The 123,995-nt window shown below is 47.9% G+C and overlaps 7 protein-coding genes and 1 pseudogene across 7 annotated transcripts; 2 read left to right on the top strand and 6 right to left on the bottom strand.

Moving 5' to 3' along the window:
* Nucleotides 1-18,081: 18,081 nt before the first annotated feature.
* Nucleotides 18,082-21,611, bottom strand: LOC103697626 (scopoletin glucosyltransferase-like). Its single transcript, XM_008779533.5, has one exon. It carries the CDS (start codon nucleotides 19,920-19,922, stop codon nucleotides 18,447-18,449), a length of 1,476 nt encoding a protein of 491 aa, XP_008777755.2. The 5' UTR covers nucleotides 19,923-21,611; the 3' UTR covers nucleotides 18,082-18,446.
* Nucleotides 21,612-23,567: 1,956 nt separating this feature from the next.
* Nucleotides 23,568-58,788, top strand: LOC149768717 (uncharacterized). Its single transcript, XM_089925994.1, has 4 exons — nucleotides 23,568-24,530; nucleotides 24,615-25,144; nucleotides 25,229-25,519; nucleotides 58,765-58,788. The coding sequence occupies exons 1-4, from the start codon at nucleotides 24,269-24,271 to the stop codon at nucleotides 58,786-58,788; spliced, it is 1,107 nt and encodes a 368-aa protein (XP_089782120.1). The 5' UTR covers nucleotides 23,568-24,268.
* A 7,920-nt stretch (nucleotides 58,789-66,708) lies between these two features.
* LOC120110500 (scopoletin glucosyltransferase-like) lies at nucleotides 66,709-70,706 on the bottom strand. The gene has a single exon (XM_039125610.3). It carries the CDS (start codon nucleotides 68,324-68,326, stop codon nucleotides 66,851-66,853), a length of 1,476 nt encoding a protein of 491 aa, XP_038981538.1. The 5' UTR covers nucleotides 68,327-70,706; the 3' UTR covers nucleotides 66,709-66,850.
* Nucleotides 70,707-71,763: 1,057 nt separating this feature from the next.
* LOC149768718 (uncharacterized) lies at nucleotides 71,764-72,438 on the top strand. The gene has a single exon (XM_089925995.1). It carries the CDS (start codon nucleotides 71,764-71,766, stop codon nucleotides 72,436-72,438), a length of 675 nt encoding a protein of 224 aa, XP_089782121.1.
* A 769-nt stretch (nucleotides 72,439-73,207) lies between these two features.
* On the bottom strand, nucleotides 73,208-76,201 carry LOC120110632 (putative UDP-glucosyl transferase 73B6). Its single transcript, XM_039126208.3, has one exon. The coding sequence runs from the start codon at nucleotides 74,816-74,818 to the stop codon at nucleotides 73,364-73,366; it is 1,455 nt and encodes a 484-aa protein (XP_038982136.1). The 5' UTR covers nucleotides 74,819-76,201; the 3' UTR covers nucleotides 73,208-73,363.
* Nucleotides 76,202-78,917: 2,716 nt separating this feature from the next.
* LOC120110498 (scopoletin glucosyltransferase-like) lies at nucleotides 78,918-81,603 on the bottom strand. Its single transcript, XM_089924940.1, has one exon. The coding sequence runs from the start codon at nucleotides 80,769-80,771 to the stop codon at nucleotides 79,314-79,316; it is 1,458 nt and encodes a 485-aa protein (XP_089781066.1). The 5' UTR covers nucleotides 80,772-81,603; the 3' UTR covers nucleotides 78,918-79,313.
* A 32,338-nt stretch (nucleotides 81,604-113,941) lies between these two features.
* On the bottom strand, nucleotides 113,942-115,228 carry LOC120110631 (scopoletin glucosyltransferase-like). The gene has a single exon (XM_088704735.2). It carries the CDS (start codon nucleotides 115,194-115,196, stop codon nucleotides 114,279-114,281), a length of 918 nt encoding a protein of 305 aa, XP_088560861.2. The 5' UTR covers nucleotides 115,197-115,228; the 3' UTR covers nucleotides 113,942-114,278.
* Nucleotides 115,229-119,800: 4,572 nt separating this feature from the next.
* Nucleotides 119,801-121,558, bottom strand: LOC149768719 (putative UDP-glucosyl transferase 73B6 pseudogene; annotated as a pseudogene).
* Nucleotides 121,559-123,995: the final 2,437 nt, after the last annotated feature.

The raw sequence follows: 123,995 nt of genomic DNA on the forward strand, positions 1-123,995 counted from the left end.
AAATTTCGAATTTTGAATGAAAATTCGGAGGCCATTAAAAGGGGTCAAACATGGGCACCAAAAACACATCCATTGCAGCCTTCTTCCTCACCCGCCTCCTCCTCCTCTTCTTCTCCATTTTAGATAGGGTTTTCAGGGTGAATATCTAGAAGATTCAAGATCAGATCTGAGTCCTCTACTTCCCTTACAAACCTCATCTCCATCTGCTTCAAGACGATTGATCAAGAGTTGATTGAATCCCGACGGGCAGATTTCAGCTTTCAAGAAATTCTGCGCAAGCTAGCACTTCCGCAGGATTGGATCTCTTCAGGAACTTCGCGTGGACTTCTCGTAGAGGCCATTCGTGTGCGTGGCTGCGAAGTCGAGGATCAGATCCACAAGTTTCTTCCATCATAAAAGGTATTAATCCTACATTAATCTTTTATTATGGTGTCAAGATCTAGGTCTGATTCCTCGAGGTTTTACCCTCTTTTGGGGCTCCTCACGGAGATATCTCCAGAATCCATTCAATGGATATTCGGAGATTAATCAGAATAGAGTTCTTAAGTTTCAGATCTGATAGTTAATCATGCACAAAAGTTTTAGCATAATTGTTTAAACGATTCCGGCATAATCCTATGTGTTCTTAAGGTGCTGATTTCTAGATTTGATCTTGTAAGCATGCATGAATTAAATTGTTTGATTCGATTTTTCCGCTGCATTTTAAAACTTAAAAAGAACTACGTATGGCTTGATCCCCCTTATGAAGGGGTACGTAGGCAACCCGATCAGGTTCAGCCATGGTTTCAAAAAAAAAAAAAAAATTCAGCATGCTAAACACCGAAGAACCTAGGATTCACTTTCAGTGACTACCCTATCGGACTCCGACTCATCATCCTCCTCATCAGATGATGAACAAGAAGAGAAGGCCAATTTCTGTTTCATGGCCAACGAAAACGAGGTAACTTCCGACACGCATCCTGATTTTTCTTTTGATGAACTTTATGATGCATTTAATGAATTAATGGTAGAATATAAGGCTATAAATCTTAAGAATAAAGAACTGAAAATAACTAATCAATCATACCTACATAAATACGATAAATTAGTTAAGGATAAGGATTTAATCACCAAAGAAAATATAGAACTTAAAACAAGCAACCTACTTTTAACTCAAAAGACTAACACCTTAACTAAAGAAAATGAAAAACTAACTAAGAAATTTTCAAAACTTAAAAAATATAAACAAACCTTAGATAAGGATCTTACTAAAGAACTTAATGATCTAAAAGCCGAAAAACAAACAATAACTAAAGAACTTAACAAATATAAACCCATAGTTGAAAAATTCACATATAGCTCTGAAAAATTAAACATGATACTAAATAGTCAACGTGCGGTATTTAATAAAGCAGGTTTAGGGTATAAACCAAGGAATAAGCAAAAACTTCTTAGTAACTTTTTTATTAAAGCTGGGAAAACTAAAATTAAGAAAATAACTTGCTTTTGTTGTGGAATAGTAGGACATAAAGCAAATGCATGTAATTTTAGGAAAAGTAAAACTAAAAGAAAAATTAAAAGGGTATGGGTTCCAAAAGGAACCAACTTGACTAACCATGAAGGACCCAAGAAAACTTGGGTACCTAAGATGACATGACTTGCTTGTGTAGGAGTGTCTTGCAGCCAAGGTCAACAAAAATTGCTGGTATTTGGATAGTGGCTGCTCAAGGCACATGACGGGTGATAAAGACCAATTTTTCACCCTTGAAGCTAAGAAGGGAGGTGCTGTGACGTTTGGAGACAACAACCAAGGTCACATCATTGGTATTGGTAAAGTTCAAATCACCCCTTCTACTTTTATAGATAATGTTAGATATGTTGATGGTCTTAAGCATAACTTGTTAAGCATTAGTCAATTATGTGACAAAGGATATGATGTTATGTTTAAACCATCACTATGCATTATAACAAATCCTAATGATAATAGTTTAGTTTTTTAAAGGGATTAGACGTGGAAATGTATATGTGGTAGACCTAGAAGACCTTGCAAAACATAACCAATGTTTAGTTGTTAATGAAACTAAAGATAATGATGCTAGTTGGTTATGGCACCGTAAGTTAGGTCATGCAAGTATGGACACAATAACTAAATTAGTTAAAAGAGATTCCGTGATAGGTTTGCCAAAGTTAAAATTTGAAAAGAACAAAATCTGTGAAGCATGTCAATTTGGCAAACAATCTAGGAATTCTTTTAAACCCATAAAATGTGTCTCTACCTCTAGGCCTCTAGAATTATTACACATGGACCTATTTGGTCCAACTAGAACAACAAGCCTAGGTGGAAATAAATATGGTCTAGTCATAGTAGATGATTACTCTAGGTACACATGGGTCATATTTCTAGCACATAAGGACCAAGCATTTTCCATGTTTAAAAAGTTCCATAAGTAACAAATGCTAGAGAGTCTTCAGTCATAGCCATTAGAAGTGACCATGGTACCGAATTCGAAAATCAATTATTTGATGAATTTTGTAGTAAAAAGGGGATAACCCATAATTTTTCTGCACCTAGGACACCACAACAAAATGGAGTTGTGGAAAGGAAAAATAGAACACTAGAGGAAATGGCTAGAACGATGTTATGTGAAAGTAACCTCCCTAAGTACTTTTGGGGAGAAGCCATTAATACTTCTTGCCATATATTAAATAGAGTTCTATTAAGACCCATCATAAAGAAAACACCTTATGAACTGTGGAAAAACAGAAAACCAAAGGTTAACTATTTTCATGTTTTTGGATGTAGGTGTTTTGTACATAATAATGGGAAAGATAATCTAGGAAAATTTGACCCTAAATCTGATGAAGGAATATTCTTAGGTTATTCTACAACTAGTAAAGCCTATAGAGTCTTTAATAAAAGAACACTAGTTATAGAAGAATCTATACATGTTGTATTTGATGACTCTAGTGACATCTCCTCTCGTAAGAAAGCCAATCTTGATGATGATATTGAAATACTTGAAGAAAAGATAGATGAGGTGGGATTACAAGATGGTAATCAAAAGTTGATTGAAGGAGAATCATCAAACCAAGAGCCTATAGTGGATCATGGGCTAACTAAAGCTTGGAGGTATGCTCACGGGCATCCTAAGGAACTAATTCTAGATGATCCATCACAACCGGTTAGGACTAGAGCATCTCTTAGAAATTTGAATAATCATCTAGCTTTTGTTTCACACTTTGAGCCCAAACATATAGAAGAAGCCGAAAATGATGTAAATTGAATAAATGCAATGCAAGAAGAACTAAATCAATTTACTAGAAACAAGGTTTGGGATCTAGTGGAGAGACCTTCTGAATATCCAATTATAGGTACTAAATGGATATATAAAAATAAGCTAGATGAAAATGGAATTGTTATAAGGAATAAGGCTAGACTAGTAGCAAAGGGTTATAATCAAGAAGAAGGTATAAATTTTGATGAAACCTTTGCTCCCGTAGCTAGACTTGAGGCAATTAGACTTCTATTAGCATATGCATGCTCTAAGGACTTCAAACTATATCAAATGGATGTAAAGAGTGCTTTTCTAAATGGGTTTATTAATGAGGAGGTGTATGTAGAACAACCTCCTGGTTTTGAAAATCATCAATACCCTAATCATGTGTATAAACTGAACAAAGCACTTTATGGACTAAAACAAGCACCTAGAGCATGGTATGAGAGACTTAGTAAATTCCTATTAGAACATGAATTCTCTAGGGGAAATGTAGATACAACATTATTTCTGAAAAAGAAAAATAAGGATATGTTATTAGTACAGATTTATGTTGATGATATCATTTTCGGTGCTACTAACAATTGCCTCTGCGAGGAATTTGCTGATTTGATGCAGAGTGAGTTTGAGATGAGCATGATGGGAGAGCTGAACTATTTCCTCGGGCTTCAAATCAAACAATCTGAAGGAGGCATCTTCATCAATCAAGCAAAATATATCAAGGAGATGCTCAAGAAGTTTGATATGGAGGGAAACAAGTCAATCAGCACCCCCATGAGCTCATCATGCAAGTTAGACCAAGATGAATCAGGTAAATCTGTAGATCAAAAACTTTATAGAGGTATGATAGGTTCTTTACTGTATCTTACTGCAAGTAGGCCTGATATTATGTTTAGTGTGTGCATGTGTGCTAGATATCAGGCTAATCCTAAAGAATCACACCTAGCTGCAGTTAAGAGAATCTTTAAATACTTAATTGGAACTAAGAACATAGGGCTGTGGTACTCTAAAGAATCTAGCCTAAACTTAATAGGGTACACAGATTCAGACTTCGCTGGATGTAAGCTTGATAGAAAAAGTACCAGCGGGTCTTGTCAATTTCTAGGAGAAAACCTAATCTCATGGTTTAGCAAGAAACAAAACTCGGTTGCATTATCCACTGCAGAAGCTGAATATGTTGCAGCCGGGAGTTGTTGTGCTCAAATCTTATGGATTAAACAACAATTAGAAGATTATGGCATTAAACAAGATAAAATTTCCATTAATTGTGATAACACAAGTGCCATAAATCTAACTAAAAATCCAATTCAACACTCAAGAACTAAACACATTGAGATAAGACATCACTTCATAAGAGATCATGTATTGAATGGTGATGTGTCACTCCAATTTGTGTGTACTGATAATCAATTAGCAGACATTTTTACAAAACCCCTAAGTGAAGAGAGGTTTAGTGTGCTTAGAAGGGGATTAGGAGTGATTGATCCATCCTAGTGGGAGTTTTTTCACTAGATTAATTGATTTTGATGATTAGAATGAGGTTAAAATAGAGTTTCTATGCAGTGATCATCAAATCAGTCCTTAATTAGGTGATTTTCCCTCATTTGGCACGATTATGGCATGGTTTTTAGGTGCGTGCTAAGGTTAGAGACGACTCGAGTAAGTTTCAGAGCCGGCTCCTAAGGGGGAGTCGACTCGCGTATTAGCGGGAGTCGACTCGCAAAGTTGGCAGCTGAGGGGGAGTCGACTCGCACACTGTCGGGAGTCGACTCGAAGTCTACATGCGCTAACAGAGAGTCGACTCGCGCATATTCTGGAGTCGACTCGAGGTCGAGTCGACTCGCGACTCTGGGGAGTCGACTCGCAGTCGGGATCCGACTTTTTAACCCTAGGTTTGTCGTTTCGCAAACACTTTTCCTCAAGCCGCCACTGTTCACAAAGCCCTAGAGCCGACTCCTAGGTCATCCCCGATCGTCTCCAAGCCCTTTTCCCGTCGATTCTTCGCCGGACATTGAGTTTCCGTCCGTTCCTAGGTCATTTCCGGTCCGTCCCGAGCTTCCTCTGTCGGTTCTTCACCGTCCTCTAGGTATTTTTCTTCCCGTTTAGGTCAAGATGCCTCGTAAGACCGCCGTTAGGAAGAGGTCCCGTCCCGAGGCCGGTCCCGAGCGACGCTCCAAGGCGCGGCACGATCCCGCGAGGCAACCACCTCCGGATCGTTCCCCGCCTAGGGTGGTTCTCGTTAGGCCGTTGGCCGGGAAGGCCGTCACCTCCGGGAGGTTTGTCGATTTCGACTATCTCTCCCGGGAGGGGTTCACCATAGGCGATAGGCTTAGAGCCCAGGGCCTAGAGTACTTCCTCACCTTGGACCTTCCCACCTATCCTGGCCTAGTTCAAGAGTTTTACAGTACCGTCCATCGGGGAGATGGAGGTATCGAGGGTACGGTAGTAGGTGTCCCGTTGCGTGTCATAGAGGACCTCATTGCCCATATCCTTCACCTTCCATTAGTAGGGGTGGCTCCCGCACACCCTAAGGATAGAGTTGCGGCCCTTACGGTCGTCTTAGGGCATCCACCTCAGTCCTCCCTAGATGAGGTATCTGCTAGCTCACTTCCTATTGAAGTGAGAATCCTTTTGAGCATTCTGTCCAGGTCCATCTTCCCTAAGACAGGGAGATTTGATTTTGTGAATGAGAGGGACTTAGCTATTATGTCTTATATCCTTCAGGACACCCCGATCAACTTCCCAAAGCTCATTTATTGGTATATGTGTGAGCCCCTAGATAGACCTAGGCTCTCACTCCCATACGGGATGTTATTCACTCTTCTTTTTAGGCAGTACGAGATTCCCATTCCTGAGAGGGAACCCTCTCGTGCCTTGCGATGGACTGATCGCTTGTGTACGGGGACTATGCACAGGATGGGGTTTCGGAAGAGAGAAGGGATCTGGGTTAGGAAGTCCACTCTCACTGCTCAGACCACCAGACCATCACCCAGTCCTGAGCCAGATTCAGACTACCCAGACCTTCCAGACCATCCAGACCTCCCATCCACTCCTCCTGCTCCTACCACCTTTGCCGGACCTTCCTCCTCAGCTACACCATCTATGGAGGTTCGGATTGATCCAGAGCAGCTCCGGGAGCTGCGGCAGGAGATCGTCCGAGATCTGAGGGACGAGCTGCTTCGGGAGCTCCGAGGTGCGGTGCCTGCTCCCACTCCTGCACCCGTATCTTCTCAGTTGGTCCCTTCCTTGACAGCCGTGACTGACATGACGGCTCATGTACGGGAAGAGATCTACAATATCCGGAGTTTGGTCCAGGCCCAGTTCCAAAGCATGAATGAGGTCACGAGCTCCACTCGACAGATGCGAGAGGAGATAGGTCGTGACATGCACACCACCACCGAGGGGGCCGAGCGCTTGTCGAATGTACTCATCGACAAGCTGGACGCACTACAGACATCGGTGACTGGGCTTCAGGCGTCGGTGACAGAGCTCTCCACTACACATAGCAGAGCCACCACGTCTATTATCACGCAGCTCGGACATGTGACAGATGCAGTCACCCTCCTCATGGAGCAGAGCCGATTGAGAGGAGGAGCACCATCCTCGAGAGGAGGTGCCACATCCTCGAGAGGAGGAGCCACATCCTCCAGAGGAGGAGATGCATCCTCGAGAGGAGGAGCCACACCCTCCAGAGGAGGAGATGCATCCTCGAGAGAGGGAGCCTCATCCTCGAGGAGGCCATAGATGTTTTTGTGTGATGTATTGTTTTACCTTACTTATTGTATGCTCAAATGTGTTCACATTCATATCAATACAATGAGTAGACATTTTATCTTCAATTATGTGCCATTTGTTGATTGTGCCATTGATTGTGTGTGATTACCTCCTTTTTGGTATGATGACAAAAAGGGGGAGAAATATGTATAAAATATGGTAAAATATGTAAAAGAGGAGAAATATTGAAAAAAATATGTAAAAGAAATCAATGGAAATAAATAAAACGATAAACTCTTAAAAACACACACAAATTTGTTCTAAGTGGATTCGGTACCTCGAGGCTCATTATCTCTCTTTTGGGGCTCCTAATGGAGTAATCTCCAGAATCTATTCAAGGGATATTCGGAGATTAGCTGAATCCTACTCAAGAACAAATTGACAGATTTTTCCTCTAAAAAGATAAAATTCAGTTCAAAAAAAAACTTCAAAGCATGAAGAGGAAATTCAGAAAATCAAAATATAGTTGAATGCATATGTTGAGGGGGAGAATCTGAATTTTAATCAAGCTAAATCATTAATGACATATAAGCCAAACAATTGATTGCATAATATGAAGGCTTATATAATTCCAAATGAAAGGGGGAGCTTTAACTCCGAAATTTAATGTTTCACTCCTTTCAAACTTGGATAAATTAAATTATCAGACATTTGAATTCATTTATGGATTTTACTTCATTGTTTTATGAGCAATTCATTTTACATATACTCAAAGTTTTGTCATCATCAAAAAGGGGGAGATTGTGGAGTGATTGATTAAAACCCCATTTGATTTTGATGAGCTCAAAGCAATTGAGTATATCTTGTGATTACTAATGAATTCAATTGAGTGTTTCAGTGAAAATCCTGTCCAAGTGTTTCTAGACTTGGTTCATAGTATTTTGGATAAGTTAAGAAGTCTGCATGAACCAATGTCTGAGACTCGAGTCGACTCCCGAGTATCACGAGTCGACTCCAAGCGTATCAAGTTCACTGGCACGAGCTCGAGTCGACTCCAGATTAGTACGAGTCGACTCCGACTGAGAACAGAAAGAAGAACAGAAAGCTTCATCTCAGAACCTGTCAACGAGTCGACTCCTGAAGTGCGCGAGTCGACTCCAATGTTCACCGAGTCGACTCCAGGGAAGTAAGAGTCGACTCCAAGCAGTCACAGGCAGAAAAGTCAGAGAGCAGTTTTCGGGTCTGAGATTCGAGTCGACTCCAGTGGAACGCGAGTCGACTCCGATGGTTGGCAGGTCGACTCCAAAGAAGGTAAGAGTCGACTCTCAGAGGAACACAAGGAAAAAGTCAGAGAACGATTTTCGGACTCTGAGATTCGAGTCGACTCCCGCAGTACACGAGTCGACTCCGAGACTGAGCGACCATCAACAGACAGAAGACCATGTTACTGCCTCTGAGATTCGAGTCGACTCACAGACAGCTCGAGTCGACTCCAAGACAAGCTACACGTCAAAAGGCAGAAGACCAACTTTCGGAAACTGAGAGCCGAGTCGACTCCAAGGAGGTTCGAGTCGACTCCAAGACTGGATGAGCCAAACGACAGAGAATCGAGAGTTCGGGCTCTGAGATTCGAGTCGACTCCCAGGACAGTCGAGTCGACTCGAGTGGACAAAATTCAAATTTGGATCCACGGACTTCAGTGGATGAGCCGACTCCAAAAATTGCCAGGTCAACTCCAGAAGTTGGCGAGTCGACTCCAGGTCAAGACGAGTCGACTCCCAGTCAAGACGGCAACTTTAATTCAAATTTGGAACAGTTGCCGAGTCGACTCCGGAAAAGCGTGAGTCGACTCCTGCTACAGCCGAGTCGACTCCTGATCGCGCGAGTCGACTCCAACCCACCAACGGTCATATTGTCAGGCTGCGCAGAGTGTGCAGAACGGCCAGAAAAAGCAGAGTAACGGCTAGTTTCCGTGGGGGTTGGCTTAAATAGCCACAGAGGACTGTAGCAAGGCAGAGAACAGATATTCCACTCCAAGCATTCAAGTTTTCAAGCTCTCCAAGTGCTCTTAAACGAAAAAGGGAAGATCTGCATTTACTGCTCCAACGACTTCTTCCCAACAATCAAAGCTTCCTCCTCCTGCATTCAAGTCGACCACTCTTTCAAGAGGAGACCGGAGTTCCAGAAGCCATACCTCTTCACCAGCTTAAAAGCGTTTGAGGGCTTCTAACTCCTTTACGATTATATTGTTTTAAATCTGCTTTTTGAGAAGCTATTTTCTGTTTTCTTCTATCTCTTGTATTTACTTGATTCAATCGGGGGATTGAATCAAGGGGTTTAAGGTTGGTTGGTGAGCCAAGTTAAAACCAACGTGTGTAAGGGTTTGATTGTGAGCCCGGGAAAACAATCGGGGTTGGTTCTAGTCGGTGAGCCTGGGAAAACCGACCGAGTTCGTTGTGAGCTCGTAAAACAACAAGTTTGGTTGTGAGCTTGCAAAACAACCGGCTGTAATCCAAGGGGGTTATAGTGAAATTCCCAAGTGAGACTTGGGGAGTGGACGTAGGAGCAAGGGTTAGCTCCGAACCACTATAAAACTTTGTGTTTGTAGTGCATTGTCTCTCATCTTCATCCCCACACATTACTCACAGCACTAGGCTTTAATTAAATAACTTGCTATAGTTTTTAATTAATCATCCACAAAGTTTTAATTAGCCAAATTATTTTAAAAACCCAATTCACCCCCCCCCCCCCCCTCTTGGGTTGTCTATCTGGGCAATAGCAACCTACCGTCACTTAACTTTTCGCTAAAGAACGCGACAGGGTGACCTTCTTGGCTTAACATGCCACCTATGCTGAGGTTCGAGGAATACCCAATTTGTCGGAGCGAAAAAAATAATCATCTTGTAAAAAGAAATCATCTTGTTCTCTCTCTACTCCATCTCGTAGGGTCAGGTATACATCACTAAAATCGGGACAGGTGGTATATTGTTCCCTGATCCTTTTAAAACCAATTACTTCAATGCTCATCACAGATAGGAGAAAGATCCATCGACTGAGCGCATCAGCAGCCTTGTTCTCAACTCCAGCTTTATGTTTCAGCACAAAAGTATAGGCTTGCAGAAACTCAATCCATCGGCCGTGTCGAAGGTTTAGTTTCTTTTGAGAATTGAGATACTTTAAAGCCTCAAGGTCTGAATACAGGATAAATTCTTGCGGTAGCAAATAGTGTCGCCAATGTCGCAAAGTTTGCACTACCGTATAGAATTCCTTATCATAGGTGGAATAACGCAACCTACCGTCACTTAACCTTTCGCTAAAGAACGCGACAGGGTGACCTTCTTGGCTTAACATGCCACCTATGCCAACGCCAGAGACATCACATGCGACCTCGAATACCTTAGTGAAATTGGGGAGGCGCAATACGGGTGCTTCGGTCATCCTATGTTTAATATCTTTAAATGCTTGGGATGCCGACTTAGTCTAGATAAAGTCTCCTTTCTTCATGCAATCTGTAATGGGAGACATTATCGAACTAAAATTTCTAATGAAGCGACGATAGAAAGTAGCCAGACCATGAAAACTACGTACTTCTGCTAGGATCTTGGGCTCAGGCCAATCGACTATCGCGCTTACTTTTTCTGGATCAGCGGAGACACCCTTGGAAGATACTATGAACCCTAAGAAAGTGACTTGATCAGTCAGGAAGGCACACTTCTTAGGATTTGCAAAGAAACTTTCTTTCTGCAGGACATCACAAACCTGCCTTAAGTATGAGAGATGGAGCTCTTGAGTTTGACTATAGATGAGGATGTCATCAAAATATACAACGATAAATTTATTCAAGAAAGGTCGAAAGATCTGTGTCATCACCCTCATAAAAGTACTTGGAGCATTTGTTAATCCGAAAGGCATTACTAACCATTCGTAGAGTCCATCTTTGGTTTTGAATGCAGTTTTCCATTCATCCCCAGGACGAATCCGAATCTGGTGGTACCCACTCTTTAGGTCGATCTTGGAAAAAACTGTAGCACCAGATATATAGTCTAAAAGGTCGTCCAGCCTAGGAATGGAAAAACGATACTTAACTGTAATTTTATTGATAGCACGTCTATCGATGCACATTCTCCAAGAGCCATCTTTCTTGGGAGTGAGGAGTGCAGGTACAGCACAGGGACTCAGACTCTCACGAATATATCCTCGAGTGAAGAGTTCGTCAACTTGACGTTTCAGTTCAGTGTGATCGTTTGGGTTGAGTCTATGATGGGGAATATTTGGCAATGACGCTCCAGGAATGAGATCAATTACGTGCTAGATATCACGCATCGGAGGGAGTGCATCTGGAAGATCATTTGGAAAAATAGAGTGAAACTCCTCCAACAGGAGAACTACGGCGGCCGGATGCTCGGCATTTGACTCCACATTGATAACTCTAGCCACAGGGGCGAACACAGGTGAATGGCTTTCGATATCTTTCATTACCTCTTTCGAAGTAATGATGTGAAGTGACTCATCTTTTCGTGGTGTAGCACCCTTCTTCTCAGTTCCGGGCTCTCTAGGAGGCAATGAATTCAGTATAATTTTTCGACCCTGGAACATAAAGCTACACGAATTTGACGGATCATGAAGTGTGACGTCCCATCATATAACCAAGGTCTTCCTAGAATGACTTGACCTACGTCTATCAGAAGGCAGTCGCACCAAATCTCGTCTTTATAAGATAGAAATTGAATCGGGACAAGGCATCTTTCCGATACCGAAATGGACGTCTTATCTACCCAGGCTACTTTATATGGATTAGGATGAGGGGTAGATTTCAGGCCAAAGCGAGAAACAACTCCAGATGCAATGGCGTTGATGCAACTCCCGCTATCAAATAAGATTTTGCATGTTTTACCATTGATCTTAATAAGCGTGTAAAATAGGAAGGTTCTACGCCAATCTTGTTCGGTCTTTGTTTGGGCTAGTGTACACCTAACCACATGAAACCTAGGGTTTTGGTCATTCTGATCAGTGGGCTCATATTGGGATGTAGTCTGGGCAAACTCTAACCCGGTCTGTTCGTCTCCAAAGTCTTCTACAAAATTCTCGATGTTTGGTTCATAGACTTCTTCGACACATTCAGTCTCCTGGGTTCTTGCTTCCAGTTTAGTCATCAAATAAGTCTTGGCATTACATTGGGACGCGATATGGACAAACTTTTGACACCTGAAACACTGGGTTTGGCTTCTTGAGGGCGGGTTGGATCCTAATATGCCTTTTTCTTTATCAGTTGACGTACTTTGAGCAGGCATCGGGAACGCCCTAGTCGGTGTTTGGCTAGAGCCGGGCTGGGTAGGATGGTTGGAGAGTGGTCTGGATTGCGGAAGATAGCTTTGATTAGGTCGGGCTCCTGGGGGTAAAAATCGGGAGTCGGTATGTCTCACTACAGGGACTCGTAAAAAACTATCCACATCTTGAGCCAACTGGTATGCCTGGCCAAGGGTGGTAATCTCTCGGAGGATTAATTCTTTCTGGATCTCCTCGCAGAGTCCTGCCCGAAACCTAGAAAAAGTAACAGTCTCCTCTTCGATTACATCGCACCTTATGTGAAACTTCTCAAATCGTGCAATGTAATCGGCAACAGTTGAGTTCCTTGAGTTAGTTTCTGCCATCTATCCATAAGGCGTTGTCGGTAAGAAAATGACAGATACTTCTCATTCAGTTTTTCTTTCATATCCTCCTAGGTGGTGATACATGGAAGCCTCTGGGTCTCACGCCTATGTTCTACGTTATGCCAGTACCAGTGAGCTTGCCCAATAAGCTTCATTTTAGCAAACCGTAGTTTTCGATCATCAGTCATTTCGTACCACTCAAAATAGTTATCCATGGCTGCTCTCCAATCAAGGTACACACTTGGCTCTAATTGACTAGCAAATGTGGAAGCATCTACTCGGATGGTACGAAGTAGTCGCTCGTCAAGATCGCGCTGGTGATCAAGAGGAAGTTGGTTCCTAGGAGGATGGGAAAAAGCTATAGGTGGTGTGGTCAAACCAAACAAGGGATAAGGTGCGATTGGGGTTGACGGTTCAGGAGTCCTAGGGTGTTGCACTAGAGCACGGATCTCTCGTTTGAATTCGTCTTGATCAGCTCATAATGTAGCTAATTGTTCCAAAATATCTTGTAGAACTCTGAGGTCCATAGTGGGGACTTCTCTAGTTGGTGAGGAGGTACTCTCTACCACTACGGGTTGGCATGCAGGGACTTCTCTAGTTGGTGAAATGATATGCAATGCTACTAATGAACCCTAACTTACTAAATGCAATGCAGGACAACTTACTAATGCAATCTACTATGAATTCGGAAATCAGCAAATTTTCACAAAAATAACTTAAAATTAAATATTACTAATTTGCACTTTGGTTATTTCAGAATTAAAGTAGAAAATTAGTCACTATAAAAATTAGGTTGCAAACACGTTTTACAGTCATTCAAAGTCCTAAAGTAATCTAATCTATGGATGTTGAGAACTATCCTGTCGCTAAGGTGTGCTAATTTAATATTTAGATTTAAATGGGGATAGGACGGGTGTGGTGGTAAATGTTCTAAGTTTTGCAGTTTGACAATAAAATAAGTTTCAAGATAGGACTGTCATGCAAGAGAACTAGAACATAATTAGATAAACAAGCCCAAAAGAAAGAAGAACCAGTTACCTGTGGCGAATGCAGTCAATCGGAAACGTCCGTTGTAGAGTCTTGAACACAAAGTTGGCGCTGGGCAGAGCTAGCTGGATCTGTGGATCCGAATCTGCAGCCAAAAGGGGTTCTTGGGCTCCTGGAATGGACTGACGAAGGGCTGGATCGGGCCTGAGATAGGACCTGTGGCCGCTTGGGCTTGGGCCGCGCTCAAGGATTAAAATGGGCTTTGGCCCGCAGCTGAGAAAAGTGTTGGCGGCCTATGGAGTGTGATCGGGCCTGAGGAACCTGCGGAAAACAATGGGCTGGGTGCGTGGGCGTGGGATCGGATGAAGCCCACAGTGGAATGGGAGACTTCAGAGGAGGGTTTGGGGTTTTTTTTTTCCCTTTGGTGGGTGGGTGAACGAAGATGATGAAGGAAGGGTGGTTTGGTGCTTCTCGGTGGAAGGGGAAAAACGGCAGGCGGCGGTCGGCAGCGGTAAGGAGGAGGGGCGGAGTTGCGGTGGCGTGCGACGGCGATGGAGAGGCGGCGCAGCTCGGTGGGGGGGGAAGGCGGTGAAGTGATAGTGGAGGCGGTGGTTTTGCAGCGTGCGAGCAGAGGGGGGCAGCGGCGAAGCAAGGAGGGGAAGGAGGCAGCGGTGGTGGCAATCGAGCGGTCGTGGGAGCGGTGGGGATGGCGACGGCGAGGCGGCGCGGCTCGGTGGGGAGGGAGACGATGGGGTTCGGGCGATGGCGGATCTCGGCTGTGGCAGGAAGCGGCACGGGCGGAGGCGGCGAAGGCGGAGCGGCTGGAGGCGGTGCTGCAGGCTGAGCTCGGCGACGGCGGCGAAGGAAGCGGCGGAAACCCCTAGGGTTTCCTTTCAGCAGAAATAGAGGTTAGTTTTTTTTTTTTTTTGGGAACACGTGCAGGTCACGTGATCCTACGGGATTTTTTTTTTTTAACCTTAACGGGTTCGGGTTTCGAATGAAACCCACTCTAATAACTGCGAAACCCAGCACGTGCAAATCACATGCCAACAAATTTTTTTTTTTATATACTTGTTGGACCCGGGTTACCGGGTTGTGGGTAACGGGTTTAGGACTTACCCGTTACCTGATCTCTTCTTCAACCTCCCGACCGATTCGGGAGTCCAATCCGATCGCTTCGGCAGTGGTTGCGGAGCGGCCGAACGGAACGGCGACGGAGCTCGCAGCTATGGCTCCGTGGTCGGCGGCGACAGGCAGTGGCCGGTCGTGGTGGCGGCCGGAATTTCCCTGTGCGCGGTGGTCGGCGGGTGCGTCGACAGTGCCGAGGGACAAGGCTGAAAATAGATCGGTGATGCTCTTCTTCTTTCCGGCAGCGGGAGTCACTCGTGGCCCTTCGACACGCTCCGATGTCCGTGGTCGAGGTACGGCATAGAGCTCGTGCGACCACAGGAATCCAGGGATCCGGCGACGCTCGGCCATACACCGGCTGACGGTGGTTGCAGGTGGTGGGGGCAGCGGCGACGACTGATGGCGGCAGCAGGATCAAGTGCGACGACGGGCAAGGAGAATCTGGCGCAGGGGCTGTTGCCCTTTCTTCTCTCTCGGCTACAGAAGGTTTTTTTTTTTTTGTGAAGCTGACAGAGGGAAAGGAGAAGGAACCGAGAGAAGCTCGGTGAACCAGGGTTGTTCCCCTCTGTCCCCTTTTGTGTAAACTGAGAGGACAAGAGATCTTTTTTTTTTTTTTTTGGTGAGCGGAACTGACAGAGGGAAGGGCCTTGTTCTTGTTGTTGATGGTAACCGAGGGAAATGAAAACTGTTGATGGATCGGGGCTTTGGCAATAGAAGCAAAACCGATTGCTCTGATACCAAGTTGATGCATCACTACAATGGGGGAAGGGTGCTGTAATGACCAGTGAAAACCAGAAGATAGGGGAAAGGAAGAAGAGGAGGAGAGGAAGAGAAGAAGAGGGGAAAGAGAGAAAGAGAGGAGAAGAACGTAGAGGAGAAAATTTTTAAACCTTCATTAACCCCTAATCATGAAAATATGTCCCAATATATAGGGCCAAAATACACAATTTGCATAAATCCCCTTACGCAGAAATAAATCCTAATAAACCCACAAATAACACAAATAACCCACAAATAAGCCCTAAAATGCAAATAAGCCCAGAAATAAAATAAACTACAAATAAACCCTAAAATGCAAATAAATCCAAAAATAAAAATAAACAAATATGCAAATAAGATGGGGACCTAGCTGATGTCCCCATCAGTGAAGATGGAAAATAATAGTTATACTGATATTGTGGGAATTAGTAAATCCGTTTTGTTATCAATATTGGATGCTCTTTTACACTCAAAGATATGCGACATGTTCTAGATAAGCACATGAATCTAATCTCCACTAATGCTCTTGATATAGCTGGGTATGATAATTATTTTTGTAATAGGAGACAAAAATTATCGAGGGATTAATGGTATTTGCTAGAGGAAAGCTCTGTTGCACACTCTACAAAACACGAGTAGAATTGTGCGGTGGTACAGCAAATATGACTGAAGTTGATGTTTTACCAGATCTGTGGCACAGACGGCTGGCTCACATAAGTGAGAAGAGATTGCAGATTTTGAGAAAGAAGTCCCTCGTTCCTTTCCATACAGGTATGCCATTAAATCCTTATGATTACTGTTTACTTAGCAAGCATCATAGAATTTCTTTTCAGAAAGCCTCTAGTAGAAAATTCAATATATTAGATTTGGTGTATTCTGATGTGTGTGGTCCCATTGAAGTGGAGTCCTTAGATAGTCTCAAATATTTTGTTACCTTTATTGATGATGCTTCATGAAAGGTGGCCCACAAGCCCATTTTTTTTTCTTTTCTTTTTTTTTTTTTCTCTGTGGTATTTTCAAGATTTGTCTTATCAGATCAGGTGCGTGGTCATTGCCGATCACTAGAGCTCAGCTTCTGTTCAGTATCCATGATGTTTCCGAGTCAAGAGTGGGATGTAGTTCAAAGTTTTCATGTGAAGGGATGATCTGGGCTGTGTTGTAGATATTCTGTAACTGCCATTTGCTTTACTTTGTACCAAGAAAAGAAGAAAAAAAAAACTAGATTGGTCTCAATGGGACCTATTTGGATCTGCACACGTGAAGATAGGGGAAACGCGCGCAGATGGGTCGGATGAAGCACAACCAGAGTGGTTGACTCTTCTTACTCCACATTGGAATGCTCTGGTCCAATTCCCTATGCCTTGTATTCATATCGAGTAATTCCTCCCTCAAGTAAACTCTTTTTTAATCTCGGACATGAGAAATAGTATTTTCTTCCCTTAAAATTAGCTTCGATGGCTACCTGGATCATGTGAAAGTTTGTCAGCTGATGAGAAAATATCAACATATATGATATGCCTTAAAAGTTTTTGATAGTATTTTGTGGATTGATAGCATCATGTATGTCCATCAAGCAGTTCATCCTGATTGATTTATATCATAGATGTTCATGAAAAATACTACCTTAATTTTGCTTCCTCATGCAGATATATAATGAGACCGTTCCCATCGTACAAAGAATCCAAACCCTACTATCACAAGCACGATTATGTCAAGATCTGATCCAACCATACAGCATGACTGCACCTGTATTGAGCGAATGAGTGCACATGGTAACCAGCCCAATACCCACAAATCCACAATGTCTAATTTGCTCTAGAATTTTTGGACATCAATAAATGCAAATACATCTGTATTTAAATATCCAAAATAAGATTATCGGAAATGGCATTAAAAAATTTGAATCTTTTCAAATAGAAAATCAACAAAATTTTTCTAACAAGAGTCAGGGCTCTTCATTAGCGTGGAAAATTTGGGATGCTAATTTGGTCTCTCGTTTGCTTCCCTTATATTTCCTCCTCTCATTTAATCTTTAAAAAAAAAATTGATACTTCGTTCTGTCTTTTCCCTTCCTTATCTCTCTTGTTTAGCAGTGACGTCCAAAAGCTTGTCTGTTTCGAAGACAGCTGAGAGGATGCGGGCCATGAAGAGAAGGGAACAAGGGAAGATTGTGATGGTAGGCGGCAGCCCGTAGCTTGTTGGCCCACGAAGTCCAGAAACACTTACCAGCAACTAAACAACAAAAACAGAACATTTTCCCGTACTATCGACCCATCTTGACAGTTAATAGTCTTGTGCTAAAATTACTTTGTGAGATTGGGTGCGATCAAATTAAGCTGCACTGGAAGCATATGAATACTAATCCCCAAAACACTAATCCCAAAATGTACCCTGAACGCCATGCTACCTAACAAACTGAGCCTCGTTCGAGAAGAAACATAATTTGATATGATGATAGCAATTCAAACAGAGCAAAGAAAATACACCACACCAGCTGAGTGGCGCTTTAGCGACATCCTCGAGTGACTTAATGACGTTATGGGGCAGATCTCTAATCTAGTACTCAAGAAAAAAAGAAAAAAAGGCATACCTGCAATCTAACTCAAATGATTTTGTTCGATATACTGTGACTATTGAAAATCCAGACATTGAAGGCTGACCTCAAGAATGCATTTGTCGGGAACCACCATGAAAGTTTGTGTGCAGGCGCAAGTCTCACCTGCTTCTAAGGTGATGACCCAGCAAGGTACAATTGTGTGATAGTGTGATGGATCCAGAAATTTCTATGCACGCTTATAGAATATAGCACTATTTTCTCTGGAACACAAATTATTTTCTAGCTAAAATGCCACACTGAGTATTGTTGCCCTTACAAACCGACCGATGAATGTAGTTTGCATAATTTGAGTAGGTGGCAAACAAACCAAGACTCGCTCCTCAGAACCTTACGCATCTATTCTGTCCCAGTTGTCTTCCTCCTCCCAATCAACTCCTGGATAAGCTCCCCCACGTCGGCATAAGACGATCCACCCTCCTCCACTGCCCTCCTTCCCATCTCCGCGAGCTCCCTCGCTCTCCTCCGCATCTCCTCCGCCTCTTCTCCCCCGTCCATAACCCTCCCCACCGCCCTCCTTATCTCCTCCCCCGCCACCACCCTCCTTTCCGCAGCAATATCTACGTACTCCTTCACACCGACCCCAACCCCAACCTTCAACACATCCACTATCAACCTCTCGTTAAGAAACTGCTCGGCGAACATCGGCCAAGTGATCATCGGCACCCCGGCGCTCACACCCTCCAAGCAAGAATTCCAGCCGCAGTGCGTCACAAATCCCCCCACAGCCTCATGATTCAATATAAGTAGCTGCGGCGCCCATCCTCTTATTATCAGTCCCTTCCCCCTTCCCACCACTTCCTCCTCGAACCCTTCTGGCAGCCAGTCCGAGTCATTTCCGCGGACATCTCTCACCACCAAAATAAACGGTGCGTCCGAGGCCTCGAGACCCAAAGCAATCTCTCTGATTTGTGCTATGGGTAATTTGTACATGCTCCCAAAACAAATGTAGACCACCGAGCCCGGTTTCTTGGTGTTCAACCAGCTCAAACACTGGCTGCAATCGATGGAAGTCTCATCTCCCCTCCGAGACTTCTCGATCTCATTTCTGTTGCAGAGTGACACCGGGCCGACGTTCCACAACCTTCTACCTACCACCTTTCTATAATGTTCGGCGTAATCCGGCTCTAGCTCGTAGTAGCTATTGGCCACGACGCCATAGCTCCGCTCCTCGGAAATCCTGATCCGGTCGAAAAACACCGTAAATCCGGGCATCTTGCTTGAGTCCCGGAATTGGGATCTCTGCATCTCGATCCGGTGGGGGAGGCCGGGAAGGACAAAGGACTGGGCGCTGCCGGGCGGGACGGAGTCGAGGACTTTGAAGCGGTCTATGCTATCGGAGGCGCAGAGGGAGAAGAGGCTGGTGCCGTGGAACACGAGGCGCGGCACGTCAAGCTCGGCGGCGACGTCTTGGGTCCAGGGAAGGAAGGTGTCGGTTACGACGGCGTCGGGGAGTAACTCTCTAAGGACTCGGGCGAAAGGCTGACGGAGGAGCTCGAATGCCCGGACGAATTTGACCCGCGTGTCGAGATTGGCGGAGGTGATGGAGCTCACGTTCTCGCAGCCAGTGGGGAGGCCGGCCTCGGTGGAGGGGAAGGGGAGGAGGTAGAGGGCGATGGGGTGGCGGAGGGTGGAGGAGTCATTGACTTGGTCGATGGAGAGTTGGATGGAGGGGGCGTTGCCCGGGGTGGTGAGGATGCTGGTTTTGACGCCGCGGGAGGCGAAGAGCTTGGCCAAGTCGACGATGGGGATAATGTGGCCTGGGGCCGAGAAGGGGAAGAAAAGGATGTGGAGGTCTCGAGTGGCTGAGCCCATGTTGAAGCTCCGAGAGATGGCAAACACTACCGAGGAAGGGGAAATTTCTTTTGCCCTGTTCCAGAGATCAGGTAAAATGGGGAGAGGTTTCTAATATCCAGTAGAATCGATGGAAGAGGTCTTCGGCCCTGGAGTTCAGAATGACCTGCAAATGCTGACTTGCAGTGGCTCCTTCGTCATTGCTTACGAAAGGCCTCTTTTTTTCTTTTTTCTTTTGGACGGGACGATGGAAGATAAGTTTGACGTAACCCCTCTAACCTCCGGTTCCGATTACTCGACTAGTTCCGTCTAATTTCCAGCCGCGACTCTTGAACCGTGATTCCAGAAGCCCATCCAACGCCACATACTGACGAATAAACGACGGATCAATCAAAATATGGTATCAGAAAACAATATTATGAAGTAGGACGGCAAGTTAATTGAATCTCATGTTTTCAATTCAAAAATACATGATTGTCGATGAGATGGATTATTCATGGCGTTTACCTTTTGGAATCTAGTAATCTTACTTCTTTTTAAATAACTATTTTATAATTAATTGTTAATTTGGGTTGTTGATTATAATTCTTATATAACCGTTGAAATAGGTTGTTCGTGATGTTTACACAATATTTAATTACTACTTTTTTTTGTATAATATAGTTATAGTATAATTGAGCCATTCTTTTATACGTATCTTTATGGTTTGTTTGCGCATTACTCTCGATTTGATTTATCTGAGAGATATGGTAGATTCATAAAATAAATCTCAAATACAATCTAATATAACTTGATTGTAAATGGATTAGATGGATTTAATTTCCTAACGTGATTCACTTATTGATAAGATTTGGAAGGAGCACTGATGCCGGACGGGGTATGATAGTGTGACACTATGACTTATGCGATGGGCAGCGTATGTAGTGTTGTTTGTATGGTAGTATGTCAGGCTGCTGAAGTTTGCTTATGTGATTGAAAAGTGCAGCAGATTCATGCTGTGATATTTAGCATTTCTTCGAATCCATCAAATTTGTCAATAAATGTGGAGCCGTGTTGGTGCAGGACAAAACTTTTTATTTTTGATGGAAATGGGAAGTAAAAATGCCACCCAGAAAAGTGTTATTAATGATTCAATTCAATATGAAGCTGTAGGATAACTGATCTGTTGTTAACTGGGCACCTAAGAAAAAAATAAGTGGTGATGTTCCTCGTCTCTTGGTTGTTTTCTATCACTCATTAACTGTATCACCTCTTTTCCCCTGAAGGAATGATGATGTTATTCAAAAGCTAAGGCCGATCAATTTATATTGGCCTCATCAGCTCAGGTGCGGGGTCATTGCCGATCAACGGGGCTCAAGTTCTGTCCAGTATCCATGATGTTTTGGATCCAGGAGTGGGATGTTGTTCGAAGTTTTCATGTAAAGGGATGATCTGGGTTCTGTTGTAGAAGTTTAAACTTTTGCTTTGGCATTTGCTCTACCTTGTACCCAAAAAAAAAAAAAAAAAGGATTCGCATTAATTGGACCTATTTGGATCTGTGCATAGGTGAAGAGAGGAAAAACGCCTGCAAATGGGTCGGGTTGACTATTCTTACTCCGCATTGGAATCCTTTGGTCCAGTTTCTTAATGCCCTGTATTCGCGCCGGGTATGTTCTCCCTTAAGTAATCTCTTTGTGAATCTTGGACCTCAGAAATAGTATTTCCCCCTCGAAATTAGTTCTGATGGTTACCTGTATCATGTGGCAGTTTTTCAGCTGATGTGGAAATAGCAACATATATGATTTGCATTATAAGTTATGACTTTCTCATCCATATGGCTAATATAAGTAAGGTCCTATGCATTAAAAGCTCTCAATAGTATTGTTGCTGGAAATTGGACCCGGGGGCAATCTTCGATCGAGGGAGAGGGAGCGGCGAGTCACCACGGCGGGGCGGCGACCGGTCGGCGGGCGGCGTCCTCGGTCTGGTGTGGTCGGAGAGAAGGAGCAGCTGGTCCTCGTGGCGAGGCGGCGATCCGTCAGCTGGTGGCGTCCTCCGTCTGGGTGCCTGCACACGAACCGGTGGCCGGGTTTTCCGGCGCCGGCCCTCCGACGCTCAAGTCAGGGAGGGGGCAAATAGAGAGATAAACAGTGTCTGTAGAGTGTATCCACCTTCCCCCCTTCCTGAGAGGCCAAGGCTCCCTTTTATAGGCGGGGGTCGGTTTACCTGCGATGTAACAGGGCGAAGCCGTAGTACGGCTCGGCATGTCGTCCAGGTCGGCGCACGGTCAGGCGAATCATTGCACTGATGTCGGCGGTGAGGGCGTCGTACAACCCGAACTAGCACGCTACCAGGCGAATTATTGCATTGATGTCGGCGGTGAGGGCGTCGTACAATCCGAACTAGCACGCTACCAGGCGAATTATTGCATTGGTGTCGGAGGTATGGCCGAGATCAGAGACTTATCATAGTCGACTAGACTCTGCTGGGCTAATTTGCCGTGGAGAGCTGAGGGTCCGTAGATGACAGGAGCCATGCGCATTAATTGTGGAGTAAGCCGGAGATCCGCATTTATTGTGGAGTAAGCCGGAGATCCGCATTTATTGTGGAGTAAGCCGGAGATCCGCATTAATTGTTGAGTAAGCCGGAGATCCGCATTAATTGTAGAGTAAGCCGGAGATCCGCATTAATTGTTGAGTAAGCCGGAGATCCGCATTAATTGTGGAGTAAGCCGGAGATCCGCATTAATTGTTGAGTAAGCCGGAGATCCGCATTAATTGTGGAGTAAGCCGGAGATCCGCATTAATTGTTGAGTGAGCCGGAGGGTTATAGCGGCCATGCGCAATAAATGTCAGAGGGGCGTCAGGATATGGTCCTCGGCCGAACCTCAGAGGTGCACGGCCGTAGCAGGTGGTTGACAAGAGTAGACCTCGAACATCGGGGTTTTTCTCAGATCGGAGGTCTCGAGGTCGGTCGTCTTGAGGTCGGGCGTTCCGAGGTCGGACGCCGACTTCGGCCGTCCAGGGTCGGAGGTTGTGCAGCTTCTTAGGGGCATTTGCGTCATTTGGAGAAAAAATCTTATTCCCCCCAACACTACCCCCCGACTTCCGAGTTCGAGCGGCTTGTGGGCTCGGACGTAGGAAGTAAAGTCCATTATTAAAGTTAGGGGGGCGCATTTCGTCCGCGCCCTTGCGCTTCTCGGAGTTTTTATGGCGAAACCTACGCCCTTTGGCGCCCTGAGGTTGCTTTATTCAGCGAGCTTATGATGAAGCTCGTATCGTTACGCTTCTTGAAGCGGGGGTGGCGTCTCTTGAATCGCCAAGATTGCTTCGCGGCGGATTAATGACGGGGGTCCTCGAGCTTGTCGAGGCGGTGTCTCGATCCCGTAATCGAGACCCCTTGCTCATCAATGAGTGTGCCGTTACAGGGTCTAAAGCGGACACGCGGCACGACCTAAGGTCGGACGCTTCCGATTTCGTGTTACTGGATCATAATTCCGGGGAGGTGGAGGCCACATCGGGGCTCCACGTGTCCCAGATCTTATTAAATGAGGGGAGCGGGGGCGGCGCCCGCTCGTTCCTCAAAACGATTTGATTCTGCGGACCCATGATCAGGCCCCGAGATCCGATGGGACAACGCTTCGATTTCGTACCCGATTTATTAATTCGGAGTGAATACGGTGCCTCGGCTTTCGAGGTCGACACGCGGCGCAACCCGGTCGGGGGATGGGGACCGACCCTGCTGATCTGGGCCGTCAGGGGGGTCTATATAAACCCCATGAATCTGCCCTAAAGGTCTTACTTGGCTGCCTCTCATTTTCGTTGTCTTCCTCCCTTGCTTTCTTCCTCAACCGAACTTCGTCGTTGGTGCCCGGAGCGATTTCCGGCGATGTCCAGTAGGTCCCTACCTTGTGATTGCTAGGGTTCCTCTTTCCTTCTTCTCCCCAGTTTTCATCCTCTGCTTTTAATTTTTATTTCGCTCTTCTGTGGGAATGGGTTTGGGTCCCGAGGAAGTAGGGTCGAGCCTGTCGGGGGAGGAGTTGGAGTTGATCCGCTCCCGGTTCTTCTTCCAGCCCGGGTTTCGCCTTGAAACTGCGGGGCCGGGGGACAGGGTGACGCAGCCGCCCCCAGGTCGGATCGCGGTCTACCGCGAGACGCTCTGGGCTGGCCTGCGTTTTTCTGTTCACGAGTTTGTGAGCGACCTGCTGGCCGAGTACCAGCTCGTCCCGGCGCAGTTGGCTCCGAACTCGTGGAGGACCATAATCGGGTTCTTGTCCCTGTGCCTCGGGCATGGGATCCCGATCTCGGTAGGCCTTTTCCGCCGGTGTTTTTTTGTTAAAGAAGAACCCGGCGGACGCAGGGTGGCTATACTTCGCCTTTCGGGGCGGTATGTCACTCTTTCAGGGCGCCCCTTCCTCGATTCATGAGTGGAAGGGGAAGTTTTTCTTCCTGGCGTCCGAGGCGCCTTGGGGGTTTAACCCGACATGGGGGCACCCTCGGTTGAAGGCCCTCAACAAGCTCTCCGAGCCCTCAAGGAGGGAGCTGAGGACCCTGGACTCTGTGCGAGCCCTCGGGAGGGGCAACGACCTGACCGAGCTCCTGCGGGAGGACGCCCTAGCAAGCGTGGGTCTGAGCTCGGCGCGCCCCGAGGGTAAGGGTGGTTACGTTACTTTCTTTCCTCGTTCTTTGCTTTTATTGCCACTGGCCTAACACTTAACAAAATTTTCGATTTCAGATATTCCCCATATGCCGACCAGCAACACATCACTTTTTTCTCGCCTGAGAAGGCGAGAGGCCGAGGCCGGGGGAGCCGTGCCCCAGCCTCGGAAGAGGGCGAGGACGGACGGCGCTTCTTCGTCGGCCGGGACGAGTGGCCCCGAGGCGGGGGCCTCCACAGCTGTCCCGAGGCGGGCGCAGGTCGCCATTGTGGCGGGTCCATCGGCGGCCCCTCCTTGTCCCGCCCCAATTGCCCAGCGGGAGGGGCCGTCTGCGATCCGGCTGCAGCGCCCAGGGCCCGAGCTGACTCGGGGCCCCGAAGCGAGCGGCTCCGGGACCTCGGGCTCGGGCATGCCGGGCCCTTCCCGGGTCTTCCGGGAGGAGTCAGCCGAGCCGGGCTCCCCTATTCCCGAGGGGAGCTCGGCCATCTATGATGCCGAGGTCGCACGCTCCGTGTTGCGGCGCGCGATGCTTCCAGCGGACCGGGCCGAGTTCCGGAATATTTCGCTGGAGGAGGTCGTTGGCAGTGCTTACTGCAGCACCGCCCGGGTAAACTTCCTTCTTAATTTCCTTGAGTTACTAGCGAACTTATGTGCTTTCCAACTCACAATAGCTTCGTTTCTTTCTTTTCAGCATATTCACGAGCTCGACACCTTGGCGTTCATCGCCCATGGGTGTCGGAAAGAAGTCCGACAGCTCGGCCAGCAGCTGGAGCCGGCCAAGAAAAGAGTCGCCGAGCTGGAGGCGGCGTTGGCCGGGGCCGAGGCTCAAAGGGCGGCCACCGAGGCCGAGCGCCTTGCTATGGCGGGGGCGCTTGAAGAGGAAAGGGCTGCTCATGCCCTGACCAGGTCGGCCATGCGCAATACGGAGGCGCGCTTGGAGGAGGTCCAGGCCGAGGTCGCGGCCCTCAAATATGAGGACGGGGTTTCCCGCCTCCGAATCGAGCAGCTTGAGGCCCGTGAGAGGAGGGCACTCGAGCGAGCTGAACATGCCGTGGAACTCTTCAAGGAGTCGCAAGAGTTCCGCGACATGTTGGAGGAGGAGACGGTGGACGGGTTCCTCCGGGGCTTCGAGAACTTCTGGCTGCAGATGCGCCGGTACTGCCCTCAGTACGACCTTTCGACGGTCCGTCCGAGGGAGGACCTGGGCTGGGGGTCCGACACGGAAGGCCTTCCTGCCATTTTGACATCCGAGGCGGGAATATACTTGTTATGGGGGAATTAAGCCGCCATGCCCCACGTGATCGGCACGCGTATCCAGGAAAGCTACAGTTACCCTTTGACCCAGCACTCCGACCCCGAGTCGGACCTCCTCGGCTTCGCAGCCCGACCCCGGGTCGGCTGCCCTATGATCCAGCACTCCGACCCCGAGTCGGACGTCCTCGGCTTCGCAGCCCGACCCCGGGTCGGCTGCCCTATGATCCAGCACTCCGACCCCGAGTCGGAGATCTTTTGATAACGACAGGCTATTCTCCAGAGGCACGCCGCGGCCTCCTGCTCCACTACTCCCTGCAACGGCTGTACCCGATGCTGCCCACGATCTCCTGTATCAACCGTACAAAGCGGAGCTCCACTACGCCCTGTCATGGCCGTACCCAGCGCTGCTCCACGACGCCCCGTAACGGCCATGTCAGTGGCCATTCTATCGTGCCCCACGACGACAAACCCCCCTGAGAGACCTCCCAGCCAGGTATATACGCGGCTGGGGGGAGAAGGGGGGGGTAAGCAATACCTCCCAGAGCACTCTCTCCCACTTGTGATTATCATCTCTCCTCCTCCAATCTCCTCTGACTTGACCGTCGGAGGGCCATCACCACCCTGGTGGTGGTGCAAGGCTTGTTTGCAGGTTCCTTGGCGGAAGGTGGAGCGCAACCAGCACCAACCAAGACAACTCAGGCGGAACCCCGTTCACACCGTCGTGTCAATCGTTCTCGGTTTGGACCACCAGCAACAGTTGGCGCTAGAAGGAGGGCCTGAATCTCAGAACGATCGTAATGGCACGGCGAGGTGGTCGCGGAGCTTCCAATGCTTCCGGTCGCGGAGCCTCTCGCGCCTCTGGCCGGGAGGCTGCTGCGTCCCCAACACACTCTCAGCAGCATTCCACCGCTTCTCCTCCCATTCAGACGGTCGAACCTGCTCAGTTCGACCAGCTAGCCCAGCAGGTTCGCACCCTCGCGGAGGCAGTGCAGAATCTACAGGGTGTGATCTCTCGGGTGCCGCAGCGGGCTCAGGAGCCGCTGCTCCCCGAGCACTCGCCTCTTCCTCACAACCCGCGCTCCTTCCTCTCCCATGGAGAGGAGCGCCGGCGCGAGGAGGATTCTCGAGTGCGGTCCATTCTGCCAGGACCTTCTCATCGGAGCTGCGCGGGGTACGAGAGGCGGACCCGGGCGCGTTCTCAGACACCCCAGTCCTCGAGGGGCCCGCACTCCAGTCGGTCCCCCTCGCGCCGCTCCTTGTCTCCCACCCACCGGTCGCGCTCCCTGGACCGGCGGGTGGACGATCTCCACAGACAGCTCCAGGTCCTGAAGGGCCACTCCAAAGATCCCTTCGCCGACTTGGAGATCTCCTCCCAGCCGGCGCTTGCCTCAAGGATCCTGCGGACCCTAAACCCGCCGGGGTTCAAAATGCCGGCGATCGAACCCTACGACGGGGCGGCGGACCCACGGGACCACGTGGAGAGTTTCAGGACTCTTATGCTCCTCCATGGAGCATCGGATCCTCTCCTCTGCAAGGCCTTCCCGGCGACCCTCCGCGGCCCGGCAAGGGCGTGGTTCGCCGGCCTGGAGGCTAATTCCATCCAGTCCTTCCACCAGTTCACCCGTCTCTTCATCAGCCATTTTGCCGTCAGTAGCCGGCGAAGACTGGTCTCCGACTCCCTCTTCGATGTCCGGCAGAACGAGGGAGAGAGCCTGCGGAATTATCTCACCCGCTTCAACAAGGCAACACTGGAGGTCCGGAATTTGAGCCAGGAGGTGGCTCTCTCAGCCCTGAAGCGAGGCTTCCGGAAGGGCAGACTCACCTTCTCCCTGGACAAACGCCTGCCGCGGAGCTTCCCGGAGCTGTTGTCTCGGGCAAACCAGTATGCAGACGCCGAGGAGGCAGCCTCCCACCGGAACAAGGAGGCCGCCGAGGCCCCTCTAAAGCCCGGGAAGAAAAGGCGAAAAGAGGCACCCCAGAGGAGGAGCCCGACGCCTCAACGCCGGCGCAGAAGCCCGTCACCAGCAAGGAACCACGGCGCCACACGCCCTCGTTCTCCGCACCGACGCTTCAACCGGTACACCCCACTCCTGGCCCCCCGGGCCCAGATCCTCATGGAGGTCAAGGGGCGGGAGGACCTCCCGGTCCCGAGGCAGATGAAGAAGATCCCTGGGAGGAAGCCTTCTCGGGCGTACTGTGAATACCACCGAGGCCACGGCCACGATACCGAAGACTGCTTCCAGCTTCGGGACGAGATCGAGGCTCTCATTCGCCGAGGGCGTCTCGGTCGATATGTAAACGACCGACGTCCCCCCGCAGATCCGCGTCCAGCCGACCCGGCCCCTCAGGAGCCTCGGGAGCAGAATCGACCCGTTGCGGGAGTGATCCACACCATCACTGGGGGTTGCTCTCGGCCCGTGAGGAACGCAGGGGGCTCGGCGGAAGTATCAGGAGTGGCCGTCGCGAAGAGGCAGCGGGTCGGAAATGTAATCACTTTTTGTGATGAAGATGTAAAGGGGGTTCAGACTCCCCACGATGACGCCATGGTGATCTCTCTCACTATGGCGGACTATGATGTAAGGCGTGTTCTTGTGGATAGTGGAAGCTCAGCTGATATTTTGTATTACGAGGCCTTCTAAAAGATGGGCTTGTCCCGACAATTGTTGCACAAAACATCCACCCCCCTCATAGGATTCACTGGAGACGCTATCTCGGCCGAAGGTGTCATCGAGCTGCCTGTGACTGCGGGCATTGCACCCGCAGAAGCCACGGTGCGGCTCGGGTTCTTGGTCGTCCGTGTCCCCTCGGCCTACAACGCTATCCTCGGACGACCCGGACTGAACGCCCTTCGCGCGGTGGTTTCTACCTACCATTTGCTCATGCGGTTCCCCACGGCGGCCGGGATTGGAGAGGTCCGAGGTGACCAGCCGACCGCACGGCAGTGTTTCCTAGCAACTCTCAAAGGGAAGAAGCCCATGGAGGCCCTAAGCGTCGAGTCACTTGCGGCACGGGGAGCCGGCTGAGGGCGTAATCGAAGTTCCCCTCGAAGAAGGCCGCCCGGACCGCACGGTCCGGGTCGGTGCCAACCTCGACTTGGAAGCTCGGCTCCGGTTAGTGGAATTCCTCCGAGCCAATGCAGATGTGTTTGCCTGGTCGGCGGCCGATGTACCTGGGATCGACCCGGAGGTCGTTTCTCACGCCCTCAGCGTCGACCCGACCCACCGACCGGTAAAGCAAAAGAAGAGACACTGTGCCCCGGATCGGATCCAGGTGGTCGACCAGGAGGTAGACAAACTCTTGGAGGCAGGTTTCATAAGGGAGGTGAGCTACCCCGAGTGGCTGGCAAACGTCGTACTTGTCCGGAGAAGTGGAGGATGTGCGTCGACTACACCGACCTGAACAAGGCGTGCCCCAAGGATAGCTTTCCGCTTCCACGGATAGACCAACTGGTCGACGCGACTTCCGGATATCAGCTACTGTCTTTTATGGACGCCTTCTCCGGCTACAACCAAATAATGATGGCTCCACAGGACGAGGAGAAAACTGCCTTCATAACAGACCGGGGGCTGTACTGTTACAAGGTAATGCCCTTCGGTCTGAAGAACGCTGGCGCCACTTACCAGCGCCTCGTCAATAAAATCTTCAAGGAGCAGATCGGCCGGAATATGGAGGTGTACGTGGACGATATGCTGGTAAAAAGCCGCCATGCAGACCAGCACATTGCAGATCTGGAGGAGACTTTCACCACCTTGCGAAAGTTTCGCATGAAGCTAAACCCAGCGAAGTGCGCTTTTGGTGCTTCGGCCGGGAGGTTCCTCGGTTTCATTGTCAACCAACGGGGGATCGAGGCCAACCCGGACAAGATCAAAGCCATCCAAGATATGTCCCCTCCGACCAAAGTGAAGGAGGTTCAGGAGCTCGCTGGAAGGGTCGCCGCGCTCGGACGATTTGTGGCAAAGTCGGCCGAACGCTGCCAACCATTCTTCAAGGTGTTGAAGCGCCCAAAAGACTTCCTCTGGACGGCCGAATGTCAAGCGGCGTTCGACCAGCTCAAGGAGTACATGGCGTCTCCTCCCCTGCTGTCCAAGCCGCAAGAGGGGGAGATGCTCTACCTTTACCTGGCGGTCTCCCCAACCGCAGTCAGCGCAGTACTGGTTCGGGAAGAGGCAAGACTTCAGAAGCCTGTGTACTACATCAGCCGAGTCCTCCGGGATGCCGAGACGCGGTACACGAAGGCTGAGAAGATCGCCTTCGCGCTGCTGACTGCGACCAGGAGGCTTCGCCCCTATTTCCAGGCTCATTCTGTCACCCTTTTGACCGATCAACCACTGCGGCAGATTCTCAGCAATCCAGAGAATGCGGGACGGCTGGTGAAGTGGGCAGTAGAACTTGGTGAGTTCGACATCCTCTACCAGCCCCGACCAGCCATCAAGGCCCAGGTGCTCGCGGACTTTCTCGCTGAGTGCACTGTGCAGGAGGCGGAACCTAAGCCGCCGGAGACACCCAGCCTCGATCTCCCGATCTGGACGCTCCACATTGACGGGTCGTCAAACCCTGAAGGTGGAGGGGCTGGGCTGGTCCTCACCAATCCCGATGGAGTGATAGCCGAGTATGCCTTGAGGTTCGGATTTACAGTGACCAACAATGAGGCGGAGTACGAGGCCCTAGTCACGGGACTCAAACTCGCCAAGGAGCTCGGCGTCCGGTGTCTGAAAGTCTTCACCGACTCCCAGCTGGTGGTCGGGCAGGTTCGAGGGGAGTTCGAGGCGCGGAGCCCGACCATGCAGAGCTACGTCCGGAAGGTGCAAACACTCATTCCCGACCTCGGCAGTGTTGACATTCAGCAGGTCCCAAGGAGCGAAAATGCCAGGGCCGACAGGTTGTCCCGCCTAGTGGACGCAGACGCGCACAACTTGTCGAGGGCAATCTACCTGGAGACCCTGGATGCCCCGAGCATTGACGGGGCTGGAGCGGTGATGGCAATTGACCCGGAGCCGTCTTGGATGGACCCGCTCGTCGCCTACCTCGCCGAAGGAATCCTCCCTGAAGACGAAGATCAGGCCCGGCGGCTTGTAAAGAAGTCCGCCCACTACGTACTTTATGAAGGGAGGCTGTATCGGACCTCGTTTACCGCCCCCCTCTTAAGGTGCCTCCGCCCCGCGGAAGCGGCCTATGCCCTCGGCGAAGTCCACGAAGGCATCTGCGGATCGCACTTGGGGGCTAGGTCCTTGGCGCATAAGATCATGAGGCAAGGCTACTATTGGCCGACCTTGTTGGAGGACTCGAAGGACCACGTGCGGAAATGCGACGCCTGCCAGCGCCACGCCAACGTCCAGAGAGTCCCCTCTGTTCCCTTGGCGCCAATCACCGCGCCCTGGCCCTTCGCACAGTGGGGAATGGATATCCTCGGACCATTCCCCGTCGCTTCGGCCCAGCGGAAATTTTTGATTGTCGCCATCGACTACTTCACCAAGTGGGTGGAGGCAGAGCCACTGGCCACCATCACGGAGGCACAAGTCCGGAAGTTCGTAAAGAAGAACATCATTGTCCGATTTGGAGTACCTCGGGTCCTCATCTCGGATAACGGTCGACAGTTTGATAACAAGCACTTCCGGGACTTCTGCGAGGAATTCGGGATCGAGCATCGGTTCACATCCGTGTCGCATCCCCAAACCAACGGCGAGGCCGAGGTCACAAATCGTACAATCCTCCAAGGTATCAAAGCGCGGGTCGGCCGGACGGGGCAAGCTTGGGTCGAGGAACTCGAGAATGTCCTTTGGGCGTATCGCACCACGCAACGGACTCCTACTGGAGAGACGCCTTTCAGCCTAACCTATGGCACGGAAGCCGTTGCCCCCGTGGAGCTCGGACTCCCCTCGCCTCGGGTGGCCGCGCACCGACCCAAGGCCAATTCAGAGCAACTCCGAGGGAACTTGGATCTCTTGGAAGAGGCAAGGGAAATGGCTCAGGTTCGGATGGCAATGTATCAGCAGAGGGTGGCCCGATATTACAACTCCAAAGTCCGACCGAAGCTTTTCAGAATTGGAGATCTGGTGCTGAGGCGAGCTAAGGCATCTCAACCTACGGAAGGTGGGAAGCTAGCGCCAAATTGGGAAGGCCCGTATAAAGTTCGTTGGGTAAACCGACCTGGCTCCTACCAGTTGGAAGCCCTAGATGGCCGAGAAATTCCAAGGGGCTGGAATTCCGCTAACCTGCGGATGTATTACCAGTAGAACAACAAGGCCAGAAAGACAATTTGAAAAGGTGCAACACTTTTCATTTCAATAATTTCTGGTTACAATGGCGTGCTCGTGTGATTACAAGGAATTCCCAGAGGGGAATTAGGGAGTAAAGAAAGTAAAGAAGAGGTGGGGACCCAAACCCTCAACCCAGGGCGGCTGCAGTCCCGCCAGAAGTGGGTGCTTCTAACCGGAGGCGCCATCCAGCACCTCACCAAAAAGACGAGGAGCCGCCGCAGAAGAAGCTCCCGCTGCCCCCAGGGGAACGCCGCCTCCAAAGGATATTCCCATCTTCCCCAGTGGTAGGGAAGAGAAGGGATTCAAGGGGGAGGAGCATATGGTGGCGCGGTCCCGGATTGAGCGTCCGGCGCAGAGCTCAACCGGGAGGCTGAACTTCAAGGAGGGGAGATGTGATCCCGGATGAAACGCCTAGGGCGGAGTTCCGCCGGGGAGACCCTCCTTGTTGATCCCAGATGAAACGGCTAGTTGGCTGAAGTTGTAAGGGGAGCGCCTCCCCTTTCCTTCGACAGGAGTCTCTCAGTCATATGCCAAGGAGGAGGTCCGCGATCCATGGCAACCTGCAGCTCCGGCTTGGCAAATTCCATCGTACCTGCACCTGTATTTATAGCCAAGCTGCGGCCCCCTGGTAGTTCCGATACGGGTGGCTCCAATAAATGCAGGCGCACTGAATCCGGAGCCGTTCCGGCTCCCGAGGCGTATCTCCCCGCGATTTTCTAAGCGTCATTCTCCTTAAATCGCATTCTTTGTGCAGTACAATCCGGGTGTCGTATACCCCTAGGTCCACGTGTCTCCGCTCGCGCCCAGGCCGCATCCTCCTCGAAGAACCCGCGTATCGCGGCCGCTCAACTAACACTCCTCACCAGCAGCAACTGGCGATCTGATTTCCCAGGTAACGCATTAATTAGCGTTTAATACCCTTCTCGTGTTCCCCCCAGGCAACGCTTGGAGGAGAGGAGAAACACGGTCGCGGCTGGGCACGGAGAAACCCCGATGGGCGGCGAGCGACAAGTGGCCGACCAACGAGTGGAATGTCCCGGGGCTCGGCCCCCGGATGCCTGGCTTAGCGCCGGAAGAGTTTCCTGAGGCCTAACCCTCGGATGCCTGGCTTAGCGCCGGAAGAATTTCCTGAGGCCTAACCCTCGGATGCCTGGCCTAGCGCCGGAAGAGTTTCCTGAGGCCTAACCCTCGGATGCCTGGCTTAGCGCCGGAAGAATTTCCCTGAGGCTTGACAACCCTCAGATGCCTGGCTAACCCGATGATCATCCCGGGAGCAGACTAGCCGGAAGCCCCGACCGGTCGCTTCGGCTTGCGCCAGCCTTGGCCGACCAGCGAGCGGAAGAATTTCCTGAGGCCTAACCCTCGGATGCCTGGCTTAGCGCCGGAAGAATTTCCTGAGGCCTAACCCTCGGATGCCTGGCTCAGCGCCGGAAAAGTTTCCTGAGGCCTAACCCTCGGATGCCTGGCTCAGCGCCGGAAGAGTTTCCTGAGGTTTAACCCTCGGATGCCTGGCTTAGCGCCGGAAGAGTTTCCTGAGGCCTAACCCTCGGATGCCTGGCTTAGCGCCGGAAGAGTTTCCTGAGGCCTAACCCTCGGATGCCTGGCTTAGCGCCGGAAGAATTTCCTGAGGCCTAACCCTCGGATGCCTGGCCTAGCGCCGGAAGAGTTTCCTGAGGCCTAACCCTCGGATGCCTGGCTTAGCGCCGGAAGAATTTCCTGAGGCCTAACCCTCGGATGCCTGGCTTAGCGCCGGAAGAGTTTCCTGAGGCCTAACCCTCGGATGCCTGGCTTAGCGCCGGAAGAATTTCCTGAGGCCTAACCCTCGGATGCCTGGCCTAGCGCCGGAAGAGTTTCCTGAGGCCTAACCCTCGGATGCCTGGCCTAGCGCCGGAAGAGTTTCCTGAGGCCTAACCCTCGGATGCCTGGCTCAGCGCCGGAAGAGTTTCCTGAGTCCTAACCCTCGGATGCCTGGCTTAGCGCCGGAAGAATTTCCTGAGGCCTAACCCTCGGATGCCTGGCTTAGCGCCGGAAGAGTTTCCTGAGGTTTAACCCTCGGATGCCTGGCCTAGCGCCGGAAGAACTTCGGGAATCAAAAGTCAGCAAGACGCAACCAAGAGCTAAAAAAAAAAAAAAAAAAAAAAAAAAAAAAAAAAAAAGAGGACGAAGGCGAGATGAAGAAATATTCAACGTGCATTAATTTTCAGGGCCGAGGCCCATACAATTGGGCAAAACGCCGACATACAAAAATAAAAAAGAAGACAATGAAAGGTACAAGAGGTCAGCTTGGAGGAACTCCCGGGTCGGGAACGCCGGGCTCGTCCGCGGGAGGTAGGGAAGCAGCAGGAGAACCAGCAGGCGATGGCGCCGGAGAGGAGTCGAGGAGGGAGATCTCGCTCAGGTCAACTTCGGGATACTTAGCCGACACCCTTGCCAGGCCCTCCTCGAAGCCCAAGGTGAAGGCTTCGGCCCCCGCGTCCGACGCGTCATGGACAAACTCGTCAGACTGGCGATAGGTCCGCACTGCCTCCGACATATCATGGGCGAACTCGGCGGACTGGCGATAAGCCTCTACCGCCTGACGCCCGATTTCCGCCCTCTTCTCGGCCAGCTCCGCCTCAGCTCGCTCCATAATCTGAGCCTTGGCCTCCAAGACCTTCGCCACAATCCGGCCTTCGGCCTCAGAGGAGACCCTCAGCAGATCAGCCTGAGCCTCTTTATGCTTCGCCTCGGTAGCAACCCGAGCGGCCTCGGCTTCCTTCAGGCGCGAACGGAGCTCTTGGACGTCCGTGCATGACTTCTCCAGGGCCGACTCCAGTTCGCCTAGTTTGGCTTCAAAAGAGCGGATTCGGTCGCAGGCGTTGTCGGCAGACCGCTGGGCCTTCTCCCACCGCTCTCGATAGTCCGCGATCTTCCGGGACTGCTTTTCAGCCCGTTCCTCCGCCTTCTTGACCCTGCTTTCGAGGCCCGAGGCGGCTTTGAGTTGCTCCCGAGCCTCTGACAGTTGCTCCTCCAGGGCGGCGAAGCCGAGTGCCCGCTCTTCGGCCTCCCGGAGCCTCGCCTCGAGGTCCCCGGTCGTCCTGCCTGCCGCAGCCCGGCCTCCCTCTTCCATTGCTTTCAGCCGGTCCTCGGCCTTCGCCAAAAGCCCCGCCTGTTCCTTGTAGCACTCCTCCAGACGGATCATGTACTGGGCGAGCTAAGAAATAGGAAAAATAAGGGAGTCAGGCGGAGAACAACAGAGCCAATAAATGGTGAAAGACGGCCAGAAGAACACTCACCGACATGAGACAGACGCAGCTGGCGGCCCCAACGTCAAAGACATCCAACTCACGGACCCGCCGACGGTCCTTCTCCAGCAACACTGTTTCGATGAGATTTCGGGCGCCATCGGTAGTGAAGGCAGACCCCGATTTCTCCCCGGAGCCGGATGGTGGTTCTGCAGCCTTACCCTTATCCATCGCCTGGGGAAGAGTCCGGCTGATCGCGCTCGGGGCGGGGGTCGCCCCAGGAATTGATAGGGTCCCGCTCGGCCGGGGCCTCGGCGCGTCCTTCCTCGAGTCATCAGGAGCCGACCGAGTCGAAGGCCGGGTCGGGGACCGATCACGTCCGACCCGTCCGTCTTGAGCAGGCTCAGGTGGCACCTCCGGAGTAGCGGCAACCTTACCACCGGAGGGCTGATACAGCGTCAGCTGCCGGTCGGTGCCCACGACATCTCCCTGACCGGTGGGCCCGGACTCGTCGGTCGGCATCGGAGGTATCTCCTTACGGGACTTCTTCGCCGGTGGGGCCCCGCTCGGAAGAGCTCGTTTCCTCCTCCGGACTGCTTCCAGCAGGGACGCCCTACCAACAGCCTTCGTCTTCACCGACCGCATGACGTCGTCGACCTCTGCAAGAAGGATGGGATAGTCAGGGACTGAGAAACCGAAAGGAAGAAGGAACGAAAGAGAAGAAAAGAGCTAAAGAAACGATGGCGGACTCACGGTCGGTGGGGACCGAGCTCAAACCGACGTTCACCAAGGTATCCTCAGAAATAAGGCGGCCCACCGGGGGAAGCTGGCCCTCGGCGACCAACCCCTTCAAGGCGGCGACGCCCTCGGATTCCTCCCTCGACAACTTCGACAGGCCAATTGGGGACTTCACCGGCGTCCCCCAGATTGCCCTGATTTTCCAGGAGGGGTCTGCATCAACGAAAAAGAAGCGCTCCTTCCAGTGGTGAATGGAGGTAGGACCCTCCTTGACAAGGCCGCACCCTCGCCGCGCTGCGAAGCACCACCACCCTTTGTCCTGGGGGTGGCCACTCAGGCCGTAGAGCTCCCAGAAAACGTTCAAGGTGGCGGGAATCGCATGCAAGCGACAGAGAACCTGGAAGACCGTCAGAGCACGCCACGAGTTCGGCACCAGTTGCGTCGGTGCCATTCCTAAACCCCGGAGCACCTGTAAGACTAGGTCTGAAGGGGGAAAGCGGAACCCGGCCTGGAGGATGCCCTCATTGATGGCGATCTTCCCTCGAGGAGGATGAGACATCCTCTCCTCAGGCCCTGGGAGCGTGACATTGCAGGCCTCGGGAAGGTGGTACCGAGCCACAAATCCGTCTAAGTCCTCGGCGACCAGTTTTGACTTGATGCTATCTGCTCCCACTTCGCCCATCCCTAACGGCCAATAAATCTACGGTCAGGACGGGGTCAAGAAGGAGGGAAAGGCCGGAACGACTGGGGTGCACTAGTACAAAAAGAAAAAGTATGAAGAGCTCAAAGTAGAAGAGTGGGAAACTCACTTGAAGAGGAGGAAGAACGGCTCCGAGAGCGTCAAAGGAAAAGCAAGCGAACGTTTCGGCGGCAACAATGGCAGCGCAAAGGAGAAACTCGAAAATGTCCGTAAAGAAGAAGACGGACGGGGGAGGGCCCCCGATTAAATAGGCGAAAGGGCAAGTGACGCCTCGATGACGCCAGAAGACGCCTGGCCGCCGAAGGGTCGCTCGCACCCCAAAGGCGAATCGACACCATTAAGGAAGGATGTCCGCCGAAATCCTCAGGTTGCCAGGTCAGCAGCAACCGCCATACGCCATAAAGAAGGCGGGAAGCTTGAAGCGCGCGCGCCTCTCCGAAGGATGGCGGCAATCTCGAAACATCACTCCCTTCACCTGTTCCCCTTCTGGTTCCAGGCTCGGAAGTGGGGGGCTACTGTTATGGGGGAATTAAGCCGCCATGCCCCACGTGATCGGCACGCGTATCCAGGAAAGCTACAGTTACCCTTTGACCCAGCACTCCGACCCCGAGTCGGACCTCCTCGGCTTCGCAGCCCGACCCCGGGTCGGCTGCCCTATGATCCAGCACTCCGACCCCGAGTCGGACCTCCTCGGCTTCGCAGCCCGACCCCGGGTCGGCTGCCCTATGATCCAGCACTCCGACCCCGAGTCGGACCTCCCCGGCTCCGCAGCCCGACCCCGGGTCGGCTGCCCTATGATCCAGCACTCCGACCCCGAGTCGGACCTCCTCGGCTTCGCAGCCCGACCCCGGGTCGGCTGCCCTATGATCCAGCACTCCGACCCCGAGTCGGAGATCTTTTGATAACGACAGGCTATTCTCCAGAGGCACGCCGCGGCCTCCTGCTCCACTACTCCCTGCAACGGCTGTACCCGATGCTGCCCACGATCTCCTGTATCAACCGTACAAAGCGGAGCTCCACTACGCCCTGTCATGGCCGTACCCAGCGCTGCTCCACGACGCCCCGTAACGGCCATGTCAGTGGCCATTCTATCGTGCCCTACGACGACAAACCCCCCTGAGAGACCTCCCAGCCAGGTATATACGCGGCTGGGGGGAGAAGGGGGGGGTAAGCAATACCTCCCAGAGCACTCTCTCCCACTTGTGATTATCATCTCTCCTCCTCCAATCTCCTCTGACTTGACCGTCGGAGGGCCATCACCACCCTGGTGGTCGTGCAAGGCTTGTTTGCAGGTTCCTTGGCGGAAGGTGGAGCGCAACCAGCACCAACCAAGACAACTCAGGCGGAACCCCGTTCACACCGTCGTGTCAATCGTTCTCGGTTTGGACCACCAGCAACAATACTGTAATAACCCCAAAAAATTTTTTATATAAAAAGGGATAGAATAGTCCTTTAAAATTGATATAAGGGATAAAATGGGAAGGAATCAAAAGTTAATGGCATAACTGTAGATCCGTTGAAGTGGCAGGGGCAAATTGGGAATTTAATAATATTAAAAAAGGGTGAATAGTGTTTTGATGTGATTTAATTGGAGGGTTTGAGCTACGGAATGAAGCAGAGAAAGAAAGAGGGAGGGGGTTCACAGACGGCAACAGAGAGGAAGAAAAAGAAGGAGAGGAAATGAAAGGAAGAAAGGAAGAGGAAGAAGAAGAAGAAAAAGAAAAGGAAGGAGATCCCGGTTGCGCTGCCAGCTGAAGGGAAAAACATAGATCTCCTTCCCCTCTACGCAAGGACCTCGATTTCCAAAAAGAAAAAGGTAAATATCCGTCCCTATCTAGTCTTTTGATGACATTAGGCTATACAAAGGGTGGATATAGTCTAGAGGGGTCGGATAAGGGTTGTAGAGGTGGTTAAAAGAGGAAGAATCGGATTTTAACAAATTTTTCCGGCACTACGAAAAAACTGTGTCGAAGTCCCAACTTCGGTAAATTATTTAGGGGGTCAAACGGCCTCCGATGATGATGCATGTTATCTCTTTGGAATCCTCTATGAGTGTAGAATGTTAGGTAAAAATTTCAACAAATTTGGAGTCCTGAAAGTGGATCAAAACTAGGATGAAGTAACCCACTGTCAGTTCGGGTTACTGTTCATCCGGGTGGAAAATAGGGGATTTCATGCTATAATAGAGTATTAAGCCTAGATCAAGCTAAAAGGGACCTTGTACTCATGCAAAGGAGTCCCTAATACACATAAATGGTGAGTTAATTAATTAAAAAGAAAAAGAAGAAAGAAAAGAAAAGATTTAGGGAACAGGGGAGTTGAATCAATTAAAGTTCCCTATGTTATAATTGGCACGTAGATTATAGCCCTTGATACAAGACTAAATGTATTGTAAATGCATGTCACAGTTGGGCAAGAAGCTAGGGAACAAGAGGAAGAAGTCCCCTGCTGCCTACTGTAAAATTCTAGAGGCATATCGAGGCCGTGCCGGATTGACAGGTGAGTGGGAGTCATGTACTTTGCACTATGAGCATCCTTAATTCATTTTCATGAATGTCGCCAAGTGTGAATTGATTCCACTTGAGCATATTGATTGATATTGTAGTAGATTCCTCTATAATCTTGATTCTCCATGCTTGATTATTCTGTACATGCATTTGAGGGAACATTGAGAGGAATTACGAGGGGTTGATGAGTAATCAAATTGATTCCGAATTGTGAAATGATTTCTTTTGTAAATTGATTTCATTTCCTCTATTTTAAAGACTTGTGAGTCGTAGCTTGATTATACTCTTTTATGAGTAATTAAATTGGTTCCAAATTGTGAAATAACTTCTTTTGTAAATTGATTTCATTTCCTCCATTTCAAAGATTTGTAGAGCCTTCTTAGTGGTATATTGAGTTGTATTGCACTTCCTTGACCCTCACTCCTAACCCTGATGTTAGTTTATGATTGGGTCATGATCGAGTGAGTGGTAATCTTGATTATACTCATTTTTAGTAGAGTATTGGGAGGGTGCATTATGGCATTTATGCATGGCTTGGCAGTATCTGCAGGACACCTATAGTCGATGGGGTTGAACATCGGCCTTTGTGCACATAGTAGCCTTCTGGGTGGGCGGAGCCCAGTCCCTTCCTAGGGGGGGACACGGCCCTAGGCGTAGGATCGGCCGGTCCTACGACTTATATTCTGCTTGCCGCCGGGCATAGTAAGACCCCGCGAGGTGCAGTATGGCTTTCCGCGGATGTAGAATTCCCGCGAGGTGCCGTTTAGTATGTAGATGTGAGATGGATTTCTGTTCTGGATACTGGCCAGCATTTACATGATCAGTGTGGTATCTTATCCTGCATATGCATGTGACAGTAGGGAGTTGTTGCTGGTTCGCCTGGGGCGTAAAACCCACCTCCCGATAGCTGTCTAGCATTTATGTTATCGGTATGGTGTCTTATCCTGCATATGCATGTGACAGTAGGGAGTTGTTGCTGGTTCGCCTGGGGCGTAAAACCCACCTCCCGACAGCTGTCTAGCATTTATGTTATCGGTATGGTGTCTTATCCTGCATATGCATGTGACAGTAGGGAGTTGTTGCTGGTTCGCCTGGGGCATAAAACCCACCTTCCGACAGCTGTCTAGTGATGATTTACATATTGGTGTGGTGTCATATTCGATGTATGCATATGACAGTAGAGAGTTGTTGCTGGTTCGCCTGGGGCGTAAAACCCACCTCCCGATAGCTGTCTTGTTGATGATTCAGCCTATTGACACCTGATTTATATGATTCAGTACTATGACATGTTGAGCATATTCATGAGTAGCATATATGTTGACTTGATTATTCCATATATGCTTCAGATGAGTTGATATTGATTGTGGTGATATTGATGATTTACTCCATATTCTCTATGTTGAGTTCATGTTCATATTGTTATTGATCTTGAGATTTCATCTCGAGCCATGATTATATTCTGTCTCATGTGCATAGTACTCTCTACTCCACTCACTGAGTATTTATATACTCACTCTCCAGTTTGATATTTTTGATTGCAGGGCAGGTATTGTATAGAGAGGAGCAGGATTAGTGGTTGCCTGCTAGCTGTGCCGCTCCATAGTATAGTATAGTATAATGTAGATAGAGGTTTATACCCTTTTGGTGTATTATAAACCTTCTGTTGTATTTAGTGTATAGTTACAGTCATAGATCCTGTTGTGGATATGGGTTTGACCATGGATGGAATGGAAACCAGATTTTTATATAGTTGAGTTATATGCCTGTGATAATGTATTGCTATATATTGTCCAGGTTTATATGTGACAGATTATGTGATTGCTGCTCTGACAGGTAGCATTGTTGTATGTAATGAGATAATCCTGACAGGTCACCATAGGAAAGGTGATCATTTTGTGCATGTATCATGCCAAAATTTTCAAGATTTATTGATGATTGATAGGTAGTAGGGTTCTACGCGGTGGCTGGTGGCCTTATGCCTACCCGCACCCTAGGACCGTCGCGGCGGCCCGCCGGGAACGGGGCGGGGGTCGTGACAGAGGTGGTATCAGAGCAAAGGTTAAGAAGAGTCCTGTCAGAGCAATAGGGTGAGTCAGGATTAAGTATAGGATTATACTATGGAGCATAGGATTTTTCTGTATATTAATTTATGAGTCATTTACAATTCAGTAAAATATATTATGACTCAGTGTGTAACGACCGTCCTTTCTTTTTAATTCTTTTAGAGACATATAAAAAAATACCTCCAAGGAGAGGATCTGCTCGTCCTGGAAGGAGGATGGAGCCAGATATAGCATTGGATGCGGGTTCCACACATATCGAGCCCCAAAGAGAAAAATCTCCTCCTGCAGACAGGCGGAGAGTTGATGATCAAGGGGAGGTAGGAAGTAGAGATGCATTGATGGAACAGTTACTGGCGGAGAATCAGGCTCTGAGAGAGCAGATTGCTCGGGGGAAACCTCCTGCCCCGTCAGTAGTATCCATCTCACCTCTTGTACCTGTGCCAAGAAGTTTGGCCAGGCGAGCTCTAGATGATGAGGGGATTACTGTACAGGAATTTCTGAGGCTCAGAACCCCGGAGTTTAAGGGGGAAGAAGGTGAAGATCCTCAGAGATTTCTGGAGGAGACTGAAAAGATGATACGGAGACTGCCCTGTTCTGATGCAAGAGCTATAGAACTTGTAGGGCTTACAATGAAGGAAGATGCCTGGGACTGGTACCAGAGGCATATGGAGGACAGATTGTACAGTAGGAATCCTCCAACCTGGGAAGAGTTCAGGCAAGCAGTGATGGATGAGTTTTTGTCTCCTGCTGAGAGGCAGAATCGGGCTCTTCAGTTTGAGAGGCTGAAGCAGATGCCCGGAATGAGCGTATCTGAGTACGCTCGTGAGTTCACTAGATTGGGAAAGTATGCTCCTTACATCATCCCCACTGAAGCTGTCAGGATAGAAAGATTCAGACGGGGTCTGATTTCCCCGCTTTATAATGCGGTGTTGGCAGTAGAGGTCCCCACCTTGTCTAGGCTGATAGATAAAGTAAAACAGTGGGAGACCAGAAATAAAGAGGAAAGAGCTGAAAGAGAACAGAGGAAAATGAGTGTGGGGAAGGAGCAAAACAGTAGAGGTAGATCTGAGGGAGTAGATCTCTCGGAGGGCCCGACGGAGCAGTCTGTACGCTCAGCTCCACCTACCCCACGTAAGAGAAAATGGAGGGAAAGAGGTCAATCACAAGATACTTTTATACCATCAGTACCTCTTCCTCCAGTCACTATGGCCAGAACTGAATCTAGGTTTCAGTCATGGCCAGTGTGTGGCATATGTGGGAAGCAGCACCCTGGCAGATGCAGAATGGGTCAGGGAGTGTGCTACAGATGTGGACAGCCGGGTCATTTTGCCAGAGAATGCCTGCAGGGTGCCACCCAGCAGTTTGTGCCTTTGGCATCCTACCCTTCTGTGCAGATGGACAGGCCTAGTAGTAGGGGGCCTGTAGGCAGAGGCAGAGGTCAGACACCAGCGTCACAGCAGAGTGTTGGACCATCTCAGCCATTAGCTCCAGTAGGTAGAGGGCAAGGAAGGGTGTTCACGGTAAATCCACAAGAGGCACAGGCATTAAATGTAGCTGTGACAGGTATGCTCCTCATTGATAAGATTAAAGCTAGAGTGTTATTTAATTCTGAAGCTACCCATTCATTTGTGTCCCCTTATTTTGCTAAAAAGTTAGCTAAGGATAAGATATTGATGCATATTCCCTTAGCTATTAATACACCTGTAGGGGATAGTATAGAAGCGAAGTATGTATATCCTACCTATGTGGTAGAGATAGAAGGTAAAACACTCCTAATTTATTTGATTCCCAATACCACACCGAGCAGAATATGAAGACCAGATACACTCACCCCTTTGAGTAATCAGGTAATTTACTCTTTTAAATTCGAGGACGAATTTTATATAAGGAGGGGAGGATGTAATAACCCCAAAAATTTTTTTATATAAAAAGGGATAGAATAGTCCTTTAAAATTGATATAAGGGATAAAATGGGAAGGAATCAAAAGTTAATGGCATAACTGTAGATCCGTTGAAGTGGCAGGGGCAAATTGGGAATTTAATAATATTAAAAAAGGGTGAATAGTGTTTTGATGTGATTTAATTGGAGGGTTTGAGCTACGGAACGAAGCAGAGAAAGAAAGAGGGAGGGGGTTCACAGACGGCAACAGAGAGGAAGAAAAAGAAGGAGAGGAAATGAAAGGAAGAAAGGAAGAGGAAGAAGAAGAAGAAAAAGAAAAGGAAGGAGATCCCGGTTGCGCTGCCAGCTGAAGGGAAAAACATAGATCTCCTTCCCCTCTACGCAAGGACCTCGATTTCCAAAAAGAAAAAGGTAAATATCCGTCCCTATCTAGTCTTTTGATGACATTAGGCTATACAAAGGGTGGATATAGTCTAGAAGGGTCGGATAAGGGTTGTAGAGGTGGTTAAAAGAGGAAGAATCGGATTTTAACAAATTTTTCCGGCACTACGGAAAAACTGTGTCGAAGTCCCAACTTCGGTGAATTATTTAGGGGGTCAAACGGCCTCCGATGATGATGCATGTTATCTCTTTGGAATCCTCTATGAGTGTAGAATGTTAGGTAAAAATTTCATCAAATTTGGAGTCCTGAAAGTGGATCAAAACCGGGATGAAGTAACCCACTGTCAGTTCGGGTTACTGTTCATCCGGGTGGAAAATAGGGGATTTCATGCTATAATAGAGTATTAAGCCTAGATCAAGCTAAAAGGGACCTTGTACTCATGCAAAGGAGTCCCTAATACACATAAATGGTGAGTTAATTAATTAAAAAGAAAAAGAAGAAAGAAAAGAAAAGATTTAGGGAACAGGGGAGTTGAATCAATTAAAGTTCCCTATGTTATAATTGGCACGTAGATTATAGCCCTTGATACAAGACTAAATGTATTGTAAATGCATGTCACAGTTGGGCAAGAAGCTAGGGAACAAGAGGAAGAAGTCCCCTGCTGCCTACTGTAAAATTCTAGAGGCATATCGAGGCCGTGCCGGATTGACAGGTGAGTGGGAGTCATGTACTTTGCACTATGAGCATCCTTAATTCATTTTCATGAATGTCGCCAAGTGTGAATTGATTCCACTTGAGCATATTGATTGATATTGTAGTAGATTCCTCTATAATCTTGATTCTCCATGCTTGATTATTCTGTACATGCATTTGAGGGAACATTGAGAGGAATTACGAGGGGTTGATGAGTAATCAAATTGATTCCGAATTGTGAAATGATTTCTTTTGTAAATTGATTTCATTTCCTCTATTTTAAAGACTTGTGAGTCGTAGCTTGATTATACTCTTTTATGAGTAATTAAATTGGTTCCAAATTGTGAAATAACTTCTTTTGTAAATTGATTTCATTTCCTCCATTTCAAAGATTTGTAGAGCCTTCTTAGTGGTATATTGAGTTGTATTGCACTTCCTTGACCCTCACTCCTAACCCTGATGTTAGTTTATGATTGGGTCATGATCGAGTGAGTGGTAATCTTGATTATACTCATTTTTAGTAGAGTATTGGGAGGGTGCATTATGGCATTTATGCATGGCTTGGCAGTATCTGCAGGACACCTATAGTCGATGGGGTTGAACATCGGCCTTTGTGCACATAGTAGCCTTCTGGGTGGGCGGAGCCCAGTCCCTTCCTAGGGGGGGACACGGCCCTAGGCGTAGGATCGGCCGGTCCTACGACTTATATTCTGCTTGCCGCCGGGCATAGTAAGACCCCGCGAGGTGCAGTATGGCTTTCCGCGGATGTAGAATTCCCGCGAGGTGCCGTTTAGTATGTAGATGTGAGATGGATTTCTGTTCTGGATACTGGCCAGCATTTACATGATCAGTGTGGTATCTTATCCTGCATATGCATGTGACAGTAGGGAGTTGTTGCTGGTTCGCCTGGGGCGTAAAACCCACCTCCCGATAGCTGTCTAGCATTTATGTTATCGGTATGGTGTCTTATCCTGCATATGCATGTGACAGTAGGGAGTTGTTGCTGGTTCGCCTGGGGCGTAAAACCCACCTCCCGACAGCTGTCTAGCATTTATGTTATCGGTATGGTGTCTTATCCTGCATATGCATGTGACAGTAGGGAGTTGTTGCTGGTTCGCCTGGGGCGTAAAACCCACCTCCCGACAGCTGTCTAGTGATGATTTACATATTGGTGTGGTGTCATATTCGATGTATGCATATGACAGTAGAGAGTTGTTGCTGGTTCGCCTGGGGCGTAAAACCCACCTCCCGATAGCTGTCTTGTTGATGATTCAGCCTATTGACACCTGATTTATATGATTCAGTACTATGACATGTTGAGCATATTCATGAGTAGCATATATGTTGACTTGATTATTCCATATATGCTTCAGATGAGTTGATATTGATTGTGGTGATATTGATGATTTACTCCATATTCTCTATGTTGAGTTCATGTTCATATTGTTATTGATCTTGAGATTTCATCTCGAGCCATGATTATATTCTGTCTCATGTGCATAGTACTCTCTACTCCACTCACTGAGTATTTATATACTCACTCTCCAGTTTGATATTTTTGATTGCAGGGCAGGTATTGTATAGAGAGGAGCAGAATTAGTGGTTGCCTGCTAGCTGTGCCGCTCCATAGTATAGTATAGTATAATGTAGATAGAGGTTTATACCCTTTTGGTGTATTATAAACCTTCTGTTGTATTTAGTGTATAGTTACAGTCATAGATCCTGTTGTGGATATGGGTTTGACCATGGATGGAATGGGAACCAGATTTTTATATAGTTGAGTTATATGCCTGTGATAATGTATTGCTATATATTGTCCAGATTTATATGTGACAGATTATGTGATTGCTGCTCTGACAGGTAGCATTGTTGTATGTAATGAGATAATCCTGACAGGTCACCATAGGAAAGGTGATCATTTTGTGCATGTATCATGCCAAAATTTTCAAGATTTATTGATGATTGATAGGTAGTAGGGTTCTACGCGGTGGCTGGTGGCCTTATGCCTACCCGCACCCTAGGACCGTCGCGGCGGCCCGCCGGGAACGGGGCGGGGGTCGTGACATATACGAACAAGACCCCGCCGAGCCTTCGACGGGGGTGGCCGAGGCGGACGGCGTCATGGAGGCGGCTCCGGCGGGCGGGACGGACGCCGTCCCGGAAGCGGTACCTGAGGCCCCTGCCCCCGACCCCGAGCCTGTGCCGGCTGAAGATCTCGAGATCATCAACGTGCCAGACGACCCCCCGGACGTTGCTCCCGCCGCTTAGGACTTAGCGTATTTTTTCCTTTTTTCATTGTATCCGGGGTCGGCTTTTAAATGGTCGACCTCCAATTTTGTAATCGGCCTTCCGGCCTTTTGTCAATGAAAAAATACTTTTGTCATTCTGTGTTCGTTCCACCCTTTCTTGTCGTGAATGTGGCTAGAGCCTTAGCTAATCGCCTCGACGACCTCTGACTCCGTATTTTGATTTTCGGGCTGTTTAACGAAGGTGCCCCTTCTTTCTGAGTTGTGCCTTGGCCTTCTCGGATTTCAGTCATTCCGACCAGAGGGGGCCCCGAGCTTGGGTTTCTAGCAAATTTCTCTAAGTCCCATAACTCGGATCTTTGAATCGCGAAAGTCGTCGCGTTCGGCCTTCGGAGAAATCCCAAGGCATTGAGGTCGGGCCTTAGCCCTTCAAATAAGACCGGACTAGGTCTGTGTATGCTGCTATTCGGGGAGTTTGGTCGGATTTCCGAACTCAACTCCGAACCCCTCGTGGGGAGCGCGGGCTAATAAACAAGTTATTGCCGAATGTTTTCATAGTTATCGTTCTCGGACTCTGCCGAGGTTTCGTTAAGCAAGGCTGGGATTTCCAAAGGTTGCCTTGGTCTTTGTGTTTGGCTGGTATACTCGCGGCCGGGACCACTTTCTCAGCTAAACATCGGAGTTTACGTAGGGGAACCGAGTTGGACCCTAATTTGTGGAGACTTTGTACAAATTGTGGAGACTTGGCGGACGGAGCACGCATAATGTAGTTAGGAGGTCGGCCTTAAGCCGACCTATCGGAGAAGCCCGGCTTTGGGGCGAGATAAGACTCCAACATTGGATGAGATTCCGTCCAGCAGTACGTAGATAAAATTTAACAAAGAGGGCGTCTAGTTAGATGTACCTCTTGCATTCTCAGAGTTATGCTTCGCATGGTGGAGTAGGTTGCCTCCCTTCCTCGTCGACCTCCGGAGTCATTCCTGACTTTAAGGGGGGGCTCGGGCTTCTCACGGACCCAACGGCGCCCGTCGAGGTTGAGAGGATTTGGGGAGGCTTTATTGATTTGTAGCTCTTTGCGAGGTCAAGGGAGGTTGAGACCCTATGGTCGGACCTCGGGGCGTCCCAACCTTGGTTGAGGAGCCTTGTGTCAGGTCGGCGGGCTTGGAGACGCTTTGCTGACCTGTGATGCATCCCGAGATCGAGGGAGTTTGGGACTCTTCGGTCGATTCTCGGGGCCTCCCGACCTTAGTCGAGGGATCATTCGTCAGGTCGGTGGGTCTGGGCACGCTCTACCGACCTGCGACGCTTCCCGAGGTCGAGGGAGTCTGGTTCTCTACGGTCGACACTCGGGGCATCCCGACCTTAGTCGAGGAATCGTTCGTCAGGGGATCGGGGATCGTCGACCGCTCCCGGGGGTCCACTTTGTGGCGCCCCGGGTGGAACCACCCTTTCTACCCCTCACGGCTTCTTCCCGAGGTCGAGGGAGTCTGGTTCTCTACGGTCGACCCTCGGGGCATCCCGACCTTAGTCGAGGGATCATTCGTCAGGTCGGTGGGTCTGAGCACGCTCTACCGACCTGCGACGCTTCCCGAGGTCGAGGGAGTCTGGGACTCTACGGTCGACACTCGAGGCATCCCGACCTTAGTCGAGGAGTCGTTCGTCAGGGGATCGGGGATCGTCGACCGCTCCCGGGGGTCCACTTTGTGGCGCCCCGGGTGGAACCACCCTTTCCACCCCTCACGGCTTCTTCCCGAGGTCGAGGGAGTCTGGTTCTCTACGGTCGACCCTCGGGGCATCCCGACCTTAGTCGAGGGAACGCTCGCTTCGGGGATCGGGGATCGTCGACCGCTCCCGGGGGTCCACTTTGTGGCGCCCCGGGTGGAGCCACTCTTTCCACCCCTCACGGCTTCTTCCCGAGGTCGAGGGAGTCTGGTTCTCTACGGTCGACCCTCGGGGCATCCCGACCTTAGTCGAGGGAACGCTCGCTTCGGGGATCGGGGATCGTCGACCGCTCCCGGGGGTCCACTTTGTGGCGCCCCGGGTGGAGCCACCCTTTCCACCCCTCACGGCTTCTTCCCGAGGTCGAGGGAGTCTGGTTCTCTACGGTCGACCCTTGGGGCATCCCGACCTTAGTCGAGGGATTCTTGCGTCAAGCCGATGTTTCATCGTCCTGCGATACTTCTCGAGATCGAGGAAGTTTGGGACTCTATGGTCGAGCCTCGAGGCATCCCGATTTTGGCCGGGGAATCTGAGGATCACAGACGACCCAACGTTAGAAGAGAGTTACAGCCATCAAGATGAGAGAATTATTTGTAAAAAAGGAACTGAGTCCATTGTCCTGATTGTTTTGAACCCCTAGGGGTTTCACTGGTAGTACATTCGTAGATTCTCGGAGTTCCAGCTTCGCGGGATCAGGGTCCCCTCTAGAGACTTCAATTTGTACGCCCCTGGTCGTTGCACCCGGGCGATCTGATACGGCCCTTCCCAATTTGGGGCGAGCTTTCCTTGCTCGGTCGGTCGAGAAGCCTCGGCTCTCCTGAGGACGAGGTCCCCCACTTTGAAGAGCTTGGGCTTGACTCTGGAGTTGTAGTATTGGGCTGTTCGCTGTTGGTACCTCGCCATGCGGACCCGGGCGACCTCTCTTGTCTCTTCGACGAGGTCCAAGTTACTCCTGAGCTGAGAAGAATTGGTGTCGGGGTCGTAATGCTCCACCCTTGGAGAAGGCAGGCCGATCTCCAACGGAATGACGGCCTCAGTGCCGTATGCTAGGTTGAAGGGGGTCTCTCCCGTGGGCAGTCGGAACGTGGTCCGATATGCCCAAAGGACATTGTACAAGTCCTCGACCCACTGTCCTTTGGACCGATCAAGCCTAGCCTTGAGTCCCTGCAAAATAGTGCGGTTAGTCACCTCAGTTTTCCCGTTTGTCTGGGGTGAGCGACCGAGGTGAAGCGGTGATCAATGCCGAGCTCAGAGCAAAATTTTCTGAAATGAACATTGTCAAATTGTCGACCATTGTCAGATATAAGGATACGGGGTAGTCCAAATCTGCAGATTATGGACTTCCACACGAAGTCCCGCATCTTTTGCTCGGTGATCCGGGCGATGGGTTCGGCCTCGACCCATTTGGTGAAGTAGTCGATGGAGACGACCAGGAACTTTCTCTGTCCGGTGGCCAGGGGAAAGGGCCCCAGGATGTCGATCCCCCATTGGGCAAACGGCCAGGGGGCGATGATGGAGGTCAGCAAAGCTGAGGGGCGGCGCTGAATATTGGCGTTTCATTGGCACCGATCGCACTTCCGGACGAAATCCGTTGCATCCTTCTGGAGTGTGGGCCAATAATATCCTTGTCGCAGGACCTTATGGGCTAATGCCCGACCCCCCAGGTGATTTCCGCAGATCCCTTCATGGACCTCTCGGAGGGCATAGTCCGCCTCGGAGGGGCGGAGGCATCTGAGAAGGGGAGAAGTAAATGATCGCCGATAGAGTCTATTCTCGTATAAGACATACCGGGGGGCCTGGCGCTTGATTCGGCGAGCCTCCGTCTCGTCGTGAGGTAGGGTCCCGTCCTGAAGGTAGCAGACGAGCCCATCGATCCAGCTTGGCTCGGAGTCGATGCACATGGTGGGCTCGGGTTCCTCCGTGCTGGGGATCCGAAGATACTCGAGCGCTGTTCCCTTGGGAAGCTCGCTAATGCGGGAGGTTGCCAATTTGGATAGCTGGTCTGCCCTGAGGTTCTCCGCTCTGGGAATGTACTGAATATTGAAAGAATTCAGGGCAGATATGAGCTCCCGCACCTTTTGGAGATACTTTTGCATGGATGGCTCTTTAGCTCCGAAATCTCCTTGGATCTGGTTCACTACCAGCTGGGAGTCGCTGAAGGCCGTCAGGTCTTCTACTTTTAGTTCTTTCGCCAGCTTGAGCCCGGCGATGAGAGCCTCATACTCGGCCTCATTGTTCGAGGCCGGGAATTCGAGGCGCAAAGCTTGCTCGGCCACCACTCCGTCTGGACTGGTGAGGATAAGTCCGGCCCCGCTGCCCCCCGAGGTCGAAGACCCATCCGAGTGCAGGACCCATGGCTGCCTCGGGGCCTCCTCCACGGATTCGGGTGGCCGCTCGGGGACGTCCAGAAGGGTGCACTCCACGACGAAGTCGGCGAGTATCTGAGCTTTGATAGCCGGCCTGGGCCGATATTCGAGGTCGAATTCCCCGAGCTCGACCGCCCATTTGGCGATCCTCCCTGCACGATCCGACCTCTGCAATATTTGCTTCATAGGCTGGTCGGTCAATATAGCTATCGTGTGGGCTTGGAAGTAAGGCCTGAGTCTCCGAGCCGAGATGATGAGAGCGAAGATGGTCTTCTCAAGTTTAGAATATCGGGTCTCAGCATCCCTGAGAACCCGGCTGGTGTAATAGACCGGCTTTTGGAGCTTGTCCTCTTCCCGGACGAGGACTGAGCTCACTGCAGCTGGAGAGACGGCCAAATATAAGTAAAGGATCTCGCCTTTCTGGGGCTTGGTGAGCAGTGGAGGAGAGGCCAGAAGGCTCCGAAGCTCTTCAAAGGCCTGCTGGCATTCTTCTGTCCACCGAAAGTCTTTCGGCCGTTTGAGGCTCTTGAAGAAGGGGAGGCAGCGCTCGGCTGACCGAGAGACAAACCTTCCCAGGGCGGCAACCTGCCCCGCGAGTCGTTGCACCTCCTTAACTGTCTTTGGAGGCGACATCTCTTGCAGTGCCCGGATTTTCTCCGGGTTGGCTTCAATTCCGCGCTGGGTCACTATGAAACCCAGGAACTTGCCCGAGGTGACCCCGAACGCGCACTTCGCCGGGTTAAGCTTCATTCGGTATCTCCTGAGCTTGGCGAATGTTTCGTTGAGATCGGCTATGTGGTGTTCCGCCGCTCGGCTCTTCACCAGCATGTCGTCCACATAGACTTCCATGTTCCGGCCGATCTGGTCTTTAAAAATTTGGCTGACCAGTCTCTGATAGGTGGCCCCAGCATTTTTCAGGCCAAAGGGCATCACCTTGTAGCAGTAGGTGCCCTTGTCGGTGATGAAGGCCGTCTTTTTTTCGTCTTCTGGCGCCATTCGAATTTGATTGTACCCTGAAAAGGCGTCCATAAAAGTTAGCAGCTGGTGTCCTGAAGTGGAGTCGACGAGCTGGTCGATGCTCGGGAGGGGGAAGCTGTCTTTCGGGCAGGCCTTGTTTAGGTCGGTGTAGTCCACGCACATACGCCACTTTCCGTTGGCCTTCTTTACAAGGACTACGTTGGCGAGCCAATCCGGGTAGGAGACCTCCTGGATGAAGCCGGCCCCGAGGAGTTTGTCCACCTCCTCAGCCGCAGCTCGTTGTCGTTCCGGGGCGAAGCCTCTTTTCTTCTGCTTTACAGGCCTGCTGGTTGGCCTCACCTGGAGTCGGTGGACCATGACCTCAGGGTCAATTCCTAGCACGTCCGCAGGCGACCAGGCGAAGACGTCAGCGTTGTCCCGCAGGAAGCTGACGAGGCAATCCCTCTCGTGGGCACCGAGGTCGGAGCCGACCTGCACGGTTAGCTCGGGAAAATTTTCTTGTAGTGGGATTTGAATAAGGAGCTCACCGGGCTCTACTTGCTTCTTCCAGAGGGTGTCCCTCGCATCGAGGGTTTTTATGGGCAGCGAAGGGCCCATCGGGTGGTCCGGCGCCTCGGTCGGTTGCTTTGCTGTGTGGGCTGCCATGTAGCATTGCTTGGCGATCAGCTGGTCTCCGCGGACCTCGCCTACTCCTTGGCCGGTGGGGAACCGCACGAGCAGATGGCGAGTTGAAACCACGGCTCGAAGGGCGTTTAGCCCAGGGCGCCCGAGGATGGCGTTATAGACCGAGGGCAGACGGACCACCAGGAAGTCCATCCTCACGGTGCTCTTCCGGGGGGCGAGGCCGACTGTGACAAGGAAGCTAGCCTCACCTTCAACCGGGACCGCATCTCCGGTAAACCCAACCAACGGGGCATTGACTCTCCGGAAATACCCTTCTGTCACTCCCATTTTTTGGTAGGCATGATAATACAAAATGTTGGCTGAGCTTCCATTGTCAACTAGGACACGCTTTACATCAAACCTGTTTACAATCATAGAGATGACCACAGCGTCATCATGAGGGGTTTCGACCCCTTCTAAGTCCTCGTCCGAGAACGAGATGACTTCATCAGTACGTGAGCGCTTCGGGGGTGCTCCCTGGGCGGCTGTTCCTGTCGAGGCCCGCCCAATCATGTTGATGGTACCGGCGATGGGCCTGTTGTCGCCCGAATTTTCGGTTGGTGCGACATTCTCCGCCGGCCTCCTTTCCTCATGTCGGTTCCTCACGAACCGGTTGAGTACTCCCCGTCGGATGAGCGCTTCTATCTCGTCCCGGAGTTGGAAGCAGTCCTCCATGTCGTGCCCGCGATCCCGGTGGAAGCGGCAATACTTCCTGGGATTTCGGGGGAATTCCGTGTCTCGCATGGGGGGCGGGGGTCGGAAGAAGTCCCGACCCTCGATTTCCATCAGGATTTCAGCCCGGGGAGCGTTGACGGGTGTATAGTTCTCGTACTTCCCCGGGTACGTCCGAGGCCGTGGTGGGGACCTCGGTCGAGGAGGGGTCCTCTGCTGAGGTCGCCTCTGCTGTCGGGGCGGACTTCTCAGTCTGGGGAGACTCCTCTCTCGGCGAGGAGACCGGCTCCTTTGCCGGCCGCGCTCCTCGCGGCGCTTCTTCCGCTTCTTCGAGGCGGGCTCGATTGCTCCCCGCCTAGAGGCGACTGCCTCCTCGGCCTTGGCATACTTCCGGGCTCGGGCCAACATTTCGGTGAAGTCGGCCGGGAACCTCTTCTCTATGGAGAAGAGGAATCGGTAGGAGCGACCCCAGTCTTCAGAGCCGACATGGCTATCGACTGGTCTAGCTCGCGAACCTCCCACGTAGCGGCGGTGAAGCGATCCAGGTACTCCTTGAGGGACTCCCCCTCTTTCTGTTTGATGTCGAGGAGGGAGTCTGACGTCCGTCGCTGGCGCCGGCTGGCAGCGAAGTTGGTAGCGAACTGCCTGCCGAGTTGCTCAAAAGAGGACACCGTATTCGGCTTCAGTCCCGAAAACCAAAGCCGAGCGGTCCCTCGGAGGGTTGCTGGGAAGGCCTTGCAGAGTATGGCCTCCGAGGACCCTTGTAGGGCCATGAGGGCCCGATAGCTCTCCAGGTGGTCGAGAGGGTCAGTCGTCCCGCTGTAGGGTTCTACTTGAGGCATTTTGAACCTCGCGGGAACCGGCTCATCCTCGATCTGGAGGGAAAAGGGGGACTTGGTAGTGAACTCAAAGTCTCCCTCTTGTCTTGCTTTCTTGCTGTGGAGCGCCACAATCTGGCGCTCCAGATACTCAACTTTCCGGTCGAGCTCCCCCATCCGTGGGATTGTCGCTGTGGTTTGCGCCGGCTCACGGTGGTCTGGGGCTGACTCTGCCTCAGAAAGTTGGGGCCTCCGGTCGAAACCTTCTCCCGGTAACTCCCTCCAGGGAGAAGCTCGTTCTCCGTTGTTGGCTCTGGAGGAGCCATGCAAGTTTTGGCTTGGGAAAACCGGGCCGTTGGGGAGACACTCCGGCGGGGCCTGGGCCCGTGGGGGGAGCGTAGGTAAGGCTTCCTCGCACCGCAGACCCTGAACGGCGGCGGCCAGGGCCTGGACTTGCTGTACCAGGGCGTCGAACTGTTCCGGCTGGATCTGAGGAGCTGGGTCAGCCAGAGTTGGAGAATTCTGGACAGAGTGTCCAGGGCTTTGCGGGGGACGCCGGGAGATGTTAGAGGCTCCCTTACTTCTCAACTTCATGACTGCTACTCGGTGCCCTCCTTCTAGCGCCAGCAACACATCACTTTTTTCTCGCCCGAGAAGGCGAGAGGCCGAGGCCGGGGGAGCCGTGCCCCAGCCTCGGAAGAGGGCGAGGACGGACGGCGCTTCTTCGTCGGCATATGGGGAATATCTGAAATCAAAAATTTCGTTAAGTGTTAGGCCAGTGGCAATAAAAGCAAAGAACGAGGAAAGAAAGTAACGTAACCACCCTTACCCTCGGGGCGCGCCGAGCTCAGACCCACGCTTGCTAGGGCGTCCTCCCGCAGGAGCTCGGTCAGGTCGTTGCCCCTCTCGAGGGCTCGCACAGAGTCCAGGGTCCTCAGCTCCCTCCTTGAGGGCTCGGAGAGCTTGTTGAGGGCCTTCAACCGAGGGTGCCCCCATGTCGAGTTAAACCCCCAAGGCGCCTCGGACGCCAGGAAGAAAAACTTTCCCTTCCACTCATGAATCGAGGAAGGGGCGCCCTGAAAGAGTGACATACCGCCCCGAAAGGCGAAGTATAGCCACCCTGCGTCCGCCGGGTTCTTCTTTAACAAAAAACACCGGCGGAAAAGGCCTACCGAGATCGGGATCCCATGCCCGAGGCACAGGGACAAGAACCCGATTATGGTCCTCCACGAGTTCGGAGCCAACTGCGCCGGGACGAGCTGGTACTCGGCCAGCAGGTCGCTCACAAACTCGTGAACAGAAAAACGTAGGCCAGCCCAGAGCGTCTCGCGGTAGACCGCGATCCGACCTGGGGGCGGCTGCGTCACCCTGTCCCCCGGCCCCGCAGTTTCAAGGCGAAACCCGGGCTGGAAGAAGAACCGGGAGCGGATCAACTCCAACTCCTCCCCCGACAGGCTCGACCCTACTTCCTCGGGACCCAAACCCATTCCCACAGAAGAGCGAAATAAAAATTAAAAGCAGAGGATGAAAACTGGGGAGAAGAAGGAAAGAGGAACCCTAGCAATCACAAGGTAGGGACCTACTGGACATCGCCGGAAATCGCTCCGGGCACCAACGACGAAGTTCGGTTGAGGAAGAAAGCAAGGGAGGAAGACAACGAAAATGAGAGGCAGCCAAGTAAGACCTTTAGGGCAGATTCATGGGGTTTATATAGACCCCCCTGACGGCCCAGATCAGCAGGGTCGGTCCCCATCCCCCGACCGGGTTGCGCCGCGTGTCGACCTCGAAAGCCGAGGCACCGTATTCACTCCGAATTAATAAATCGGGTACGAAATCGAAGCGTTGTCCCATCGGATCTCGGGGCCTCATCATGGGTCCGCAGAATCAAATCGTTTTGAGGAACGAGCGGGCGCCGCCCCCGCTCCCCTCATTTAATAAGATCTGGGACACGTGGAGCCCCGATGTGGCCTCCACCTCCCCGGAATTATGATCCAGTAACACGAAATCGGAAGCGTCCGACCTTAGGTCGTGCCGCGTGTCCGCTTTAGACCCTGTAACGGCACACTCATTGATGAGCAAGGGGTCTCGATTACGGGATCGAGACACCGCCTCGACAAGCTCGAGGACCCCCGTCATTAATCCGCCGCGAAGCAATCTTGGCGATTCAAGAGACGCCACCCCCGCTTCAAGAAGCGTAACGATACGAGCTTCATCATAAGCTCGCTGAATAAAGCAACCTCAGGGCGCCAAAGGGCGCAGGCTTCGCCATAAAAACTCCGAGAAGCGCAAGGGCGCGGACGAAATGCGCCCCCCTAACTTTAATAATGGACTTTACTTCCTACGTCCGAGCCCACAAGCCGCTCGAACTCGGAAGTCGGGGGGTAGTGTTGGGGGGAATAAGATTTTTTTCCCAAATGACGCAAATGCCCCTAAGAAGCTGCACAACCTCCGACCCTAGACGGCCGAAGTCGGCGTTCGACCTCGGAACGCCCGACCTCAAGACAACCGACCTCGAGACCTCCGATCTGAGAAAAATCCCGATGTTCGAGGTCTACTCTTGTCAACCACCTGCTACGGCCGTGCACCTCTGAGGTCCGGCCGAGGACCATATCCTGACGCCCCTCTGACATTTATTGCGCATGGCCGCTATAACCCTCCGGCTTACTCAACAATTAATGCGGATCTCCGGCTTACTCCACAATTAATGCGGATCTCCGGCTTACTCAACAATTAATGCGGATCTCCGGCTTACTCCACAATTAATGCGGATCTCCGGCTTACTCAACAATTAATGCGGATCTCCGGTTTACTCTACAATAAATGCGGATCTCCGGCTTACTCCACAATAAATGCGGATCTCCGGCTTACTCCACAATTAATGCGCATGGCTCCTGTCATCTACGGATCCTCAGCTCTCCACGGCAAATTAGCCCAGCAGAGTCTAGTCTACTATGATAAGTCTCTGATCTCGGCCATACCTCCGACACCAATGCAATAATTCGCCTGGTAGCGTGCTAGTTCGGGTTGTACGACGCCCTCACCGCCGACATCAATGCAATAATTCGCCTGGTAGCGTGCTAGCTCGGGTTGTACGACGCCCTCACCGCCGACATCAGTGCAATGATTCGCCTGACCGTGCGCCGACCTGGACGACATGCCGAGCCGTACTACGGCTTCGCCCTGTTACATCGCAGGTAAACCGACCCCCGCCTATAAAAGGGAGCCTTGGCCTCTCAGGAGGGGGGAAGGTGGATACACTCTACAGACACTGTTTATCTCTCTATTTGCCCCCTCCCTGACTTGAGCGTCGGAGGGCCGGCGCCGGAAAACCCGGCCACCGGTTCGTGTGCAGGCACCCAGACGGAGGACGCCACCAGCTGACGGATCGCCGCCTCGCCACGAGGACCAGCTGCTCCTTCTCTCCGACCACACCAGACCGAGGATGCCGCCCGCCGACCGGTCGCCGCCCCGCCGTGGTGACTCGCCGCTCCCTCTCCCTCTCCCTCGACCGAAGATTGCCCCCGGTCTAATTTCCAGCAACAAGTATTTTGTTAAGGTGGGATCTTTACGGACAGAAAAAGATTGCAGTCAGTTTGATAATAATCGAGTGACATTACTTTTCCAGTCCGAACCAAAGAATCAGTTAGATATGATGCAAAATGGATCTTGTTCTATCGTTGATCAGAGGTTTCTATATGAAAAAATTTTTGGAACCAATACAAATCATTTTTTGGATTAGTTTTAGCTAATACAAATTTTGGACAACACAAATAATAATATCATGAATACTCGATACATTATTTTAGAAGACAAAGTATAACATGAACCATGAGCATAGGATACAATAAAGCATGAAAAGATATGTATGTTATTTTGCATAGGTTGTCATTCTTGGATTCCATCAATTTGGCGCAGCAGATTAGACCTAGATGGCTATAATTTGATTCCAACAGGCAACAGTATAACTTAGAGGTCATCAATGCCTGAAATGAATTGTAATTAATCTAGCTTCGTTACGCTCATGGAAAGTCAAGGCTTAGACTATCTAGGAGCGTTTAGGAAAACAATCCAAGCTTTCTATTGTAGGAGTATATCCATTGTCTCTCAGAATCAGCGCACATATTTGTAGTTTGATGGGGTAGAAATTATCATAAGGGCATAAGGTTTTCATTTCTTATTTAGGTAGAGTTAGTAGTCTATGACATTAGAGTTTATAGTGATGGATTAGAATCTTCACCTATAATGTGAAGATTTATTTAGAATTATCTGAATGCATTGCGGGGGCCTCCTTCCTGCCAATATGGGCCGGCAGCTCGGGGGTTGGAAGCATTAATTGCTTCGGAGCGTTTGGTCTGTGGTCTCTATATTATGCATCGCATAAGTTTATGTTTGAACACTGAGCCTTCAACAGTAGACAATAAAAGCCATGTTAATTTTCTGAAAATGAAAAACATTTGTCAAAAACTGGGCACTGTTTCAGTGAAAACAGGCAGAGGTTCCATGTTCAAATCTTGCACGGTCATTCCAAGCATTTGGACATGCATAAATTGGAAAAAAAATCGTAATTCTACCCATACCTTTGTTTCACTGCCAGCAATGCTCTTGCAAGGCCTGAGATAAGGAGTACTTGTTATGAAAAGAATAGATACCCCAGGCAAAGAACAACTAGTACTAAACAGAATACTTTTCAAATGAACATTTACCTATCCAACCAAATAGAAGAGAAACAAAAGCATGCTGGGGGGGATTAGCTATCCAAATGGATACCCCTTCAGTGCATCCCCAAAAAAAGCAAGCACAATACTCTTTTGTGAGATTTGATTGTCTTTGCTAGCATACTTCCATTAGCATTACTCAAATTCAAAAAATGCAGTAATACCCGGTAGAAACAAATAGAAATTGTCGCCAAAGTCATTAATTTCATAAGCACATTACAAATTCCTTCTAAAATAAGCATTCAGCATACGAATTATTAAGATGCATGTAAGGCTTCATTTTTGTAACCTATCTTTGTCTCTAAAAATCTTTTGAATTACCTCTTTCTCAGACGGTGGGAGATGGAGTCGGCTAATTGGCGCCGCAGAGAAGGAAGGAGGAGAGGAGGATGCGGACGGTCGCTCGGCACCGAAGAGGACAAGGGCCGGTCGATCAGGATGCAAAATGAGGAGGAGGAGGCCGGCCGCTTGGTTTTATTGTTAATTTGACTTTTGACGACGCTTATACGCGTCATCTTAGGCATGTGAGAACGACGATGCTAATAAGCATCGCTTTTTCTGTAGGATTATGACGACGCGTTTACACGTCGTCTATTCTTCAAAATTACCAACACTTAATTAAATAGTCGGCAAATTTTGGCGCGGTACCCTTTTTTTCCGACGCTTCCTCCTAGTGTCGGAAAAAAAGCATCGGAAAAGACCGATTTTTCTGTAATGAGCTCACATGATGAGATTAATGAATGAAGGTTTAGATTGGATCCCACGTGTCAGGTTTAGGGGTGATAATCAGGTGTACCAGATCAGCTTGAAAGACTAGTTGTTATTTGAGACGGGAGAGATACATACTGCTAGAGTAACGCAGAAATGTCATGCAGAAAAAGTCCACAGATTATGTGTAAATCTTTTCATTCTTCCTCTCATTAACAAACTGTATTTTGTCATGCATTGGCTGTCAAAGTGCAATTTGCGTGAGATTTTGGTTGCCAAAGAAATGCATCAGATGAAGTTGCTAATCCAAATTTATTGCATGACCATGAGCATGGCTCGTAGGTGGCTTTCATAGTTATCTGCTGAGATGTTACATACTATTTAGTCAAGAAAATGGAGATCTCATGCCAAGTTTGGTGGGCGCTGTCAAGCTAATGTAACTCGAGGAGACATCTTCTTATTACTCTAATTTCCCCACCGAAAGAGAAGAGATTCGATTAAGTTGCCAGGTTTACCTGTTGAGATAGTGTTACACGTTGGCGAAGTGTTGATTAATTAATTTTTCCAATTTACATTTCCGGTATGCATATATATATATATATATATAGAAGGACATGAGCTTAACTGAAATAAAGGAAGCTATCTCACATCTAATAGTGGTTGAGCAGCATATATCTGTTTTATTCTTAACCATTCATTCTTGGAGACATCCCTTTCGTGTTATTATAGGCACAGTTGTATGTCCATATCTTAACGCATTTATGAGTATACTGTGGGTCATGCAAACAACCAACAGTCACACTTGAGAACTTAGAATGCGCTTTGGGTCCATTGGCTTTCCTGTTTGCAGTAGGCCTTCTATCATTAATTCACTCCTCCACAATGTTGTGGAGCATTAAATGGCTTTGTTGTATATATTTTAGTGGTTGACGTAATGTCTAGGAGAAAAAAAAGGAGGAATGCTAAAGAGCTAAAGGCCTCTTTGTTGTTTTTTATTTTTTCTGGTAAAAGAAATCTTTGTGATGTTTTGGAGGGATTTGCTTCCAGATTGTGAGTTAAACACCTTCCCTTTAGCACCTGGAGATGTTAATCAAGTTCAAGCAATGCTTGAACTCGTCTGCAGTAACGAATTTTGTCAGCATATCTGCTGCATTTTTAGAAATATGCACTTTCTCAAGCAATATGTCACCGGAAGAAACCATGATGGGGACATCAGAGCCCTTCATCCTGATGATCCTGAGCCTCCGGATTGAGTCAAACCCGTTTATTTGCATATTTATTTAATTATTTTATTTCTGGGCTTATTTGCATTTTAGGGCTTATTTGTGGGTTATTTATGTTATTTGTGGATTTATTAGGATTTATTTCTGTGTAAGGGGATTTATGCAAATTGTGTATTTTGGCCCTATATATAGGGACCTCTTTTCATGATTAGGGCTTAATGAAAGATTAACAATTTTCTTCCTCACGTCTCCTCCTCCTCTCTTTCTCCTTCCCTTCTCCTTCTTCTCTTCCTCTTCCTCCTTCTCTTCTCCCTCTTCTTCTGTTTCTGATTTAAAATTGCAACGTGAGTACATCGTATCCACTGAAGTCTGCCTTCCCGAACTTGGTTCTACACCAACTTGGTATCAGAGCAAGGCTGGTTTTGCCCCTGTTGCTAAAGCCACGATCCAGCCTCTTCTTCCCTCGTTCACACCATGAACCCGCTTCCTCTTCTCAACCATGTTCGCACCAGCCCGCACGCCTCCCTTCCCCATCACACCCGCGGCCGCCTTCACCCCACTCACTGCCAACAGCGCCCAAAAGAACAGCCGCCTGCGACGCGGCGCCGGAAGCCACAGACTGCCGGAGTTGTGCCCAGCCGCCGCCCACCACCGCCCTGTGACAGCCTCGGACGCCCTCCACCCGATCCGGGAAGAGGCTGCCCGCCGCCGTGATCGGCCGCCGGCGACTCTGCCCGCCGCCGTGATCGGCCGCCGCCTGTCGCCGCCGACCACAGAGCCGCGGCCTCGAGCTCCGTTGCCGTCCCCTACGGCCGATCCGCAGTCGCCGCCCGTCCCTCCTTTCCGCGGCCGCCGCAGCGAGGGTCGGGAAACCCTCCCGAAACGGTCGGGAGGTTGGGAACAGATTAACGGGTAAGTATCAGACCCGTTAGCCCGCCCCACTAGCCCGGACCCGTTCTGGAGAAAAAAAACTGCAGGTTCACGTGACCCGCACATGTCCCAAAAAAAAAAAAAAAAAAACTTACCTCTGTTTTGCCGAGAGGAAACCCAAAGGGTTTCCGCCGCCACCGCCGCCATCGCCACCGTCTTCGCCGCCGTCACCACGATCTGTCGCTGCGCCGCCGCTGCTGCTGGCGCCCGCCGCCGCTGCCGTCGTCGTCGCCTTGCCGTCGCTGCCCTTGTCGAAGCCGTCGCAGCCAAGCCGCCACCATCTTCTTCCCCATTTCCGAATTGACAGTGTCCGCCGTGCCGCCTGCGCTGCTACGCCGTCGCCGAGTCCGCGGTGCCCCTTCGTTTCCCCACGGTGCCGGTTCACCTCCTTCTGTGGCCGCCATCGTCCCGCCACCCGAGCTCCAACGTCTCTTCACCGGCAGTCCGCCCCCATCTCCCTTCTGCCGCACCCCACGCCACCTGAGCGCCCCACCACCTCTCCTCCCCTTTGTCTCCGCCGAGCTCCGACGTTTCTTCGCCGGCAGCCCGCCCTCCCCCCCCCCCCCCCCCTCTCTCCCTCCGCCGTGTACCACCCTCCCTTCATCATCTTCGTTCACCCACCCACCAAAGGAAAAAAAAAAAAAAACCCAAACCCTCCTCTGAAGTCTCCCATTCCACTGTGGGCTTCATCCGACCCACGCCCACGCGCCCAGCCCATTGTTTTCTACAGGTTCTTCATGCCTGATCACACTCCATAGGCCGCCAACACTTCTCTCTGCTGCAGGCCAAAGCCCATTTTACTCCTTGAGCGCGGCCCAGGCCCAAGCGGCCACAGGCCCTATCTCAGGCCTGATCCAGCACCTTCGTCAGTCCATTCCAGGAGCCCAAGAACCCCTTTTGGTTGCAGATCCGGATCCACAGTTCCAGCTAGCTCTGCCCGGCGCCAACTTCGTGTTCGAGACTCCACAACGGACGCTTCCGGTTGACTGCATCCGCCACAGGTGATAGGTTTCCACTTTTTTTTGGGCTTGTTCATTTAATTATGTTCTAGTTCTCTTGCATGATAGCCACATTTTGAAAACTTACTTTTGCTGTCAAAATTCAGAACATAGAACCCCTACTTTCAAACCCATCCTATTTGCCCTTTTAAAATCTAAATATTAAATTAGCACACCCTAACAACTGGATGCTTCTCAACATTCTTCGATCAGATTGATTTAGGATCAGAACAACTGCACTGCTTGATTGCAATCTAATTTCTTAAATTGAATAATCTTAATCCTTAATTCTAAATAACCGAAGTAAAAAATCAGCAATATTTAAATTTTAAGTTATTTTTGTGAAGACTTGCTGATTTCTGAAATCATAATAGATTGCATTAGTAGGTTGTCCTGCATCAAATTTGATCCTACATCATAGTTATTAGGATTTTATTAGTGACACTGTATTTCACATCATCGCTCAGTGTCATCATTGCATGCCAACCTGTAGTGATATGGAGTACTATCTCAGTCAACCTAAAACCTCTGTAGCTACCATGAATTCCGACATTTTGAGGTCTATCAAGGAACAGATCATTGCTATGCGGGCTGGATACAAGGAATTCACACAAGAGATCCGTGAACTCATGCAAAATTCTAGGACCCCTACACCGCCAACCCCTGTTGCAGCCCAACCTAAAATCGGTTTGGTTGCGCCACCTGTTATCCTTCCCCATTTTCTTGGGCACCAAACCCAATGCTCAAGATGTCAACAATTCGACCACATAGCATCCCAATGTTCCATTAGGACCTACCTGAGTACTGAACCAGAAGCTAGGAGCCAAGAGGTCGAATATGTCAAAGAAATCTATGAACCAAATATAGAAGACTATGAAGAAGACTTTGAAGACGAACCTATAGAATTAGATTTTGTCCAAAATGATTCCCAAAGGGAGACTATTGATCTAAGTACAACCAAGTCATTTCACATCACTACTGTGGAAGAGATAGTGACAGATATTGAGAGCCAGTCACCTGAACTGGCACTTGTAGCTAAAGATACCCATGTGGAGTCCAATCTTGAACATTCCCCTATAGTAGTTTCCCTTCTAGAGGAGTTTAATGATGTAGTCCCTGATGATCTTCCGGATGCACTTTCTCCGATGCGTGATATCCAACACGCAATTGATCTAGTTTTCGGAGTATTTCTGCCCAACCTTCAACATTATAGGCTCAACCCAAATGCATATGCTGGGACCTGGGATTTAATATTACCGACAGTTGAGTTTGCATATAATAGTTCGGTTCATAAGTCCATAGGCATAAATCCGTTTGAAGTGGTGTATGATTACAAACCTAGGCAACCTATAAACCTATTTTTCATGTCTCATCAGTATAGAGTCTTTGAGTCTGCACAATCAATTGCATCATATCCACATTCATTGCATCAAGAAATCAGCAATTGCAGTCACTTTAATAACTTAAAATATAAATTCCTTGCTGATTTAACCAGACGTTATAATGGGTTAAATGAAAGAGATTACGTCATGATAAGAATTAGGTTTGAATGACTTTCTTCGTAAACGTTTAAGAAATTGCAAACTTGTAGTGCAGAACCATTCAAAATCTTAAAGACAACCAGTTCGAATGCATATGTTGTGGATCTTTCTGATGACTATGGGATTAGTACGATATTTAATATTGAAGATTTAGTCCCATACAAAAAGATAATATTCCTGCCTTCTGACTCCTTTATTGATATACCTGCCCATGTTGGACACCCTGACCTATTACCTGCTGTTGAGCCACCACCTCCCAAATTTCATGCACGCAGAGAACAAATAGAACATATATTGGATGAGCAGGTTATTTCAAGCAGGAACGGTGGTTACCAACGTTACCTTGTTCGGTGGAAAGGTCGACTAAAGTCTGATGTGACGTGGATTTTCAGAGCACAGTTGCAGCGCATTGACCCCGATCTTTTGGAGCAGTACAACAGCCGGCCAGACCTATACTCGACGGGGTCGAGTTTTTCTCACCCAGGAGGAGTTGATGGGGACATCAGAGCCCTTCATCCTGATGATCCTGAGCCTCCGGATTGAGTTAGACCCGTTTATTTGCATATTTATTTTATTATTTTATTTCTGGGCTTATTTGCATTTTAAGGCTTATTTGTGGGTTATTTGTGTTATTTGTGGATTTATTAGGATTTATTTCTATGTAAGGGGATTTATGCAAATTGTGTATTTTGGCCCTATATATAGGGACCTCTTTTCATGATTAGGGCTTAATGAAAGATTAACAATTTTCTTCCCCACGTCTCCTCCTCCTCTCTTTCTCCTTCTCTTCTCCTTCTTCTCTTCCTCTTCCTCCTTCTCTTCTCCCTCTTCTTCTGTTCCAGATTTAAAATTGCAACGTGAGTACATCGTATCCACTGAAGTCTGCCTTCCCGGACTTGGTTCTACACCAAACCAATTCCTTGATCTTGTGATACCTCACATCTATGTGCTTGATTCTCATATGATACATCCGGTTTTTCACGAAATAGATCGCACTCTGACTGTCACAATGCAATGGAACTCTGAATTGCTGAACAACCAGCTCCTTGACTAATTTTGTTAGCCACAATGCTTCTTTAGCAGCCTCAGCTATTACCATATACTCTGACTCAGTCATAGATAGTGCAACTAGAGACTGAACTATGGACCTCCAACTGATAGGCTCTCCTACAAAAGTGAATACATAACCTGTAGTTGACCTCCTGTCATCCAAGTCTCCTGCATAATCTGCATCAACATACCCCACGACTGAAAGATCATCCTGTTGTCTGACAAACATTATACCATAATCTTTAATACCCCTTTAAGAATCTGAAAATCCACTTGACTGCATCCCAATGTTGTCTTCCTGGATTCATCATAAACTTACTTGCTGCGCTAACTGAATGCGCCAAATCCAGCCTAGTATAAACCATAGCATACATCAGACATTCCACTGCATTAGCACATAGAACCATTGACATGTCTTCAATTTCTTTCTCTGTCTTCGAGCACTATGAGGTAGACAATCTGAAGTGATTTGCTAAAGATGTGCTCACTGGCTTCGCATTACCCATGCTGAACCTCTCCAACACCTTCTGTATATAACTACCCTGAGATAACTACAATTTTCTGGAATCTCTATCCCTGCGATTCTCCATCCCAAGAATATTCTTGGCCACATATATGCTGATCACCACCTTGTTTGTTTTCGGATTCTAAAACTTGTACCCTTTCACCCCTTTCTGATACTCCAGAAAAATACACTGTCTAGACTTTGGGTCTAGCTTTGACCTCTCCTCACTAAAAATATGTATGTAGGTTGGACATTCAAACACTCTCAAATCTGAGTAGTCTACCTTATTACCTGTCCACACCTCCTCTGCAACCTTACCGGCCATCTAGTGTCGTCCTAGGTGACTTGTTAATTAAGAAGCATGCCATATTCACTGCCTCTGCCCAGAAGTTCTTTCCAACCCCTTCTCACAAAACTCTATGAACTTTGAATCTGTGTATTCACTGCATCTGATCAGAGACATTTGATCTTTCTTCATGTTTGGTTTTCTACTTCAGCTTTCCACAACTTGAACTTGGCAAACATTTCTGACTTGTGCTATATAAAGTACACCCAAATCTTTCTCGAGAAATCATCAATAAAAGTTACGAAATACGTATATCCACCCCGTGATACTACTCTGACTAATTCCCAAATATCTATACGAACATAGTCAAGAATATTCTCTGTCTTATGTGTGGCAGTCATGAATTGAATCATGTTCTATTTTCTAAGAACACAATACTTGCAGAAATCTAGTTTGCAAGTTTTAACATCATTAAGGAAATTTATTTTATACATTCTAGCATACCACGTCCACCCATCTGGACAGTTTATAGTCTTGTGCTAAAATTATTTTGTGAGATTGGGTGCGATCAAATTAAGCTGCGCTTGAAGCATATGAATACTAATCACAAAATGTACCCTGGACGCCATGCTGCCTAACAAGCTCAGCCTCGTTCGAGAAGAAACATAATTTGATATGATGATAGCAATTCAAAGAGAGCAAAGAAAATACACCACACCAGCTGAGTGGCGTTTTAACGATATCCTCGAGTTACTTAATGACGTCATGGGGCAGATCTCTAATCTAGTACTCAAGGGAAAAAAAAAAGGCATACCTGCAATCTAACTCAAATGATTTTGTTCGATATACTGGGACTATTGAAAATCCAGACATCGAAGGCTGACCTCAAGAATGCATTTGTCGGGAACCACCGTGAAAGTTTGTGTGCAGGCGCAAGTCTCACCTGCTTCTAAGGTGATGACCCGGCAAGGTACAATTGTGTGATAGTGTGATGGATCCAGAAATTTCTACGCACGCTTACGGAATATAGAACTATTTTCTTTGGAACACAAATTATTTTCTAGCTAAAATGCCACACTGAGTACCGTTGCCATTACAAACCGACTGATGAATGTAGTTTGCACAATTTGAGAAGGTGGCAAACAAAACAAGACTCGCTCCTCAGAACTCGACGCATTTATTCTGTCCCAGTTGTCTTCCTCCTCCCAATCAACTCCTGGATAAGCTCCCCAGCGTCGGCATAAGATGATCCACCCTCCTCCACTGCCCTCCTTCCCATCTCCGCGAGCTCCCTCGCTCTCCTCCTCATCTCCTCCGCCTCTTCTCCCCCGTCCATAACCCTCCCCACCGCCCTCCTTATCTCCTCCCCCGCCACCACCCTCCTTTCCGCACCAATATCTACGTACTCCTTCACCCCGACCCCAACCCCAACCTTCAACACATCCACTATCAACCTCTCGTTAAGAAACTGCTCGGCGAACATCGGCCAAGTGATCATCGGCACCCCGGCGCTCACACCCTCCAAGCAAGAATTCCAGCCGCAGTGCGTCACAAATCCCCCCACAGCCTCATGATTCAATATAAGTAGCTGCGGCGCCCATCCTCTTATTATCAGTCCCTTCCCCCTTCCCACCACTTCCTCCTCGAACCCTTCTGGCAGCCAGTCCGAGTCATTTCCGCGGACATCTCTCACCACCAAAATAAACGGTGCGTCCGAGGCCTCGAGACCCAAAGCAATCTCTCTGATTTGAGCTATGGGTAATTTGTACATGCTCCCAAAACAAATGTAGACCACCGAGCCCGGCTTCTTGGTGTTCAACCAGCTCAAACACTGGCTGCAACCGATGGAAGTCTCATCTCCCCTCCGAGACTTCTCGATCTCATTTCTGTTGCAGAGTGACACCGGGCCGACGTTCCACACCCTTCTACCTACCACCTTTCTATAATGTTCGGCGTAATCCGGCTCTAGCTCGTAGTAGCTATTGGCCACGACGCCATAGCTCCGCTCCTCGGAAATCCTGATCCGGTCGAAAAACACCGTAAATCCGGGCATCTTGCTTGAGTCCCGGAATTGGGATCTCTGCATCTCGATCCGGTGGGGGAGGCCGGGAAGGACTAAGGACTGGGCGCTGCCCGGCGGGACGGACTCGAGGACTTTGAAGCGGTCTATGCTGTGGGAGGCGCAGAGGGAGAAGAGGCTGGTGCCGTGGAACACGAGGCGCGGCACGTCAAGCTCTGCGGCGACGTCTTGGGTCCAGGGAAGGAAGGAGTCGGTTACGACGGCGTTGGGGAGTAACTCTCTAAGGACTCGGGCGAAAGGCTGACGGAGGAGCTCGAATGCCCCGACGAATTTGGCCCGCATGTCGAGATTGGCGAAGGTGAGGGAGCTCGCGTTCTCGCAACCAGTGGGGAGGCCGGCCTCGGCGGAGGGGAAGGGGAGGAGGTAGAGGGCGATGGGGTGGCGGAGGGTGGAGGAGTCATTGGCTTGGTCGATGGAGAGTTGGATGGAGGGGGCGTTGCCCGGGGTGGTGAGGATGCTGGTTTTGACGCCGCGGGAGGCGAAGAGCTTGGCCAAGTCGACGATGGGGATAATGTGGCCTGGGGCCGAGAAGGGGAAGAAAAGGATGTGGAGGTCTCGAGTGGCTGAGCCCATGGTGAAGCTCCGGGAGATGGCAAACACTATCGAGGAAGGGGAAATTTTTTTTGCCCTGTTCCAGAGATCAGGTAAAATGGGGAGAGGTTTCTAATATCCAGTAGAATCGATGGAAGAGGTCTTCGGCTCTGGAGTTCATTATGACCTGCAAATGCTGACTTGCAGTGGCTCCTTCGTCATTGCTTACGAAAGGCCTCTTTTTTTCTTTTTTCTTTTTGACGGGACGATGGAAGATAAGTTTGACGTAACCCTCTAACCTCCGGTTCCAATTACTCGATTAGTTCCGTCTAATTTCCAGCCGCGACTCTTGAACCGTGATTCCAGAAGCACATACAACGCCACGTGTTGACGAATAAACGACCGATCAATCAAAATATGGTATCAGAAAACAATATTATGAAGTAGGACGACAAGTTAATTGGAATCTCCTGTTTTCATTTCAAAAATACATGATTGTCGATGAGATGGATTATTCATGGTGTTTACCTTTCGGAATCTAGTAATCTTACTTCTTGTTAAATAATTATTTTATAATTATTTGTTAATTGGGGTTGTTGATTATAATTCTTATATAATCGTCAATAACAATATTTCGTGAAATAGGTTGTTCGTGATGTTTACACAATATTTAATTACTATTTTTTTTTTTGCATAATATAGTTACAGTATAATTGAGCCATTCCTTTATACATATTTTTATGGTTTGTTTGCACATTATTCTCCATTTGATTTACCCAAAAGATATGGTAGATTCATAAAATAAATCTCAAATACAATCTAATATAACTTGATTGTAAATCTAATATAATAAATCTGATGGTTACCTGTATCATGTGGCAGTTTTTCAGCTGATATGGAAATAGCAACATATATGATTTTTTATAAGTTCTAGCTTTCTCATCTATATGGTTAATATAAGTGCGGCCGTATGCACTAAAAACTCTCAATAGTATTTTGTTATGGTGGAATTTTTACGGACAGAAAAAGATTGCAGTCAGTTTGATAATAATCGAATGACATTACTTTTTCGGTCCGAACTAAGAAATAAGTTAGATATGATGCAAAATGGATCTTGTTCTATCGTTGATCAGAGATTTCTATATAAAAATATAAATCGGAGATTAAAGAAAGGGAAGGAGCCGTCAACTCCTAATAGATAGAGAAGGATTTATTCAATCACATAGTTTGAGGCTCCTAAAATATGGCACCCTTGTGGCAATCTATTTGATTTTATGAAAAGGCCGACTAAATTTGATTGCATCATTTAAGAAGTTCATCCTGGTTGATTTATATCATTGATATTCGTGAAAAATACTATCTTAATTTTACTTCTCTGTACAGATATACAACGAGAATGCATCCCGGCTCAAAACCTTCTATCCCAAGCATCATTATGCCAAGATTTGATCCAACAGATGCGGCACGGCCGTGCTGAGCGACCGAGCACACATGGTCGCCAGCCCAAATCCCACAAGATCTAACTCTTCCTAAAATTTCCAGACTTGAATATATGCAAGTATATCTGTATTTAAATATTCAATATAAAGTTATTAAATGTGAGATTTAAAAATTTGATCCTTTTTGCATATAAAATGACAAGGGGCAGGGCTCTTCCTTGGCCAATTGTCAAATTGGCGTGGAAAATTTGGGATGATAATTTGTTCTCTCGTTTGCTTCCCTTCCTTTTCCTCCTCTCATTTAATCTCGGACAAAAAAAATTGCGACTTCGTTCTCTTCTCTCTTTGGCCTTCCTTTTCTCTCTTGCTTCAGCAGTGACGTCCAAAAGCCTGTCTGTTTCGAAGACAGCTGAGAGGATGCAGTCCGTGAAAAGAATGGAACAAGAGAAGATTGTGATTGTTGGCGACAGGCCGTAGCTTGTTGGCCCGCAAAGTCCAGAAACTAAACAACAACATTTGCTCGTATTATCGACCCATCTCGGCAGTTAATAACCTTGAGTTAAAATTAATTTGTGTGATTGGGTGCGATCAAATTAAGCTGCACTGGAAGCATATAAATTACCGATCCCAAACTCTACCCTGAACGCCATGCTGCCAAATAAGCTGAGCCTCGTTGGAGAAGAAACATAATTTGATATGACAATAGCAATTCAAAGAGAGCAAAGAAAACACACCACACCAGCCGAGTGGCTTTTTAGGGATATCCTTGAGTTACTTAATGACGTTATGGGACTCTAATCTAGTACTCAAAAAAAAGGCATACCTGCAATCTAGCTCGAATGATTTTGTTGGCTATACCGTGACTATTAGAAATCCAGACAAGGAAAGGCTCGCCTCGAGAAATTTCTCCCCGGGATGACGGCACATGAGAGAGTTTACTTACGAGTTTGGAGCAGTCCCCATCTAATTCTTTACGAAAAAAAAAGAAACGCCAGATAATTACGAGATTGGCGTGGAAAAATAGAGATGAGACTTTGGCCAATCGTCTACCTCCACTTTTGCGTCGATGTCCGCAAACTTGTGCGGTTTCCAAGACACCTCGAAGGGTCGGTCATATTGTAGCCAAAAAAAAAAGGTCGGTCATATCTTAATGCCCTTCGTATCGTTCCATATGTATCGTTGAACAGTTTTAAAAATAAAAATCTCGTAACCTTCCTGGTCCTTTTATTTTATTTATTTTTGGATAAGATGTATAAGTGCGCTGAGTTTTAGAAAAATGAAAGCATCTTCTTTGAGTTTTACGAGCATGTAGACTTGGATCGGCCTGAGGAGCACCAAGTGAGTTAGGTGTCCCTTGTTTTGTCCCCAAAAGGAGGAAAATAAAAATGCTATGCAAAAGTCCTTAGACCATGGCAATGAGAAGGAGAAGGATTTTGTTTTGGACTTGAAAGTAGACGGTGACATGCTTTAATCCATCTAAATAATTGTGATCTTTATTATCACAATATATCCTTACCATTATTGCCAATTTTATCCAGGAAACATGTTACAGTTGTAAACATGACCATTATTTGGGTCAATGCCCGATTGAATGATTCACTCGTTATCGAACCATACTGATAAAAAAGTCTATGTGCCTGGTTTGCTTCCTATTCACATAATCCCAGCCATCAGGTAGACGGCAGGATACCGGTTTAGAAGTTAGCATAAAATATTGTAAATTGGAAACTAAAAGTTTCAAGAGAATAGGAACACTAATTTCACCATTTAATATGAACACATCCTACATACAAAGTCTAAATCATGGCCTGTCAAATAGCTAACAAAAATAATTTCCGAACCTACAAAGCTTATTTCTTTAGATAAGTTATATGTCCACAAAAATTTGAGTCATAATTTTCCACCTCAAAGAAGAAAAAAAAAATTAGCATGCCACCACATGAATAAAATTATAGAGAAAAAATAAGTTTTGACAATTACCAGTTTCGAGGAGGGCGGGGATGTTCTTTTCTATGGCGTGAGATTGCGAGATACGTGCCCATGGTGTCGGATCACACTCGATGGCTGATAGGTGATGGCCGCAGCATCGACGTGACCAGGGACTCATGGGTTGATGGTCTCCCCCTGTGCCGCTGGCCGACTACTGTTAGTGTTGAGGCTGGGGAGGGTTTACGGGTCTGTGATCTTATGATTCCCGGGGAGGCTGATTGGGACGAGATTCGATTAGCCCGCTTCTTCGGGGAGCATCTGGCGGAGCGGGTTCGCTCCCTCCCTCTGCCACAGAGCGGTGGACCAGACGTACGTGTGTGGAATCTCTCGACCAGTCCCAGAGTCAGGATGAGCGTCCTTTCTCGCATTCTTAGGCGGGAGTACGAACCTGGTCCTGATTGCGCCTGGATCTTGCGATTGGGCCTCCTCCCGAGGGTTGCGCTGTTCCTCTGGCAGGTGGTCTGGGACCGTCTTCCAACGAGAGCAGTACTTGGTGGACGAGGATTGAGGATCCCCCTTGAGTGTGGGGTTTGCGGTGTGGCCGAGACGGTCGACCATGCCTTGTTTCGGTGCTCTAGGGCGAGGGACACTTGGTGTCTGGCAGGGGTCCCGCAGCCGGTATGGATCTGTAGGAATCAGTTCTTACAGGCCATGCGCCAGGCCTCGGAGTCCCCGGCTCTTCGTCAGGAGGTGACTCGAGTGAGCTGCACTGCCTACCAGATCTAGTTGGCCAGGAATGCTCGTATATTTGGTGAACGTTGTATGTCGCCGAGATTTGTGGTCGAGAGGGCCCGTAGTCAGGCGGCAGAGATGTGTTATGCCTCCACCACCGGAGGGACCTTGACAGCTCGGGACATCTGGGGCCCCCACCATGCTTCGGCAGCATCTCACACGGTGTTTTTCACCTGGGAGCCCCCACCCCCGAGTTTCCTCAAGGTCAACTTTGACGGGTCAGTCTTGGATGGTGGCACGAGGGGAGGTGCGGGTTTCGTCATTCGGGACCCTTTTGCTAGGGTTGTAGCCGCTGGGGGCAGTCACCTATTTGATACCTCGGTTCCGAGTGCGGAGCTGAGCGCTGCCTGGGCAGGCCTTCGACATGCCCGGTGCGTGTTACAGGCTAGGTCTATCACCCTAGAGGGTGATTCTGCCACCGTTATCAGTTGGATCCGTGAGGGTCCTAAGGGTGATGGTAGTGACCACCCTCTGCTTCGTGATATATGGGCTATGGGGAGGGATGGAGGGGCCTTTCAGGCCAAGCATATTTACCGTGAAGCCAATGGGGCTGCGGATTGGGTGGCTGCATTTGCAGCTCGCCATTCCGGAGACACTATGTGGACTGGAGATGGGGAGTTGCCTTTGGCACTCCGAGGTATCCTATTTTTTGACTTTATTGGGTGTATCCGTACCCGATAGGTATGATCCACCCGTATTAGCCAAAAAAAAAAAAAAAAAAAAAAAAAAAAAAAAAAAAAAAAAAAAGGGAACTGAGCAGTGATGAGACGTGCGACCTTCAACTTTATTCCCAAACAAAAATACGTTATGAATTAGAGAGGATCAGACCACTCTAAACCTGCGCTACACCCAAAATTTATATTCAAGGCACCAAATCTATTGTAGCTGTTCGCCCAACCCAATGAACACTGAAGTAGGATCACTCTCCATTCTTACCAGACTGGATCTTACCAGCTTTAAGAGTAAGCAAATTCTCTATCAAACTGCTCAATTCATTATAAGAAGAACCCCCCTCCTCCACAGCCCTCCTTGCCATCTTCCCTACCTCCCTTGCTCTCTCTCTCCTCCCATCCGCTTCCTCTCCGCTTCCCATCAACTCATTTACCGCCCTCCTTATCTCCTCCCTCCTCACCATCATCCTCTCCTCCTCCTTGCTACGGCATACCTTCACTCCGATCGCAATTCCGATCCTGAGAACATCCACCATCAGCTTCTCATTGAAGAATTGCTCGGCAAAGAGCGGCCAAGTGATCATCGGCAACCCGGCGCTCGCACCTTCCATGCAGGAGTTCCAGCCACAGTGCGTCACAAATCCCCCGACGGCTTCATGGTTCAATATAAGCAGCTGAGGTGCCCATCCACTTATGATCAATCCTCTCCCTCTACATATCACCCTCTCCTCAAACCCTTCCGGCATCCATTCCGAAGGTTCACCGCCATATCTCACCACCCAAATGAACGGGTGCTCCGAAGCCTCGAGGCCCGAAGCAATCTCGCAAAGCTGAGTGCGGGTGAATCGACCTAAGCTCCCAAAACAGATGTAGAGAACCGATCTCGGCTTCTTAGTATCCAACCAACTCAAGCAGCGGTCGCAGTCCGCGGAGGCCTTGTCTCCTCTCACTAGTTTATCATGCTGGTCCTGATTGCGTAGCGACACCGGGCCGACATGCCACAGTTTCATGTCGCCTCTCTCCTTAAGTTGATCGACATAGTCGTGCTCCATCTCGTAGAAGCTATTCATTATCGTGCCATAGCTCGAGCGATGGGAGTCACCCAACTGTTTGTGGAGGTCGCTTGGGGTTTCTATGATGAAGGCAGGGAGCTGCGACCGTGTCATCTCAATCCGATGGGGAATCTCCGGCACAACAAAGGGCTGCTCGTCGCTAGCGACGCTCTCATGGGGTTTGAGACGACCGATGGCACCGGCGAGGATGATGGTGAAGAAGCTCGTGCCGTGGAATTCAAGCCTTGGTATGCCGAGCTCATGGGCGAGGCTGGCCGACCACGGGTAGAAGATGTCGGATATGATGCAGTCGGGGTGGTGGTCTTTGGCAAGCTGCCTGAAGGGGGCCTCGAGCATGCACATGGCCGCATGGAATTCAGGGGGGATTTCTGGGTTGGGCAAGGCGGTAAGGTTTTCATGGCCTTCAAGGACGCCGGATTCTGAGTAGGGGAAGGGAATGGCAAGGAGCTGGATTTGGTGGTGGCGAGAGTCGTTGCTGAGGTCTATGGTCGGTTGGATGAGGGGGACGTTTGCAGTGGTGGTGATGATGGTGGCCTTGGCTCCACGATCAGCTAAGAGCCTAGCAAGGTCGATCATGGGAATCATGTGGCCCGGGGCAAGAAATGGCAAGAAGAAGATGTGGACATCCATGGGAATCTAACCAGAGATTAGAGAAGTGCTTCTTTTTATTTGCAATATTTTAGTTAGGTTCCAATTAGCAAAGTCGGGGAGGTGGATTATATATTCTTCCGAAGTCTTCTGTCCTTTACGATTATTCAAAGAACAGAAATGGTAGGCCGGCGTCGAGGCAACTCTTCGGACCAGATGTAGGCCAAATGCCAGTGGCGTGGAAAAGCTGGGATGGAGCTTTGGCCCTCTCGTTTACCTTCACGGCACTCGCTTTCCCTTCTCTAAGCAATGACGTCAGCTAGCTTCGTTGTTTTCTAGGACATCTCGGTGGCTCCGCCATATCTTTCTGTCTTATCTAACGTGGCATGCATGCCATCGGCTCTGGTCATATCTGTCATGCTACAGGCTGTAGATGACCAACATAAAGAGAGAGAAAACTACTGTAAAGAATAAAAAACTAAACAATATTATTAACTTTAACCATACTGTATAAATGAGAATCGATAATTATTTATATAGTTGCTAAGAACAACCAAAAATAGACCTCATCACTCAGATAGATTTTATCAACTAGGTAAAGATAAGAAATGACTATAGACTTAATCAACTACCTAATCTTAATCTCAAAGATAAACCGAAAATCTGGATAAACTTCAATAGCCCACATACAGATGACAACTTATTATGCCCCGTCGCTACCCAGCTCGAGCAAATTTGAATGAGGCAGATTTTACCCATTTTGTAATTTTTAATTCTACCTGTCCTTCCTTGCTCCGAGTCTCTAAATCCCAACCCTTCGCTCTGAAGCGAGTATGAGTAATGGCCTATCCAACCCATACCCAACCCACTGCCATCTCTAATCACCTTTAATCCACATTCAGTCAATCTTATGATTCCCATCACGTACTTAGGCTTGATGAATGAGTCAAACTTCAAAAGCTTGGTAAGAATATATGCAACCTGGTTCTCTGACTTGTAATAAACTAGTTGGACTTGATTTTTATTCACTTGATCTCAGAGGAAGTGGAACCGTATATCTATGTGCTTACTTCTTCCATGCATAACTGGATTCTTTATTAAATCAATAGCTCAAACATTATAAACAAAAATCTTCACCAGCCCTTTTGATTGGCATGTGAATCTGATTGCATAACTAGAAGTTGCCGCCACATATTATTGAAGTTAGTTCAGATTTCAAGTTTATTTTTATCCTTTGGGATTAAGTCTGTTTAGTAGATTAAGTTTATCATTATGTTTTATGTTTATCTAGTTGATGAGGTATGTCTTTTAGATGTTCATCTTATACTTGTTCTTATCACTTGTAAAGCAAGTACAATAAATACTTGTTGATTCTCATTTGTACAACATGGCCAAAGTTAATAAAAATTATTTAGTTTCTCATTCTTTGTAGTTTGCTCTCTTTGTGTTTGTTAGTTTGCTCCATCAAACTGGTATTAGAGCAACTCCCCTTCTACCATCACTAGAGCGTGTTTTCCCTTTGCCACCAGAGCTAGTAGGGATGTTTCCCCTTCTACATCATAGCTCCTTTGATTGCTCGGATCTTCAAAGCGGACCTCTGCTTTCGCCCAACCCTTAGCCTCACGAGCGATACTCAGATTATCAAGATCTGCTATATCTTCGATGGGATCCGCCACATCTTCAATAGCGGCCCTCTTCCATCGTTGGCTTTTGGAGACTAGTGTCTTCTCTATCGCTAGCGTTTCCTTCTCCACCAGCTTCTATCTCTGCTTCTCGCAGCCAATCGAGTCCAATTTGCAGCACCTAACGGCTGAATTCAACCATCTTTTCTCATATTAGATGGAAAAAATTTTGATTGTTGGAGTATCCAGATGAAGGTTTTCTTTGGTTATCTAGAAATTCTTACATTGTGTTTGGTTGGATTCACGAGAGGAAGGATGAATGAGATTGGAAGGATAGATGGATGAAAAGAAGGGATTATCCATCCTATGTATCTCGATTGTTAACCACGAAAATGAGATACATTTGAAATATGGTAAAGGGCTTTCATCCATTTGCTCTCGTTTGAATTGTCAAGGCTAATACTCGGAGATACATTGGCACAAATAGTTTAATTCTCAAAGTTTGAACTGTCACTTTTTTGGCCTTCTCGACTCGTTTATAAAATCGTTCTAAATATCCCATGTTTGCTTTTCTATAATTGCCCCAAAGATCTTCCCAAATACTACCTGATGAATGAAGAATAATGCCTTTCGATCCTTGTTCTCCCGGTAGGCTTGTCGCTGGGTGTCAGTTGGATACTCCCGAAGTTTAGTAACTCCAACCTCCACAACATTAACTCACTTGTTTGGTTTGAAGGATGGATTGGAGGAATGATTGCTGGGGAAGAAAAGAAGGATGAGGGAGAGGATGAATGGATGAGACATGAGAAAAAGAATGGATGATATCTATGCAATATTTCTACTAAACTACCATTTGATAACAAACAAAAAAGATAGCAAATTACGAAGGAGGAAAAACTAAACAAAAAAGCTTTTACTAACATTGGCCCCACTGTATTATAAATGAGATTCAACAAACATATATAATAGTTACTTTACAAGTGATAAGAACGACTAAAAGATAAACATATCCATCAATTGGATCGACTTTGTCCAAGACAATGAACTTAATCTCAAAAGATAAAGATAAACTAAAAAAATGAACTAACTTCAATATTAGAAACATGAATGCAATTTTCTTCAAAAAGTTTATGAACAAGTAGACGTGTAGCTATTGGACAGGCACTTGGCTTGAGACAATGTCCCCCTGTTTTGTCTCTAAAGAGAAGAAAAATTAAACGGCAAGCTATGCATTCGGTTCCGCACCTCATCATAGACCATGCTGCTTTCGGACTCCAGAGTAGGCGCTTGTGTGCTGGAATTCTCGGGTTTTATTTTATTTTATTTTACGGCGGTCGCCTTACATTACATAGTCCTGGAATAGATACATCCAGGACAGAGTCCAGGTGCTCTGCTCCTGGGTTACTGGCCCCTTTATCGGTATTCCAAATTCAAAACAAATGCACGAGAAAAGAAACAGAGCGGTCATCTTGCTTATTGGCGGACCGAGGCTCTAGGCCAGGGGAAGAGTGGACCATCTTGGAATTCGAAACATGGAAATTATGAGGATGGAATCAGTCGCTTCACTATAAACATCTGCCGGTGCCTCCCGGGAAGGGCTGAATTCTGAGTAACCAAAGGGATCGTCCAGGAGCATAATGCTAAGTTCTCTCCTTAAACCATACTGTAACCGATAAAAAGAACTGAACCGAAGGGGTTGCCCTGATATATCAGGATTAGATCATATGTGATATGGTTTTTAGTTATCCTATCATGCTTCGCCAAAATCATGCGATGATTGACCTGGTTCTTTTCTACTGGCCATGCCCCGCGGCACCCAATGGAAACCCCTCTTTTTGCCTCACAGGTAGGATATCACCTTTTTTTTTCTTTTTTCTTTTTTTTTTTTTTTTTTCAAGAGGCCTCCACCAGAGTCCTGTCAAGACTTTTGGCAGACTACTCTGGTTTTATCTTTTTATTTTTTTATTTTTAACTTTATGAGAGGAGACAGTCATTGGACTACACCATAGGTTAACCTCAAAACCAAACCTAACCCAAAAGTTTCAATGGGTTTGACTTTGGTTCCACAGCCAACGCATGCATGATTGGGTTTACGTTGTGTTTGTGTTTCGTGCCAGTTTGTGGATTGGAGTGAGAATTCCAAATCCAAATAAATGCTTTGAAAACTTTTGCATCCAAGCATCCTCCTCCAAAAGCCTTATTTGCTAGCCATGGGCTCCCGATTTTATCCTAAAGGGGCCATCGTGGCCGAGAAAGATGGCCGAGTCAACTCAGAAGTCATTATCCTCTTGGCTGCAGTCCTCCCTAACCGTTCGAGCTCTTTTGGCTCGCCGTTGGACTTTGACGGGTGGCAGAAGCTGGCATGGCGGCAATCTCCCCCAAAGGACCAATAGGCCGACGATGGAGCCGACTCAGGCATTGGTCTAGGGCGACTCAGGAAAACCGCTGAGCCGGGTCGAGCTAAAATTTTGTAGATTTAGAAGTTAGCATAAATTTTTTGTAAATTGAAAACTAAAAGATTTAAGAGAATACGAACACCAATTTCACCATTTAATAAGAACACCAATTTCACCAATTTCCCAACCTACAAAGCTTATTTCTTTACAGATAAGTTATCTGTCAACCAAAATTTGACTCATTATTTTCCACGTCAAGGAAGAAAAAAAAACTAACATGCCAACACATGAATAAAATTGTAGAGAAAAAAAAAAGTTTTGACCATTACCAGTTTCAGCAGAGGAAAGGGAACTGAGCAGTGATGAGATGTGCGACCTTCAACTTTATTCCCAAACAAAAATACGTTATGGATTAGAGATGATCAGACCACTCTAAACCTGCGCTACACCCAAAAATTACATTCAAGGCACCAAATTTATTGCAGCTCTTCGCCCAAGCCAATGAACACTGAAGTTGGATCATTCTCCAGCCTTAGCAGACTGGATCTTACCAGCTTTAAGACTAAGCAAATCCTCTATCAAACTGCTCAATTCATTATAAGAACCACCCCCCTCCTCCACAGCTCTCCTTGCCATCTTCCCTACCTCCCTTGCTCTCTCTCTCCTCCCATCCGCTTCCTCTCCGCTTCCCATCAACTCATTTACCGCCCTCCTTATCTCCTCCCTCCTCACCATCATCCTCTCTTCCTCCTTGCTACGGCATACCTTCGCCCCGATCGCAATCCCGATCCTGAGAACATCCACAATCAGCTTCTCATTGAAGAATTGCTCGCCAAAGAGCGGCCAAGTGATCATCGGCAATCCGGCGCTCGCACCTTCCATGCAGGAGTTCCAGCCACAGTGCGTCACAAATCCCCCGACGACTTCATGGTTCAATATAAGTAGCTGAGGTGCCCATCCACTTATGATCAATCCTCTCCCTCTACATATCACCCTCTCCTCAAACCCCTCCGGCAGCCATTCCGACGGTTCACCGCCATATCTCACCACCCAAATGAACGGGTGCGCCGAAGCCTCGAGGCCCGAAGCAATCTCGCAAAGCTGAGTGCGGGTGAATCGACCTAAGCTCCCAAAACAGATGTAGAGAACCGATCTCGGCTTCTTAGTATCCAGCCAACTCAAGCAGCGGTCGCAGTCCGCGGAGGCCTTGTGTCCTCTCACTAGTTTATCATGCAGGTTCTGATTGCGTAGCGACACCGGGCCGACTTGCCACAGTTTCATGTCGCCTCTCTCCTTAAGTTGATCGACATAGTCGTGCTCCATCTCATGGAAGCTATTTACTATCGTGCCATAAGTCGAGCGATGGGAGTCACCCAACTGTTTATAGAAGTCGCTAAGTGGGGTTCCTATAATGAAGCCCGGGAGCTGCGACCGTGTCATCTCAATCCGATGGGGAATCTCCGGCACAACAAAGGGCTGCTCGTCGCTAGCGACGCTCTCGTGGGGCTTGAGACGACCGATGGCACCGACGAGGATGATAGAGAAGAAGCTCGTAATGTGGAGGAGAAGCCTTGGTATGCCGAGCTCAAGGGCGAGGCTGGCCGACCACGGGTAGAAGACGTCGGATATGATGCAGTCGGGGTGGTGGTCATTGGCAAGCTGCCTAAAGGGAGCCTCGAGCATGCAGATGGCCGCATAGAATTCAGGGGTGAGGTCTGGGTTGGAGAAGGCGGTAATGTTTTCATGGCCTTCAAGGATGCCTGATTCTGAATAGGGGAAGGGAATGGCAAGGAGCTGGATTTGGTGTTGGAGAGAATTGTTGGCGAGGTCTATGGTCGGTTGGATGAGGGGGACATTTGCAGTGGTTGTGATGATGGTGGCCTTGGCTCCACGGTCAGCGAAGAGCCTAGCAAGGTCGATCATGGGAATCATATGGCCCGGGGCAAGAAATGGCAAGAAGAAGATGTGGAGATCCATGGAAATCTAACCAGGGACTAGAGAAGAGCTTCTTTTTATTTGCAAGATTTTAATTAGGATGGAACTATGGTCCTCTCTTTTTATTTTGCTCGGCTTCGCGAAGCAATGACGTCAGCTAGCTTATTTGTTTTAGCTGGGTGGTTGGCCTGTCTGGTCATGTCGCTATCGGTGGGCAAACCCGCAAACATAAAGAGAGAGAAAACAGCTGTAAAGAAGAGAAAACTAAAAAATATTATTAACTTTAATTATACCGTACAAATAAAAATTAATAAATATTTATAGTAGTGGCTCAACAAATGATAAGAACGGCCAAAAGATAAACATAAAAAAAATCTTGTCAATCAAATCAAACATATTTTATCAACTAAAAAAAAGATAAGAAATGACTGTAGATTTAATCACCTAACTAATCTTAATCTTAAAAATAAAGATTAACCGAAAATCTGGATAGACTTCTAACATCCCATTTAGGGATGGTAATTTCCTGCTCTCCATCGGATGCCCGGCCGACCAAATTTAAATAAGGCAGATTTTACCTTTTTATAATTTTTAACTCTATCTGCCCCACCTCCCCAAGGCAAATGTAGAGCGGGTATGGATAATGCCCCACTCTATCTGCCTTCTGTTTTTGGTGTTGGTCTTGGTTTGCCTTCCCTCACATTACTCCTGATCCAGCTGGGCCATCAGGAAGAAAGATAGGGGGATTGGAGATGGACTTCTCTTTTAATCTTCTCCTCTCTGTTTCTTCTCCCCTCCTGGGTGGTAGAGAGAGAAAAGGAGGGAGAGGGTTGAATGGCTGCCGTGCTGTGATGTTGCAGTTGTTGCTTGGCACTCACTTGAAAGGGAGATGGTGGGATGTGACTTTTATTAATTACATGGAGTGAATTTTCCATAATGCCCCTACTTTTGCTTATAGAGAGGTCCCTCCCTAGACAAATTCTTTCCTTTACCTTGACCATGAAGTGCCATGGGATAACCTTTTCCAATTCTGCCATTGCTTGACATGGTAAACAGTATTGCCGAGCCTTATCTCAGTTATTTAATCAGTTTCATGGGCCTACTTTTAAAGTAATTACTTTTCTATGCTTTTATTAAAAATTATATTAAGAAGAAGAGGCTTCTAGTCTATCTTAGTTAGATTCATACATGTTTATTGAAATGGTATACTTGACTGCTATCTATTTTCATATCGTTTTTTTAAGTATTTTATACTTATTAAATTTTTTTATTATTAAAAAAAAGGCTCCATTCACTGAATTCGCCTTAGGCCCCCAAATATATTAAGCCGCCCCTATTCATACCCAACTCAATACCATCTCTAACTTTCTTTAATATAGATTCAGTCAATCCTGCCATTCTGATTATGAACTTAGGCTTGATGAATGAGTCAAATTTCAAAGGTTTGATAAGAATATATGCAACCTAATTCTCGAACTTGCAATAAACTAGATGGACTTGATTTTTATTTACTTGATCTGGAAGGAAGCAGAATCGTGTATCTATGTGCTTACTTCTTCCATGCATAACTAGATTCTTTGTTAAATCAATAGCTGAAACATTATCAACAAAAATCTTCACCAGCCCTTTGATTGGAATGTGAATCTGATTAGCATGTTTCTCAGCCAATTTACTTAACATGCACTAGAAGTTGCAGCTACATATTATTGAAGTTAGTCCAGATTTTTTAGTTTGTTTTTATCCTTTGGGATTAAGTTTATTTAGTAAATTAAGTTTTTCATTGTTTCTTATCTTTATCTAGTTGTTGAGGGATGTCTTTTAGATGTTTATCCTATACTTGTTCTTATCGCTTGTAAAGCAACTACAATAAATACTTGTTGATTCTCATTTGTACAACAGGGCCAAAGTTAACAAAAAAAATTTTAGTTTCTCTTCCTTTGTAGTTTGCTCTCTCTGGGCTCGTTTGGTTCGCGGGAAGCATTTTCCTTCCTATGAATATGATTCCTGGGAAACAAATTCCTAGGAAGAGAATGCCTAGGAAAGTATTTTTGGCATGTTTGGTTGACCATGGGAAAGTGACAAATTTCCAAGGTGCTTATGTTTGGTTGGCCATCCACTTTCCTAGGAAAGTTATATATAATTCCTATTATGCCCTTAATAAAAATTAGGTTTTTAATGCCTCTTTAATGCTTCTTTAATACTGAAGGGACTTTTTGGGAAAAAGTAAAAATGAAGTGATTCCCGCCTCATGGGAAAGTAACTTTCCCATGTTTCTCATGGGAAAGACTTTCCCATGAAATGTGGGAATCACATTCCCATGGGAATACAACTTTTCCTTCTCTCTCCTTTGAAAACTCCAACCAAACAAGAGGCATCTCATTACTTTCCCGTTGACCACACTTTCCCCCCTTCTTTTCCCGCGAACCAAACGAGCCCTTTCTGTGTTTGTTAGTTTGCCCCATCTGGTATGAAAAGTAGAGGGTATGTTTCGCCTTTGCCACTAAAGCCAGCAATGGCGTTTCTCCTTTTGTACCATGGCTTCTCCCCTGCTCCCTCCGGTTGCTCGAATCTCCAACACAGACCTTTGTTTCTGCCCAATCCTCGGCCTCACGAGCAGTACTTTGATACCAGTTTGATGGGGCAAACTCATAAACGCAAGAGATAGCAAACTACGAAGGAGAAAAAACTAAACAAAAAAGCTTTTATTAACATTGAACCCACTGTATTATAAATGAGAATCAACAAACATACATAAAAGTTACTTTACAAGTGATAAGAACGACTAAAAGATAAACATCTGAAAATAGATCTTATCAATTGGATAGACTTTATCCAAGACAACGAACTTAACCTCAAAAGATAAAGGTAAACTAAAAATATGAATTAACTTCAATATTAGAAACATTAGAAACATGAATGCATTTTTCTTCAATAAGTTTTATGAACAAGTAGGCGTGTAGCTATTGGACGGACACTTGGCTCGAGACAATGTCCGCTGTTTTGTCTCTAAAGAGAAGATAAATTAAACGGCAAGCCAAGCAGTCGCTTGCGTGCTGGTATTCTGGGGTTTTATTTTATTTTATTTTTACTGCGGTCGCCTTACATGGTCCTTGGAATTCGAAACATGGAAATTATTTGGATGGATGCAAATTGAATGGTTCAAGGACTATCTTGCAGGCCCAATGAGGTCTACGCCCTGGAGCAATAATAGACCTCTGAATCTATCGATCCTATGCTCGAAGGACCTAGAGGCTTTCCCACGCGTCTCCAACGCTGCTAGAAGATTCTGTAATGGGCTAGGTTCCCCTAATAGGCTTGCTAGCCATTTCCGTTTTTATGATGGGTCTATTCGGGGACCGTGGGCTGGGAGTGTTGGGCACTCATCCTTTACCGGTAGGTTCGCCCAATGAGGCCCAATTGCTAGTGCAGCCGACCCGGCTTCTGCGTTGCTAACATTAAATTAAAAAAGACTTGTGGCAATGTTGCTCGGAATCATGGTGCAGGGCTAAATTTAGGTACATGGATGGTTATCTACGAAGCCTGATGCTTTGAGAACTTTATATTTGATCCTCAAGGTGCTAGTGAACGGAAAATGGGTGGCCACGCATGGAAGGTTTATAATCTTTTCTTTTCATTCTTCATTAGCAGCAGTGAGAATATACTCAGCCACATGGTTATAAATGCTGCTAGAAAGATTGTTCAAGAGTCCAAATTCAGCCTGGAATCAGTGGCTTCACTATAAACATCTGCCGGTGCCTCCCCGGAAGGGCTGAATTCTGAGTGACCAAAGGGATCGTCCAGGAGCATAATGCCAAGTTCTCTCTCCTTAAACCATACTATAACCGATAAAAAGAACTGAACCGAAGGGGTTGCCCTGATATATCAGGATTAGATCATATGTGATATGGTTTTTAGTTATACTATCATGCTTCGCCAGAATCATGCGATGATTGACTTGGTTCTTTTTTATTGGCCATGCCCCGCGGCACCCAATAGAAACCCCACGTTATGCCTCACGGGCAGGATATCACTTTCTCTTCTTTTATTTTATTTTATTTTTTTTTTTCCTTCAAGTGGCCTCCACTTGAGTTCTGTCAAGACTTGGTCAGTGGACTACACCATAGGTTAACCTCAAAACCAAACCTAACCCAAAAGTTTCAATGGGTTTGACTTTGGTTCCACACCCAGTGCATTCATGATTGGGTTTGGGTTGTGTCTGGGTTACGTACCAGTTTGTGGATTGGAGTGAGAGTCCCAAATCCAAATAAATGCTCAGAAAACTTTTGCATCCAAGCATCCTTCTCCCAAAAGCCTTATTTGCTGGCCATACAGCCATGGGCTCCCGACTTTATCCCGAAGCCGGACATGGTGAAAATGACGCTGCTGCTCGGAGTCCAAATCAAGAGCAAATTCAGGGTTCCGTGGCAACCCATCATGTATGAAAATGTGCCCAATTTTTGCTATGGGTGTAGGCAAATCAGGTATGCCGAAGCGGTCTGCAAGTTTCCGATGCTGGAGGTGGAGGGGGACGTGCAGGATCGGACGCGGTCCCCAGCTCGCATAGTGGTAGAGACGGGCGGAGATTCAGCAGACGGTCGTGAGCCAGATTCTAGCTCCGATGAGATAACCCGGAGGGCGATCTTTGGACCTTGGTTGGTGACCACGAATATCCAACCGCCATGAGCGGTAAAGGGGCCGCCGCAACCGAGAAAGACAGCTGAGTCAACCCCGAAGTCCTTATCCTCACAACCGTGGCCCCCCCTAACAGTCTGAGCTCCTCTAGTTCGCCGTCAGACTTGGACGGGTGGTAGAAGTAGGCGAAAGGGGCATGGCAATGATCTTCCTTGTAGGACCCGCAGGCCGACGACGGAGCCAACTCGGGCACTGGGTCTAGGGCGACTTAGGGAAGTCGCCGTGCCGGGTCGAGCTTTGACCCACTAAACGACTTGGTTGACTCAGCGGATGACTCGGGTGGAGCTGGGTCGGGCACTTTGTAGGCCAGCCTAAAGGTGGCAATGGTGGACGTGAGCCTGGGCTAGTCAAATAATTGTCCTAGAAGCCCAGCGACTAGGTCGGTTGGAGTCAGCCTAGGCCTGGAGGACTCGAGCCGGTTTGGTGGCCCAGACCAGACTGCTAAAGCGGATGGGCCTTGTGCACCTAAGGCGCCGAGCCGGAGGCAGGTAACGAATGAGGCCTGGGTGAGCGGGAACTGACTGTCCCCCCCCTCGCCCAAGCGTCGACGTCCTCCCCGGTGACAGTGCCTCCTGCTCTAGCAACTCCCGGCTCTTCTCGACAAGGATGTTGCATCGGCCTGGTATGTTCCTACTGCCTTGGCTAATACCAGGCGGCTGATTGGAGATTGGTGCAGTGTGGATGTTGTGGACGTCCCTTGGGTGGATACTCTTTCGATGAGGCTCTAGCCGACCATGGTCAATGTTGTGGCTATAAATAGTTTGCGGGTTTGCAATCTCCTTTGCCTTGATGGTGTTGGGTGGGACACTAGCCTAAGTGGCCATTTATTTGGAGAGCACCTTACAAAGAGAGTACAGTCGTTGGCGGTTTCGGAGTGTGCTGGTCCGGATGTGAAGGCTTGGTGCATGTCCTACAGCCCTAGGGTCAAAGTGAGAGATATCTATGACCTTCTTTAGTGTGAGCAGCAACTGAGACATGACTGTTAGATGTATACCATATAAGCCAATCTGGCGGACACATTATTAATTCTGGGACATAAATTTGTACTTGACTTTATTATTATTGAACAATAAATGGGCATCTTTTCATTCATATTGTTTATGTGTCTATGAATCGTTCAAGGAATTAATAAGATGATGATACATATTCTCAAGAGTTGAGAATTTGAGCCATGTATCATTGGTGATTAATTTTTAAATGCTCCTGATCAATGGATCATCACGAGGACGGTGATCGATCCGATCAGTGCACAGATCGTTTTCCTTCTGGATGGACGAGACTCGAGTCCACAGTGTAGGGACACTGAAGTGATAGTGCATGTGCTTGTTAGAGAACAAGGGTACTGAGCGTGACCAAGACAAGAAGTCACTTGGATGTCTATCCACTTGTCAGTGACTTGCTTGATGTTACAGTGGTGTGACTGGTCCTTTGACCTGCGGTGCTTCGGCTATTCATAGTGAGGTTATTGTAGTTTGACTGCACATATACATGGTCTCTAGTCATATGAGTCATTGTCGTATAGATTGGTTGTAGTAGGTTCATTGTAGGAGTAGGGTATGTACTTACATGGAATCTATCGACCTTGATAGAAGAGGAGTGATCCTATGTGATTTATTAGACTGAGTTCTAAGACCTTGGCCAAGGCAGTAATATACAGTGGAGAAAGAGTTTTCCACTATCGGACTCAAGTCGAATAAATCTAGACATATGATAGACGACGGGGTTTGACGAGTTATCCATGACCTCCGGTCTGTAGGGATCCACGATAGAAGAACTGTATCATACGATAACTGCACCTAGAGGTTCATTATTCTATTCTGCTGGGTAGCCACTACATACTGATAGGTGTCACTGGTGGATGGTGAGACTCACAGGGATCATCTTGATGGTCGATAATTCCTGGTGAGTTGAGTTGGAATTGTTTCAACCCATTGAAAGGAGTTTTCAATGATATTGTGATAGAGATCGCAATATATCTCACTACCAGTCAGAATAGAACCTATGGGGTGACACACATTAGAGGTAATGACCGATCCAATGGTTGAATTGTGATTATGAATCACAAATAATCAATTTGATTGATAATTGGTTGACCTGTTAAGAGTTAGTGAGTTGAAGAAGGAATAATTGCAATCGGATTTCAATTTAATTTAATTAATTGGACTTGATCACGAGTCCTACTTGGAGTAGGATCTTTGGAGTCTTAATTGGATTAGAATTTCAAATTAAATTAGAATCCTACTTGGAGTAGGATTTCTAAAGTCCTAATTGTCTTAGGGCTGAAATTTTAACAAGTCCTGATTAAATTAGAATTTTATTAAGTCCTAATTAATTTTAATTTTAATCTAATTAATTGAAAGACTCCTAATAGGATTAGGATTGAAGAGTTCAATAGAGTCTTGGTTCAATTAAATCCCAATTAGATTAGAATTTGAAAGAAAAGGAAGATTGGGTTCATCTAATCCTTTTTAGAAAAGGATTGGGTCATAACCTATGTGGCTAAACCCACCCCACTTAATGTGATTAAATGGGGTGTGGGATTAGAGGGGAGAAGAGGGAGGGGTGTACGCCCCTCCCTTGCTTGCGTGAGAAGAAAAGGAGGGGGCTACGCCCCTCCTTGCTTGCCACCTAAAGGGATAAGAATGAGTTCCTTAAAAATAGGAACTCATCTTTATCCCTTAATACTTCAAAAAGGAGCATAGGATTTTGGCCACTATTCATGCTTTTTCTCCTCATTCCAGCCATGAGCACCCTCCTCCATCTTCCTCCTTTGAGCCGCAATCAAGAGAAGAAAAAGAAGAGCCTAGGACGCCCTCTTCCTTCTTCATCTTGGTTCCAAAAGAAGGAAAAGAAAAAGGCTGCGCAGAGGCATTCAATCTTCTTCCTTGGTTCTTCCTTCTTACTCTTCCTCTCAAGCCAATCAAAGGTTGATTCAAAGGAGAGGACTTCAGCCATCAATAGCGTTCTCTGCAAGGGAGCTAGCACTCCGGAAAGATCCAAAAGCTTCGATCGACTCACTACTTCGTGTGGATACATATAGAGGCCGGACGCGTGTGCGGCTTCCACTGAACCTTCATTAAATACCACGTGAATCAGATTTGCAGAGACCATCTACCTGCACAAGGTGAAGATCTGATCTTCTTAATCATGATTTTAAAATAATTTAATAAAAATTTAATCCTAATCTATCTATAAATGGTTTTAAAATACGTTCATGCGATGAACGGGATATGCACATGTCTTTCCGCTGCGCATCTGAAAATTTTTTGAATTTTCAGCGACATGTGACAGATCCTAACAGTGGTATTAGAGCCATGGTTATGTAGATTAAGATTAAGATTAAATTTTTCAAGGCATTTTAGATTTGAAATTTAAGGGATTATGCTTGCTGAAATTTATGTATGCAGAATTTTCAGCTTGTTGATTTTTCTGCATGCTGATTTTTAGATGCTTAGATTAATGATTCTAATGCTTTGATAATGTGATTACAAATATTTAGAATCAAATCTTGCATGATCAGCAAGTCATGAGATGAAATAATCAGTTAAATTACAGATCTGAAAATAATTTTTATGCATGTGATGCATATGGTGATGATCATGGATGGACCCTTTTTGAATGTGCTGAAATGTTCTGCGATGTTCTGTGATGCATGTAATTTTAATTTTTAGATGTCTGTGTGCATCTTAAATTCATGTATTAGAGACCTGCGTGTCTCATGAAAAAGGATTGTAATTTATTCTTTATTTTTATTTAATTTTTAAAGCAATCTGGGATGTAATCTGTGATGTGTGTTGCACGTCGATGGTTGATCGATATGTACATCAACAAGCTCAACATGCGCGGATCGAGATCAAGGGTTGATTGAAGATGGATCAAGGAGTTGATCACAATTGGACCTAAGGGATCAAGATCGAGTCAAGAGTTGAAGACGATCAAACCAATTGACGTGCATGTGCTTGTAAAATGACCCCATCCTGGATCCATGATCATCACCATTTAATTTTATTTTGATAAATGCCTGTTTAATGCTTATGTCTATGCGGGTAGACTTATATTTGCATGAGATGTGAATACGCGATCGAGTGAGACCTAATTATAAACCTCCCTAATCAGTCGAGGGTGAACCAACATGAGTTAGTCATATTAGATTAATTGATCTAATTGGTGTCTAGGCAAGCCTAAAAGGTGGTTACTTAATTAGGACCTTACTCTCCGAGTAAGGGGAGCCTCCCACCTGCTTACCTGGCCAATTGTTCGATTACCTCTTATGAAGAACTCAAGTTGCAAACACTAAGACATGATTATGCAATATTAAGTCCATAGGTCTTCCACCGTAGTAGAGCTGCTAAGATCTTTCCGGTGTTGATTTGTCTCGGCTGGACATAGTGGGCAAGTTGCATCGGAAAACTGGACCTCTCTATTAGACATGAGATATTGTGGGATAAAGGTGGGGTTGGGCCCCAATAACTGTTAGGTGAGGACCCAATGACGACTTTATTTCTGCGGTTATACGGTGGGTCTGACTTAACTAAGTAATGGGGCCAATAACTATTAGGTGAGGTCTTCATGACTTAGAGACCAAGTACCACTGCAATTTGCTTAAGAAGCATTGTACAAGAGTTGTACACTCATCCATTTATATGTCATCAATAATTGTTAGGTGAGGTAGCATGTAAATCGGTGAGACCGCAGTACCCACTAGAAATCCTAGTCGTGTAGGATTTTTGTTTCTCCATCAGCGGAGTATGAGGGATTCGAGAAAATAGTGGGAGCATATTTGTTTTAAAAGTTTCTAGAACAAATTAAGTTCAAGTACAAAGTCTAACTAGAATCTTTACTCTCTACAGATCATAATGTCAGGTTCGAACCTTTTGACCCGTATTCTTGAGACCAACCGACTGACCGGAACCAATTACAAAGACTGGCTTAGAAACCTGAAAATTGTTCTGAGTTGTGAGAAATTAGGGTATGTGCTCGAGAATGACATCCCCAGGTTACCATCACGTCCGACCGATGATCAGTGTGAGACGCATGAAAAATGGACGGACGATGACATTAGAGTCAAGTGCTACATCATGGCATCCATGACTAATGAACTTCAATGCCAGCATGAGAATATGAAGACTGCTAGAAAAATACTAGCTCACCTGCAAGAGTTGTATGGTGAGGAGAGCTGCACTGCACGCTTTGAAGTGTCCAAGAGGCTCTTCAAGGCAAAGATGTGCGAGAGGCAGTCTGTCCATAATCACTGTCTGACTATGATCAAGGACCTAGAGGAGCTTGAGAAGCTCGGTATGACTATGCATAAGGAACTGCAGATAGATCTGATCCTACAATCCCTTCCTGATTTATTTGGTCAGTTTATAGTAAACTACCATATGAATAAGATTGAATGCACTAAGATTGAACTATTGAATATGTTGGTAACAGCTGAGGGGGCTTTGAAAGGTTCAAGGGGCTCTTTTCTGGCTGCTGAACTGACTTCTGGTTTCAAGAGAAAGTCTACTTGGAAGAAAAAGAAGCCTGTAAAGAAGCAGAAGAAAGACAAGAAGCCTAAGAAGAAAGTTCATAAGAAAAAGGCAAGTGACAAGGGAAAATGTTTTCACTGCAATGTCGACGGCCACTGGAAAAAGAACTGCCCTTCATACCTCGAGAGCCTGAAGAACAAAAAGGCAGACACACCTTCTGAAGGTATGTTAGACTTGCTTGTAATTGAAACTAACCTTACGGTTTCTTCTACTTCTAGTTGGGTTATAGATTCTGATTCTAGTGCTCATTTGTGCACTACTATGCAGGGTCTAAAGAAAAGTAGGAGGATGGCGGAAGGTGCAGTGACCCTTCGGATAGGCAACGGGGCAAGAGTTGCTGCTGTAGCTGTGGGCACCTATCCTCTGTGATTACCGTCTGGATTTAGTTTATTATTTAGAGACTGTTATTATGTCTCTGCTGCTAGTAGTAATTTGATTTCTGTTTCATGTTTAGCACAGGATGGTCATATTTTGACATTTGACAAAGACTGCTGTTCTATTTATTTCAGAAATAAATTAGTTGCACGTGGTTTCATGATTGACAGTCTCTATCACTTGCATGTTGATGTGTCTATGAATGTGTCTGAGCAAGTAGTGAATGCCATAGGATCTAAAAGATCCAGAGATGAGATAAATCAGAAGTATTTGTGGCACCTCAGGCTTGGCCATATTGGAGATGACAGAATGAACAAAATGGAGAAAGATGGGCTTCTCGGCCTATTGACTTCCAAGTCCTATCCAGTTTGTGAGTCCTGTCTTCAAGAAAAAATGGCTAGATTACCTTTTGTAGGACATGGGGAGAGGACCACTGAAATACTTACCCTGGTACACACTGATGTGTGTGGCCCATTTGATGTGTCAGCCAGAGATCGTTATTCATACTTCATTAACTTTACCAATGACTATTCACGATATGGGTATGTGTATCTTATTTGATACAAATCTGAGTGTTTTGAAAAGTTCAAAGAGTTCAGAAATGAAGTAGAAAAACAAACTGGAAAAACCCTTAAGGCTCTTCGATCAGATCGAGGAGGAGAATGCCTTAGTAGAAAATTTTGGAACTATCTCAAGGAGAATGGCATAGTCTCACAATGGACGCCTCCGAGTACACCTCAACTCAACGGGGTGTCAGAAAGGAGAAATCAGACTCTATTGGATATGGTCCGATCCATGATGAGCTTCACAGATCTGCCTATGTTTCTTTGGGGAGATGCCTTATTATCCGCAATTTATTTACTGAATAGAGTTTCCTCTAAATCCGTTCCTACCACACCGTATGAGATATGGTATGGTAAGAAGCCGAGTCTTGGTCATCTCAAGATTTGGGGATGTCCGGCCCATGTCAAGCGACTACAGGCGGACAAGTTAGAGGCTAAGACCATAAGTGCTCGTTTCATAGGATATCCTAAAGAGTCATTAGGATACAATTTTTACGTCTCAGAAGATCACAATGTATTTGTGAGCCGACATGCCATCTTCTTGGAAAAACAATTTATCCTTGATAGAGGCAGTGGGAGGAAAATTGAGCTTGAAGAGAAATTTTCTGAAAAGCAACGAGTAATGGATCCTATAGAACCTATTCACATAGAGCCAGTACACGTTGTACCTCCTCCATCTCGTAGATCAAGTAGGATCTCCCATCCTCCTAATAGATACTTAGGTATACTAGTAGAGGATACCGAGAAAATATTCCTCATGGGAGATAGGGAACATGTACAGGATCCCAATACCTACAACGAGGCGATATCTGATATCGATTCCGAGAAATGGCTGGAAGCTATGAAGTCAAAGATAGACTCCATATATTTTAACCAAGTCTGGATCTTAGTAGATCCACCAGAAAGTATAGTACCTATTGGATGCAAATGGATCTACAAAAGGAAAATAGGTTCGGATGGAAAGGTAGAGACCTATAAGGCAAGGCTAGTAGCGAAAGGGTATAGTCAGCGCGAAGGCATTGGCTATCAGGGAGACCTTTTCACCTGTAGCCATGCTGAAATCCATTCGAACATTGCTTGCCATTGCAGCATTTCATGATTATGAAATATGGCAGATGGATGTGAAAACTGCTTTCCTGAATAGATATCTTGATGAAGATATTTACATGGAGCAGCCTTTGGGTTTCACCTCCAGTGATGGAGATCACAAGGTCTGCAAGCTGCAAAGGTCCATCTATGGACTAAAGCAAGCATCTCGGAGTTGGAACACTCGTTTCAATGATGCGATCAAATCGTTTGATTTCATCAAAAATAAAGAAAAACCGTGTGTTTACAAGAAGGTTAGTGGGAGTGCTGTCGTGTTCCTCGTACTGTACGTGGATGACATCCTCCTGATAAGGAATGATATTTCTATGCTAACCTCGGTCAAGGTCTGGTTATCAAAAGAGTTCTTCATGAAAGATCTTGGGGAAGCATCCTATATTTTGGGGATTAAGGTCTATAGAGATAGATCTAAAAAAATGCTTGGCCTATCACAGAAGATATACATAGAGGAGGTACTGAAGAGGTTCAGTATGAAAAACTCCAAGAAGGGTCTATTACCCCTTAGGCATGGGATTCATCTCTCCAAGAAGATGTGCCCCAACACATCTGAAGAGATTCAACGCATGAGCAAGATCTCTTATGCTTCGGCAATAGAAAATCTCATGTATGTCATGCTGTGTACACGACCAGATATAGCCCTTGCTGTGAGTGTCACTAGCAGATATCAGTCGAATCCAGGCGAAGAGCACTGGACAGCTGTGAAGAACATTCTTAAGTACTTGAGAAGAACTAAAGATTTGTTCTTGATTTTTAGAAGATCATCAGAGTTAAAGGTAGAAGGATACACAGATTCAGATTTCATGACTGATATTGATGATAGAAAGTCTACATCTGGATATGTGTTCTTGTGCAATGGTGGTACGGTAAATTGGAAGAGTTCCAAACAACCGATCATTGCTGATTCTACCATGGAAGCTGAGTATATTGCCGCCTCTGAAGTTGCAAAGGAAGCCTTCTGGTTCAAGAAATTAATTACAGAGCTAGATGTAATGCCATCAGATGCCATCACATTCTACTGCGATAATAATGGCGCCATAGCTCTTGCTAAGGAGCTAAGGTCTCATCAGAAGTCCAAGCACATTAGAGTGGCGCTTTTACCTCATACGCGACTACCTCGAAAAGAAATATGTCGAGGTGCAGAGAGTAGACTCCGCGGACAACGTGGCGGACCCGCTTACTAAGCAGTTAAATCAGCAGAAAACTGAAGCCCACCTTGAGAAGATGGGACTTAGATATATATCTGATTGGCTTTATGTCCCAGAATTAATAATGTGTCTGCCAGATTGGCTTCTAGGGCATACATCTAACAATCTTCTACTTGCACTAAAGCCAATCTGGCAGACACATTATTAATTTTGGGACATAAATTTGTACTTGACTTTATTATTATTGAATAATAAATGGGCTTCTTTTCATTCATATTGTTTATGTATCTATAAATCGTCCAAGAAATTAATAAGATGATGATACATATTCTCAAGAGTTGAGAATTTGAGCCATGTATCATTGGTGATTAATTTCTAAATGCTCCTGATCAATGGATCATCACGAGGACGGTGATCGATCCGATCAGTGCACAGATCGCTTTCCTTCTGGATGGACGAGACTCGAGTCCACAGTGTAGGGACACTGAAGTGATAGTGCAAGTGCTTGTTAGAGAACAAGAATACTGAGCGTGACCAAGACAAGAAGTCACTTGGATGTCTATCCACTCGTCAGTGACTTGCTTGATGTTGCAGTGGTGTGAGTGGTCCTTTGACTTGCGGTGCTTCGGCTATTTACATTAAGGTTATTGTAGTTTGACAACACATATACATGATCTCTAGTCATATGAGTCCTTGTAGTGTGGATTAGTTGCAGTAGGTTCACTGTAGGAGTAGGGTATGCACTTACATGGAATCTATCGACCTTAATAGAAGAGGAGTGATCCTATGTGATTTATTAGATTGAGTTCTAAGACCTTGGCTAGGGCAATAATATACAATGGAGAAAGAGTTTTCCACTATCGGACTCAAGTCGAATAAATCTAGACATATGACAAACGACGGAGTTTGACGAATTAACCATGACCTCCGGTCTGTATCTCACTACCAGTCAGAATAGAACCTATGGGGTCACACACATTAGAGGTAATGACCGATCCAATGGTTGAATTGTGATTAGGAATCACAAATAATCAATTTGATTGATAATTGGTTGACCCGCTAAGAGTTAGTGAGTTGAAGAAGAAATAATTGCAATCGGATTATAATTTAATTTAATTAATTAGATTTAATTAATTGGACTTGATCACGAGTCCTACTTGGAGTAGGATCTTTGGATTCTTAATTGGATTAGGATTTCAAATTAAATTAGAGTCCTACTTGGAGTAGGATTTCTAAAGTCCTAATTGTCTTAGGGCTAAAATTTGAACAAGTCCTGATTAAATTAGAATTTTATTAAGTCCTAATTAATTTTAATTTTAATCTAATTAATTGAAAGACTCCTAATTGGATTAGGATTGAAGAGTTCAATAGAGTCTTGGTTCAATTAAATTCCAATTAGAAAGAAAAAGGATTTGAAAGAAAAGGAAGATTGGGTTCATCTAATCCTTTTTAGAAAAGGATTGGGTCATAACCTATGTGGCTAAACCCACGCCACTTAATGTGATTAAATGGGATGTGGGATTAGAGGGGAGAAGAGGGAGGGGGCTACGCCCCTCCTTGCTTGCGACCTAAAGGGATAAGAATGAGTTCCTTAAAAATAGGAACTCATCTTTATCCCTTAATACTTCAAAAAGGAGCATGGGATTTCGGCCACTATTCATGCTTTTTCTCCTCATTCCAGCCGTGAGCACCCTCCTCCATCTTCCTCCTTTGAGCCGCAATCAAGAGAAGAAAAAGAAGAGCCTAGGACGCCCTCTTCCTTCTTCATCTTGGTTCCAAAAGAAGGAAAAGAAAAAGGCTGCGCAGAGGCATTCAATCTTCTTCCTTGGTTCTTCCTTCTTACTCTTCCTCTCAAGCCAATCAAAGGTTGATTCAAAGGAGAGGACTTCAGCCATCAATAGCCTTCTCTGCAAGGGAGCTAGCACCCCCGGGAGATCCAAAGGCTTCGATCGACTCACTACTTCGTGTGGATACCTATAGAGGCCGGACGCGTGTGCGGCTTCCACTGAACCTTCATTAAATACCATGTGAATCAGATTTGCGGAGACCATCTATCCATACAAGGTGAAGATATGATCTTCTTAATCATGATTTTAAAATAATTTAATATGAATTTAATCCTAGTCTATCTGTAAATGGTTTTAAAATACGTTCATGCGATAAACGGGATATGCACATGTCTTTCCGCTGCGCATCTGAAATTTTTTTGAATTTTCAGCGACATGTGACAGATCCTAATAAGGACTACATCCAGATCTAGAGGTTCGGTCTTGAGCCGAGGGTTGCCCTGTTTCTCTAAAGATGGTTTACAATCGGCTACTGATGAGGTCTGTCCTGAGTAGGCGCGGATTGAGTATCAAACCGTACTGCTTTAGGTGCGAGGTGAAGGAGTCCGTGGACCACGTTCTGTTCCAGTGCGATCGAGATATGAGGTTTGGAGGCTTGTTGATATCTCGTCAGATGTTCGGTGCCAGTCCGCCTCCTTCACTCAGGCGTTTAGATGGTGGGCCACCACTCCTCATTTATGGTATATGGCCATCAAGGCAACATATATTGCTTTTCTAGAAATGCCTGGATGTTAGGAGAGATTAGTCCTACACCAAGGTTTGTCGTGGAGAGTGCCCGAGTGCAGGCTACGAAGATCACCCATGCAAGTCCATCGGAAGGGCCATTAATAGCTCGGAGCACCTAGTGTCACATGGCCACTAGGCACACACAGCGTAGGTGTGTGCGGGCACAGGCGAGGCTGTGCCCAGCGGCCTGACTTAGGCGGTAGACATGCCATCTTGGCCTTTGGCATGAGGAGGTGGGCGTTGAACTTCAGCAGCGCCCACGGCAGTGTTGGCACGGCACAGGGGCATGGGCACGCGCGCAGGAGGCGTGCAGCTCACGCGACTGGGGAAGCTGGCCTGACCATGCGCACAGGCCAGGCGGGCCGAGTGCACGATGACTGAAGATGGGCTTCGGTGTTGAGGACCCCCGCAAGCCACGCCGCAAGAGGAGCAACAGTCGCACACCAACTGAGGGCCAAAGTAGCCATGCCAACCAAAGAGGGCCATCGGACCACAAGGAGGCCAACGGGGGGTCAAGCCAAGGCCAACTACTTTGCTTGGAAAGCCTTGGCCAAGCACCTTCATACGGCCGAGCACGCCCAACCTCGGCCAAGCCAAACATGTGCCCATGCATGCCCAAGCCATGGCCAAGCATGCCCAACCTTGGCCGAACCCGCCGCGCGCACCGCCCCGCCGAAGCCAAGCCACAGCCCAATCCTGCCATTGCTACAGTGCAGCGAGGTTCTTGGCCAAGAACCTCGCATGCTACAGTGCTACAGTGCCCGTGCCCAGGCCCCTGCGCGCCCAGGCCCGCGCCCAGCCCCGCCCGCGCGCCCAGGCCCGCGCCCAGCCACGCCCGCACGCCTGCCCGCCCGTGCGCCCAGCAGGCCGACCGCCCGCGCCCGCCCGCGCGCCCGCGCCCGCCCGCGCGCCCGCCCGCGCGCCCGCGCCCGCCCGCGCGCCCGCGCGCCCGCGCGCCCGCGCCCGCCCGCCTGCGCCCGCCCGTGCGCCAGCGCCAGCCGACCGCGCCCGCCCGTGCGCCAGCGCCCACGCGCGCGCCCGTGCGCGCCCGCCCGCCTGGCGCGCGCCCAGTCCCAGTCCCGCCCGGACTGGGACACGCCCAGCCGGGACGCGCGACCCGGTCAACCGGGACTCGCGTCCCGTGCGTCCGGTCCGCGGAACCTGGCAGATCCCACCCTCCATCCCTTTTCATCCAAGGGCCAAAGTGCAAGCCAAAGTTCAGCCGTGGGAGGGCCCTTCTTGGGTGATCTTTAGCCATCCATCTCATGCCAATCAACGGAGGAGAAGCCTTGGATCCTTAGTACCATCTTTTGTCTAGGGCTTAGGGTATAAAAAGAGATGTAAAGGGGCCATTGGAGGCCATGAAGAGTTCTTTTGAGAGTCATGGTTATGTCGGCCGTAAGGCTTGGGCGGCGTTTGTGCCGAGTTCGGTCTTAGATCTTGTGTTCTAGGACTTGGGCTAGTGGTAGATACATCAATCTCCACTAGATTGGGCTAGGAAGAGATCTCTTCAATCTCTTTCTAGATTTCTTTTGCTTTCTTTTCTATTGTTCTTCGTTCTTCAAGTTAGTGGAATACAAATCAAGTTTTCTTCATTGTTGATCTCTTTCATTGAGTTAATCCACCGGCGTTACCTACAATCGGTCCACCATCAAAGGATTTTGGAGGCGCACGCGAGGAGCGCAAGGAAAAGAGGCTTGGTGAGGGGCTTTGGACCGTGAGCCCCCATCAATTTGGTGCTTTCATTGAGAGATCCTCTCAAGGAGGTAACGCTTGAATCCCAATCTTCCAGATCTGAATTTTCGTTGCATATTCTGTTTGATCTAAAGTTAAAATTCAGATCATAGATTTTGGGGAAGTTCATAAAAATTCTGCATCCTATATTTGGCTTGAATTTGTATACGATTGGGGGATGTTTAATTTCTGTTTTTATTATTGTAAAACCCCTGTCGGAGGCTGATTGAGTGGTGTACACGTGAGGTGGGTTGGTTCATCCATTGGGTGACAACCGCAGGAGGATTGGGGGCTGGTTTGTGAAGTTCCTTTGTTGCAGAAAAATTCTGCAACTAGGTGCTTGCTTTGGGTGTTAAGAACAGGGTTCTGAAGCTTTGATTTTGAGTTTTGGTGGAGAGTTTCAGAGCTTATTATTCACTGTAATAGGCATCCCCACGTGTTGATTTGGTTCTGTTTTGAGGGAGATCTTGGCTGCTGAAGTTTGTGGACTGCCGCAGAAATTTTCTGCAGCCCAGAAATTTTCTGCAGCAAGTCTTTGGGGCTTGAGTGGTTTGGTTTTTGGGAGTTTGAGGGGCTGTTGTCTCAAGGGTTTAGAGTCCTAAAACAGAGGGTTAAAAGGAGATGGAGTCCCCCCGTTATAGCAACCAAGATAGGAGGTTAGAAGCCCTGGAAGTTAGTTCAGCCAACCTTAACCGCGCCTTGGAAACCTTGTCCAATACTATGGCTGCAAATATGGCTGAAATAAGGAGAGAAAACAATGCCAACATGGAGAGGTTGGAAAGGAGGATGCTAGAGAGGGAACATAAGAGGGTGCAAGAAGAAGTGCCTAAGTCGCATGCCGCACGGCAGGGCCGGGCAAGGTATGAGAGCGATGCCATTAGTGTTCAGGGTACACATCATGTAGATCATGACATTAGGCACCATGGGCGAATGGGAGGAAGGATTGAAGCCGAAGGCTTAGTGTTTGAGAGGTGGCTTGATGATGAGCGGGTTAGTAATGGCCATAACAATCATGAAGAGGCCGATAGTGAACCCGAAGAACGCCCCTTCCATGCTCAAAGGCCTTATGGCCGGAGAGAACCCATGGCAAGGAGAGGAAGAAACATGCGGGGTAATGACTTTGGAGATGATGACTATAGGGGTCCACGGCCTAGAGGAGAAGGGCTTAGGAAACCCAAAATTGACTTCCCAAAGTTTGGTGGAGGAGACCCGTATGAGTGGCTTGACAAGGCGGATCAGTACTTCGACGTTTATGACATCCCACGGGCTGATCGGGTGACCTTAGCCAGTTTCCACTTAGAGGGGAGGGCTAGCCGATGGTGGAGGTGGATCCGAGCCTTGTATGAGAAAGAAGGGAGAAGGTTAGGGTGGACGGCCTTTATGGACGAATTCATGAAACAATGGGGACCATCCCCCGTTGTCAATCACCATGGTCAACTTGCAAAACTTAAACAGGAAGGCAAAGTCCAGACCTACATCGATGAGTTCCGGCAATTACAAACTATGGTCAGCGGATGGTCCGACGAAGCCTTACTTGGTACCTTCATCGACGGCCTCAAACCATGGCTAACCAAGGAGATCAAACTCAAACAACCAACACGGCTACAAGAGGCAATGCGCATGGCGGAGATCCTAGACCAAAGCTACAACCCGGAACGACGTCCAACCAAGGATGGTGCCATCAGCAAGTTCACCAAACCACAACCATCCAAGGTAAATTTCAGATCCAAAGAGATAACTTCAACAGGTTCCAAAAATCGGCAAAGGGAGGTAAAGAAGTTGTCACGTGATGAGCTGCAAGACTACATAAAAAAGGGTCTATGTTTCAAGTGCGGTGAAAAGTGGAGCCGGGAGCATCGTTGTAAGACCGGCCAAGTCTATGTCCTTGATGCAAGCAGCGACGAAGAGCCCGCTGCATCTGAAAATTCAGATAGCAGCAGCGAGGAGGAAGATCACCCCGAAGAGACCGAACCATGTGCAGAAAATCAGCAAGCCGAATTGTCACTCAATGCACTTTGCGGCGCACCAAAACCCTCGACAATGAGGCTCATGGCTTGGATCGGCAAGCATGAAGTCTCCTTGTTAGTGGACAGCGGCTCTTCTCACAATTTCATCAACTCAGCAATCGTACGCAAGGTTGGACTCAAAGGTACATCGGTTTCACCGTTTGACGTAAAAATTGCTAGTGGTGAAAAATTACTATGTGCTGAAATTGTTAATAATGTAAGGATGAATGTACAAGGGGTGAGAGTTAAAGCCGATCTACATGTACTTCAATTAGTCGGCTTAGACATTGTATTGGGAAATGCATGGTTACGCAGTCTAGGCCGGGTGGTGACCGACTTCGACGCGATGACCATGGAGTTTAAACTTGGTGGCCGAAAGAGGACATGGACGGCCTTGAGCAGCAAGGAAGTACGGCCTTGCGAGGCCAACATGATAGAAAAACTATGCAAAGGAGGGGCTAGCTGCTTTGCCGTTGTTATGGCTAGCCCGAACCAAGAAGGTCCTCTCCAAGATGATGCAGAAATTCAGCAACAGCAGCAAGCACTTGAGGGGCTGCCACCACCAATCCGGAGGGTGTTAGAGGCTCATCAAAGTGTCCTCCAGAAGCCTACTTCCCTCCCGCCACAACGAGACTTTGATCATCCAATTCGGATGAAAGATGAGGCTGCTGCAGTCAATGTTCCACCATACAGGTACGCACACTTTCAAAAGGGAGAAATTGAGCGTCAAGTTGATGAAATGCTTAGCCAGGGGCTGATCCGACATAGCTCAAGTCCCTTCTCCTCACCCGTCCTATTGGTGAGAAAGAAGGATGGCTCATGGAGGTTCTGCACCGACTACCGAGCTCTTAATGAAGCAACCATCAAAGACCGTTTTCCGATCCCTACGGTGGACGAGATGCTCGATGAATTGCATAGTGCCAAGTTCTTCACCAAATTGGACTTACGAGCCGGCTACCATCTAATCAGAATGAAAGAGGAGGATGTGCACAAGACGGCCTTCAGGACACATTCCGGCCACTACGAGTACTTGGTGATGCCATTCGGTCTATGCAATGCGCCATCAACATTCCAAGCGGCCATGAACGAAATTTTCAGACCCCACTTGCGAAGGTTTGTCTTAGTATTTTTTGATGACATCTTGATATATTCCAGATCCATGGACGAGCACCTTGAGCACTTGGAGATTGTTCTACGCACCTTGGAGGAGCACCACTTTCACATCAAGCCTTCAAAGTGTGCATTCGCACAAGTGGAGCTCGAGTACTTGGGCCACATAATTTCAGCCGAAGGAGTTCGGGTGGATCAGCGAAAAATTCAGGCCATGCTCGATTGGCCATGGCCGAAGGATATCACAGCCCTAAGAGGATTTTTGGGGCTAACAGGCTACTACCGACGATTCGTAAAGGATTATGGGCTGATTGCAAAGCCACTAACCACCATGCTGAAGAAAGGAGGTTTCATGTGGACCATTCAAGCACGCAAGGCATTTGAAGACCTCAAGGAAGCTATGACACAAACACCGGTACTTGCCTTGCCCGACTTTTCCAAACCGTTCGAGGTCTACACCGACGCTAGTGGCGAAGGTATAGGTGCTGTTTTGGTGCAGGAACGACGACCCTTGGCCTTTATTTCCAAAGCATTAGGGCCAAGAAAGAAGGCTTGGAGCACCTACGCAAGAGAATTGTTGGCGGTTGTACATGCGGTGAAGATTTGGAGGCCATACCTTCTCGGCCGGCGCTTCACCATCATCACAGACCAGCAAGCCCTCCGCCATCTACTTCAACAGAAGATAGTGACCCCCGAGCAGCAAAAATTTCTTGTCAAGTTGCTGGGATTCGAGTACGACATCATCTATCAACCCGGCAAAGAAAACAAGGTGGCTGACGCGTTGTCGCGAAGGGAGAACGACCAGATGTTGTGGGTGGCTGAAGACATGAATGAGCCGCAGAATTTTTCAGCAATCAGCGGCGTCGATTGGAGAATTTGGGACCGAGTTCGTGAAGCATCAAAGCTTGACGCCCGAGCACAAGAAATCCAAGAGAAACTTGATGCAGCGGCTACGGGTGTTGCAGAATTTAAGGTGCGTGATGGTCTGATTTTTTACAAGGGAAATATCTATGTCCCCGACGTCCCCGACTTGAGAAGAAACATCTTAGACCACTTCCACAACAGCAAGGAAGGTGGCCATTCAGGATGGCTTCGCACCTATCTTCGTGTGAAGCACTTTTTCTATTGGGAAGGGTTGAAGCGCGACGTCAAAACCTTGGTGGCCGAGTGCGAGACATGCCAGAAGACCAAATACGATCCACGGGCACCCACCGGACTGCTGCAACCACTTCCCATCCCGAACATGATATGGGAGGATCTGACCATGGACTTCATCGAGGGTCTACCAGCAAGCAAAGGCTACGAAGTGATCCTAGTGGTGGTTGATCGGCTAAGTAAGTATGCACACTTCATACCTCTTAAACATCCTTACACAGCCAAGTCAGTTGCACATGCATTCGTGGAGACCATTGTTCGACTCCATGGAGTACCAAGGAGCATCGTCACCGACCGAGATCGAGTCTTCATGAGTACTTTCTGGAAGGAGCTGTTCACCTTGCAAGGAAGCAAACTGAAAGCCAGTTCCTCTTACCACCCGCAGACGGACGGACAAACAGAGATAGTCAACAGGACCTTGGGGCAATACTTGCGCTGTTTCTGCCATGAGCAACAATCACGATGGAAAGCTTTCATACCCTGGGCTGAATTCTGGTATAATACTTCCTACCACTCATCCATTAAATTGAGTCCTTTTGAACTTGTGTATGGGAGGCCCCCTCCACTACTGACTACATATGAGAGAGGCACGGCCCGAAGTGAGGAAGTTGAACAAGAATTAATGACAAGAGACGAAGTCCTAGCAAATGCAAAAAGAGAGCTTCAGAAGGCACAAGAAAGAATGAAGAGGTACTATGACCAAGGTCGCCGAGAAGTTGTCTTCAACCCTGGCCAGTATGTCTACTTAAAGCTGAAGCCCTACCAACAGAAATCATTAAAAGACAAGTTCAGCCGCAAGTTATCTCAAAAATTTTATGGACCGTTCAGAATCATAGAACGCATCGGAGAGGTTGCCTACCGATTGGAGTTACCCGCCTCATCTCATCTGCATCCAGTCTTCCATGTGTCGTTGCTCAAAGAGAAGGTTGGTGACCCGACATTAGTTGCACCGGACCTTCCCACATTCAACGAAGAGGGTCGACTACTTCTACAACCAGTTGAAGCTCTCAAGTACCGCATATGGAGACGAGGCCGAGAACGACGCAAAATCTGGCAAGTCTTGATTCAGTGGGGCGGCTTGCCCAAGGAAGATGCTACGTGGGAGGACTATGACGAGGTCTCTCAGAGGTACCCTAACTTCATCCTTGAGGGCAAGGATGTTCTTCAAGGGAGGAGGAATGTTGAGGACCCCCGCAAGCCACGCCGCAAGAGGAGCAACAGTCGCACACCAACTGAGGGCCAAAGTAGCCATGCCAACCAAAGAGGGCCATCGGACCACAAGGAGGCCAACGGGGGGTCAAGCCAAGGCCAACTACTTTGCTTGGAAAGCCTTGGCCAAGCACCTTCATACGGCCGAGCACGCCCAACCTCGGCCAAGCCAAACATGTGCCCATGCATGCCCAAGCCATGGCCAAGCATGCCCAACCTTGGCCGAACCCGCCGCGCGCACCGCCCCGCCGAAGCCAAGCCACAGCCCAATCCTGCCATTGCTACAGTGCAGCGAGGTTCTTGGCCAAGAACCTCGCATGCTACAGTGCTACAGTGCCCGTGCCCAGGCCCCTGCGCGCCCAGGCCCGCGCCCAGCCCCGCCCGCGCGCCCAGGCCCGCGCCCAGCCACGCTCGCACGCCTGCCCGCCCGTGCGCCCAGCAGGCCGACCGCCCGCGCCCGCCCGCGCGCCAGCCAGCGCGCCCGCGCGCCCGCCCGCGCGCCCGCCAGCGCGCCCGCCCGCGCGCCCGCGCCCGCCCGCGCGCCCGCGCGCCCGCGCCCGCCCGCGCGCCCGCGCCCGCCCGCCTGCGCCCGCCCGTGCGCCAGCGCCAGCCGACCGCGCCCGCCCGTGCGCCAGCGCCCACGCGCGCGCCCGTGCGCGCCCGCCCGCCTGGCGCGCGCCCAGTCCCAGTCCCGCCCGGACTGGGACACGCCCAGCCGGGACGCGCGACCCGGTCAACCGGGACTCGCGTCCCGTGCGTCCGGTCCGCGGAACCTGGCAAATCCCACCCTCCATCCCTTTTCATCCAAGGGCCAAAGTGCAAGCCAAAGTTCAGCCGTGGGAGGGCCCTTCTTGGGTGATCTTTAGCCATCCATCTCATGCCAATCAACGGAGGAGAAGCCTTGGATCCTTAGTACCATCTTTTGTCTAGGGCTTAGGGTATAAAAAGAGATGTAAAGGGGCCATTGGAGGCCATGAAGAGTTCTTTTGAGAGTCATGGTTATGTCGGCCGTAAGGCTTGGGCGGCGTTTGTGCCGAGTTCGGTCTTAGATCTTGTGTTCTAGGACTTGGGCTAGTGGTAGATACATCAATCTCCACTAGATTGGGCTAGGAAGAGATCTCTTCAATCTCTTTCTAGATTTCTTTTGCTTTCTTTTCTATTGTTCTTCGTTCTTCAAGTTAGTGGAATACAAATCAAGTTTTCTTCATTGTTGATCTCTTTCATTGAGTTAATCCACCGGCGTTACCTACAATCGGTCCACCATCAAAGGATTTTGGAGGCGCACGCGAGGAGCGCAAGGAAAAGAGGCTTGGTGAGGGGCTTTGGACCGTGAGCCCCCATCATTCGGCCGCGCGCAGGTGTGCGCGCGGCTGGGCCATGCGCTGGACCAATGCGCACACGGCAGGCTTGGCCAGGCGGCCAAGTCCACTGCCGGCAGATGCGCACGCCAGGCGGGCGCGCGTGCGCGTTGGCACACCAGGGCGACTTTGCCTTGGCCGAGTGGAGCACAGAGGCGCCCAGCCTTGGGCGCCCTTCAGCAGCGCGCGCGGGTGTGCGCGCGCACCTTGGCAACCTCGGCCGACCTCGACCGAGCGACACGCGGCAGGAAGCTGCGGGGCAATGGACAGCAGCCCAGGCTCTCCCTCCAGCAGCAACAGCGGCCCGAGAAGAGGTTAATTCTGGACGTGGGCGGACGCGCGTGCGGGTTAGAAGTAGCAGCAACGCCGGCCAGCTGGCGGACGCGCCAAAGGCTGGCTGGTTGCTGATTTCATGCCGATTTTGTAGGGGCGCTGGAGTTGGGCGTTGACAGCAAATTCTTGCTGATTTGATGGGCAGAAAAATCTGCAGCCGAGTCCTACTTGGAAACCAACTCCTTCCTATTTTGTAGCTGGCGGATGGGAGGTACAGCCTATTTTTAAAAGGGGGCAGCACGCCATGGAAAAAGAAGAGGAGGAGAAGACGTGAACATGACAGGTCTTCTCCACCGAGAGCCAAGTGTTCCTGGGAGATTTCAGCAAGTGTCCAAGGCTTCTACTTTGAAGACTTGCGACTTCCACCTTTCTTCCTCTTTTGTGTTCTTACTTTAGGAGAGGGTTGAGAGGAATTTTGTGGGGGCGGAAGAGGTTGTTCTTCACATCACCAGGGAGGGATTCTAAGGAATTGTCCTTGGATCAGTTTGTCTCTTGTAATCCTTACTTTGAATACAAGCTAGTTCCTTCCACATCTCGCTGTTTTACTGTGAGGGATTCGTTGAAAGATCCGAGAAGGTTTTCAAAGGCTGACCGTGTGCTGATTTGCATCTGGTGCCGCATGCGAGGAGTAGGGGTTTTTCAGAAAATTTTGGACCCTATTTCCGCACTCCTATCGGGCGCATGACAGTTGGTATCAGAGCCTTCTTCAACCTTTCTCTCATCAGGTTTTGAAGTCCTTGCAAGAAGCAATCGTTGCCGGTGTTCATCATGACCCTCACCGAGCGTGTTACCCGATTGGAGGCCCTTCTCGACGACCCAGGCAACGAGGACACCCCGAACCTTGTGACGGTGTGTGCTGATCTCCATGAGAGGCTGACAGGCATGCAGTCCTCTCAAGATGATCTGGTCCAGAATCTGGAGGCCAGAAACGACCATCAACGTGGCGAGTATGGAGAACTCGTCACCCGGTTGATGGACCGCTTGAAAACGTTGGAGGATGAGGTGATCATCCTCAAGAGGGCTGTTGTCAACAATCCCTCTGCTTCAGCAAACCAGGAGACCCCTTCAAAGGTACGAGTTCCCGATCCCAAGTGCTTTGCAGGAAGCCGTGACTCGAAGGAGCTAGAGAACTTCCTTTGGGACCTTGAAAATTATTTCAAGGCTGCTAGAATTCCAGCAGACGATCAAGTCAACATGGCGGCAATGTTCTTGACTACAGACGCCGAACTATGGTGGAGGACAAGGGTGGCGGACGACCACACCGCGGGGAGACCGCGTATTGATACATGGGAGACCCTGAAAAAGGAGTTGCGAGAGCAGTTCCTCCCTTGCAATACGAGTTGGTTGGCAAGGGATTCGCTGAAGAAACTACGTCAAACAGGTTCAACTCGAGAGTATGTCAAACAGTTCAGTTCCCTCATGCTTGACATCTCCAATATGTCGGAGGAAGACAAACTCTTCAACTTCCTTTTCGGGTTGCAACCTTGGGCCCAGACTGAATTGCGGAGACAAGCAGTCAAGGACATCCCTTCGGCCATGGCGGCGGCCGAAGCCTTGGTGGACTTCTGCAACGTGGCTCAGAATGCGGGGGCTAAGGAGAAGGCTAAGGCTACTGATCCTAAGCCTAAGTCCCGCAATTGGAAGAAGAAGCATGGTGGTAAAGACCCGGGAGGAGAGGCCAATCAGCAGGCGGCGGCCAGACCTAAACCACAGCCCAATGATCAGAAGAAGAAGCTTTGGAGTTGCTTCATCTGCGGGGGCCCTCACCATGCCCGAGTTTGCCCTAAGAAAGGAGTGCTCACTGCTCTTGTATCACATAATTCTGATGCCTCTGCATCCCCTGAAGAGCCAAGCACATCGAGAGTGAATCCACTACAACTGGTCAATGCAATTGCAGCGGAACGTGTATTCCCCAATTATTCCGGACTGATGTACTTGGAGGCGAAGGTAAATGGCAAGACAGTGCGTGCTATGCTGGACACCGGAGCCACCAACAACTTCATCTCACAGCGTGAAGCCGCATGGTTGGAGCTGTAGATTGCTGACAGTTCGAGCAAGATAAAAGCTGTCAATTCAGGTGCCATGCCTGTGCATGGTTCTGCCAAAGTGCAGCTGACCTTTGGACCATGGACAGGTCCTTGTTCCCTTATGGTGGTTCCCCTCGACGACTTTGATCTGATCTTAGGGATGGAGTTCTTCCGCCATGCGAAAGTCAGCATCATCCCACATTTACATGGAGTGATGATCGGCGCTGAGCATGCGCCGGGCTTCGTCCACACCGAAGCTGCTGCTCCCCTCGCTGATAAGGGGAAAGGAGTTCTCATCTCAGCCAAACAGGCGTGTAAGGGGCTGAAGCATGGCCGAGACACCTACTTGGCGGCCGTGAGGGAGATTCAGTCCAATCCACACCCGGAACCACCAGCAGAGGTACTTCCCCTACTTGCTAAATTTTCTAATTTGATGCCAGATGATCTACCTCGAGAGTTACCACCTCGGAGAGCCATAGACCATCAGATTCAGCTGGTACTAGGGGCGGTTCCACCAGCACGTCCACCTTACAGGATGTCTCCAATGGAGTTGGCCGAGTTGAGGCGCCAGCTTGATGAACTACTGGAGGGCGGTTTGATTCAGCCATCAAAAGCCCCCTTCGGTGTGCCAGTGCTCTTCCAGAAGAAGCACGACGGGTCCCTAAGGATGTGTGTTGATTACAGGGCCCATAACAAGGTGACGATCAAGAATCGTTACCCCGTACCCAATGCAGCCAACTTGTTTGATAGACTAGCACAGGCGGCCTACTTCACCAAGCTAGATTTGCGTTCGGGGTATTGGCGGGTACGGATCGCGGAGGGTGATGAATCCAAAACCGCGTGTGTTACTAGGTATGGATCTTTCGAGTTTTTGGTTATGCCCTTTGGCTTAACCAATGCCCCAGCTACCTTTTGTAAACTCATGAATGATGTCTTATATCCCTACCTCGATGATTTTGTAGTGGTCTATTTAGATGATATTGTTATCTATAGTCCTACCATTGACAAACATCTAGACCACCTTCATGCTGTTTTCTCTTGTTTAAAAGAGCATAATTTGTATGTGAAAAAAGAGAAGTGCCAGTTTTGTCAGATAGAGGTGCACTTTCTAGGACACCGCATCAGCAACGGCAAAATCAGCATGGAGCCAAGCAAAGTCCAGGCGGTGCTAGATTGGCCCAAACTTACCAATGTGGTGGAGCTTCGTTCCTTCCTTGGATTGGCCAACTACTACCGGAGGTTTATCAGGGGTTACTCTCAGATTGCATGCCCCCTCACCGACTTATTGAAGAAAGACCGCAAGTGGCTGTGGACGGACGAGTGCAGTGCAGCCTTCAAAGCCCTGAAAGAAGCCATTGCAAGCGAGCCGGTTCTTCGATTGCCTGATTTCAGCAAATCTTTTGAGGTACATACGGATGCCTCCAACTTAGCTCTTGGCGGTGTGTTGATACAGGATGGACATCTAGTTGCTTTTGAAAGCCGGAAGTTCAATGACACTGAACGGTGGTACACGGTCCATGAGAAGGAGATGACGGCGGTCATCCATTGCATGGACAAGTGGAGACATTACCTCCTTGGAGTTCCCTTCATGGTGGTTACAAATAATGTGGCCAACACTTATTTCCAAACTCAGAAGAAACTCACCCCCAAGCAAGCCCGATGGCAGGAGTACATGGCCGAGTTTGATTTCGAGTGGGTGCACCGCCCAGGTCGGCAAAATCTGGTGCGGACGCTCTTAGCCGCAAGTCATTGGAGGGATATATTGCTGCTATAACCTCTTTCCAAGGTGACTTTCTTACCCGATTGAAGAATTTTGCTGATACTGACCCAGAGTACAGGAAATTGCTGCAAACAGTGAATGATGGTGAGATACAAAAGTATTGGGTCGATGACGGCCTGTTGCATGCGAGAGGAGGTCGATTGTTTGTGCCAAAAGGAGGAGGCCTTCGGGAGACCTTGCTGAAGGAATCCCATGACCCGCAGTGGGCAAGCCACCCTGGAGCCGAGCGTATGAAGGCCCTCATCTCTCGGTCCTACTATTGGCCGAAGATGATGGATGACATTGAATTGTTCGTGAGGACTAGCTGAATTTGCCAACTCGACAAAACTGAAAGGAGGAAGGAGGCGGGCCTTCTGCAACCGCTTCCTATACCTGAGAGACCTTGGGTGTCTCTTTCCATGGACTTTATCACAGATTTTCCAAAAGTAAAGGGGATGAAGTCGATCTTCGTTGTGGTGGATCGATTCTCGAAGTATGCCATCTTCATGGCCGCGCCGTACCCATGCCCCGCTGATCGCGCGGCGAAGTTATTCTTCAGTGGAGTGGTGAAGCACTTTGGCATCCCTGCCAACGTAGTGAGTGATCGTGATCTCCGATTTACTGGGAAGTTCTGGACTAACTTGTTCAAATTGATGGGTTCAGAGATGCGGTTCTCTACCGCATACCATCCGCAGACGGACGGCCAAATGGAGCGGATCAATGCATTATTGGAAGAGTACCTTCGGCATTATGTGTCGGCTACCCAACGCAATTGGGTAGAGCTTTTGGAGATTGCGCAATTTTCCTACAATCTCCACAAGTCTTCTTCAACACAGGCGAGCCCAGCAGAACTATGTCTCGGTTTGCAGCCTCTTTCTCCTCTTGAAGCATCGTTGCAAGGTGTTGAATCACCTTGTCCAGCAGCATACAAGGTGGCGAAAGACAGAGCCGAGCTCCTTGAAGATGCCAAGGAAAGCCTAGCAAAGGCGCAGCGGCGGATGAAGAAATTTGCTGATCGCAAATGCCGACATTTGGAGTTCGATGTGGGTGATTTGGTTCTCTTGAAGATCACACCACAAGTGTGGAAGAAGATGGGACAAGCCAAGCTGCATAGAGGTCTTATGCCACGATTTGATGGACCCTTCAAGGTGCTTGAAAGGGTTGGTGCAGTGGCGTACAGATTGGCCCTACCAGATAGACTCAAAATTCATCTAGTGTTCCATGTAAGTTTTCTAAAAAAATTTCATGAAAATCAGGATGAAGAGAGGACCTTTCCAAGGCGAGCACCCCCTACCATCCATCAGGAGTATATGAAGAAGATTCACCGGGTGCTTGAACATAGAAAAATCGGTGGCCAAACCGATTATTTGATTCAGTGGGAAGGGGAGTCTTTGGTTGATGCAACTTGGGAAAAAGCGAAGAATTTGTGGCAGTTCAAGGAGGAGGTGCAGGCTTACTTACAGTAGGCGTCGACGAGGGCGTCGACCTCTTCTGCGCGGGGAGGATTGTCCCATGGCCACTAGGCGCACACAGCGTAGGCGTGTGCGGGCACAGGCGAGGCTGTGCCCAGCGGCCTGACTTAGGCGGCAGACATGCCATCTTGGCCTTTGGCATGAGGAGGTGGGCGCTGGACTTCAGCGGCGCCCACGGCAGTGTTGGCACGGCACAGGGGCACGGGCACTCGCGCAGGAGGCACACAGCCCGCGCGACCGGGGAAGCTGGCCTGACCATGCGCACAGGCCAGGCGGGCCGAGTGCACGGTGACTGAAGATGGGCTTCGGCCGCGCGCAGGTGCGCGCGCGGCTGGGCCATGCGCTGGACCAATGCGCACACGGCAGGCTTGGCCAGGCGGCCAAGTCCACTGCCGGCAGATGCGCACGCCAGGCGGGCGCGCGTGCGCGTTGGCACACCAGGGCGACTTTGCCTTGGCCGAGTGGAGCACAGAGGCGCCCAGCCTTGGGCGCCCTTCAGCAACGCGCGTGGGTGTGCGCGCGCACCTTGGCAACCTCGGCCGACCTCGACCGAGCGACACGCGGCAGGAAGCTGCGGGGCAATGGACAACAGCCCAGGCTCTCCCTCCAGCAGCAACAGCGGCCCGAGAAGAGGTTAATTCTGGACATGGGCGGACACGCGTGCGGGCTAGAAGCAGCAGCAACGCCGGCCAGCTGGCGGACGCGCCAAAGGCTGGCTGGTTGCTGATTTCATGCCGATTTTGTAGGGGCGCTGGAGTTGGGCGTTGACAGCAAATTCTTGCTGATTTGATGGGCAGAAAAATCTGCAACCGAGTCCTACTTGGAAACCAACGCCTTCCTATTTTGTAGCTGGCGGATGGGAGGTATAGCCTATTTTTAAAAGGGGGCAGCACGCCATGGAAAAAGAAGAGGAGGAGAAGACGTGAACATGACAGGTCTTCTCCACCGAGAGCCAAGTGTTCCTGGGAGATTTCAGCAAGTGTCCAAGGCTTCTACTTTGAAGACTTGCGACTTCCACCTTTCTTCCTCTTTTGTGTTCTTACTTTAGGAGAGGGTTGAGAGGAATTTTGTCGGGGCAGAAGAGGTTGTTCTTCACGTCACCAGGGAGGGATTCTAAGGGATTGTCCTTAGATCAGTTTGTCTCTTGTAATCCTTACTTTAAATACAAGCTAGTTCCTTCCACATCTCGCTATTTTACTGTGAGGGATTCGTTGAAAGATCCGAGAAGGTTTTCAAAGGCTGACCGTGTGCTGGTTTGCATCCAGTGCCGCACGCGAGGAGTAGGGGTTTTTCAGAAAATTTTGGACCCTATTTCCGCACTCCTATCGGGCGCGTGACACCTGGGGCTTTGCATTTGCTTTTATAGTGCCATAGACGGTGTTCATCACCAAGGAGCCCCCACCTCCGATTTTTTTCAAGGACAACTTTGATGGACGTATGTTGGATGGTGGCAAGAGGGGTGGTGTGGGCTTTGTGATCAGAGGCCCGAACTCTAGGGTGCCGGTGGGTGCCAAATCTTCGATATTTCTGTCCCTGGGCCGGAGCTGAGGGCAGCTTGGGCTGATCTGTGACATGCTCGGCGTGTACTACTAGCCAACACAATCATACTCGAAAGTGACTCGACTATGGTGATCGGCTGGATCTAGACGTATACTAGTGACATGCATGGCCGCCATCCCCTACTCCGAGACATTTGGGGCATGGCAGATAGAGACGTTGCCTTCCAGACCAAGTATGTCTATAGGGAGGCTAATAGAGTTGCGGATTGGGTGGCTTCGTTTGTGGCAAATTATTTTAGATGAGTTGTCTCTACGGGTGAAAGAAAACTGCCTAGAACGCTCCGTAACTTATTATTTTCTGATTTTTTTGAATATATTTATATTAGAATTATATGAGTTATCTGTTGTAGAAAAAAAATAATGTTATGGGGCATATCTCTAATCTAGTATATATATATATATATATATATATATATATATATACATACATATATATATATATATACATATATATATATATATATACATACATATATATATACATACATATATATATATATATATATATACATACATATATATATATATACATACATATATATATATATATATACATACATATATATATATATATACATACATATATATATATATATATATATATATATATATATGAAAGCATAACTGCATGATGGCACATGGGAGAGTTTAATTACGTGTTTGGAGCAGTCTCCATCTAATTCTTTACGGGAAAAAAAAAATGTCAGCTAATTACGAGATTGGCGGAGAAAAAAAAGGATGGTACTTTGGCCTCTCGTTTACCTCCACTTTTGCTCCGACGTCCGCAAGCTTGTGCAGTTTCTAAGACACCTCGAAGGGTCGGTCATATTGTAGCAAAAAAAAAAAGATCGGTCATATCTTAACGTCCTTCGTATGGTCCCATATGTATCATTGAACAGGATTAAAAATAAAGATCTGTTAAGCTCCCTGGACCTTTTATTTTATTTTATTTTTAGGTAAGATGTATAAGTGCGCTAAGTTCTAGAAAAATGAAATGATATTTTTTCAAGTTTTACAAGCATGTAGACTTGGATTGGCCTGAGGAGCACAAGTGAGCTAGGGTTATAACTTGTTTTGTCTCCAAAAGGAGGAAAATAAAAACGCTATGCAAAACTTCTTAGACCACGGTAATGAGAAGGAGAAGGCTCTTGTTTTGGACTCGAAAGTAGACGGTCACAATATGTCCCCACCATTATAGCCAATTTTAATCGGGAGAACGTGTTACAGTTGTAAACATGACAATTATTTGGATCAATGCCTAATTGAATGATTCAATCGTTATCAAACATACTGATAAAGAAGTCTATGTGCCTGGTTTGCTTCCTATTCACATAATCCCAGCCATCAGGTAGACGGCAGGATACCGGTTTAGAAGTTAGCATAAAATATTGTAAATTGGAAACTAAAAGTTTCAAGAGAATAGGAACACTAATTTCACCATTTAATATGCACACATCCTACATACAAAGTCTAAATCATGGCCTGTCAAAATAGCTAACAAAAATACTTTCCAAACCTACAAAGCTTATTTCTTTAGATAAGTTATATGTCCACAAAAATTTGAGTCATAATTTTCCACCTCAAAGAAGAAAAAAAAAATAGCATGCCAACACATGAATAAAATTATAGAGAAAAAATAAGTTTTGACAATTACCAGTTTCAGCAGAGAAAAGGGAACTGAGCAGTGATGAGACGGGCGACCTTCAACTTTATTCCCAAACAAAAATACGTTATGAATTAGAGAGGATCAGACCACTCTAAACCTGCGCTACACCCAAAATTTATATTCAAGGCACCAAATCTATTGTAGCTGTTCGCCCAACCCAATGAACACTGAAGTAGGATCATTCTCCATTCTTACCAGACTGGATCTTACCAGCTTTAAGAGTAAGCAAATTCTCTATCAAACTGCTCAATTCATTATAAGAAGAACCCCCCTCCTCCACAGCCCTCCTTGCCATCTTCCCTACCTCCCTTGCTCTCTCTCTCCTCCCATCCGCTTCCTCTCCGCTTCCCATCAACTCATTTACCGCCCTCCTTATCTCCTCCCTCCTCACCATCATCCTCTCCTCCTCCTTGCTACGGCATACCTTCACTCCGATCGCAATCCCGATCCTGAGAACATCCAGAATCAGCTTCTCATTGAAGAATTGCTCGGCAAAGAGCGGCCAAGTGATCATCGGCAACCCGGCGCTCGCGCCTTCCATGCAGGAGTTCCAGCCACAGTGCGTCACAAATCCCCCGACGGCTTCATGGTTCAATATAAGCAGCTGAGGTGCCCATCCACTTATGATCAATCCTCTCCCTCTACATATCACCCTCTCCTCAAACCCTTCCGGCATCCATTCCGAAGGTTCACCGCCATATCTCACCACCCAAATGAACGGGTGCTCCGAAGCCTCCAGGCCCGAAGCAATCTCGCAAAGCTGAGTGCGGGTGAATCGACCTAAGCTCCCAAAACAGATGTAGAGAACCGATCTCGGCTTCCTACTATCCAACCAACTCAAGCAGCGGTCGCAGTCCGCGGAGGTCTTGTCTCCCCTCACTAGTTTATCAGGCAGATCCTGATTGCGTAGCGACACTGGGCCGACATGCCACAGTTTCATGTCGCTTCTCTCCTTAAGTTGATCGACATAGTCGTGCTCCATCTCATAGAAGCTATTCATTATCGTGCCATAGCTCGAGCGATAGGAGTCACCCAACTGTTTGTGGAGGTCGCTCGCGGTTCCTATGATGAAGGCAGGGAGCTGCGACCGTGTCATCTCAATCCGATGGGGAATCTCCGGCACAACAAAGGGCTTGTTGGAAATATAGAAAGAGAGATTAGAGAGGAAAGATGGAGAGGAAGAATATTTCAGATTTTTTTCTATTCACTTTGGCTCTTGCCTTGCTTACAAAACTATAAGACTTACATGGTATTTATAGAACTTCTAGGTAAATGAATAAACCTAAGTACATGAACCACTTAAATGCACATAGAAAACCCAAAAGACATAAACCACTTAAATGCACATAGAAAACTCAAAAGACATGAACTACTTAAATACATATACATGAATCACCATTCTCAAGGTGACCCTTCACATATTCATGAATCCTCCAAAAGTCATTCATTAAATTAAGTTTACTTTTCAACACCCCCCTTTAAACTTAATTTGTTGTAACTCCAAGCATCATCCTCAACTTGCTAAAAATGTCATACTTGAGAGGCTTAGTAAAAATATCTGCAACTTGATCATGGGTCTTCACATACTTCACTTGCACTTCATTCTTTGCAATGCAATTTCTAAGAAAATGATACCTTGTATCTATATGCTTGCTTCTATCATGAAAAACCGGGTTCTTTGCCAATGCAATGGTCGACTTATTGTCAACAAAAATCTCCGTGGCCTCCTCTTGTGGCATTTGTAACTCCTTCAATAATCTTCTTAACCATATGGCATGACAAACACAAGAAGTAGCAGCAACATATTCAGCTTCACAAGTAGAAAGTGTCACGATTGGTTGCTTCTTCGAACTCCAAGTAAAAGCTGTATTTCCCAAGTAGAAAATGAAACCGGTAGTGCTCTTCCGGTCATCCATATCTCCGGCCCAATCACTATCACTATAGCCCACAAGCTTAAATTCATTAGAACATGAATAAAGCAAGCCAAAACTGATTGTACCTTTGATGTAACGAAGAATTCGTTTCGCCGCTTTGAAATGTGTCATGCTTGGTGACTCCATAAACCGACTAATAAGCCCAACTCCAAAAAGTATATCCGGTCTTGTGCAAGTTAGGTATCTCAAACTTCCAACTAAACTTTTGAAGGTTGTAGAGTCTACCTTCTCTCCTTCTTCATGCTTAGACAGCTTTACTCCACATTCCACCGGAGTATTCACAGGTTGACAATCTTTCATCTTGAACCTCTTAAGGATTTCCTTGGCAAAACCTTCTTGAGAAATAAAAATTCCATCCTCCATTTGTTTGATCTCAATGCCAAGATAATAAGACATGAGACCAATATCCGTCATTTCAAATTCTTTAGTCATAGCTTGCTTAAACTCTCCAAACATACTTGGATTATTGCCCGTAAAAATCAAATCATCAACATATAAGCAAATAAGTAAAATATCTCCATTTTCACGCACCTTAGCATAGAGAGCATGCTCATGTGGGCACTTGGTAAACCCATTCTTTTGGAAATACTTGTCAATCTGACTATTCCAAGCCCTTGGCGCTTGCTTCAAACCATACAATGCTTTCTTCAACTTCAACACTTTGTCTTCATGGCCTTTGATCACATAGCCCAAAGGTTGTTCAACATAAACCTCTTCCTCAAGAATGCCATTCAAGAAAGCTGATTTGACATCCATTTGATAAATCTTCCACTTCTTTTGTGCTGCAAGTGAGATTATCATTCGGATGGTCTCCAACCGTGCAACAGGAGCAAACACTTCACCATAGTCAATCCCGGGACGTTGGCTGTATCCCTTGGCTACCAACCTTGCCTTGTATCTCTCTACTTCACCTTTAGCATTCTTCTTTTCTTTGAAAACCCACTTCACACCAATGGGCTTTTGACCTTCTGGTATAGTTGCTAGCTCCCAAGTGTCATTCTTCTCAATTGACTTAATCTCTTCATCCATGGCAATTCTCCACTTCTCATCTTTGACCGCTTCTTCAAAAACTATGGGCTCACAATCGGCAAAGTGACAAAAAAGAGTTAAATCATCACTTAAATTTTCTGTTACCTCATAAAGATCTTGAAGACTCCTCATTCGTGGTTGCCTTTCACTAGAGCTTCCACTAGAAGATGAAGAAAATGTACTAGGAGTTGTTGGTGATCGAGGTGTTATGGGCTCTTGAACTTCTCTTCTTTGTTCCTCTTCATCAAGGAATGGAAAGAAATCATACCTCTCCTTATCTTCATTACTCCAATCCCAAGAATCTTCTTCATCGAACTCCACATCTCTACTAATAGTCGCCTTGCCAACACTTGGATTGTAGAGCTTGTAGCCTTTGGAACGTTGATCATACCCGATGAAGATCTGCTTCTTGCTTTTATCATCAAGCTTGGACCTCTCTTGATCAGGTACATGAACATAGCCAATGCTCCCAAAAACTCTTAAATGGGAAACACTTGGCTTTCTTCCGCTCCATGCTTCTTGAGGAGTTTTGTTCCATAGGCTTCTAGTTGGACACCGGTTGGATAGGTACACTGCATAGTCAACCGCTTCCGCCCAAAATTCTTTTGGCATCTTCTTTGTCTTCAACATGCTTCGAGCCATATTGAGAATGCTCCTATTCTTCCTTTCGACGACACCATTTTGTTGTGGAGATCTTGGAACGGTCAAAAACCGCCGAATGCCATTTGCTTCACAAAACTCATTAAACTTGTTAGAAGTAAACTCTCCCCCTCTATCCGTTCTCAAGGCTTTAATACAATAGCCACTTTGTTTTTCAACAAGTGCTTTAAATTTTCTAAAAGAACCAAATACTTCAGATTTTTCTTTCAAGAAATAAACCCAAGTTTTTCTACTACAATCATCAATAAAGAGAAGAAAATACCGATTGTTACCAAATGAAGAAGGCTTGATTGGTCCACAAACATCGGCATGAACAAGTTCAAGTGGCTCCCTTGCTCTTGAAGTAGTTTCTTTTGGAAAACTCTTTCGGAATTGTTTGCCAACAAGACACCCTTCACATAGTTGATCCGGTTGGTCAATAGTTGGCAAGCCCTTCAACATCTCTTTTTGTTCCAACAACTTCAAGTCTCCAAAATTTACATGCCCAAGCCTCAAATGCCAAAGCCAAGATGAATCTTTCAAACAAGTCTTGAGACATTTAGCAAAATCAGTTTGGATGTCAAGCAAAAACATCCTATTTTTTGTCATGGGTACCTTAGCAATCACATTCTCCCTATCATCTTGAAGTAAGAGACTACGATTTTTCATATGAACCTCGTAGTTCTTCTCCAAAAGTTGTCCCAAACTCAAAATATTACTTTTCATACTTGGAATATAATAAACATTACTCATAAGTTGATGGCCACCATCTTTCATACGAATTAAAATCGTACCTTTGCCTTCAATTGGAACTTTAGAGTTATCTCCAAAAGTGACAAACCCGGTCACCGATTCGTCAATTTCCACAAATTTGCTTTTATCTCCACACATGTGATTGCTTGCGGCATTATCAAGATACCACAAATCTTTCTTGCTTCTTTCTTCTCCTTTGAAGGCTAGCAACAAAGTGGCCTCCGCTTCTTCATTTTCAACATGATGAGCCTTCTCTTCAACATTGAAAGGAGAACTCCAACACTCCCGAGCATAGTGCCCAATCTTTTGACAATTGTAACACCGAACTTTGGACTTATCATTTTGCCTTGTGTAGTTTCCTCTACCACGGCCTCTTGACAAATACCTCCTTTCTTCATTGTTGGAGTATTGATTGCCTTGTCCACCTCTTCCTCTTCCTCTTCCTCCTCTCCCTCGACCTTGTCCACCTCCACGTCCTCTTCCTTGTTGACTTTTCCCAAACTCCCTTTCTTTCTCCTTCACCGAGAGCTTAGTGGCTAGAACTTGCTCGATCGGCTCCTCCTTCTTCTTGTTGATTCTCTCTTCATGGGCTTGTAACGAACCCATAAGTTGATCAACCGTCATAGTCTCCAAATCTTTGGACTCCTCGATGGCTACGACGATGTAATCAAACTTCGAATGCAACGAACGAAGAATTTTCTCAATGACTCGGACATCCTCCAATCTTTCTCCATACCTCTTCATTTGATTTACTATGGCCAACACCCTCGAAAAGAAATCCGCAATAGACTCGGATTCTTGCATTCGTATGCCTTCAAAATCTCCTCGTAGCATTTGAAGGCGTACTTTCTTCACTTTATCAACTCCTTGGTAGGAGTTTTGTAAGATCTCCCATGCTTGCTTGGCGGTGGTCGCATTCGCCACTCTCTCGAACATGACTTCATCCAAACATTGATGGATGAGGGTGAGAGCTTGTTGGTCCTTCTTCCGCATTCTGGGTAGAGCCTCCCTTTGAGCAGGACTCATCAAAGCTTCTTCACGAGGCTCCTCATAGCCTCTATCCACGATCTCCCACACATCTTGCGATCCAAGCAAAGCCTTCATACGAATGCACCAATTCTCATAATTCTCTTTTGTAAGGCGAGGGAATTGAAATGAGAAGGTAGAATTTGCCATCTCCAGGATCAAGAAACTGTAGCTCTGATACCAGTTTGTTGGAAATATAGAAAGAGAGATTAGAGAGGAAAGATGGAGAGGAAGAATATTTCAGATTTTTTTCTATTCACTTTGGCTCTTGCCTTGCTTACAAAACTATAAGACTTACATGGTATTTATAGAACTTCTAGGTAAATGAATAAACCTAAGTACATGAACCACTTAAATGCACATAGAAAACCCAAAAGACATAAACCACTTAAATGCACATAGAAAACTCAAAAGACATGAACTACTTAAATACATATACATGAATCACCATTCTCAAGGTGACCCTTCACATATTCATGAATCCTCCAAAAGTCATTCATTAAATTAAGTTTACTTTTCAACAGGGCTGCTCGTCGCTAGCGACGCTCTCGTGGGGCTTGAGACGACCGATGACACCGACGAGGATGACGGAGAAGAAGCTCGTGCCGTGGAAGACAAGCCTTGGTATGCCGAGCTCACGGGCGAGGCTGGCCGACCACGGGTAGAGGATGTCGGATATGATGCAGTCGGGGTGGTGGTCTTTGGCAAGCTGCCTGAAGGGGGCCTCGAGCATGCAGATGGCCGCATGGAATTCAGGGGGCATGTCTGGGTTGGGCAAGGCGGTAAGGTTTTCATGGCCTTCAAGGACGCCGGATTCTGAGTAGGGGAAGGGAATGGCAAGGAGCTGGATTTGGTGGTGGCGAGAGTTGTAGGCGAGGTCTATGGTCGGTTGGATAAGGGGGACGTTTGCAGTGGTGGTGATGATGGTGGCCTTGGCTCCACGGTCAGCTAAGAGCCTAGCAAGGTCGATCATGGGAATCATGTGGCCCGGGGCAAGAAATGGCAAGAAGAAGATGTGGAGATCCATGGGAATCTAACCAGAGATTAGAGAAGAGCTTCTTTTTATTTGCAGGATTTTAATTAGGTTACAATTAGCAAGTAGGGAAGGTGGATGGAGGAACGGATGGGGAGCATGGATTATGCATTCTTCCTAAGGTTTCTGTCCTTTACGATCATTCAAAGAACAGATATGGTAGGCCGGCGTCGAGGTATCTCTCCGGCTTCCGGCAAGACGGCACATGGGGAAGTACGGACCAGCTGTAGGCCAAATCCCAGAGTGTCGTTGAAAAGCTGGGATGGAGCTTTGGCCCTCTCTTCTACCTTCACAACACTCGCTTTCTCTTCTCTAAGCAATGACGTCAGCTAGCTTGCTTGTTTTCTAGGACAGCTCGGTGGTTCCGCCATATCTTTCTGTCCTATCTAAAGTGGCACAACCATACCGCACAAATAAAAAAATAGCAGCTGCTCGACAAATGGTAAGACCAACCAAAAGATAAACATCTAAAATATACACCTTATCAATCAGATAGATTTTATCAACTAGATAAAAATAAAAAATTAAATAACTTTAAATTCAAAAAATAAAGATAAACTGGAAATCTAAATAAACTTCTAACATCCCATATAGAGAAGGCAATTTACTATGCCCCATCGGATACCCTGCTCGGCCAAATTTGGAGGCCAAACTGGAAGAATAATGCCTTCCAGTCCTTCTTCTTGTTCTCTTGACTCTTAGTAGGCTTGTTGCCGGGCGTCGGTTGGATACTCCCCAAGTTTAGTAACTCCAAACTCCACAACACTAACCCTCTATTTGGTATGAAGGATGGATTGGAGAACTAATAGATAGGGGAGGAAGAATGGATGAGGAAGAGGATGGATGGATCTTCCATCTATTCTCCCATATGTTTGGTGCTACATAGAAAGATGAATGTGAATGATTTCTTCCTCTATTTGGTATAGGAGAAATGAAAGAAAAGATAGATGAATTTTGTACTACATTTCTACTAAGCTATCATTTAATAAAAAAAAGTATAATTATTATTAATTTATAACACTTATTTATACTAAAGAAGTAGAGCAATATATAAATTTATAAATATTATAATTTATAATTATATAAAATTACACAAATATTTAATTGTTATTTGATTTAATTCAATAAATAATTTTATATATTAATTATATATGAATTAATTTATTTATATATTATATAATTAATTAATTAATTAAGATAATTTATTAATTTTATATAAATTGTTAACTAAAAAATAGTGAATATAAATAGAAAAATAGAAGTAGTGTTAACATTTTGTCAAAAAATTAATGAAAGTCAATTTTGTCAATATAGAAAGCTACTCCTTATATGCTCCATCCAACCTTGCATCCTCCAACTTTGGGAGGATGCAAATTGGAGGGTCAAGATAGATGGACGATCCCTCCTTCTCATCCATCATTCCTAATATTTTTTGAACCAAATAATGGATTGAGACCAACCATCCTTCCAACCCCATTCATCCTTTTTTTCTCATGACCCCAACCAAATACAAAGTAAGAATTTCTTGATAACCAAGGAGAACCTTCACCTGGATACTCCAACGATCAAAATTTTTTCTATCTAATATGGGAAAAGTGGGCTGGACCGAGCCATTAAATCTGCCATTAGAGCTGGACTAGCCGTCTCAATTCAAGAGAAGCAGAAATGGAAGAAGTTGATGGAGAGGAAGAAGCAGATGGTGGAGAAGATGTCGTCAGCCTCTAAAAAACCGACAGAGAAAGACCATTGTCGAAGATGTGGTAGATATTGTTGGGGATCTAGCAAATTCGATGTTCAAAGTATTGCTTGTGAGGCCGAGGGTTGGGCGGAAGCAAAGTCTTGTGTTGGAGATTCGAGCAACCGGAGGGATCACTGGACAAGCCATGGTACAAAAGGAGAAATGCCATTGCTGGCTTTAGTGGCAAAGGAAAAACATATGCTCTAGTGGTGGTGGAAGGAGAGTAGCTTTGATACCAGTTTGTTGATGGGGGCAAACTCAAAACACAGAGATAGCAAACTGCGAAGGAGGAAAAAATAAACAAAAAAGCTTTTATTAGCATTGGCCCCACGGCCCCCGCTGTATTATAAATGAGATTCAACAAACATATATATTAGTTACTTTACGAGTGAGAAGTGCGACTAAAAGATAAATGTTATGGGGGAATTGAGCCGCCATGCCCCACGTGATCGGCACGCGTATCCAGGAAAGCTACAGCTGCCCTATGATCCAGCACTCCGACCCCGAGTCGGACCTCCTCGGCTCCGCAGCCCGACCCCGGGTCGGCTGCCCTATGATCCAGCACTCCGACCCCGAGTCGGACCTCCTCGGCTCCGCAGCCCGACCCCGGGTCGGCTGCCCTATGATCCAGCACTCCGACCCCGAGTCGGACCTCCTCGGCTCCGCAGCCCGACCCCGGGTCGGCTGCCCTATGATCCAGCACTCCGACCCCGAGTCGGACCTCCTCGGCTTCGCAGCCCGACCCCGGGTCGGCTGCCCTATGATCCAGCATTCCGACCCCGAGTCGGAGATCTTTTGATAACGACAGGCTATTCTCCAGAGGCACGCCGCGGCCTCCTGCTCCACTACTCCCTGCAACGGCTGTACCCGATGCTGCCCACGATCTCCTGTATCGACCGTACAAAGCGGAGCTCCACTACGCCCTGCCATGACCGTATCCAGCGCTGCTCCACGACGCCCCGTAACGGCCATGTCAGTGGCCATTCTATCGTGCCCCACGACGACAAACCCCCCTGAGAGACCTCCCAGCCAGGTATATATGCGGCTGGGGGGAGAAGGGGGGGGTAAGCAATACCTCCCAGAGCACTCTCTCCCACTTGTGATTATCATCTCTCCTCCTCCAATCTCCTCTGACTTGACCGTCGGAGGGCCATCACCACCCTGGTGGTGGTGCAAGGCTTGTTTGCAGGTTCCTTGGCGGAAGGTGGAGCGCAACCAGCACCAACCAAGACAACTCAGGCGGAACCCCGTTCACACCGTCGTGTCAATCGTTCTCGGTTTGGACCACCAGCAACAGTTGCTCATGCGGCTCGGGTTCTTGGTTTCTACCTACCATTTGCTCATGCGGTTCCCCACAGCGGCCGGGATTGGAGAGGTCCGAGGTGACCAGCCGACCGCACGGCAGTGTTTCCTAGCAACTCTCAAAGGGAAGAAGCCCATGGAGGCCCTAAGCGTCGAGTCACTTGACGCCAGAGACGAAGTGGCCTTGCGGCACGGGGAGCCGGCCGAGGGCGTAATCGAAGTTCCCCTCGAAGAAGGCCGCCCGGACCGCACGGTCCGGGTCGGTGCCAACCTCGACTTGGAAGCTCGGCTCCGGTTAGTGGAATTCCTCCGAGCCAATGCAGATGTGTTTGCCTGGTCGGCGGCCGATGTACCTGGGATCGACCCGGAGGTCGTTTCTCACGCCCTCAACGTCGACCCGACCCACCGACCAGTAAAGCAAAAGAAGAGACACTGTGCCCC

The sequence above is a fragment of the Phoenix dactylifera genome, chromosome 1, assembly GCF_051530095.1.
Source record: "Phoenix dactylifera cultivar Ajwa chromosome 1, Ajwa_hap1_PhDact_Kaust_v1.1, whole genome shotgun sequence".
Lineage (NCBI taxonomy): Eukaryota > Viridiplantae > Streptophyta > Magnoliopsida > Arecales > Arecaceae > Phoenix > Phoenix dactylifera.

Excerpts from the sequence above, each read along its gene's own strand:
- LOC120110632 (XM_039126208.3), bottom strand. The coding sequence starts at position 74,818 with ATGGATGTCCACATCTTCTTCTTGCCATTTCTTGCCCCGGGCCACATG.
- LOC149768718 (XM_089925995.1), top strand. The coding sequence starts at position 71,764 with ATGGTGTCGGATCACACTCGATGGCTGATAGGTGATGGCCGCAGCATC.
- LOC120110631 (XM_088704735.2), bottom strand. The coding sequence starts at position 115,196 with ATGACACGGTCGCAGCTCCCTGCCTTCATCATAGGAACCGCGAGCGAC.
- LOC120110500 (XM_039125610.3), bottom strand. The coding sequence starts at position 68,326 with ATGGGCTCAGCCACTCGAGACCTCCACATCCTTTTCTTCCCCTTCTCG.
- LOC103697626 (XM_008779533.5), bottom strand. The coding sequence starts at position 19,922 with ATGGGCTCAGCCACTCGAGACCTCCACATCCTTTTCTTCCCCTTCTCG.
- LOC149768717 (XM_089925994.1), top strand. The coding sequence starts at position 24,269 with ATGTCACTCTTTCAGGGCGCCCCTTCCTCGATTCATGAGTGGAAGGGG. Across the intron at positions 24,531-24,614 it reads GAGCTCGGCGCGCCCCGAGG|ATATTCCCCATATGCCGACC; the intron begins GTAAGGGTGGTT and ends TTTCGATTTCAG. Across the intron at positions 25,520-58,764 it reads CCCTCAAATATGAGGACGGG|ACGGTGGGAGATGGAGTCGG; the intron begins GTTTCCCGCCTC and ends CCTCTTTCTCAG.
- LOC120110498 (XM_089924940.1), bottom strand. The coding sequence starts at position 80,771 with ATGGATCTCCACATCTTCTTCTTGCCATTTCTTGCCCCGGGCCATATG.